This window comes from Capsicum annuum, chromosome 3, assembly GCF_002878395.1.
Source record: "Capsicum annuum cultivar UCD-10X-F1 chromosome 3, UCD10Xv1.1, whole genome shotgun sequence".
Classification (NCBI taxonomy): domain Eukaryota; kingdom Viridiplantae; phylum Streptophyta; class Magnoliopsida; order Solanales; family Solanaceae; genus Capsicum; species Capsicum annuum.
The window spans coordinates 269,614,376-269,733,113 of NC_061113.1; the positions used below are offsets into that span (position 1 = coordinate 269,614,376).

A 118,738-nucleotide genomic window follows, 5' to 3' on the forward strand; every position below is an offset into this window, starting at 1 on the left:
AGGTGTCCAGTTGAGGAGAAATCCAAAGCAAACTGTCAACAATATCCACAACTGAATGCTTCAATTTATTTTGAAATTTTACATGCAAACGGTCAGTACCATAAAGTAGAGGCACCAAGCTTTCCCTCACGTCGTTTGGTATAATTATAACCTGTATCGGAGAAAAAGGAAAAACTTATTAGAAATCCCAGCAGCTAGCTTCTTCAAGCTGTGTATCTAGAGACTTTGAAAGACAAATAATACCTCATCGTTTTTGCTTGATAATTCAACAGCCCTGTAGTGATTGAAGTTAGCAAGAAAAATCAAGAGCTTAGAGTACCAATCACTGTCAGGGTTTTTTGAGTCGAAGGAGATTTTGGGTTCCAATGAAGCTGGAGCTTTCAGTTTCAATGTTGGAAATGAACTAGAACGATAACTAGGAGTATCTAATTTAAAGGCGATCAAACTGCAGTCACGTAGAACCAGATGTTGGAGACTGACACTGGAGATGTCGATGGTGTTCAGCGTCTTGCACTTAATTAAGTGCAAACGCTGAAGGTCGGGTAAACTGGAAACATACTCTAGCCATTTTTCGGTGACGATCATATCAGAGAGTAACAAAGATGTAAGGGCTTTGCAAGCAGTTATATTAAATATCTTTAGATGACTAGTTAGTTGGTACATCTCAAGGTCTACAAGGTTAGGTGCTCTAATATCAACCTCGTCGAATTCAGGAGGGCAAGCACTAAATCCCAATTCTACCTTTTTTAGCTTGGATAAGGTTTCACCAAGTTGAATAGTGGTAAGTCCTTCAAAGCAATGCAAAGACAAGAGCTGTAAATTGCAGCAGTTTGTGGATAGAGCTTGAATAAATAGGTGACCCAAAAGTACAAATTGGAGGTAAAGGGTGTGCAAAGATGAAAACTTTATAGGAGGATTAGAAGGGAGTAATTCGATCTCACAGCCTCTCAAAAGTAGAAGATTGAGTAAAGATGTTGTGAGGGAGAGTGGGGTAGTGGTAATCCGGATTCTTATGATAAATACCTGTGTTCATTGTGAAATCCAAAGCTTTGACATTACAAGCGACGAGGGCTGTAAACATATTTTGGATTTCAGGATTCCAAAAAGGCAAATAGGGCAAGCGCAGGTGAAATGATTGAATGCAAATATTGTGAGTTTGGCGAATTGCTAGAAGGTGAGTAATAAAGTTGATGCACATTGTCCAATCAAGTCGGTTCAAGAAATAGGAATTCCCAAAGTTTAATGAGGAGAATGAGTTCCAGGCACGGTTCCAAGTGCACCATCTTTGACTTCGAGGAATGACAGGATATGATGCAAAATTTCCTCCGGCAACTCCGAAATTCTGTCCGCCCGCCGCCTCTGCCTCTGCCTCTGCCTCTGCCTCTGCCGCCTTCTCATCATCAATACTAATTGAAATTAAAGAAAAAGGCGTCTTTTTTTTTTTTCTTTTTGGAACAGATAAAGAATAAAATAGACCTAATAAATTGATGAGTGCTCATGTGTAGGCTAGATCCAAACAAACTACTATTTCCCAAATATATTAGGACATGGTTTTCTTACTTTCTGGACCTTCGTTTACCAAACCTACTATGACATAATTAGGCTCCTTTGTTTGCAACAAGGGAAAAGGGTAACATTAGCTAAATATAATCCTTGTTATATTTTGTAATTATTTTATATTTTGAGGTCAAATTTATCTTTCAAGTGTTAAACATTGATTAAATATATTCTTAATCATATGTTGAGGCCAAATTTATCTTCAATTTCATACTTTGGGGTGATATTTACCCTCATAGTTAAGAAATTTTTCATTTGTAACCTTCTTTTAACAGAAAAGCCTAAATTAATGTTAAATCTTCAATTTTTATATCATAATCTAATTCGCCCGATCTAACCCATAAAAAATATATCCCTCCCTCAATTTTGTTGGTTAAATTTTTTCAACTAACAAAAATATTTCTCTTTCAACGTGCAACATTAGTAGATTGTTTACAAATGAACAAAACATAAAGTGTAATAGGATAATGGAGAAGCATGAAACTAGAGAAAACGTCTATTATAAACTTTTCTCTTGTTCGATTATGTTCAAATTTCAAAAAAATTTATACAATTATATGTGCATTAAAATTCTTGAACCAATGAATAAATTTTCTGAGCAAATGACATGATGAAAAATTTCTATAAATTTAAATTGCATATAAAGATATATGAATGAAGAGATGTCCGATGGGCACATAGGGATACCTCTTAACTCAATCATCCGAAAAAATATCTAATGGGTCTAATCTGTTGCATTAGATCGTCAAGAGTCATTTTTTATGAGCTTTGTCTGCCACTGATACAGATTCACGAACTGAGAGAAGAATATATTTCTTTATGTTTACACAGATGCAAATTAATTTTTCATGATCTATGCCTGATAAATATCCAGTGGCTTAATTTTGTTAGAAAATTGGCCAACTAAACTGAATGAGGTATATTTATTTATGTTTTTTTATTGCTTGAATCAGATCAGACGGGTTAGATTAAAGTGTATTTTATTTTAAAAAATGAAGTATTAACGTTGATTTGAGCTTTTTTTATTAAGAAAGGGTACATATGGAAAAAAAATTAACAACGAGGATAAATTTGATCCCAAAGTATGACATCAAGGGTAAATTTAATCCCAAAGTATGACGAAAGATACATTTAGCCAATTTTTCAAAGTAGAGGAGTAAATTTGGCCCCAAAATATGACGGTGTGGATAAATTTGACTCCAAAATATGACGGATGGTATATTTAACCAATTTTTCAAAATAGAGGGATAAATTTAACCCTTTTTCCAATATAAAGAGATATATTATACAATTAATTTTTTCTATAAGGATATATTTTACGAAAAATGTACAATCTACCCTTGCAGTATGAGAAATGATGTGTATATATATATATATATGCCTCTCACCTTAACGGCGGGACACATGTCAAGCTATTATTCGTTGACTTTTATTTTAATTTTATTTATGTAAAATAATCAAATTCCACGATCCGACCCGCTGCTCCACCCGTCCCATGGAATGTTCAGAAAACCCAAATCAAAAACCACGCGTTTCTCTCTCTCTTTCTCAGTGATTGAAAATTATGCTCCCATGGAATATTATGCTCTAACTACTTGAGTTGTTGAGCAAATAAGGGTCTAAGCAGTATTGGAAATCCGACGATGAATACCTGAATCATATTTAAAGAATTAAAAGAATAGAGAGAGCCCAAACATGCACCCTGATGTTACCTCAACATCTTCGTTGTTTCAAAAAGAAAGTTACAAATGGCAAAAGAACAATACTACAGAGTCATAGAGAATTCAATACAGGTAAAGAGAATAACCATTTTCAAAGATGGACATCCACTGAATCAAAAAGAGTGAGAAGAAAGAGAGAGAGATGCATGGTTTTTTGTTAGAGTCTCCTAAACATTTCATTGGTCGGGTCGGGTTGGGTCGGGGGATTTAATTTGGATTAATTTAATTATTTGAGATAAATAAAATTAAAATAAAGGTCAACGAATAATATCTTGACACGTGTCCTGCCGTTAAAGGTGAGGACTATATACATCCCAAATCATTAACAATAAGGTTATATTTGTACTCAAAATATAACGAGGAGTATATATGCATCATTTCTCATAGTTTAGGGTATATTTGTACCTTTTTTGTATATTTTATTATAGTGATTTTAATTTTTTTTAATTAATTTTTTATATTGTATTACTTCTCTATAACGATGTTTTATCTATAATAATAATAATTTCATTTATTATAAAAATACTATTTTTATTATATATAAATTAAAATACCAAAATATTTATGATAATCATTATTAATATCATGCTCACGGTAAATTTCAAGTATAAATATCTAATTTAAAAGAAACAAATTATATTTAAATAATGTACAACAATTATTTCATAACTTTACGATCAAAAGGCTACTAACGTTTTCGGTTTTTTCTTATAATCATGCTCTTTCTAATTTTATATATTTTTATTTATAACAACTAAATTAAATCTGAACAATAAATATCAGTATACATACATAACAAGATATTTTTAAAATGGTATGAAATTTTCGACAAATATTGTCACTATAGAGAGTTTGACAGTAGTACAAAAGGAAATTTTTTTAAATAAAAATAAATAAATAAATAAGAGTACTTTAATTAAATTATATCCTAATTAATATTTTTAAGATGTGTGCAACTTAAAAAATTAACAAATAAATAGGAACGGAGGGAGTAGTTTGTCAATACTACCCACCCTTCTGATTCTTCTAAATTTTTCTTAAAAGTGGAGCTAATTATTATTTGAATTTTGGAATTTAAAAGTAGTTAAATTTTTATTTCCGTAAAGGTTAATTCGAGAAAAAAATTTAACTACTTTTAAATTCCAAAATTCAAATAATAATTAGCTCAAAAGTCATTATACATTCTTGAACTTAAAAAGAATCATATTGGATCATAGTGTCATTAATTCATTTATATTGGACTAGAGGAACAACCACTGGTGATCCTTCCACCATGAACCCCAAACTGTGGTTTGGTTATTGATGACAACAAGAAGCAACTCACAAATTATGCCAAACAAAAAAATGAATGCAGAAACATTTGTAGACATTATCTTCACTTATGTAATAGGAGTAATAAGAATAAGAAAATTAAAGCTTGTATTTAGCTTTTAGCTTTGCCCTGCAACTGGAATTCTAGTAGCTTGACTTGGTAAAGTTTGTATTCAATTTGTTTTGATACCTAATGATAGCTTATAACACGAACAAAAATTTTGCCTATTTGATGTAAATCTCCCAAGTATAACTACAAAATCAGTCAGTTGAAGTCTGTTCAGTACCCAATGATGAGTTAGGTTTCATTTTTTAGGAAAGTGAAATAGTTAAACCAAAACCTAAACAGATGTTGACAAATAATCGTCACCAATTTCTCACACATATAAACGAAAACCTAAACAGATGTTGACAAATAATCATCACCAATTTCTCACACATATAAACGAATTCATGAAGCAATCAGTACAACCTACATTAAATAAATAAAATGCTTAGCTTGTCACCAATTGTTATTACTCCTTTCAGAACCCTCTTTGTTCCCCTCAAACTCTCCAAACCGCTTCGAATTTTAAAATGGATAATCTTCTCCCGAGCCTATTAACCTATTTTCCATCTGGGTCAGCCATGGACATTGGCAAAAGAATATGCATCAAAAATCTTCAATAATTCTTCTTCTTTCTATATAATTTTTGTCAATTACCTGCAATTGGAGCAAAAAGTACAAATGAAAGGAAGATTTGCGTTCTCGAAAATATCATAGCACGTTATTTTTCTCATCATATGCACTGTTCCAAAATCTATAACATCTACAAACAATAAATCAAAATTCAGTTTCAAGTCAATTGCAAATTATTGTGTCAAACAGAAAATAAACAAAATAGATACTCATATACTCTTACTTAATGCTTCTAAAACAACCCCATCAAGAGAACATAACTGTGAGAAGGCACTGATGAGGTGGCCTCCGCTCGCTTCTGACTCTGAGCTTCCACACAAAATCCAAAGCCCTCTTCAGAATCGTCAATCAGCTCGTCGATTAATCGGCAATTAAACATTTTCCGATTCGAAAGTCAAGATCATATATCAAAAATCCTAAATCACAAAAATTAAATGATTTTAATTTAAAAAAAAAGGTGCGATCTTTATTGATTCAGCTAAATCGGCAACAATCAAAATCGATTAGAAGGACCAAATTAGTATATGATAGAAATCGAATTCCAATCAAGTGCTTTGGGTAATCAACACAATTGCAGCTTAGCTTTACTTCTTGTTGAACAGAGAAATACCATAGGAACGGAGATAGAGAACATCGGACTTTGCCACCTGTTTCTAGGAAATTGTAGTGGGTACACGTATCACTTGTAGAACAGAATGAAAAAAATACCCTTATCAATTACTTTCAGCTTTGGAAACTTCTGAGTTCAACAAGAACTGACCAAGGGATCAAAATATATCAAGCTACTGACTAATAGACAGAAAAGGGAAATCTAAGGTGATTAAATTACTGCCAATTTCTCTCCAAAGCAGTGAAATAAAAGGGGTTAAACATACTTCTATATCTAGCTATTATCACATCCCACGGTGTAAGTAAAACTTATTATTTTTATGCAAAAGAAATACTAACACATGAACTTTACCCTTATGTTTTGCAACATTAGCGTTATACAGGGAATGACCACACTTTACCATTTCATTTCATTAGTATAAAAGGTTTTGAGCATCATGCAGTACAATACTGAATACACATGAAAATATATAGTCAAGCTCGTCCATAGCAGCTTCTCATAGCCCTAACTATAAATCCAGAACTCCAAATATTTAGATTTCAATTAAGGTCCGCCAATGTGCCATTAGGATAGACTTTACAGAAATACTTCCAACAAAATAACCTTAAATCCACAACAGACATCATTTATTTAAGGAGAGGAAATTTCCAGCCCACTAACCTCCAAATTGCCTCATGTGGGAGATGTAACCAAGTCGTTGTGCCCATCTCCTTGTCCATTGTAACCTTATATGGCTCCACTCTAATAGGGTCACCTGTAGAGCTGTCAATACGGGTTGGCCCAACCCATTTGCGTTAGCCCATATGGGCTTTGAGTTTGACGGGCCAAGCCAGGTTGGCCCATTTAAATGACGGGCCAAAAAACATCAAGCCCACGCTATTACCCTGTGGGCTGTGGGCCTCACGGGCCAGCCCACTTTTTAAAAAATAATATTTTATAATTTAATTTTACACTATTGATAAACATAAATATTTATCACACAGTAACACATAGTATTAATGCTTGTTAGTCAAATCTTCAACACCCCAAAAATAATTCTAATAACGAAATTAAATAACTTTTGACATGAATATAAATAAACCACAAAAAATGTCAACATTTCATTCACTCAAAAAAAAAAAAAAGAGTAACTTACATAAATCCCGGATAGTTTCAACAAAATTACATAAAATTTTGGATAGTTTGCTAATTACATCTTATCCCAGAATTTTGAATTGGTGATACATATGTTAAGCAGTGATACATATGGACTAATGATACATATGCTATGTGTATCACTAGTGTCATGATGTGTATCACTAGTAAATATGAAATCCGGAATTTTATGTAATTTTTAAAATATTAAGGGATATTGTGCAATGTGGTGTTTTAAATATGGAATTTGTGTAATTTTTCCCCAAAAAAAAAATGAACTCCTCAAGAAAAATTTTCATGACACTCATTATGTATCTAATATCACAACTTTATTCTTCATCAAGCATCTCTGAATCATCTTTTGATAAAACTGTTTCGTAATCTTCATTTTCATCTACAATTTATATACATATTAATTAATTAAACATTAAAAAATAATAAAATTTCGTAACTAATAATATTTACATGTATGCAAAAACTATTATCAATTTGAGAGTAACCGTGCAATCAATTTCGAGTGGTAACAAGTGTTTGGACATTTTCATGATGGATACAACTTCTATATTTGGTGAGAACGCACCCTCCAATGCTGAATGGTGATTCTGATGCTACAGTAGTAATAGGCCCACGTGCTGGCCCAACCCATATTCCTCAAGCCCTACGGGCCACGAGCTTATCCGGGTCGGACTAAAAAGCCATGTTCTTAAATGGGCTACAGAAATTAAAGCTCACCCCATTAAATTACAGGTTGGGCCGGACCGGCCCAATGGGCCTTGGCCCCATATTGACGGCTCTAGTCACCTGGATTGGTGAATGAATCGGGGATATTCCTGACAACCTTTTTATAAAGGCACAGTTCAAGTAAACATAATCAAGTTTTCATACTTCAAAACTAATGTAAGAACAAAACAAATAAAACAATCATCAAATATACCAGTAGCTGGTAGAATTATGTCCACGAGGAAAAATAGTATCCAAGTCCGTTAGTTTTCGTCTATCGTCATCATATTAAGCCAATTGATTATGATCTTTGTATACACAATACATTCATGAGAAATACAAGTAAGGAAAAAAGAGGATTTTTTTACCAAGTGATTTTGGAAGCCCGGTGTGTGCTCATGCTTTTTCCTAATATCTGTCGCTGCTATTTCGACATAGCTATAACAAATATGAACAAACAACAAAGCAATATTTTCATAGAGAACTCATCAATAAAGGAAAAAAATTGGTTAATCTATGTAGAAATTAAAAAACCAATTGGTTCTTTTTAGAAATCCAAAGCAAGCAATCTAATCAAATCAACTCTTCTTCTTTAATTAGAATCAGAAAATCCTAAGCAAAACTCCAAATATGCAACTTAAATTGGATCTTCTTCTTTCGTTAAAATCAACAGTGAACAGAAATTCCAATTGGGTAATCTAACCAAATTGAGTCTTCTTCTTCAAAAAATCTCAAATAAAACCCCAAATAAGCAATTTAATTTACATATGAAATTAAATTTCCTATGAAAGCTACTAACCAAAAACGTACCTCACAATTACATAACACAGAGTAATCTGTATGCGCGGAAGGACATAATCTATATTACACACAATGAAGAACCAACAGAAGGAGAAAGATTAAAAAGTCATTTGAAAAATAATACGTGTTTGTTTAGATTAAGCATAAAAAGTCATTTGGGAACTGCTACGTGTTTGTTGCATTACACGTGTTGTAAGCAGACAACAAGCTTGCACAATAAAATGTTTATAATACCCTTTATAGAAATTTCCTTGGACATTAAGCACGGATGTCGAAATCTTTGTTTCGAAAATTAAAAAAATATTAGAGAAACATAGTCCGTGTCAGCACAAACCTAACATTAAAATATTTTGATTACATATAATAAGTAGATTGATGTTAATTCAAATTATAAAAAATTAATAACAAAATATATTAATTAATTGATAATATTTTTCAAAGAGTCAAATTATCTTGCAAGATAATTATGTATAATTTATTCATATAAATTAAAAAATTGATGCATTTTAAAGTTTAGATATTTAATCATAAGATTGAGATTTGCTACATTAAATATAAAATATGAGATTAGAATTAATACATAAGACTTGACACTTGTTGTAATTTATAGTATTTTTAAAGTAATTTTCAAATAATATATGTTGCTTTTTTTATTCAAGCTTTTGTGGCATTTGTTTTATCCCTTTTCGAACTTTATTTTGACGAGAAAATGATTTTGATCTTAAAACTATTTCAAAAGAGTTGAGAAAATTTCAAAATAATTTTAAGAAAATTTACAGAATCGCCACTTAATTTTAAAAAAATAAATCAAGAAAAAAAAACTTAAAAATAGTTTCAAAGGTTCAAAAACAGAAATAAACCTTTAAAATTAGAGATTCTAATTAAGGGTTCAAATGTTCAATTAACGCTTTAAGAGGATTTTTAAGGCACTTAGGAGCGTCCGTTTAAAACGGTTTACCAAAAGAACTAACTTGACTAACTAAACGTGACTAATTTTTACAAAGATTTGATTTTATAGAAAATATTAAAATTATTTATTTAACATTTAAACAATGACATTGATTTGACTAGGCAAAAAATTAATCTTATTTAACTTGGAGAATTTTTTATAAAGAAGGTCGATCTGAAACATATTTCCTTTATAGATTATTCTTTCAAACAAGAGAATGATTTTGAATAGCATTTTGGATGAAAAATATCGATTTAAACAAATTATGAACCTTGGTTAATTAGTGAACATATTTATCTTTTTGTAAAGAGAATTGAGCTTAGGTCGATGAGAATTCTTTTAATTACTTTAACAAAAAAACAAAACGCAATTTTATCTTTTTAAAGTTCATCCTGAGAAACATAAGGAATACTGTATTTTATTAATTTTGAATATTTCGCTAAAAATAAAATATGCAGAAAAAAATAAAGAAATAAACAAAAAAGTAACGATTTCAAGGGGATTTATATAGGCTAACCAAATTAATTAGTACGAGCACATAAGATAGCATTTACAAGAAAATGGATAAGAAAGAGTTAGAATTTGGGCCTTTCTCAAATCTGGCAGCCTTTGGCCCATTCTTCATGGACTTTTAGTCCATTGATACAGATGTATACCATCTGTATATCATCTGCATACAACAGCTATTTTTCCTGCATTTTGTATGTATACACTGTATACCAGTGTATAAATTACTGCACATTCACTCCCAGCCCCACTGTGCGTCATATGTTGGCGTGTATCAGCCCTTTGGACCTGGAAAACCAGTGTATCTGGTGTATACCAACAGCTGTTTTTGCACATTGAGCCATTTTTTGACTCGAAAGAATGGGCTTTGCCCGAGGTATACAAGGATTGGAGTCTCGTAGACTCGGATTTATGTCACATGCATCAAACAAAAGATAAAAGATTAAAATCAAATAGAGGATTAGCACGTAACTTAAGCTATACTTGTAGTGGAACATATACTTGATAAATCAAAGGAACTCTTATCTTAATTCTACCAATTGGCAGGCTAAGCCACAATTTTAGTACAAGCAACAAAATTACTTGTTAAGAAGAGATCACTAGTACTTTTACACAAAATTGTTTAAGTAATGCTCTAAATTATTACTGTGTGGAACATGTGAAATGCCATTAGCTAGTTCTATGTTGCAGTTTTTCAGATCAAGGGAGAGGAAAAGTGTTAAAAAGAATACACCCACACTCACAGAGATAAACAATGTCAAGAAGACATCTCACAAAATGTATTGTCAAACTAGCGAACCAAATGAATTGGATATTTTAGCCAATAATTAGTCAGATAAAGTGGGAAAACACGAGACAACCGTTCATTTAATCACCAATTCCCCGAATGGTCGACTCAAGTAAAAGAAAGAGAAGGCGTAAAATACATAAAGTTGAAACCTGCGAGTATTTATATTGATATGGCAAGCCAAAAAGACACCAAGAGATGATCCAACAGAGACATATACCCCATACGCATCAGTGAAGCAAAGAAATTAAATGCAATCTGGTTTAGTCGGAATGTTCATCACCCATCTTATTAAATATAAAACAAAAACAAAATCATTGCGATGTCCTTTTTTGATAACCAGTCCCATTTTGCTAAGGCAAAACTAAAGAAGCAGCATTTCTTTAGTAACAAATTTGACCTTGCCCTCCTCTCTTTCGTAAATCAATCTTGATATTGTAAATTAGAACCTTGGTTTGAAATTACATTCAATAGAACATAATAAAAGAGTAAGCACCACATGAACACTAGGCAAAAGGGAACATCAGAGATCGCAATATATTTTCCAACAAAATCAACCATTAAAGATTAAAGCCTTTCAACCACAAACGTATATGAACATATTTATTTCCAACTATAATCAAGGACAGCGTGATAGAGCAGTGAAACATATGAAAACAGTGTAGCTAAGGCGGAGTTGTACCTTTATTAGAGCAGGAACTGGAATAACGAGCAGACGACTTCAAACTGGAGTTTCTTCGAGAATTTTGGTTGCCGAATACTTAATTTCTTCCCAAAAGCTCCCTCATCTTTTCTTTTGTTTTCAATGGATATTTATAGAAAAATTTGACTGATTTTTTTGGGGGGAAACCAATAAGAGAACGACGATGAAAAAAACTTGAAATTCAAACATCCACGAATCGTGACCATCCGCCCGCATTCTTATGAAATCCAATGGTTTTGAGGAAAATCCGGACGTTCGTTGTTTTACTGTGGTTGTGTTGAAAGTGGGTGTTGTTTTCCTTGAAATTGTTGTTGATGAACGGTAAGGGGTTTGTCGGCTTGGTCGCTACTTGCGTTTGGTTGAAATTGTATCGTGTTTGTTGTTGTTTAACGTTGGTTTTTATCGGTGTGTGTAAAAGAAAAGGGGAAATACATCAACAAATTCTCAAACAATGGAAACATTATCACCCTATGATTAATCATTTAGCGTGCTTTAACATAAGATATTATCTTTTCCCGAGTCACCAGAGTCATACCTTTCACACAAAAAGTACTTCTCCAAGAATATCAAAACGTAAAAGCTTAGCATAACAATCAACCAAAGTGTAACATGACGCCAACCAACCCATACCGATAATTACATCAAAATCAGTCATTGGCAACACAAACAGATCAACTATGGTGTCAGATATCACACAATCCCTATAAACTCTTTCCACGGATAAGGTCTCCTCCACCGGGGTCATAACAATATATGACACAACAAGAGTTTCAATCCTCCTTTCTAAGAATAAAGCAAAAGATGGAAACCTATACGAGTATGTAGAACCAAGATCAATAAGAGAATATGCCTCATGAGAATTTACTGTGATAATACCTGTGACTACTGTATTAGATGCCTCTATGTCCTGCCTAGCCATAACAAAGAATCTCAGTGGTCCACCTGCTATCTGAGAACCCTGAGCACCTTGTCGACCCTGTCCACGAATACCCTGCGAAGCAATCCTAGCTGGCTGAGTGTGAGCATAATTACCTGCAACATCTTTTTGCACCTGAGGAGTAGCATGACTAGACCCAGAATCTCCCTTAGGACAAAACTTAACAATGTGCCCTCTCTCACCACAAGTATAACAAGGACCTCTAACTCCAAAACAACGTCCAACTTGATTCCTGCCATAATTAGAACATTTCAAACACTGCCCGAACTGAAAGAAACCATTACCCTTCCACTGTGTCTTCTGCTATTGACCCTGTCTAGCTAGATAACTATTCCTTGAAGATTGGCCCACTGACTCTGATTGCGTAGGCCTAGACTGTCCACGACCAAACCCATTCTTGCTCCCAGACAGAGCACCACTAAACCCACCTGAGTTATGTGCCTTCTTATTTTCTCGATTATTTCTTTCCATCTCAAATCGAATTCAGAACGGAGAGCAGCGTCAAAACCTCACAATAGGACCCATTACGCAAATCGCGTATCACTGGACCATGATAACGAGCCTCAAGCCCATCTACAAATCGTCTTACCTGATCCCTCTGATCTGCAACTAAAGATGAAACATACCTGGACAACTCACTAATTAACTTCGTACTCAGTGGCTGTCATGAATCCCTGTTGTAACTCATTAAATTGACGTCTCATGTCATTTTGTTTTCTCAAAGTAATAAATTTGTTCAAGAACATAGCTGAAAACTCTGACCAAGTGATCGGTGGTAGCCCTGCCTGTTTGCCCCTCAAAACGGAAGTCCACCATGCCTTGGGAGATCCTGAGAACAGAAAAGTAGTAAATTCTACATCACGAGTCTCCTTTAATCCTAAGGTAGTCAGTATCTTCTCGCAGCGATCTAAAAAATTTTGAGGCTCAACAGAAGATAGTGTAGCATCAAACTCCGGTGGCTTAAGATTCATGGAATTCTTAAGATCTTTGAGTTGCCCTACTGCTGCAATCGAATGATCAACTAGTAGAGGTGCCTGAGGGGTTGCAACATTCAATTGAACTGGTGCCTGCATATGCAAAGTAGCCCGAGGATCTGGAGTTCCACTCTGATTGGGTACCAATGCCTCTATTACATTCAACATTCTAACTACAACATCGGCAGGCAATGTAATAATAGGTACATCAACAGGTGCTGCAGCTGGAGTATCATGATTAATCTAGTCCTGTACAAGCTCAGGAGCCACAACTTGGGGCTGGCCCCCACTCCTAACTCCAAGCTGAGGATTAGTTTGTACCCTGGTTCGAGGCCTGGTCAGATGAGACCCAACTCGACCACCACCACGGGTAGGATCCTGTTCGGCACCACGTCCAACAGATGCATTAGATCGACCAACGAAGGAAGAACCACATCACTTAACCATCTGGGAAATGATATTTAAAGGTTAGAATAAATTTAACTCAACGCACAAATACTGAATAAAAAAATAGAAACTTCCTAAATGTTCCGTAGCCTCAATTTCATAAGTATGGGCGCCTACATACCCTTGAACAAGAATATACTAAACACTGTTTCACAACCCGGGACCTAAAGATTGTCCTTGATACCAACTTTTTCACGTCCCAAATTCACCCCTAGGCGTGACTGGCTCCCGCTAACACCACTTTTTGGGTGAACCAATTCCCCATACATTCACAATGGCTATAGTAATTGAGATAAAAACATAAGCAACTTCAAACGCATGAAATAACCATTATCGCAAGATAATTATCCAATAAGATATCGCATAATGATTTACGAAAACAACGGTAGTTTAAATAACAAATCTCTAACCCAAACCCCATGCTAGACCATGGAGCATCTAAACAAAGTTATATGAGTTCACCTTTCGGGCATGCAAACCCAACGAAAAGAAATATAATCTAAAAAATAACTAAAGCTGGATGACAACCTCTACGAATAATGCAAAGGTTCACCTCAGCAACAGAATCCACAAGTAAAGACCGTCAGCCACAAGTCTCTCTCTCCGCAATTGTATCTGCAGATATGTAAGTAAGGAGTCAGCTATATATAAAATATAACCCAGTAAAATTCTCGACCCGCTACTTTAATACCCCTGGAACAAGTGTTAGATACAAGACACAACCAGAATACATAAATTATATGCACACAATGTCTCTTATAAGGCAATGCTCAACAAGATGCAAACAGAAGTTCAAAAACCACTCTGTAACTCAACATAATCAACTCTCACGACTTGTCATAAACAGCAGTGAAGGTGATCAATCTAGCACCCCGACAAGTCTACAAAAGCATATATAATGCCCCAAAAGTCTACTACGACAACATGTACAAGCCCCTAACATATTACGGCAGCATAAACAATGCCCCTAACATATTACGGTAGCAATGTATGCTCCTAGAGACTAGGGAATAATTGGAAAAGAAGAACTTTTGCAAAACTATTTTGCCAAATACCCACTAAATTTCTTTTTGATTTATTTTTTAGGTTTAGGGTGTAAAAAGTGAAAAGGGTGGGGCCCACACGTGGGCCAAGGGACCAATTCATCATTTATACAACTTTACAAATTTAATATAATGCACCTAACCCCCTCCACTTATTCCTATATCCAAAAAAAACCCTCTCTCTCTCCTCTTTAATTCCCAACTCCTGCTTTCAAACAACTTCTCCCAAAAATGTCATTTTCGTACGTTCTTCGTCTGCAGCTGCTAAGGAGGCGTTGTTGCTTCGCAAGGTTAGTTAAAATTGAGTTTCGATCATTTCTAGATCCATTTAAATGGTTTTTCTTTTTGCTAATCGATTGGTAGTGATGTAGGATTTTTTTTTCGAATTTGGTGTTTTGATTTAATCGTGTTTTTTTTAGCAACGAAGTGTTGAATGGTGGTATAATTGTTGTTTGAAGAGTTATTTTGGTATTTTGATTTGAACAATATCCTGTTTCTGTTCGTAGACCCGTGGTCTATGAAATGAGAATGCCCTAGATATATTTCAATTTTCAGACCTATGAAATTCTTTTAAAACATGATTGCTGAAATAGTGAAAATTGAAATATTAATAGCTAATTAGTTTGATTAGGTGCACTTGTTTGATTTTTAGCAATTGTTGTGTTTTGATATTTTGCATGTTCGATTTTGGTTCAATTATTGTATGTTTGTGTAGTGAACTATTTAATGGCGGGGTGTTTGTTATTTTTTTTTTTGGGGTGGGGGGTGGGGTTCATTTGATCATTAAGTTATTTCTGTTGATAGACTTGTGGTCTATGAACTGAAAATGGAAGATTTGTTCTTTAGGTGTAGACTGTGTTGAAAATGGGTAGAAAAAATGTTATTTCTAAACAGAAAGACGATACCGCTGGTAGTAGTAGAAAAAGAAGAGTTGCGGCAGTTGAAAAAGTGTCAAAAAGAAAGAAAATTGAAGAGTCGGTGTCCGAATCAGATTCGGAGTTAAAGGAGATAAGTGACTACGTCGATTCTAGTGAAGATGTTGCCAAACGGAATGTCAGTGGTGACAGTGAAGAGTGCGAGGGAAGTGGGAGCAATAATGATGATGGGGATAATGATTCATTGTCTGTGCCATATCTTTCAAGGTGCATTTCCGTGGAGCGGTATGACCTTCGAACGATAATTGACGAGGTCTGATATTTTTCGACAAAGATATCGGTCAGATCAAGAATGGCTGCTTATCGAGAATTTAAGCAAATTCTTGTCGACCAAGAATTGAAGAAAAGATTCAAGCGGTCCTGTTTTGGACACCTGAGAAACCTGCCGGAACATCTCAAGTTCAATGGGCAGTTGGTCCATTATTTATTGCTGCGACGCGTTAGGAACGATAAGATGCGTCATGAGATGTGGTTCTGCGTTAACAACAAGCCTGCCTGTTTTGGCTTGAAAGAGTTTTGTTTGATCACGGGGTTGAACTGCTCATCATACCTTAGTGAATCAAAAATGAAGAAGGTGTTAGCAAAGGGGTACAATATTTGTTTTAAGGTGACAAAAAACAAAAAATCACGACGGCCACAATGTATGAACTATGTCATCCATCGATCAATATAGTCTATCGTAGACTTACACGTTTATTATCGCATCGACTGATATCATGATTATGCGTAGACCACGATGATCTATGTACAGGATTATGGATCATCACTTGGATGTAGTTAAAAAATGGTTAAATAAATTATAAATAAATGTGGTGTGGATTTCTACACATATGAAGGAGTGTAAACAAGACACATAATCATATTAGAGCTTAGACAAATTGGGGAGGGTGAATTAAGAAGTGTGTGGATGGGTAGTGGTTGAATGCTCAATATCGTAAAAGTAATGTTTAAACAAAGCATAAGTATGTCATGAACTATGTCATCCATCGTTCAATAGACTAATTTGTCTAAGCTCTAATATGATTATGTGACTTGTTTACACTCCTTAACATGTGTAGAAATCCACACCACATTTATTTATAATTTATTTAATCATTTTTTAACTACATCCAAGTGATGGTCTATAACTGTGTACATAGATCACCATGGTCTACGCATAATAATGATATCAGTCGATGCGATAATAAACGTGAAAGTCTACGATATACCAGACTGATCGATGGAGGACATAGTGCATGATATACGACGATCTATTAAGTGTCACCACCAGTCCAATATCATCTATTTAAATCCTTTTTAATTAAATTATTTTCTTCCACCAGCCCAAAATACATGTTACTATTATTTATTTATTTATTTTTTAATTTAATAATTGTCTTTCATAATTCTCAAAACGTGTGATTATCTATTTAAATCATTTTTAATTTAATTATTTTCTTCCACCAGCCACATAACATGTGATAATCTGTTTAAATCTTTTAAAATTAAATTATTTTTTAAATATCTGTTATTATTTGTTTTAATTTACCCGATGATCCATCGATTCATGTAGTCTACTATCGACTAATATGTACAGTTGAAGAAATACTTTGTATAAAATTTAAACATTAGATTTTACTCTTCAGGAAATTAGTCAAGCCACAATACTGTAACTTGAAAAGACAGACATATTTGATTCGAGTTTTCAAACAAGGGATCAGAACAAACATGGTAAACACACAATGTTAAAAGAAACTAAAACATAGTTGTATTAAAATTGTTCATTGCATTACATAATAAAATTTACATCAAAAAGGGGAAAATGGAAGAAGCTTTCTTCTAACAATATCCTACAAAGAAAGCTTATTCAGTAATGAACAAATCAAAAAAACTTGAAAACATATACTAAAAGAAAACATTTAAACTAAATTATGGGGATGGTGCGGGGGTAATGTAGTCAGGGCCTTCCATTCCGAGCCTTTCAAGAATTGTCCTCAAGAAACGAGCAATTCGACGGAGCTCCCGCTCCAGGTAGATGCGGTCTTGACCCATCCCGTAGAAAATTCGGTCCAAATCATTCCTTAGGAGGATGAAGTCGTAGTGCCTCAGAGGAACACATCTGATGGGGCACAGGGGTGTCCTTCTTGGAGACATTTTTTTGATTTGGGTGAAGAAGAAGAAGAAGAGACGATTTCTGATATATTCGATTTAGGAAAAACTGAAGGGTTGCGTAGAAAGAGGGCCTGTACTTATAGACCTGTAGATTGCGTCCGTTCATATATCCACCAAATGGTAGGTCGACGTGTCTGACAAGAGAAAACGTTTTGTATGCATATACCAACTGTTTTTCCTCGTGAAGAGACGTTTTGTGCAGCTTTTAATAAATGGAAACGGGAAATAAGGGAAATAATGATTCATTGCATCGATTGGAGAGATAAGCCGGGAAAATGACCAACATAACATGTTATATCAGCAATAATATAATCAATACATAATATTTTATAGATCATATATTATATATACCGTAGACTATAAATAGTTTATCGTAGACAAAACTTTAGGTCGATAACAACTAAACGTTAAAATCTACAGAAATGCACATTCATCCCACAAAACAGTAGCTTTACAACTGAAGCTAAAAAAAGCCTATTTATGATTTGATGCCCATTCTACACGTAGTTCTTTTGTGTCTGGATTTCTTGTATATTGAACACCTATTCCTCCTTTTGGACTTGGTCTCACCGACTCCCTTAGTGCGTTTGACTTTCTTCCTTTTGAGTTTGGGATCGTATGGGGGTGGAGAAATTTTGGTGTCTACCAATTCCTGTGGCACAATCCATTCAGCCTCCGGAAGGACCACGTTAATTGCTTCCGAGTATGCGAAGAGGTAACTTTCAGCTTTATAAATTGGCGAAGAGTAGTCGGAGATGGTGTTACCATAATCTTCGCCATCACCGTACTTTGCTCGCTGCCATCGCGTGTTTGCACGATATTTTTACCAAGTTAAATTTCCGACAAGAACAGCTCCTCTCCAAGAGATTGACTTTGGCAGTAACGCCGTTGCCGAACACCGTATACTCATCGAGAACCCCGTTTGGATTACCCACATACAAGGAATCACTCGCACTCTTATTATCCCTTAGGATCCTTTCCGCAGAAGGCACAAATATGTTTTTTTTACCACCGACAAATGCATGCCGCTCCCTAAACTTTTCACCAATTTTTTTAGCAATTGAATTGAATATGTACGACACGGGGTACTCCCGTTCATCCATCAAAATCGAGTTGAGCGGCTCGGCGATGTTTGTGGTCATCACGTTGTACCTATTGCCCAGAAAGTGTGCTCTACTCCACTTTTCAAAATCAAGCACATTTTCAAGGACATGAGCTGCCTCGGGGCATTTACTCTTAAATTCCACAAAATTATTGCTAAACTTGTCAAAGGAATAAGCCTTTGCGGTGGCGTAGAATAGATAAAGATGTTCTCCTCAGTGTTGATTTACGCGAAGATTTTCAGCGAGGTGCCTCATGCAAAGTCCGTGATGTGCACGACTGTATACATGGGAGAAGGCATTGTCGATGCTAATGTGCCTGTCGGAGATGACACATAGATCTGGTTCATCTTCTATGATAGACTTCAGCTTCTGGAAGAAGAAGGTCCAAGAAGCATCGTTCCCTTTATCGACAACACAAAAGGCAATAGAAAATATATGATTTTCGGTGTCCCGTGCAACGGCGCTCAGCAGAACGCCCCCGTACTTTCCATACAAATGTGTGCCATCGATGAAAATTACCTTTCTCTTGTGGGCATATCCTCGTATGCAAGCTCCGAATGCTAAGAAGTAGTAAACGAACAATCCATTCATCCGATTTACCATGATAGAGTAAGAAGACCTGGGATTCAATAACTCTACCATGTGGGAAAAAGCCGGCAAGCAAGCATATCCGTGCTCCGGTGTCCCGTGAATGATGTTCTTCGCAATTACACTTCCTTTCCAACACATCCAATAGCCTGCGTTGCAACGTAACTCCTTAAATACAATTCTTTGAATTTCTCTTATGCTTGGAACCTTACCATCCCGAAAATGATTTACACATACTGAAACAATCAATTTGGATGAGACTTTTTTGTGCTTGCGGGTGGCGTTTTCAACGCCGCACATGTGCATCCCGACATACTTGTATATGCGAAATTTATCCGAGGTGTCGTACTTTTTTTCCCGCAACAGCCAACCACAACCACGAGATAAGCATTGCGCCTTCATCAATTTCGTACAGCTCTTCTCCATATAATAATCAAAAGACTGCCTCGCCGCTGCTGCGTTTAGTTGCATTTTCAGCTCTTTTTTATCGGCGAATGTTTGACCACAACAAAAATTGATTCCGTCGGTGAAGGAGTGTCTTGCTTGTGATTCCGTTTCATGGTCTTCTTCATCATCTTGCGAGTCCGATGAAAAATCTTTCATATGCATAAAATAACTTCCATATTAATTGTATCATCGACATCGTTCTCGTAATCATTCAAATCATCATCAACTCCCGGGCGCCGCGGTGGGGGTGCTGATGAATTCAGCGGTCCTTCAAAGGACCTCTCAACCACATTTATCCTCAAAATTAGCCTAAAGCCATCTGCATCAGCATCCATTATGTACGTCAGCACACGTACATCGCTATTTATGATCGTAGGACTCACCTTTTCCCTCGAATGCATTACATAACTAATCACCACGTCGCTCGGTGTGCAATCTAGATCCCCGCTCTGCATTACGCTTGCAACAAATTCGTCGTACGAACTGTTGCGGCGAACAGAAATGGGAATTGTCACCTTGGTAAATGATCTCCATTTCCAACATTTCGAAGTCTCCACCCATTCTCCCATGAAATCACCAGAAACCAGAACAAATTCTGCAATAGACATCCTAGAATTAAGCTTCGGTCGATGGTAGATTATGCTTATGATCTATGTCGTGTTGTATGCACGGTCGATGACTGGCGAGGACGGGTCGATGACTGCGCAGATTTCCGTACAAATACTTGAAATTGCAAATATTGCTTGTAATCAATGATTGTTGGGTTTACGGAATAAAGAAATGAACTTGGAGTCGCCTAAGCTGCTGTAATACACTTTCTAAAGTGGTTTTGAGTAATGTGAGTGATTTAAAGCTTTTTAACAATAGTAGAAAGTGTGTTTGAGAAGATAGAAAACAAATGGGGTAACAATGGATGCAATGGATAAGCTTATGATGTTTGTGGACTAATTTACAGCTGATCGCCGAAAAATAACGCCAGAAAAGTGGCCGGAATCAGAGCTTTTTGGTGGGAAAAATAACCACTTTCTATTTTTAGCTTTTGAAATTATTTTTTTTAATATTTTTGGAAACCTAGATATTATTTTTATATATATAGTGGTGGATAATGGAGTGGGTTGAAGTGTATTATCAGAGACTTGTGGGTGAATTTATTAAGTTGGAAGTATTGGGTTAAAGTGAATTATTATAAAGGTTGGGGCTGAAATTGTTAAGTTGGAAAAGTTGGTGGTGAGGTGGAATTAAGTGGGTATTTGGCAAAGGATTTAAAACTTGTGGGTATCTGATAAAATAGTTTGGATAAAGAATATTTTTGGCATAAAGGCTCTAGAGACTATAACGACAACAAAAAAAATATATTCAACGTCCCAACATCACTTCACATATCACCACTGAGTAATTCTCAGGACACCTCACAAATTATCTATCCACAGCCAGTCAAATACCACCAATTCTACCAAGTTCATGCTTGTCCCAACACATGGACTAGACAAAATAATATAATTTTTATAAATCAAATTTGAAAAACGAGCATCAAAGCTTAAAGTCTCACTTACCTCACTAATGATAAATTCCCCCACTTTGCAATGTGTAGAACACCAACCAACACGACCAATGAGATCAATCTAAGTAAAATATTAAATAACAATATCAATTATACTATTCAGAATCAAGTCTCAATATCCTTAACTTTTAAGTTAGGGCCAAGTCCTAATATCTCACACCTTAACTCATGAATTATGAGAAAAAAATAATCTAGATCTCGTGCATGAATAAAAATAATAATTACTCCATAATAATCTAGTCTCAATAACCCACGAACTATCCACAGAATTTAACTGCATCCTTTCTATTCATTAATAAAAAGACAAATTAATCATTACTCCAGTGATAGGAGTTTATTTGGACCGATCATTGATTAACAACATAAAGAATTCACTGCCAATCATTAGTTCAATTCTTAACAACATGAAGAATTCACTACATGCTATTATACCGTGCATGCTACTGTACCCTCAAAATAGTACTTAAATCTGCTACTGCAATATTAACTGATGTCAATACCTGCAATTTTGATAGTCACCAACGGTGTTTCAAAATTTTTATTTTCATCTTTTAACTCTTCCAAATTCCACCCTAAATTTCTTGTTTTTCTTTCAACAATAAAGGGATTAAGAAGTCTAATATTCTACTCCCGTGTAACTTAATGTGAAAACAATTGAATAAGAGAGTGGGTGTGGCCACTCCTTTTAAATCCTCTTAATTAATATTCCTCAGTTTCAATATAAGTGAATTATTGAGGTATTTATTGGTGTTTCAAAATAAATGAATCGTTGAATTTTTTTTCAAATTTAACCTCATGATAACTTTTTCTTTTTTGGAGTAAAAATGAAAAATTATATTAAATTTATGTCTTTAATTTTTTTTAATCTGTGTATCAAAATCTAATAATTTATTTATTAAAAAATGAAACAATTCATTTATTATAAAATGAAGAAAATAATAAATATAATAAAAAGCTAAATTACTCATTTACCTCTTAGTTTTTTTTAAAAAAAAGCCTTGATTACAATTACTATCTAAAACAAGAAAAGAATCCAACTTACCAACATGCGCGGTGGCACAGTGGTTGTGGTTTAAAAAAAAAAAAAAAGAAAAGAAAAGAATCCATCGAGAATCTTCAATATGGTCTTCAAAGTTGGATTGTAGCATACCCAAGAAGAGGATTACAAATTACGCCTAATGATTTGTAATCATCGTATTATTATTATTATCTAAAATAGATTCTCCATCAATTCACCCTCACATTACTATAATAGAGATATATCTGTGGGTAGATGTAGAAGTAGAAATTAATTCACACGAAAACTCACCTATGATGAGGAAATTTTGTTGGAGAACTTGTTCACTTTACCAAATCTCATTCCACTAACATTTGTACAAATTGATTAAATAGTTTATAGGTCATTACATGCTCAGACCACCACTTCAAGAAGCTGAAAAGTGTGACCACTGCTCCACCGACTTCAGCTCCTCCACTGCTCCGACAACCACTTCAATTTCCGAGCAAATTTGGAGTTTTCTTCTTCAATTTGGTGATTTTAAAGTTAGTTAATTTTTCTAATTTATGATTTTAACCTAATTTGTGAATTCGGGATTTTCTTCTAGTTTTTGGTTTTCAGTGTTGAATTTGTGAATGGGCATTTTGGGGAATTCGGGTTTACATATTTGTTCCGCATTTTGTGTTCTTTGTAGTTTCTATAAAATGGAGATTATATCTGTTTACTAAGTGCTATATTGGCACAGATTTACGTTGTTGACTCTTTGGATCGAGAAAGAATCGAAAAGGCAAAGCAATAGTTTCAAGTTCTGGCCTTTGAGTTTTTATCTCTTTGTCTCAGGTACAATGGTCACTTACCTACTGCAATCAGTGGGTATTTGTTGTTTGTTATCTATATTTCTCTCTTTTATGTACTGTCGATCTCATCGTGGAACCTGTGGCTTTTACTGTCGCTAGATAGCTCATTGCAGTTACCCTTCATCCATGACATTTAGTGTTGTAATTGAGTGCCTCCCGCAGGGTATTCTTAGTGAGAAATGGACATAAAAGCTCTTCTGGAAAAGTACTAAATTTTAAGTTAAACATATTGGAGTGCAGATCTTCTACTTATATTTTGAAATTTAAAGAGATTTTTGTGTCCTATATACCATTCTGTATCTGAATACACGTAATATGCATCTGAATGTGTACTTTTTTCATCCTGTTAGACTAGGCGTTAGGCATTAAGAAATCTGGTCTTGATGCCCATTTCATCTCTCAAAAAATGAATGTGTACTTTTTTCATTCTGTAATTTAAGAAATCTGAATGTGTACTTTTTTCATTCTGTATCTCTTGATATAGAAATAGTTTCTCTCAAAAAATTCTGTTTTCTGGTCTATGCCCATTTCATCTCTGCTTATCGCCGGGCAGAACTTGTTTGAGAGGACTTTTTTGTTAGATTTTTAAAGTCAACTGACTTGCTCATGAAAGAACTGTAAATTGTGAGAATTGGAAATTAAAATGCCATCCTAGAATTGAGTCAGAGTATTAGGCATTAAGAAATCTGGTCTTGATGCCCTTGTAATTGGATCTACTGCACATGCCATCTACTTGCTTGGTTTGTATTAGTGAGTTCCCTTTCACTCTGTTGGATATTAAATGTTATAGTTCCAAGTGATGTAAGGCATCTTGTTAAGGCAAGTCACATCATATTTAGTTGGAAGAATGCCAAGTGCTTTTGGTGATTTCTGTTTGTGAAAAAATGTGTATGTGTACATTGCTTTACATGAACCTTAACAAATTTTATGCTCTCTTAGTGCCAACTCTCCATGATATCTTTAGTGTGTCAATATAGATATGTGTTCCATTTTAGACTCTTGAGTAGAAATTGAAGTTGGAGGTACAGTGGGCCTTAGTGTGATCATTATCTGATTTGTATAGTTAAAAGCAGCAAAATAGGAGCGCTTCCTGGAGAACAAAAGTTTATTGTTAGGCTTCCTGGAGAACAAAAGTTTATTGTTAGGTTGCGTATTATCTTTTATTTCTTTTCCATGTTTGTACTTCTGGAGTTATAGGACATTACTTGTATAGATATTTGATCAAGATTGTGAATGACTGCCCCTACAATATTTTTTTAATTTCCACTTCTCAGTGTTAGCAAAGGCAAACAAGAGGTCAGTTTGAGTGCATTTGCTTTTTTGTTTTCGGAGCTTGTTCAGTACAATCAGACTCAAGTGGACAACATCACTGAATTAGAGCGAAGGTGATTTTCAAGATCTCAGTCTTTTTGTTTATTTGTCTTTGTATTGCTGAACTATGAGGATTCATCATGAAATGAGCTTAAATGAAAAATTGGGTATTCGTATAGTAGAACCTTGACTTGTTTAACACTGGGTTGTAGCTGTTGTTGCCCTTGTATTGCTGAAATTAGAGCGAAGGGGACTTGTATGTCTGTGGAACTTAGAGAATTACTTGTATTGGAATGGACCGAATATGATAAACTGGTTATGCAGGATTCGTACAGTCGTACACTAACTATTTTGGAGTGTAGGCAGAGTTGATTGTTTGATCATTCTACGTTAGTGTTGCTCTAAATATGGAATATAGAAGAGCGATTAGCACATCTCCATTCTCCATATTATTAGCTTCAGATGAAAAGAATCTAAATATGCCATTGTTGATACTTTTACATCCATTTTACCTAATTCTTCCGTTATCGAAAGGAATAAAATTTCTAGTTTTGCTTCACCTAAACTTGTGGAAGGAATCATTTGTCTAATCATTTTGTGCTGAAAAGAAGGCATTGATAAATGGGATTGAATATTAGTCAAATTGAAGTGCCAATGGCTAAGAAGAATCTTCTGCGAACTTGAGCTTAAATATTTCTGTCATTTAAAGTTTGATATAGTTTTGCAGTAAGTTTTGCCATTGCATCAAATTTCAGTGTATTTGTGAACACATTCTTGTCGATGTTAATGATTTTTTGGAAAATAGGTTAGAGGATGCTGGCTATGCTGTAGGAGCACGTATTTTAGAACTCCTCTGCCATAGGGAAAAGGTATGAAGCTTCAATGCAATTGCCATCCTAATGTGCTGCTTTTCACTTATTCACTTAGAGGAACACCATATCCAGATGCTAGGTAGACCGCATAATTCTCGGGGCCAGTTATTTCCATTTAATCTGAATCCGTTATATAGAAATCTATACTTCAAGCATATTAACACTTCATTAAGTTGCTTGTATCCATCTAGTCTCTAGTTTATGTTCACCGATATCAAGTGTTTATCTACATTGTGTATTTCGACATTTTAACAAGTTATTATAAATTTTATTTTTTTTTCCTTAAAAAGGCTAACTGTTGTTGATATAGCAAGAAGATAGTGTCTTGAGTACACCAAAAGTTCCAAAAACAAGAAAAAATGGAAATTGCAATCCGTCTATGCATTGTAATAAAGTTTCCATGTCATTTGCAAAATCCATTTTGATCGAACTAGATCATAAAATATACAACCAAGTTTGATCTGCAGAGTATTGTTAGTTTGACCTTCAAAAACTCTTCAGTTCCTTTACTTCCATAGACACCGCCAAATGCATGCTGGAATTTTATTCCATATAGTTTCACAAAACCTTTACGCACCTTTTCTGTTTCAGCATTTTAACAAGTCTGAGGTTGATATTGGCATTACCCAGTTGATGCCCAAAATGCTGTAGATCATCTGCCATGTCTTTGCTAATTTGGTACAATGCAAGAATAGATGATTGATTGACTATGTGTTGTTATTACACATTTAACTTTGTTACATAACTGGTAGCCCCTCCTAAGCAGATTATCCTGAGTGAGACATGCTTCTCTAAAGACCAACCAAAGAAAACAGAACCTTGCCGGGATTCTTTGACTTCTATTTTTTATTTTTGATGACAAGGGAACCAGCTACTGCTTCCTTCGGGTGCGCACAGGGTAAACCCAATTCAGAATAATAGCCTGCAAACCACATAGGAGAGGTAAACTGCGCTGAGCAAGCCCCGTGCGACGAGCTCACACGAGAAAGCATGCAAGGGTTTTGAACTTGAGACTCCCCATTATAGAGATCCCTGCTCAACGGCTCAACCAACTTGGCCACCCTTCCAGGTTGGTCCTTTGAATTCTATATATGTTCCCAAGGATTCAAATAGCATGCAGGGGGTTGTTTTGAACTTGATAGCCGGATTTGACATTAAAGATTTCTGTGCATGTAAAGATAGTTGCTCTTTCTTTGTGGACTTGATATTGCGACACCTAATCCTTTAGTATTGCATCGGAAGCATAAATGTGCCCAAAATTGGGAATCTTCAAGTTTCAATATGCTCTTGGGATGTGGGTGAAACTGAAATAGATGATATTTTTGCCGACTTTTGCTAATTGAGACTTGATCAATTTTAGTGGCTATATGGGAGAATTTGGGCTAGATATCGAGCATATGGATTTTGATAAATTATTTTATTGCTCCGTAACTTCTTGTCATAGTCCAACATGTATCCATTTGGTACATTTCGACTAATTCATGGCAGACTTGGTATTGTAAAGATGTGTAGCTAACTCATTTCTACTATCACACCGGACCGGAAGACACTGGACAATCAGTTGGAATTTGTTGAAGGGATGAAGTTGGATAGGGGTTACATATCACCATACTTTATCACAAATCAGAAGAATCAGAAATGTGTATGGTTTTGGTTTGCTAATCTTAGTTAAGCTCGCACATGTGCCGTGCCAACGCTTTTTACATATGTTTCATCATTCTACTTTTTGTTCAAACTCACTATACTCCTACTATGTCTGGAAGGAACTCGAGGACCCACTAATTCTTATTCACGAGAAAAAGATCTCAAGCGTTAATGCTGTTGTGAGAGCATTAAAGTTGGCTCTGAGGGTAATTCTATTCCTCTTTTGTTTGATCAGTAAAGGATAACTAATCCTCTTTCTGAGGTTATCAATTTGATTTCCATGAGATTGACTATGGAGCTGTCTGTATACTTTACTTCATCTATGCAAAGCCCCTCTTAATTGTGGCTGAAGATGTGGACAGTGAAGCACTTGCTACTCTTATTTTGAACAAGCTTCATGCTGGAATCAAGGTATGTTGCTGATATATTTGCTCTGCTATTTGTTGTTTAACTTTTCAGTTCGGTGATTATATTTGCTCTGCTATTTGTTGCTGATATATCCCGCATAATAGACGATCCCAAGGGCTTTATAGGACATTTTTGCCCCAAACTTTCCTGTACACCTTCACTTATTCACGGAATTACACTTCTGAAATCATGTAACAGTAGGAAGTAGGAACCAATAACTTTTGACTCAACTGTAGAAACTTCCGTAAAATAATATTTGATAATGTATCAGGTTGCCGAAAAAAAAAAGATAATCAAGATCGAAAGTTTAACATTTAACGACCTTCACGTCATATTTTCTTATAGGTTGGAGTTTGGACTAATGAGAAATAACAAGAAGCGTGAATCTAAATATCTAATGGAAGTAAATGATCCTATACAATAGTAAAAAGTACAAATTTCACATACTGATGAGTCCTTTTAGAGCAGTAGCTAATTGATGGTACAATTATTTCCATATAGACTACTAGGATTATACCAATCAATGCTTATATCTTTTCTCAATTAATTTTGTGGTTTTGGTTGTAGTTACTGGTCCATAGTTAATTTATAAAGCATTTTATTTGCAAGCATTATGGTCCATTTCTTGCCCTAAAAATGTGTTTGACTTTACCAAGTTATCATGCTCTGTTGTGAATCTTTTATTTTTTACAGAGCGGTGTGAATCATGAAGAGGAGGGGCATGGATGCCCCGGTCCGTAGGTGTGAGAGGCTAGCGTTGGATGGTTTTAGACGGGGTAGGGGTAGACCGAAGAAGTACTGGGGTGAGGTGATTAGGCGGGACATGGAACAGTTACAGCTTACCGAGGACATGACCCTAGATAGGAAGGTCTGGAAGACGCGAATTACGGCAGAGGATTAGGGCCTGTTCGGGTCGCTAATGTAGGGAGGTAATTGGTGGGGGTGTATTCCTGGTATGATTCCGTATTCAATGTTCTGTTCCGTGTTCCGTGTTCTATGTTTGTTACGAATCTGTGTGCTTTCCTCTGCTTTATATTCCTGCATTCCTGCTTTACTCTGTTTTATATTCCTTATGGCTGCAGTATCTATGTTATGTCATCTGCTTCTGTGCTGTACTATGTGTTTGTTTGATATCTCGTAACTTGAGCCGGGGGTCTTTCGGAAACAGCCTTTCTACTTCATCAGAGGTAGAGGTATGGACTGCGTACATCTTACCCCCCCCAGACCCCACAAAGTGGGAATACACTGGGTTTGTTGTTGTTGTTGTTGTTGTTGTTGACCCTATGGCAGTCATTTATTCAAAAGGAAGAGATGGTTCATTGCAAGAGCTTGGCCGTACTAAAGTAGTTCCAAACTCATTGAATCCCCAGTGCATTAGGTATACTATTGCTTATCATTTGAGACAGTGCAGAATTTGCTGCGAGTCTTGACACTTAAGAATCTGATGATTCTATCAATTTAGATACCACTTTTTTGTCTTACGAGATTCTTTGTATCTCAGGTTCTGTGTCCTTGATGTTGGCACTCAATTCCATAATCACGATATCAAGGTATATGTGTGTGCTCTTCTCTATTGGCCAAAATACTTTACAAAATAAGTAGATTTTGAAAGTTGGCCAAACTGGCTCTTTTCTAGAGCATGAGATTTTCTAGAAAATATTTGTAAGATAACTTCAAGTTCATAGGGTTACTTTGTTTGGTATATCTTATTCAACCGGTAGACTACTTCTGTAGCATTCCAGGCACTATGGTCTGGGATATTGACCAATCTTCATGTAAACATATGGTCGCTCTTCTTGAGGATTCCGTACTAGTATTTATTTTCAAAGTCTTGCATTGATCCTTGTATCCGCTGACATCTAAAATTAGCCATGAACTTCTCCTAATTCACCTGAACTTGCAGTAGAGCTATAGTAAGATAAACATGTAAAGCTAAGCATATCTGTTTCCATTTTTTTCACTCTGCTACATTGTCATCTGTACAGACTGTTGGACAATAAGTTTCATATCTTACCTGATGAGTACATGTCATGTGCCCCTCAGTTCATTTATTTGTTCCATCATTTACTGTCTATGGGCAAATGGATAAACCATTTTACTTTTTTTTTTCAAGCAATATTAAAGGATACAAACATATATAATCATGGCCTATGACTAATATATCGAAGTCTGCATAGCTTATACAGATGCTTAAACTGGAGGAGCAGGACTTTCTTGGTGAGGCTAGTTGTACATTATCTCAGGTGTTGATAACTGTCAATCCAGTATTTTGCTTTTGAACTTATATTTCTAAGAGACGACAAATTTTGCATTTTAGGTCTGTATAGTTTGTGTAACTCGGTTATGTATATTCCACCACTGGTTTTCTTGTGTTTTGGTTGGTCGTTAAAACATTGTGACTTTGCTTGAGAATCATCCTATTCTGCTTGATTTTTTCCAGAGGTTATTAATCCTACCAGCAAGATAATAGCCACATTTGGTGCGTGCTTTAAAACTGCTTGATTCGTTTCTCCTGTTTAAGTTCTAGCATGCAGCCATTTTTTTTTCCAACCAATGATCAGAATTTATTGGTTGTACGTTTGAAAACTGTTTCTTACTAATACAATAATTGTTGAATTTCCTTGTAGATTGTCACAAAGTCAAACGGGTCCCTGACCTTAGACCTTATATGTGGAGAACAATCTTCTGGTCCAACGCATGCCCAAAAGTCTGGTAAGCTTAATGTTTCTGCTGAAGAAAGTGTTGCCTCAAAGACGACTGTAGAGTTGAAATTGAGATGTTCCAAATTATTGTCCAAGGATGTGTTCACAAAAAGCGTAACAACTCATCAGAGTAGTTTTACCATTTTGAATTGTGTAATGAATATAAGTTCAATATCTTATTGCTTGTGGCAGGATCCATTTTTGGTGATATCAAAATCTACAGAGAGCGGAATGGTGGTTCCAATTTGCAAAACAGAAGTTATAAAAGATGATCATAGTCCAAATTGGAAATCAATTTCCTGGAGTATCCAGTATAAAAGAAATGTTCCTCCATGTGCTTCCTAAAAGAATTTCTGAAACCCTCCCAAAAAATGCAGAATCATGGAAGGGAAAAAACCGAAAACCCTGGGAGACAGATATTGCTACCAGCAATATTTTTCATGCAGTCATTAACCATTTTTTCCGTGGATTGATAACTCAATGATAGATATTTGGATTTGAAAGTGTAGCTAGTTAATTTTTCACACATCGATTAGTTGAGGGGTGTCCATACAATTTGCACTGCCGATCTTTGGCAGATCGTATGCTCTCACTTGGAAGAATTTTCATGTATTTGCTCTTTAATTTGAATAAAGGGGAGCCTTGGAGAAACCTAAAGTTGTTGAATGTTTTGAATTATGAGATTATTAATGAATGATTTTGTTTTGTGATGTGTATATATTCTGTTATAACATTAATACGAGTGACTATTTATATAAATCGTTTCAATTTAATAACATGTGGCAACAATTGTTGCAATAGATCAATAAACCATTGCAATAGGTAGTTACAATGCGTTGCAACAAAATAACAAAAGCGTCACAATAGATGTTATTGCAATTGTTTAATGTCGTTGCAATCTATTGCAACAGTTAGTAATTGTTGTGGTAGATGAAAATAGGTGTCCCAATAAATAATGAAATAGTTGTAATTGGTACTCAAAAAGCGTTGCAACAGAATAACAAAAGTGTTGCAGTAGATGTTATTGCAACGACAATAGATAAAAATTGAGGTCTCAATAAGTCAAAAAATAACCATCGTCATAGGTCAAGATATGACGACTGTTATTTGAAACCTTCACTATAGCTTGACCTATGGCGACGGTTCAGACAACCATCGCATAAACTGTTGCCATAGACCTATCGCAACACCCATCTATGGGACGCTTGCTGAACCGTTGCGGTAGACCTATGGCAATGGTTTTGTTATCTACTGCAACGGTTTTGCAACCATCACCATAGGGGTAATTTGTAGTAGTGATCCTTGGGATAAGCCATGTTTCTAAGGCAAGAATGGTAGATCATCTCAAAAATCAAGACATAACATGGTAGCGTCAACTCTTGTACGTAGGACATGACTTGTTATTTGAATGTCCTTGGATAAGTCTTGCCTCTAAGGTAAGAGTTATTGAACATCTCATAGATCAAAATATAATGTGACAGTGTCAACTCTTGCCCGTGAAACTTAACTTATTGTTTAAAAGTCTTAAGTTTTGCCTTTATTTACAGAATATATTGTTAATTAAGATACAATATGGTAATGTCAACTCTAACTTGTGGGCATAACTGATTGTTTGAAAGTAATTGAAGAAAAGAAAAGGAAAAAAAAATAAAGTTGCGGAAAAGAAAAAAATGAAGAAAGACATTGAAAAAAATAAAAAATAAAAAAAATAAAAGGATATATAGAAGTTGAGAGGAGAAAAGCAAAAAAAAAAAAAAAGATTGAGAAAAAAGAAGAAAAAAAAATCAAAAATAAAAGTTGAGAAAAAAGAAAAAAATAAAGGCCGAGAATTTTTTTTTTTTTTTAAAAGTTAAAGGAAAATAAAAAGGAGAAATAGAATAGAAGTTGAGAGGAGAAAAGTAAAAGAACTAAGAGTTGAAAGTTCTTTCTTAAAAAAATTAAAGAGAAAAGAAAAAAAATTAAAGTAAAATAAAATAGAAATTGAGAAAAGGAAAAAGAAAAAAAAAAGGTTGAGAAAGCCTTAAAAACTAAAGTAGAATAAAAAAATGTTGAAAAATAAATAGGAAATTTATTTATAAATATTGGAGATATAACGAGGTAATAGGTCGTAGGTGTAAGAGGATAACTTTGAATGATTTCAAGCGGGGTAAGGGCAAATCGAAAAAATATTGGAGAGAGGTGATTAGACGTGACGTGGAACAGTTACAACTTACTGATGATATGACCCTAGATAGAAAGGTTTGGAGGGCGCGAATTAGGATAGAAGGCTAGTGCATATGGGTGAATCATAGTCAGTAGTTAGGAGAGCTTTGGGATAGCCGGGTTAGGGTTATGTCCATAGGTTGGAGCTGCTAGGAGAGTATGGGGTAGGGGTGCCGCCGGCTCGTTAGTGTAGGATATTACTTTGTGGATATCTTATTTCTATTATGCCATCTTGTTTAATGTTTTACTATGGATTTGTTACTATTCTTTGTTTCTGTTATGCCACCTTATTTCATGTTTTATTATGAATTTATTTACTATTCTTTATTTTGAACCAGGGATCTATCGAAAACAACCTTTCTACTTCTCCAGAGGTAGTGATGTGGACTGCGTACATCTTACTCTCCCCAAACTCCACTATGGGGAATACACTAGGTTGTTTGTTGTTATTTTGGAGAGGTAATAGGTATTTATGTTGTATAAAATAATATATATGTGTGAAGAAGCAGGCAACACTTCGTCGACATGCTTGCTTCTTCACCTGTTTAAATCCATAATTTTACTATATCATCCTTAATTAATTATTATAAGTCATTGATATATTAAAAAATTATTAATATTTAATTAAAAAATAAATAGATATTTATAAAATGTCAGTTATTTCAACTATAGTTTTACTATATCACCCCAAATTAATAATTATAAGTCACTATTAGTACTATGTATAAATGTAAAGAAGCAGACAACACTTCATCGACATGCTTGCTATTTCAGCTGCTTCAATCCGTAATTTTACTATATCATTTCTAATTAATTATTATAAGTCATTGACATATTAAATAATTGATAATATTTAATTAATTAATAAATAAATATTTATGATATGTCTACTTCAACTCGTGATTTTACTATATCACTCATAATTAATTATTATAACTCATTTACATATTAAAAAATTACTAATATCTAATTAGAAAATAAAATAGATATTTATGATATGTCATCTATTTCAATTATAGTTTACTATATCACCCCAAATTAATAATTATAAGTCATTTAAGTATTAAAAATTAATAATATTTAATAAAAAAGAATAAAATAGACATAAAATAATAAATTGACTCTTAATATTTTAAATTAACTAGATGCCTTATATAAGACCTACTTAAAAAAAATTCACAAGTATTTTTTATAATAATTTTGTTATATCGCTTCTAATTAGTTATTATAATTCATTTAAAACATGTTTGTTTCGCTGCTTTAATCGTGATTTTATAATATTACCCCTAATTAATTATTATAACCATCTAACCATTGGGTCATAAAAAAGATATTTTAATTACAATAATTAATTACTTAAATTATTTAAAAAATATAATTAGCTGGACAACACGCGAATTGAACCACTTCTCTAATTAGGCGCGAAAAACAGTTTATTTCACAAAAACATTTGTTTCTTCTTCTACATTCTTACGTTTTTCTTCCTTCATTCTACTCTTTTGCGCTGTTACAAATTCTTCCGTGGATTATTCAGACGGTGGCGCCTCATTGCCCTCCACCGGCACAGATGCCAAAAAACGTCTAGTAAGATATTTTTATGAACGAGAAATTGGCAACTACTGTTACGGAAAACAGCACTTTATGGTACCGAATAGAATTCGCATGGCACACCACCTAATAGTCCGCTATAATATACACAAACACTTAGAAATGAAGATTCCGCCTCGCACCAAACTGAAGGATTTTGCCTCTTTTCATTCAGCGGAATATGTTGATTTCCTCTCTTCCGTTTCACCGGAAAACGTTAATCATCCTAGCAACAAGTCTAACGTGGAGCGGTTCAATATTTCGAAGGATTTCCCTGTTTTCGAAGGGCTTATTGAATTTTGTAAATCCTCCGTAGGTGGATCGATTGGATCTGCTGTTACACTCAACCAAAACGATGCCGATATCGCAATCAACTGGGCTGGTGGTTTGCACCATGCAAAAAAAGATGCGGCATCGGGATTTTGCTATGTGAATGATATTGTGCTGGGTATGCTTGAACTCCTCAAAATCCACAAGGTATATATTTAGCTTACATCTATTGTGAAGAAATCCGAAAAACCTGCATGTTATTATTTTTGTGATGTTGAATTGGCGAAGGCAGTTTTCAAATTGAATGAGCTGAGGAAGAAATTTGAATCTGTCAGACTTAATATTTTGACGTTGCGTGATATTTAGCTTGTTGAGTTTGCGTTTTTGAAGCATATTGAATGAGCTGAAATTTTGCTTATCGACTCAATTGTTTTGATATTCTGTGATGTTGAAGATTTTGAATTGGCGAAGCTGTGTTCAAATTGAAAGAGCTGGATTGTTTTTTGCTTTTTGATGTTCTGTGATGTTTTGCTTGTTGCGTTCGCGTTTCTCGAAACATATTCAATGAGCTGAAATTTTGCTTCTCGACTCAATTGTTTTGATGTTTAGGTTGTCGAGTTGTGTGTTTTTGAAGTATATTGTTTGAGCTTTTGTGATGTTGAAAATGTTGAATTGGTGAAGGCAGTTTTCAAATTGAATGAGCTGAGGAAGAGATTTAAATTTGTCGACTTAATATTTTGATGTTCTGTGATGTCTTGGAAGCATGTTTTGATGTTCTATGCTGTTGAGTGTTCAAATTGAATGAGCTCTTTTGATATTTGCGTTTTTCGAAGCACGTTCAATGAGCTGAAATTTTGCTTCTCGACTCAATTGTTTTCATATTCTGTGATGTTGAAGATGTCGAATTGGTGAAGCTGTGTTCAAATTGAATGAGCTGGATTTTTTTGATGTTCTGTGATGTTTTGATTGTTACGTTTGCATTTTTCGAAGCATATTCAATGAGCTGAAATTTTGCTTCTCGACTCAATATTTTGATGTTAAGGTTATAGAGTTGTCTTTTTGAAGCATATTTTTGAGATTTTTGTGATGTTGAATTGACGAAGGCAGTGTTCAAATTGAATGAGGTGAGGAAGAAATTTGAATCTGTCGACTTAATATTTTGATGCTGTGAGATGTTTTGGTTGTAGAGTTGTGTTTTAGAAGCATGTTTTGATGTTCTGTTATGTTAGAGTGTTAAAATTGAATGAGAGCTATTTTGATATTTTGCTTGTTGAGTTTGCGTTTCGAAGCATATCCTTGTTTGTGATGTTGAAGATTTTGAATTGGTGAAGCTGTGTTCAAATTGATGCGCTGGATTTTTTTTGATGTTCTGTGATGTTTTGCCTGTTGAGTTTACGTTTTTCGAAGAATATTGATGAGCTGATTTTTTGTTTTTGGATGTTCAGGTGATATTTTATTTGTTGAGTTTGTGTTTTTGAAGCATATTTAATGAGCAGAAATTTTGCTTCTCGACTCAATTTTTTGATGTTTTGTGATGTTTTGCTTGTTGAGTTTTGAGTTTTTGAAGCGTATATTGATTTTCTGTATGTTGAAAGGGCGGAGCAGTGTTCAAATTGAATGAGCTATTTTGATATTTTGCTTGTTGAGTTTGCGTTTTCAAAGCATATTCGATGAACTGAAATTTTGTTTCTCTACTCAATATTTTGATGTTTAGGTTATAGAGTTGTGTTTTTGAAGCAATTTTTTGAGCTTTTGTGATGTTGAATTGGCAAAAGCAGTTTTCAAATTGAATGAGCTGAGGAAGGAATTTAAATTTGTCGACTCAATATTTTGATGTTGCGTGAGAGTTTGGTTTTTGAAGCACATTGAATGATCTGAAATTTGGTTTCTTGACTCAATATTTTGATGTTCTGAGATGTTGAAGATTTTGAATTGGCGAAACTGTGCTCAAATTGAATGAGCTGGATGTTTTTATTTTTTTTCAAACTAACTTTTTTATGTTCTGTGACGTTTTGCTTGTTCAGTTTGCATTTTTCGAAGCATATTGAATGAGCTGAAATTATTATTTTTTGGATGTTCTGTGATATTTTGAGCTTTTGTGATATTGAAGATGTTGAATTGGCTAAGGCAGTTTTCAAAAACTTTTCGTAGCATATTTTTGAGCTTCAGTGATGTTGAATTGGTGAAGCAGTGTTCAAATTGAATGAGCAGGATTTTTTGATGTTCTGTGATGTTTTGCTTGTTGAGTTTGCGTCTTGAGCCGGAGAACTATCGGAAACACCCTTTCTACTTCTCCGGAGGTAGTGGTATGGACTGCGTACATTTTACCCTCCCCAGACCCCACTGTGATGTTGAAATGGCATCTTTTCATTTTACTGAATCTTTTGCCTGATCAGAGCTTGTTCTGATACAATTGTAGTTAAGATACAGGTTTGCAGCATCTTTTCCTTTTATTGACATTGACTCTCTTGCTTGATTAGAGCTTGTTCTGAGTACCTGTCCTATGAAATGTTTTTCTCTGCAGCGCGTATTGTATATAGACATTGATGTCCACCACGGAGATGGTGTTGAGGAGGCTTTTTTCACTACAGATAGGGTCATGACAGTGTTTCCATAAGTTTGGTGAAGACTTTTTCCCTGGTACAGGGAAAGTCAGTGATGTTGGAGAAAACAAAGGGAAATACTATGCTCTAAATGTCCCATTGAATGATGGGATGGACAACGAAAGTTTCAGAGGTTTATTTCATCCTATAGTACAAAAAATTATGGACGTGTACCAACCCAATGTCGTTGTTCTTCAATCTGGAGCCGATTCACTTGCTGGAGATAAGTTGGGACGCTTCAACTTGTCTGTCAAGGGTCATGCGGACTGCCTTCGATTTCTGAGATCCTTTAACGTCCCACTGATGGTATTGGGTGGTGGAGGTTATACAATTACAAATGTTGCTCGGTGTTGGTGTTATGAGGTGTCGTCGTTGTTTTAATAATGTTATTGCGTTCCACATTTTCTAGCTATTGCTATTGTTTCAAAATCTGTGGTAAGTGTCAATTGCTTTTCTTTGTTACAGACAGCAGTTGCAGTTGAGTAGAACCTGATAATGAACTGCCTATTCATGAATATTACGAGCATTTCAGTCCACAATATGTTCTTCATGTTGAACCAAAACCCATGATGAATAAGAATTCACGCAAGGGTCTCGAGTAATATTGAACATATTATTTTCCTAGTGTATTTTAGGCAATCTTTTGTTGATGACAGTTCTCCATTTGTTTTGACATAATATGCCGATAAATACATTCTTTATCCATAAGAATTCCTTACATTCTTCTTCAAGCAAATTGACAATGATATAGACATTACTTGACATAAATACTTGGTTGCAGGAACATGCTACTTGAGCATATCTCGTGATTAACTCATGCACCTAGTGTGCCGTTCCAAAACACTCCTCCCATATCAAAAGTTCGAGAGGAGGTTAGTGGTGCCTTGATTATTACATTTCTATATGTAAAACATCTTTATTCTAGAATCATGAATTGCAGGAAGAGGATGATATTGAGAGGAGGACAAGACCAATCTGGAAAGGTGTGGATTCAGAGGAAGATTAAGATCAGAAACAAGACAATACATTCATATAGTCTCAAGCTGCATTAAGCACCAAGCTTCTCTCTTGAATGTCGACTGAATGTTAACTAGTTTGCATGCTTTCTTTTATGAAATGTGGGAATTCAATCAAGTGCACCATAAGCATCACACACACAAAGCTTTACTAAAAACAGAGATGAATTCCTGTTCCACCTTCAGTGGTTCTGTAAGCTTTTAGTCCCACTTCAGTATAAATGGTGTTGATGGTACTATGTGATGTTCTGATTTTCCATTGCGCATGAAAGTACCTTGTATTAGAGTCACCACATTAAATCCATGTAGCTCTTGATTTTTGCCTCAACACCTGCTCCTCAATACTACTCCACTTCTCGATCTCCAAGATAATTTTTCTTTCCTCTATATATAGCTCAGCATTCAAAACTTGCCCCCGGATCTGTGTTTGTATAACATCAAGTCTTTCTCTTGCCAAGCATAATTTTTGAATGTAGGAGGCCAAATAACTATTGATGTCCTTCAGCGGTACTTTGCTTGTTCCATACATTAGCACCAGCCTGTGTATGTGTATCTTGGTTCCAAACCCTCCGCAATATCCCAGCAAATTCAGGGTGCTTAGACTCTTCTATCATCAGCTTGTTTATTACACCAAGTGAAATGCCAACCCTTCTAATAATTGTGAGTTGCATCATATCTATTTACCCTTGAAAACCGTGAACTTCACTTTGGGTCACTATCTTCAGAGCTGAGCACACTATTGAAATCTCCACACAAAATCCAGGGTTTGTTCAATGATAAATTCACTTGAGTTAATTCAGTCCATATAATTTCTTTATTAGCATACTAGAGTTTTCAATTAGCATATAAACACACAACTTCTGCAATATAAGCAAATAACCAATGTAGCAACTCAGCAAACTAAGGAAACGGCCAACTAAAAGAAGTTGAACCTGGTGCCCAAGTGCGCAACTGAAGAACTATCGGTTTCCGTAGAAGCATCTTCCAAGCTAGTTTTCACAGGGGCAGCGGCCAGTGATCCGGAAAACGACACACCAGTAAAGCTACCAAAACTTAGGTGTCAACAGTCAGCTGCTTGAACTTGAAGATGGTCCGGGAACACAAGGGATGGACTACTCCCCCATCAGATGGCAAACCCCGATAATCCTTTACATTTAGTTGCTGCAAGTTCGCAGCAACTGATGAAACTGAAGCATTAACAGCTTCATCTGCCACAAGATAAACGAACATTTTCTTACATAAACGAGAGGATAGTACTTTAAAACATTTGAAAAACAAAACTAAAGTTGTACCAAGGAATAATATTTACTTTAGGGATCGTTTGGTAGAAGGGATACGAAAAATAATTCCACGATAAAGTTTGGGATTAACGTTATCCCATGTTTGGTACAAGGTATTACTTAATCCCGGGATTATTTTATTCCACCATTTGTACTAAGATGGTGGGATTACTATCCCATGGGGAGGGCGGGATAAAATAGTCCCATGGGATATCCTTAGTTATCCCATGGAGTGTACCAAACGACCCCTTAAGAGTGCAAGGTACAACAGCTTACTAGAGATCGCTACTTCTATTTATAAATAAAGCTAAGTATACACTGGTACTCTCAAGTCCAAATATTCATCCTTCAGATCCTGCGCCTTTTTCTCTAAGAACTAACGACAAAAGAAGCAGGATGAAATGCCTCCTAAGCAGCTCACCAATGCATGCCAACCCCCGCCAAAAAAGATACCAACACACACACACACACACCAAGAAAGTTATAGGTATGCTGGGATTTATAGGATGGAAGAGGAACTTATTTAAAAAGAGAAAAAAGGAAGCACTAAATAGAGGGAGGCGAGAGACTGTAAACGTGTGTTTAGAGGGGCCACATCTGCTCAGGAAGATCCTCATAAAAGCAATTTGACTGAAACATTGTTGGAACAAACAAAGGTTGCCAGAAGTTTAGAGTGAAGCAAAACCAATTATCCGAAACATTTAGGTTTCTGATATGCTAAATATCCATTGGAAGTAGACAGACATACAGATTGACACAACGTAAGGATGAGATGAAGATGCTAGTACACTAGGATAAGCAGACAGTTAAGATTAACATTTCATCGCTTTCTAGTTATTACATCTTCCCATATCTGCAAACTTAAAGGTCGACATCTAATGATAAGATTAGATAGAGGGAGAAACGGCATATAAAATAGATCTGATGATCGTAGGATGTCATGACTGCATTCCTATAACAAAATTGTCAAGATCTACTTCTAATGTGCCATATTAAATAATCATAAAAATAAGGCAGAGGGAAATACAAAGGAGAAAAATGAGTTAAAAGGAACTAATGACCTGCCAAATCGATTCCAGAGCCTCAATGCCAAACGCCAACCAATACACCTTGGTTAAACTAAAACAATGAGATTAATATATCCAGCGATATGCATATCTCATGCCAAATCAAAACTTCTACACATGTTCATCTTGTGGATGGTCAAAAGTGTGATTCTGGTGCTGATATCTGTAGGGGTCATAGTCATACAGAGAAGCACTATCACCATTATCCTCCGGCAACTTTCTACCGGAAAGACAACTACCAAGATCTTCATTAGCACGGTCATCTGCCTCTTCAGACTCATCCGTCTGAGTTTGATTATCAATTCTGTCAAAAGACGCGTTAGACGGATCAGGATGCAGCATGGAATTAGTGGGAGGCTCCGAGACAGAAGGCTGGCTAGCAGCTGATGGCTGCTCAATTGAAGGCCACTCAGCATTCGCTGAAAGATTCTGAGATGAATAATCCCTTGGTTTGTGATGTACCTCAGGAACCTTCAAATGATCATCAGAAAACTGCATATTATGATGTGATGCACCATAAGGAGGAGGTGCCTGATCATGGTTTTGGTTGATGCCAACAGTACGGTGAGATGTATTGGGTATACTAGACACTTTACTCTGTGGCCTACCCATCTTCACAATATCTGCCATTGATACTTGGCCTGGCACCCCACCCCAAGTAGGTTGATATCCAGAAGAAGGCTTTGAAGCAGCTGAATGACCATCAACTGCTGCTTTTGCCAATCTTTTACCGTCATTTCCAGCAGCATCACTGCAACGCCATTCAACGCATAAAAAGAAGATTAAAAAAAAATAAGTCAAGAATCTCCAATAACATGCTCATTCTGCACATATGAACGCATGTAATCCAGGAATAGACGCAATCCCTGAATAATTTAACATGCATGGTTCAAAAAAATAAATGACGAGAATATTCAAAGATTAGGTCTGCGGACCCACTATCCTCCCCACTGCTAAATAAATTTGGTTTTTCATAACAGCTTGAGTATGGTAAGAACTTCTCAAGATATTGACAAATTTAATGAACCATCCAACAGGGTTCGACGGATTATTATACTGTTGCCACCAACGGAATCTAAAAGCAACTGATTGTCTAGTGAAAGAACCAAAACCTTCTAATGAGACAGCAGTACTAACCTGACGGCAGTTGGTCTCCTATCTGTGTTACTTCTTGCAATTAGAGGAGTGGAAGAGAAATTGTTTGGTTGCGATCCACTTCCCTTCCTCTATGCAGGAGCGGGCTTGGTAGACTCTGTCGGAGTTTTTTCAGAAAGCAAAACAATCCAGTATCAGATGACTTACACAACACAAACCTAATCTCTCTTTCAGAAATTGTGCATTAATGTTTATACCTGATCCGCCACGCCCGACATATCGTTCCTCACTAGCCCTACTGCCACGACTTGGAGTGCTACTCGTGATCCAAGACCTAGATTCAGTTGTATCCTTAGTCTGAACCAAACATGAACAGAAGTAAAGTTATAAATATGAAAAACAATTTGAGAAAGCAACATAAAAATCTAATTAAAGCACCTTTTCAAGGTCGGTGACTCAATTATAAGGAAGCTAATCTTCGACGACACACAGTTACATATCAATTGGAATGTGCAATGCAGGGCCCTAAGGTTTTTTTTGTTAAAGTTGGGGGGTAGGGGAGCGGAGAACGGAGAGGGAATGACAATGTGGGAAATCGAACTCTGACCAACGAAAATTTAAGTAGCCAACCAGCTGAGCTACTAAGATTCCCAAGGGCCCGCAATATATCAACAACAACAACAACAACATACCTAGTGTATTCCCCCATAGTGGGGTCTTGGGAGGGTAGAGTGTACGCAAACCATACCACTACCTCAAGTGAAGTAGAGAGGTTGTTTCTGATAGACCCCCGGACCGCAATATATCAAATAAAATAAAACTTGGACCATCAAGAATATAGAAAGCATGAATCTACGGATATATAAAGTTCAAAATAGTCTAGAAATAAATTGGTTCTAGAATTTATGCTTTAGCGGTGATTACGAACCTCTTTTCTCTTTTCTCGTTTGCTCTTCACCTCATGAAAAGGATCTAGTCAATTACAAAACTTCAAATTAGAAGGTGATAAGAAATATCAACTTATTCAAGAAGGGAACAACAACAACAACAACAAACCCAGTGTATTCCCACATAGTGAGGTCTGGGGAGGGTAAGATGTACGCAGTCCATACCTCTACCTCTAAAGAAGTAGAAAGGCTGTTTCCAATAGACCCCCGGCTCGAGACACGGAATACTAAACAAATTCATAGTAAAGCATGGAACAAGATGGCATAATATAAATACGACACCCACAAGTAATATTCAAGCAGGGAAGATTGACAAAATATAAATAGGTTTTTAGCACGATAAGACAAAGATGTCATTTCAAGTAACTAGTACAGAATGAAACAGCAAAAGCACAGGGAGAGCATGATTAGCAACAGAAATTCAAATTTAACGCAGCTTAGGCAGTGTAATAGTGCTAAAATCACCAGCATCAATCTGACGCTTTTTCAGAACCCAACATTTGATTCCTCCTTAAACCTTGCTTCCAAAGGCAGCCTATGTCATCCTCAAGGTAAATTCTAAATAATGTTCCAACTATGGCATTTACGAATAGTATCAAAACACCACCTCCCATGTGACTGGTGAATACATAGTGGCAACGGCTCACAAATAGCTACATTAAGTTCCTATGTGTTTTTGAGGTAGATGTTTTCATTCCCCACGGCATCAAAGTAGATGTGCCTGGTTTGACCGGTAAAAAGGTATGGTGAACACTTGGTTTTAAGGACATGATTAAGGAGTTCTGATGCCACCAAAACATCTTCTATTCCTTTTAAAACATTTAGATCCTATGTTGGTTAACATTGAGATTGGCAACACACAATTCCTCAGGAAAAATGGAAAATACAAGTGATAAGATAGCCATCTCAAACTGAAATACCACAGGGTCCATTAAACATAAAGATGACACAAGGATCAGGCCAAACACAATACGCCAAAAGCTAGCTCACGAGGGAGGATTGTCCAACACCATATAAGGAGACCAACTACCCAACCCTTTTCCGATGTGGGATACTTAACACTCCCCCACACGCTAGCTCATGAGGGAGGATTGCCCAAGACCATATAAGGAGACCAACTACCCAACCCTTTTCCGATGTGGGATATTTAACACTCCCCCGCACGCCCAGGCCTTGTTAATTGGAGCGTGGATGATATAATATGGGGGCCAGCATCGGTGAACAAAGATTTGGGATGGGCCTGGCTCTGATACCTTGTAAAAAATGAATCTTGGGCCTAACTCAACCTCAAAAGCTAGCTCATGAGGGGAGGATTGCCCAAGTCCATATAAGGGAACCAACTACCCATCCCTTTTCCGATGTGGGATACTTAACAAGTACATAGTGGTAACGGCTCACAAATAGCTACATTAACTTCCTATGTATTTTTGAGGTAGATGTTTTCATTCCCATGGCATCAAAGTAGATGTTCCTGGTTTGACCGGTAAAAAAGTTTTGGTGAACACTCGGTTTTAGGGACATGATTAAGGAGTTGTGATACCTCCAAAACATCTTCTATTCCTTTCAAAACATTTAGATCCTACGTTAGTAAACATTGAGATTGGCAATACACAATTACTCAGGAAAATACAAGTGAAAAGATAGCCATATCAAACTGAAATACCACAGGGTCCATTAAACATAAAGATGACTCAAGGATTAGGCCAAACACGATATGCCAAAAAATCTTCTATAATTTTCAATATAATAGCAAAAAAGTAGAAACTTGTACTGATCAAATAAGTATTTCCCCATAATGGAAGTTACGCAGCATTCCAAATATGAAAACTTCACATATACACAACCCATTAGATTGATCTTTCTTGCTTAGATAAATCTTGAATTAAACCCACACACAAAACACCACAGGTGTTTGAAACAAAGATAGCAAATTATATAACGTGGCAGGGGATAATCCATTCTTCTCTCCGTGTGAGTATTCGTTTCATATATTTTAAACATAATCATTACTATTCTCTTATCCGGAACAACCACAAGATAAGTAAAAGAGGCTACTTCACTATATATATGAAAACTGAAAAATTACATGCGCAGAAAACTAAAGTATCAATAGATTCCCAGTACCCAGAAATTAATTACAAAAAGAAACAAAAAAAGAGTTCAACTTTAAAGGTTCATAGCTTATAGGGACCTTCGAGCATATGTTCGGCTTCATTAGGATACTATATAAGCTGAAAACTAAAAAATTGCACAACACTGAACATGTTGCTTGAGCATCTCTCGTGAATACCTCATGCACCCAGTGTGCCGTTCCAAAACACTCCTCCCATATCAAAAATTCGAGAGGAGGTTAGTGCTGCCTTGATCGTTAAATTTCTACTATGGGTACAGCCCCATCTTATTCTAGAATCATGAATTGTAGAAGGAGGCTAACAAGGATCAAAGGGCAATACCATGGCAAGGTGTGGATTATGAGGATGATTCTGAGGAGGAAGATTAGAAACAAGACAATGCATTCATATTCAGTCTCAAGTTGCATTAAGTACCAAGCTGATATTGGGATTAAAGTTTACTGGTTTTTCTGCTTTTAGGAAATGAGTGATTACTCTCTTGTATGCTGACTGAATGTTAACTGGTTTGCGTGCTTTTATGAAACTAGCATCAGGAGGAAATGAGTGATTACTCTCTTGTACGCTGACTGAATGTTAACTGGTTTGCATGCTTTTATGAAACTAGTATCAGGAGATGAGTCGTCACTTTGTGTCCATTCGCATTGCAGTGCTCTATTATATGGCGGGTTCCATACGCAATGCCCTGTACTGTGGCCAGGTAGAGAAGTGCCAGCTGCTTTTCACTAGTGTCTCCCAATATGATTAAGTCAAGTCAAATCCTCAGCCGCTTTTATAGGAAGATGAGCGGAAAGGGCACTCAACGCCAGGTCCGTCTGCCCATCATCAAGCTTAGGTAGGCTCAAGCCACTTACACTTTACCTAAAGTGTGAAGACAATTCTTTCAAATAGGCTGAGGCTTCAGTTGACCATTAGCCAGGAGTGATCTCTTTTCGAACATAGGGGCGCGTTAAACCTGAAATCACACCTTTTGACTTTGGGTCTGCAATAGGTGACCCGACGGAAATTTTGCATGTAATTTATAACAGATAGGCCATCAAGGTAAAAAAAACGTGTTAACCATTCTAAACCACTATATCTGTTACCATGAAAATCTGGGAGAATATGAATATCATTAGTCAACGCAGCTATAAATGGTGACCCCTCATCTTGCTTCATTGTTTCCAATATCTCATTCAACAAGTCAAAGATTGAGATTCCTAGCAGAAGATTAAATTTTAACTTTTAAGCAGGAGACCACCGAAAAAAAGAAGAGTAAAAAGCAACTTTGACAAGGAGCACCAGACATATTTCCATAAATGCTACATTAAGGTCATCTTACTTCGAGATGCAGCACGATTTGCAAGATGAGGAGATGCAACGTGATTCTCAATTATATGGTCTAGCAATGCACCGGTAGCACTCTATCCTCCTTCAGTAAGCCAGTACTCCGGCACCATCGCTGAAAATATTGCGAAGAACAAAGTGATGGAACATCATTTGATTGTAACAAAAGTAATAGCATAGATAAAATATGGGAACCCTCCAAGAATGTTTCAACTAAAAACAGAACCAAATATCAAACATAAGCATTTCTTTTACAGCTTTTCAGCGTTACAGTGTCAATTCAACCACCCATATCCTGAGGGACCCTTAAATCTTTAGATTTATCATTGACATCATTTGAACAAAAATAGTTTGAAAGAAAAACCATACATTGCAAGTGGAGGCGTACCTGACCAGAAAGGTCCCCAGACTCCATGAATAACTTTGTCCTGGATACAGCCATGTGGCATGTGGATTGTGGAAGTACCACATACGAGCACCATACGCCTACTTATAGCATCCTCATCAACTTTCAAACATGCAGTAAAAATTCTTCAATAAGCAAAATCTAGTCGACAATATAAGCGAAGATATTTTGATCGATCAACATAATCCAGAAGATTACTCAATAATAACAACCTATAGATTCAGAATCTGATGCGGGCAAGCTTTCCATTACACCAACACCGCCAGCATGAGCATCTATCAGTGTTGTACCTACTGGTGTCCCTGCCATCAATCCCAATTCCCGAAACATAAAGCAGCACCTTAGTAAGGTAACTCAAAAGCCTGAAGAGAGGAAGGAGACTTATAACCATCAAAACCGCAAATGCTTGCATCATTGGGAATGATTTTGTGCTTCTTTTCCCTTTTGCTAATAGTCAAGATACAATGTGATTCTTATAAATTCTCACCTTTGCAGCATTCAGTGTTAAACCCAAACCCAATACGTGACCAGGGAATGCTACACTTCGCCCTGCGCATTTTTATTATAAAATCATGAATAAGAACAACTAAGCAGATCTTAAGACTAAAAATAATCTACTGTACGAACACGGAACAACATAAATAAATATTGACCCTTTGAGACAATGTGCCTAAACAGTTCAAAAGATAATCTTTTTTATAGGCGGCAGATTTATAAAAATGCAAGTAAGGCTGCGTGCTATACACCCTTGTGGTGGGGCGCTTCCCCGGACACCGCGCATAGCGTTAGCTTTAGTGCACCGGGCTGCCCTTTTTAAGTGGCAGATTTATAAATCTCAATCCATAAATAATTAGAAAACAAGACAAAAATTACACAAAAAGAAACCCAAAAACAATAAAAAAAAAAAAAAAAAAGGATTCTTAGCAGAACTACCTCTTTTTGCCAAGGCACAGATCAGTAAATGCTGATCGCAACCTAACATGAAATGAAACACAAATTTGTGGTTTTCTTCTTCTTTTTTGGTGAGAGAAGGCCAATACCCTCAACTAATCCCTAATATATGAGAGGTGACTATATCTATTTCTGAGACTCATTGCTCAATTTTCAAAAACTCTTTCAACAGCCGCACATTGTAGCATGACTTCAAATAAGATGATGAATAGAGATTGACAAGTTAATGACAGAGTTAGTTTGGTGAATTTTTTTCAAGTCATACATTTTGGTAATTTAGGTGAAGCTTCAAAAATACCTATCTTAGCATGATGCCCATCAATGAGATCACCTAAACCAATCTCCTCCCAGAATCCATCATCCATCCACAAGCTTCAATATCACGGGAATCTTTCTCATTTATCTGCTGCATGTGTGCATGGCCTAGATATGTCCATTTGCATACAGTGGTGCATAGACTCCTCGTGTCATCTCCTGTTGCTCTAATAAGTTAACAGAATAGATGGCATCACCTCTTCCTGTTAAAAATTCAAGAGTTATAGTTTATAAGCTATTCTTACTTGTATGTTAACCAATCACTTAGATCCATCCACCTAAATACCATCGACCAGGATTCCTGGAGGTTTTCCTTCACCTACAAGAGCTGTAAAAACAATTTTGTATTATCAAACAGTAGTTAAAGCATATCACAATATGATGATCAAGGAAGAAACTAAGTAGAAACTTCAAACTTTTCCTTTTTGACTTCCTACGGTAGAAAGCAAGAAGCATAAAGATGCCAAGAGCAAGCATACAAACAACACATACTTATTTGATCAGATTTGGAAGGAAAGTGCGGGTGCTATTGCTGATATTTATTCATTACTAGGTAAAGAAGGTATGCATGTCATCATCCCCACTAACAACACTCTTTCTACAGGGTTACAAAATTATCCTTCAGAACCACACAAAAGACAAGTGCATGTTAAGGATTCATTGCAGGACGGAACTTTATTCATTGCTTTCTTACTCCTATACTCTTGCGCCCTTTTTCTTGGGTAGTTTCAACTTTCAGGAAAGAAGGTCACTGTGAACAATCAACTACCAAGCACTACCCAGATCTCCTTATGCGAAGCAACTACCAAGATAAAGGGGTCATCCGTACTGAAAACTGCTACAAATTCACCCGATTATCAAGAATGGAAACATTTAACTACTCTTTCAACGTATCTTACACTATTTATACACTTTTCACAGGATTCTAGCTGAAATTAGTATATGTTGGCATTACATTGTGTTATAGAAGTCACCTTTGTGGCAAGACAGCCCGGACTTTTTTTTGAACTAGACATTTTATTTTATTTTTTGAACTTGAAGACAGCAGAGACTAACAAGCATTTATTTCTACATTGTGAAGTAACTAACAAATATGGAACTTCTGTGTATGAGAGGTACCAGATGGGCAATGCCAAAAAGTTCCTTAGAATTGTTGAAATTCTGGAACCAGGGGGAGGAAGTCTTCCCAAACAGAAAGACGGATGGAAGATGATACCAGGTTGCATATGGTGGAATGTTTGGAGGGAAAGAAATCTGAGATGCTTCAAAGGAAAGGGAATATTTTAAAATTTTGGACTGATTTAAGACTATATTTTAACTTCTTGCCTGATACTCAAGGTGGTAAAACTTATGTTTGATAATTTTGAACACCACTGGGCTAATGAACAATCACCAAACTAGCTGGGGAGAATTGCCAATGGAGAAAATACCCTGCAAAATGGAGCAGTCACTAAAAAACTCACAATCCCACCGGAACGGTTCAGCAAGAGACTAGAATATAAAACTAAGAAATAGAATGAAAATTCTAGCCGGGCGAACGGCGTGAATTAGAGGCTCTGATATTATGTGAAAACAAGAGGAGATTCTTGGGATAAATAGATGACTCCATGAAGTAATATGAGAGGAGTGAAATGCCAATTTACTTGGTATATCTGTTCAGTGTCGGACTACTTAATATTAGACTAAATTATCACTAAGACACTTAACATTCCAGTACAAGTACTGCCATAAGGAGTCAGCTAAACGAACCAAAACATATATTTAATAAAAAATCACGAATCTCATTCAGGAGAAAGATCCAAGGCATAAACAGCAGTCTTTCCAACTAGTATTTGTACCTTTGGTGGCCCCATCTCAGGGGATACGCCTCCTCCAAAATACTGTAATACAGGTGAATTAGAAGCATTGATCCTCTCAGCTTGTTTTACAGCTCTATGGTCCATCCACACTATGATGTTTCTTCTAGTATCACCACTCCATGAAACCGTGACAGGCTCACCCAGAATCAACAGCAACTGCATAGACGAAGCAATTCATCCCATGTTATTTACTACTGTAATTCTGCATATATACCTCAATCAACACACTGGAAAGATTCACAAAGATGAACTGCAGAAGTCAGTGACTACATACCAAGAGAACAAGTAGCAACAAAGCCCAACCCCTAAACTTATTCCTTGGAAACATTTCCGAGGGCACATGCCGCTTTTACAGCAGTGCAGATAGCTAACCAAATATCACTTGATGATTGCTGGATTCGACAAATCACATAAATGAAATCAGAAGCACAAAGAACTAAAAGGAAGAAATCAAGCACAGCTTACTTCAGCAAAAGAGAGTACAGATTTCTCATTTCTATTGAAAGGTCCTTGTAAGTTGAATGTGCCAAAGCCTTTGGTTCTTGATCCTTATGCTTATTGGAAACCAGATGGGAGGTCAAAACCGGAGCGATGGAACTTCAAGAAGCAATTACAAAAGTTTCAAGCATCATAGATTTCTCAGTGTTTCATCCATTGTGGCATACTCTGCTGCAGCTGTGATCGCGGTTGGAGTACTGATAATAACTTTACTAAATGCTTCTGTTCGAAGGAGGATCGCATTCGTTGAGAATGCGTTGGAAAGTATGTGTTCAAGTTCTTCTAAATCAGGGAGCCTAGCCACTGGAAAGCTTGTGTTATTGGACACAAAATCGTCGCCGGATTGGACTAATAGCAGTCTTGAATCAGTCCTAAACAAGGCAGCTGAAATCGGTGAAGGTGCCTTCGGAACTGTTTACAAGGCTCCATTGGGAGGGGAAGGAAGGATAGTAGCAATCAAGAAGCTTGTGACATCAAAGATCCTCCAATATCCTGACGACTTTGATAGAGAAGTAAGAGTTTTAGCAAAAGCAAGGCATCCAAATCTGATATCCTTAAAAGGGTATTACTGGACTCCTCAACTGCAGCTTCTAGTATCAGAATATGCACCAGAAGGAAGTTTACAAGCCATACTACACGAAAGGCCTTCGTCTTCATCTTCCCCTCCCCTCCCCTGTCTTGGTCCAGTCGATTCAATATTATGCTCGGAAAAGCCAAGGGACTAGCACATTTGCACCACACGTTTAGGCCAGCAATCATACACTAGAACATAAAGCCTAGCAACATCCTCCTCGATGAAAATCTCAACCCGAAAATATCAGATTTCGGTCTGGCAAGGATCGTGACAAAGCTGGATAAGCACATGATAAGCAACAGGTTCCAGAGTGCACTAGGCTATGCAGCACGTAAATTGGCATGCCAGAGCTTTAGGGGTGAATGAGAAATACGATGTTTATTGATTCGGGATGTTGATTCTTGAAATTGTCACAGGGAGAAGGCCAGTGGAGTATGGAGAGGACGTGTTGATACTCAATGATCATGTGAGAGTCTTGCTTGAGCAAGATAATGTGTTGGAATGTGTTGATCCAAGCATGGATACTTATCCTGAAGAGGAAGTTTTACCTGTTTTGAAGTTGGCATTGGTGTGCACTTCTCAAATACCATCAAGTAGGCCTTCAATTGCTCAAGTGATTCAAATCTTGCAGGTCTTCAAAACAACTGTTCCTCAAAGAATGGAAGCATACTAAAACATGTTACAAACTTCATGAATTTCCCTTTTCTTTAACTTTCTATCATCATTTTGTTTCCTATAAATCCTATTGTTATCATGTTAAACCTCCTAAGTTGATGTTTTTGGACTAGATAGTGACAGAGTGAGATGAAAATTATGGGAGGTTCAATGACTTCAATCTTGTTTATTGTTCTTTTATCTATATTTTTTTTAATTTTTCAAAGTAAATTTTAGTGGGTATACTCATGAAAAATGAGTGAAAGTGGATACAAGATTTCAAGTAGATAACTAATTCTATGAGTGTTTGTTGTGACGGAGTCAGAACTTTCACACAGACGACTCAAAATATATAGAAGTAAATACAGAGAAAAAATTAGAGTTTCAATGTTTACTATGTATACATACAAGTTAATTTTAACCTTATAGATTGAATATAAGATTCCCCAACGTGTTGACAGAATCACTTAATATTATTTATATTATTTTTTTTGGCTGTTAGCAGTAAGGGGTGTGCATCGATCGGATCGATTCAATTTTATGTATTATCGATTTGATTTATCGGTTAATAATTTTTAAATATGTTAAACGACTAATCAAACTAATATCGATTTTCGAGTTATCGGTTTTTAGTCTTTAACGGTTCGATTTTCGATTAATCGATAAGAAAATATACATAAAATAGAAATAGCAGCAACTAACAAGAAAAGAAACGAAATCTTATTTGCAGCAAAAATCCTACATGATGTGTTTTATTTTACAAGAATCTTCACACTTGAATAGGTATATAGAAATAAAGAGAACTATACATATATATATATATATACACACACACATATATATATAAGTAGGGGTAAAGTGTAATTCGAAATATTTTTATTGGATTATCGATTTACCCAATAACCCAATAAGAAAAAATAGAACCGAACCAATAATCCAATAAAAAAAATTATAGTACCATTAAAAAATCGTTAATCAAATAACCTAATATTAATAAATCAATAATATTTTTATCGGTCCGATTTTTTTCACACCCTTATTAGCAGCATAAAACATTGAGATTTTGGTGTCATAATCATCCTTTGACATGTATAATATATGCAAGTTCTACTGTCTTTTCTATGTGATATAACTTAGTGCCAAGACATCACAATTTTGAACACTTGTTATCTTTTGGCCACCTACCACATAGTCGAAAAGGAAGAAGGTAGTGGAATCAATAGTATACGACACACAAACAAACAAATAGAACAAGTCTTTTTTCCTCAAAAATATGATAAGACTAATATAAAATCTTTATGATTTTTGAATCTCAAAATTGGACTAACCATTGATCAACTGTCGATCCACCTGCTTTCACTTTAGTGATTGTGAGATGAGATCATACTAAAAGCATTAATAGTATTAAAAAAGCATACTTTTAGAGAACTAAAGAGTGTCGAGAAGCCAAAAAGAGCTTGATCAATGTTGCTCCAACACATTAAGGTAAGTATTTTTCAATTTTTTCAAATTGATTTGTCAAACACAAATAACTATTCTTCAAAAACACCTACAAAATAAACAAAATTTAAGAACGTCACAGGGAAAAATTGGGTGTAAAAGTTTTTAAAAGTGTGCATAAACAGTCAATCCTACGAGATGACGCGAATCATTTTCACTCACTACATCAATGGGGTATCGATAGATTTTCAATCTCTACTTTCATAAGATGAAAATAATACGATTCCAGATGAATAAACATTCTCTTGAAAAAATACAGATAAGATTGTGTATAATAAATCCGTATGAGTCAACCCTTCCCAAGCCTCCACACATAGCAATAGCTTTTTTGCACCGAGTTGTCCTTTAGAGTAGAGGTGCAAGGTCGATCTTGGAACCAAGTACCTTTTCCCTCCAACAATTTAAGGAAACATTAGATCAAGTGTTTGAATACGATCCTAAAAGACACACGACAACTTAATTTTCCCTTAAATTTTAGTCATATAGCAATTGACTCGTTAATTTCGAAACATCTTGATAAATAATTAGTAAAAATTGAGGGCAAAAAAATGCAAACACCTAATAATTTAAGTAGGAAACTCGTAAGAACTTCAAGCGTGCTTTTTGACCATTATCTTTTACCAACAACAAACTTAGTGTATTCCCACCTGGTGGGGTCTGGGGGTTAAGATGTACGCAGTCCATACCTCTACCCCTAAAGAAGTAGAAAGGTTGTTTCCGATAGACCCCCGGTTCAAGTCACGAGATACCACACAAACTCATAGTAAAGCACAGAACTAGATTGATCATTATCTTTTATTAAAAAAAAAATTCCAACTAATTCCTTTAATTATCGCGTGAAGTGCCATTAGGCACAATTATTAAACCCCAAAAAAGAGACTACACCATGCACCATCAAATACTGGCCGAGGCGTGTTATCATAAAAGCATAGTAATAAACGTGTCCTTTAAGTTGACCTCAATTAATAATTGTGCCCTCCAACTTTGAATGTGCCAAGTACGCATTTAAACTTGAATAAACACACACATTCTATGTAGCATAATACATGTAGAACATGAACCGCCACATAAAAACACTATGTGTCCACTAATTCAACTTTATACAATTCAGTGTCGTGTCTACTCGAGCACACCCATAATTAAAAAGCACGGATGCAGGCGCATTTAGATATTATACTTTTAACAAATAAGTGATAGTTCATGGTTGTTTTGGACAATTATCTCTTCAACATATCAACTGATATTTGCTATCCAATTTTCTGGTTTAATAGTATGCTACTTTAGTTACAGTGATCAAACTAAAAACTAAAATAACTTGGAGCAAACATATTGCATCCACTAGACAACACATTTCAACACACCACTATTCTTTTCTTACAATCTTCTCGAGTTGATTCGAATTATCTTTTTGAATATGAAATTGATTTTACATAAACAAACATGATTCACTGATATTCTGAATGTGAGAAATAAGATACACGTGGTTATGTTTCCCAATGTGGGATACTAATACACACTAATCCTATATTACATCAATGTGTAATCAATCTACTTACAGTATCAACACTCTCAAATTGATGGATATTGGAGTGTATGATATCCTGCTGGAACATATGATTGATATTGTCTCCATGAGCAAATTATTCATCTTAATTTCCTCTCGATGTTCTTCGAGCTGCAATGCAAACTGAAGAGGTTAACATTGTCAAATACAAGGTTTGCTTGGAGTTGGACAAATAAACCATGCACTGAGGTCCAAAAGCTGAAACAAAATGCATTTGACGGAATGGGGATTTAGATCTTCAATTTCAAAGACAGTACAATTAAAGCGATATATGGAATCTTCAAGCTATGATGTTAGAGAACAATGTTGTTGTCGCACTAAGCTAGTGCGATAAGACATACATACAGGTCGTGCAGATCCTCTATTGTGTCTAAATTTACATGATCATCATACTGTGCAATAACTAGGCTGCACCCAAAAGCTAGCAAAACAGAAAATACATCTTTGTTTAAGGCTATGAATATTTCTCCTATTGCCTTCAGAGACTCCGCTATTTCCTTTCAAGCCAAACAGTCCACCAAATGGCTCGAGGAATTGCATACCTCCTCGCTTAAGAAAGTAATTTGCTAGTTCAGCTTATTAAAAATTCCAAGAGAAAAAGCGAGACTTTGATAAACAAGTAAGAAAGACTCTTTCTATCTTATTAATCAATCGCTAACGAGCAAGAAACGGATGCTCTAAGAAGCAACGGCTTTTCTGCAGTTATTGCGCCCTTGATTCTCGCCTTATCTTACTTACTAATAAACAGGTGAGAAGGAGAAGCTGACAACAAAAGGTCAGTGCAGGATATAAGCTCACTCCCTGAGTACTTACATAGCACCGAAAAGATAATTAGTAGTGGAGAAAGTCTCAACCAAGAAAACAGCAACAAGTCAACAACAGCATACTATCCCACAAAGTGGGGCCTGCGATGGGTAGAGGTAGAGTATATGCATGTCTTACTCCTACCGCAGAGGTAGAGAGGTTGTTTCCATAGACTCGGCGCAAGCAAAAACAGTCCACAAAAAGAATAAACAGAAGCGCAAATCTATATAGAAGTTCTCACACATGAACGCAAAAGAATCTATATGCCATACATACCGTTTCATATTTTCACTTATTCTAGCAATTTAGCAATCAACATACAACTGACAAACAAGCATGACGGATGTAGGGCACTAGCTTGTATATATTTTTCAGGGAACCAGATACTATGATATATCATTAACTTGAGGTTGTTGCAAGAAACCTTACACTTCAAATCTTGGATCTGAATTTGTTAAAGTGTTCTTGGCAAAATCAAAAATCTTAGGACACGTGCACATTTGAATAAACTGCCACCCCATCTGACGATGGTATTCCTCCCTAGCTCTTCTTTCCTGTTCCACAACTTCTGTCGTTTTGTCCTGAAATAATCCTCCGGTATGCCCAGTCCTCTTCTCATGAAAATGACTCTCCTTCACACAATCAAAATTCAAAAGTTTTCATAAGCCGCAAGTAGAAGCTATACCAACATCTGATGAAGGCTCTACGCGAGAACTGAGCAAGTAGATTTTGTGCGCCGTTATTGTCACCATACTGAGTTGAGGGGGAAGAGAGATCACCTCTTAACTTGTACTTTCTGTAGTTTTTGCTTTTATATTCTTCTGTGATTGGATTTGGCAATCAGGTGTAGCCTACAAGCCGACGAAATGAAATTAAATGCCAATTATCTTACCTTCTTCAGATTCTAGCCAGACTTCTAAATGTGAAGATTTACAACCACTCTATAAAGGAGGAATATATATATCTGTATCGATGAACCTATCTTTTTTTAATCAATCGTCTGAAAGTAGAGATTAAAAATCTACCGATACCCTCATTGTTGCAGTGAGCGAAAATGATTAGCGTCATCTCTTCGCAGGATTAACTGTTTATGCACACTTTTGAAAAGACGTGTGCACAATAATTGCATAGTTTGGCTGTTTTAGTGTTCCGCGTAGTTTGTGATGAGAAATCATATTATGCCACACTTTTCGCTTTTCAAAAGTCAAATAGTTTAAATTTGACCGTGAATTCAAACATAAGATCTTCAACTTTTGTGAAATAAAGCTTGTATAATTGAAAAATGAGTAAAGTAATATAAGAAGCAACAATTGACATTCAATATATTTAAAAGATACATGAAAAAAAATAACGATCAAAAATAAATTTGTTTAAATCTGAAAATTTGAAAGATAGCACCTAAATTGAGACAGAGGAAATATTAGAAATAAGGGAATAATTAAAAAAAAAATACGGATGGGCATTGATCAGGGCAGCAAGGCTGCTTTGGAATTTTTAAAAAATGGGGAAAAAGAAGACGAATGTGCAAGCAAAAGACTTTGTTCCTGTGACCTTTGAGAGCTAAGAGTCATAATAATAGAAGTAACGTTACATAAAGATCACGTATTTCAAAGATATTTTTCTAAATTTTTCTCTACCGCACATTCCTTTCCACACAAGTAGAACTATATTGTACCCAATTTTACAATTAAAAAATAAAAAATAAAAAAAAAAACAATACAAATATCACCTAATGTCATCAACCAAACACTGCATTAGTAAAGTAAAAATTATCTCACATAGCCAACGATACACTGCATAATCATGCGGAGATCATCTTTCCAAACCCTCCAATCAAACAGCCCATTGATAAAACTTAAGGTTGAGAGATTCAGTGCAGGCAATGCACCATCCCGAAATTTTAACCGATGAAATCTAAGTTATATGGTTATCACCTTTAAATTAAATAAAAGAAAAAACACTGGCTGATTTAGAATCTAACGGATTAGAACCTACAAAATCCTTTAACTATTGCTCTTCATAGTCGCTCACTCTAAATTGTTACACATCATATATCCAACCAAAGCCAACCATGAAACTCAAGGAGTCCAACGTTTGATTGCAGTTGGACTATTGGAGTTAGCTGAGCAAAAAGGAAACAAGCAAGAACGCTCAAACCTAGCCCACAAGCCTGAAACAACCACGAACCATCTTCTCATTGGACGCCACATCAACATCTATATGATCATGCACACTCTGCTTGCGGGACAAAATACCTGGACAAAGCAACTCCAGCAATTGGTCATTCCCAAGTAAGAGGAAGTCCCCTCTTTTTGCACATATCCTGCATAATACAAGCACAGTGGACTTTCCAGGACAATCCAGTCTTCCAGGATATGAAAACCTGGATGTTACAGTGTTATCATCAGTTTTAAGTTAAGGGATTAATGGAGCGACTGACAACCCTGACCAGTGAGAATTGAGATGGATGACAACCGCATTATGATCTCAATTTATGATGCAGATTACATAATATGTTGATAGAGAAATTCTCAAATGTAGAATACAATGTGACACCACAGACCAACAAGATTTAAGACGAGAAATTAAATGCACCCTATGACGTATCACAAATGTGAACGCTGAATAAGCCGACAATGTTGAGATGACAGTGCTTCAAATGCATGTCTTGGATAAACTATGATATGGTCCAAAAAGATGTTCATGTCAACATGATAATGCTCATGACTTGATGATAGCAAGGATGCATGCAACAGCTGCATGATGCATTTGTATTTGGCAGAGCATAGAGAACAGAATACATCCCCTGCAGCTACTGGTAGGACAGAGGTGGAGGCGCTCCATTTGCATTGGCGGCAACAGCTGAGTGGCCAAAGTCCTTCCGTTTCCCAAATGGATTCTTTGAATATGTAGCTGAATATTAAGGAGAAAACATGGTCATCCAAAGAACGTTACAACCGATTAGAAATTTTTTTGTCTTTATCAGGGACAGATAGAAATTTCTAAAACTCAACTCCTAAAGGAGTCATAAGTTATCATCTCTACTTCTCACATAGATCGTGGTTTAATATGTATTTAGAAAAACGCTACAGGTAAAGTGTAAGCTTTTAAAGAAGCATAGACCTAATGTCACATCCCGAGGCACATAAAGCACTATCAACATTTTCTCTTTCCATTTTGGATGTTAGGAAAGAAAAAGAAGAACGGAAAAAAGTTTTAAGAGGTTGGCCACAACATTTACAAAGGAAGAACAAGCCAACATCATGAATAAAATGCTAGTCAGGTGTCTCCCGGTTAGCAGCAATCATAATGATATTTCAAAAAATTCGAGTTAACCACTTCCTAAAAGCTCCACGGATCTCAATTCCAAAGGGAGCTTCAGCATGCAAATATTGCCACTTCAGCGTCCCACAAGATAACTTAGTTCAACTAGGTTGTATCTGTGCTTCCACAGAGCCCATAAAAGATTTGTCCAACATCAAGTCCACACTTTCAAGTCAACAGTCAGATTCAGATCGCTAAAACAACAAAGCGGCAGAAACAAAGAAAAAAGGATGATTATGAAATATCAAGATCCCGTAGAAGAGACAGCTAAACAGGAAGAAAGGATATTGAATTCGCATGCCAACTGAACCAGAGCTCGGAATGACAGCACCCTGCAAATTCTGGTGCACATTGGTGGCGCTATTCACATCCTGCATATACGAAGGGCAGAAGTTGATAATCGAAATTGAGCATAGACGGTGCACACAAACTAAAGATGCATCAAGAATCTTGCCCAGCATAATACGGAACTTACTTCAAATTCGATGAAACACACTGTGTGTCTTTCCTGTCTCAAAACCTTCATCTGCTTAAAACCAGGTTGTCTGGTAGTTCATTAAGCAAATGAATAGATTAGACATTAGAGGGAGACATAAAAATAAGAAATAGCACTTCTGCATAAACAGAATAGCAAAATGCAGAGCCATACCCGCTGATAAGTCCCCGCAGCTCTTCCTCATTTATATTCTCTCCAAGATTGCCAATGAATAGAGTATTGCAAGGAGGGTTGTCTTTAGTATTCTACAAGAAAGGAAAGAGTCAGCGGATAAAGCAAAACACAAACTATACCATACAAGGTGCAGAAATCTTCGGAACAAGCATATACTGCACAAATGCTACATCCACTAGCTATATAAAGCATAACTCTGTCTCAACAATATCAGCAGTAACAGTCTCCAAATGATCAGCAGAACACAACACTACTATACTGAAGGAAGTCAGATAAAACAACAACAACAAACCCAGTGTAATCCCACCAAGTGGGGTCTGGGGAGGGTAAAATGTACGCAATCCATACGCTACTTCCGAAGAAGTAGAGAGGTTGTTTCCGATAGACCCCCGGCTCAAGATAATGAATGGTTAACAAGGTCATAGAAAATACCTAAAACAGAATGGGTGGTATAACCAAAATAAGAAATGAGAGATAATAAAAATAGAGCTAAGGGATCCACGAAAATAAGAGCGATATGAAATTAAAAAACAGGAAATAAGAAATAAGAAAAGGTCACCCCATAGTATAAGCCATACACCAGCGGCTCCTACCACTGGACACAGTTGTAGGCTTACTAACCCAGCTACACCAGAGCTCCACTAGTTACAACCCACACACGCACTAACCTTCTACCCTAATCCGCGACCTCTACACCTTCCTATCTAGGGTCATCTACACCTTCCTATCTAGGGTCATGTCCTTAGTAAGCTGTAACAGCCCCATGTCATGTCTAATCACTTCTCTCCAGTATTTCTTCGTAAACGATAAAACAAACTTAACAATAAAGTTAATACTCTAGCCGTAAACGAATAACAGAAACAAGACAACCTAAAAAGGAAACACAAAGAAAAGGAACGTTGGAAATTATGTCAACCCTTAGTTCTCTGTTCTAATACAAATGACATGGCAGAGACATGCATCACCTGGACTGGCGCATAACTGCTTGGTGCTGGCACAGGAGCAGGTGCCGGCATTGGCATGTGAGCAACAGGGTAGCCTCCATAAGGATTGTATGGTGGAGGACCTTGAGTGATATACCTGAGACACAAACTCCGATACTTTTTTTTCATTTGGGATTGGATTGAGGGTTGGAAATAAAGGAGATACAATCACTAACTACTAATAAACGAAATCATAAACCCCCTTTCAACTTTCTTTTCTTGTTTCTCCCAGAAACTTGATTATATATAGTTCAGAAAATAGCTCTATACTGCGAGAACAATCAATTCCGGTCAATATCACATTTTTCGTCATAATGTTGGCTTAAGATGCAAAAGAAAATTTTGCATTTAGAAGAACTCTTACCCATGTGGTGCCCAGACAGGTGCCGGGGGAGGGTGGAAAGGAGAGGGACTTGAATAACCAGTGTGTGTGTAATCACCTCCAGTACGCATACGTTTACTCGGGTCATGTGCATTTGAATCAGCTACAATTCCTGCAGACATCAAATAAGAAGAACCTACTGTAACGTTGTTTTGTCATACAAACAGTGGAATCCTGCATAAACATAGTTGTGACAAACTAAACAAGCAAATAAATAAAAGAGGAGCCTCGGCAATGGAGATCAACAAAGATGGGGAGAAAAATGAAATTGAATAATTAAAATGTGAAGAAAATTATTAGGCTACTAGGGTTTCTTTATCTTGATGAATTGTCTAAAGATAAAGACTACCCCTATTAAATGGAGGTTAGTTAGTGATGAACCGAGAAGGCCAGTACACTTGCTAAATAACAGTGGGTGAAACCAATAGAGCAGATTATCTCCGAGGAGCTAAAAGATTAACCACAAATTATGAAATTTGAGAAAACTCACAAAAATTGAAATAAAAACCAATACAAATCAGAAAAAGACAGAGAGTTGCAACTTGCAAAGTTGAGGAAGTCATCAAATCAATACAAATCAGAAAAAGACATATAGCTACAAAGTAAAGGAAGTCATCAAAGTTAGTGTGATCCATAGTGTTTCTCATTTTAAAAAGAAAATCAGTGAAGTGCCCCAAAATATTCCCCTCATTGCCTTCCTTGAAAATATAGACGCAATGTGAGTAAGCAGCTTGCCAGGTTAACAGCTCTTCTAACTCTAAGAAACATTTCACTTCCACCATGGTCTATAAACAATAGAAACAATCATTTTCCCCATTGTTAATCTTACCCTTAAAAATGTGGACTGTGCCAACATGCGCCAGGAGAAGAACAGGTAAAACTAAGATAATGACAGAATGGTTTCGATAATGCTTTGTATCCAAGTAAAAGATATTTGAATTTTCCACTACTACCATACCTAAGGAATCTCATGTACGTTCATTAAGTTCTATTTAAAAGAACAAGGCTGACCCCTCTTGATGCATATAGCCTCCTAATCTCCAGCAGACAATCCCAAGGAAATTTAAACTCATGAATATCAGCCAACACAATTCTAGATATGTAAACTCAAGACAATCTGCCACACATCTCACTGAGTAATCACTAGCTAGCACTTGCCACAGAAAATGGCTTGCCCTTTTAAGATCAAAGTGAATATCTGAGACTGCTTTAACAAGGAACAACAGCCGAATGATTCATTAATCTTCTCAAGCACCTTAAATTTTATGCTTACAGAAGCAGACGGAGATTTAAAAAATTTCAGTGACCCATAGACAACCAAGTGATGATTCCCCCTTAGCATTTTTTTTATTTTTAAACGAAATCAAAAGTACCTATCTATAAGTCAATATTAATAATTTAAAAAGAATTTCACAAATTGTACTCAAATAATTGAAGGACTTTCCATATAATAAGACATTCACATAAAATGATTACCAGGCACTGAATGAAGGATATTAAGCAATTATACTTGCAATATTTAACCAAAGGAAGTGTTTTTCTCCTACAAGGACATGTGTATAACTTCGACATACAGGAAGGTAAAAAGAGAGGTCCGGAATTAAAAGGTCACCTCTTTTGACAAAGAGATTTTTCTTGGCCATCTCGGTGTGCAGAACACATTTCCCCTCTGTGTCAAAAACCAAACCCTGAATGGCGTCCTTTGCACCGATAGCGCATTGATGGTTGGAGAACAAGGCAAAACCCATAGGTACTTCGCCTTTGAAATTGAGCTGAGATGCTTCGTAACCAGGTAACCACCTCAGAAGATTCACCAATTCTCTCTCTTTTACATCCTGCGGTAGGCCGGAGATGAAAATCGTCCGAACCTGAAAATAACAACACCGGTAGTTAATTAATTAAGCAGAAGAAGGAAAGGAGAAAAAAGGAAGAAAGGTGGATAGGGGTTTACCTCATCGATGGGCATTGGGTGATGGTGAGGAGGGGCAGCAGGAGGAGGAGGAGCTGTCGCTGGAGCCCACTGTTGGTGATACGGGTGAATACCATTACCAGCCATCTGCAATCCTTACAACTCAAAACCCTCAATTACAACTCAAAAGACCTAAACCCTAGATGATTTTTGGGGATAATAAGGAAGACCCGCAAACAGAGAGGGAGTGGTTTATTTTATTTTTTGTTTTTTTCTTTTGGGCGGACAATTGTACTCGCTTACATAAAACCACAAATAAAAAGAGCTCTGCCTATTGTTAAGTAAAAACTGCACTAATCTTGTGTTTGTACTTATGTGATGTGAATTTATGCTTTTAAATTAATTTTTAAATATTCATTTGGGATTTTTAATTTGAAATACAAAATCTTTCAAAAAAAAAAATGAATTGAAATTTAAAATTGTATTTTCAAACTTTTTCAAAGGTAAAACTTGATTCATAAATTTATATTTTAATTAAAAAAAATCATTTTAAATTTTATAAAAATGAATTTCAGTTTTGTGTAAAAAAAATTATTCCTACCACTTAATAAAAAATAAGAATTAAGATACAAGTGCTTTGGATGTTAACAGCTCACCTAAAATTCGGCAAGCCACCTCTTGCACAAGATTAGAGGATTATGATGAGGTTAATTTCAGACACTATTACACTTCTTCATCTCAAATTATCCGTTTCAAATTAAGATGACACATTGATTAAAAAAAAATAATTAATAATATACCTAGTTTATCATAGTACCCTTATTAAATGATGTTCACTTTTTTATTTGAAGAAAAAGTAATTAATGCAAAGGATAAAATAAGAAAGAAAAATTGTCTCTTCTTAATTAATAAAAACGAACAAGTAAAATGAGAAATCAAATTAGAAAATTTGAGACGGGTAATTCGAAACGGAGGGAATATGTTGTATTAGTAAACTTACAAAATTAGGAACAATAAGGTACAAAAACACACTAAAATTATGATGAAACTCTCAATTACACACCTAAACTATGTTGTGGTTCCAAATCTCTCCCCCCCCTCCCTTCACTAATTATTTGAAAAGAAAACAAGTCAAAACATATGCATACATGAATCTATACCGTAAGAAATAGAGGAATTTCAATGTCATTTCATTTTATTCTTTCAAATTCAAATTGATTGGATCTCATCGATAAAAACTATTATATGTACCATTAAAATAATATTGTGTTATTCCCTCATTTCTCATTTATGTGAAAATATTAAAAATGTAAAGGTCAAATAACAAGATTTCACAGGTAAAAATTACACACAAAAACACTATAATTGATCTTCTGAGGCATAATTGGCTCACCACCCTGCCCCTTTCTTTTGATTATTAGCGTGATTTATGTAGTGCGATACTTTATTAAAAGATTAGATATTAGTAACACACTGATAACACGTATGGCTTTTGCGATGCTATTTTGATTCGGTGATTAGCATCTGTTTAACATGTCATCTTTCTAAATAGACACCATTTTAATTTTGATTCTTTTCCCCCTTGTTGACCCAAATAGAACAAGAGCAGCACACATTGAGAAAGATTGTTGACGATTAAAGTCTTTGGTAAATGAAAATCTTAAGGAGGATTACAGTAGAAAGAGCATAACTTTGAACAACACCTCCTAAACCACCACCACATTAAGCAGACACACCTTAAGCCACATAAGCAAATGACTCCTCCAGACTGTAAAATACTACACGGTATTATACTCTATTTCTTAGTTTAAAAAAAAAAGGAGTTGGTTCAATCCACCAGCCAATAACATTGGACCTCTGGACTATAGTTTGAGGAAGACAAATTCTTCAACTGCAGAAACCTCTCCAATCTTCTTCTGAGTATCCTTGTCTGGTTCTTCGTCTACTCCAATTGCCATAATTGCCAGCTTTCCCTTCACGGTTCTCCCAACACTCATAAAACTCACATTCACATTACTCTCACCAAGTATGTTCCCAACTTTCCCAATCATACCAGGTTGATCCACTTGCCTGCAAAGGATGAGGTTACCCTCCAAGCTCACGTCAACGCTAAATGGTCCGACGCGTGTAAGATGGGGAACCCCATACTTCACTCTCCCCTCTATGCTGATATTTCCGTTCTCTGATAAGGCACTTGCGAATCTTGATTGCACATTGCTAATATGCACCTGGATTGACTCAACAGGGTACTCAGGAGATGAATCAACTATAATACGTTCTTCACTAATGCGAAGACCCTTTTGTTTTGCAATGAAATCTGCATTTACAAGGTTGATGATTGTATCGGATATAGGCTCAATAATGCCCTTTGTTACCATGGCTCGGAGAAGTCTAGTGTCCAAGCTGTCGGGGTCCCTAGCCGATTTGTAAACCACTTTCACACTCTGAATACCGCTTCCACCAGTCACTAGCTGTACTGCCAATCTACCCAGTTTCTCAGCAAGCACTACGTAAGGAGCCAACTCCGACAAAACCTGATAATAGAAGCGGAAATTTCATAATCCATCCAACGGATTTGGACTTAAAAGAGAAACATAAGCACATAGTAGTACTGCATAGTTTACCTCAGGAGGAACCATTGGAGCATTCACAGCAGTAGCAGAAAGTTCCCCATTTAGAGCACCAACAACAGCCTCAGCTATTTCAATCGCAACTCCTTCCTACGAAAACAAGATTTGAAAACACAACTCAAGGGACAGGACAGAGTATATAATAAAGCAAATGCATAGGACAGGGAGGTGCAAATGACTTAAATGTGGATGATAATTGTACCTGTGCTTCTTTTGTGCTAGCTCCAAGATGAGGTGTAACAGTGACATTCTCATGTTGCACTAGTTTGCTATCTTTTGGTGGGGGCTCAACAGTGAACACATCAAGTGCGGCCTGTGAAAGAAAGTGATGACTCGTGAATATTGGAGCATCAAAGTTAATTGAATAAAGGAACATACTGAAGTGAATGAAGCACACATACCTGAGCAACTATTCCACTGTCAAGGGCTCTAACTAATGCATCTTCGTCGATGACACCCCCTCGAGCAACGTTTATTAGTCGAACTCCTTTCTTCATCTTTGCAAATGTGTCATCATTGAATACCTTGTTAGTAGCAGGTGTAAGAGGCATGTGGAGTGAGATGAAGTCAGCAGTAGATATAGCCTGCTCAAACGAAACTAAATCCACTCCGATAGCACGAGCTCTGTCAGCAGGGGCATAAGGATCGTGGGCAATAACATGCATACCAAGACCTTTTGCACGTCTAGCAACCTCAGAACCAACTTTACCAAATCCCATAACAGCTAATGTTTTCCCAACAAGAGAAACACCCACGTACTTGCTGCGCAGCCATTTTCCTGTAAAACTTGATGAATTGTTTATTGGTCCTCTCACAGTAGCCAAGCCAAACTTAGAAAAATGAAGCTTCAGAATACATTTGTATGAAATACTTTATGTGGCTAAAGTAGTTAAGGGGAAAATTGAAAAGAGAAGTAACAGCATCACAACTTTTGATGCATCTTGTCTGTTCAAGTAAAATTAATTAAAAAGTCAGCATACATAAACCTTAAGATGGTTTGTGCTAAACACAAGATTAACCTCTATTGAAGTAAGTGATGATCTGATTTTTAAGTTAAACAATAAACTTCCGTACTTAACCTTAAACATCAGTAACAATGCTTCGTTTTATAGTACGTACTATTATTAATTTACTAACTGGCTCAAATATTCATTAAGTCATAGCCCCAACGACACGACAAAAAAAAAAAAAAAAGGAACAACCTGCCTACCGGATGCGCAAGCCATGATTTTTAATTTCTCCTAAAATTTCTGGGACGTACTTCTTGTAAATGAAGACTGAACTCGATCCACTACCTAGCTCCTAATATAGGTGGTAGATACTGAGGGGAAAAACTGTCCGTCCGGGATACTAAATCTCCTGGGTCTGGGTGAAACGCCGGACCACAAGATGTATTGTATGTTTTGCAAATTCTTATGTCCAGATCTATGCAAATTAGCGACAAAAACAAGAGTAATTTTAACTTATACTAGTAGTATATTAGAGAAGACGTACCGGCTTTCATGGAGGCATCAGCCTGCGCAACGTTACGAGCCATGGAGGTAAGCAAAGCGATGCCATGCTCAGCAGCAGCAATAGTATTAGCAGTGGGTGCATTAACAACAAGGCAACCAAATTCAGTTGCTGCTTGCAGATCCACATTGTCAATACCAACACCAGCTCTCCCAACAACCTTGAGTCTTCCTTGAGCGGCGTCAAACACCTCCCGAGTCACCTTTGTACCACTACGAACGATCAACGCATCACACAGGGAGATCTTAGCACAGAGATCCTGTGGAGACAAGTCATAAGAACAATCCACGTTTCCAAAACTCCGTAGCAAATCTAAACCCGCTTCTCCAAGCTTCTCGGATACGAGAATGGTCGGCTTGGCTGTCGAAACGACGCCGTGAAGATCTCTAGAGAGAGAAATATCAGCAGATTCAACCGTTTTCAGGACATTACAAATCCCCGTCTTGGTCGTCGATGATGGTGAAAATGAAGCAGAAACAGAGTGCAAAAGCTTGACGGAAGATGGATTTGATGAAGCATGGAGGAAAGAGAGATTTGACGGTTTGTTATGATTAACGGAAGAAGATGAAGAAAGGGGAGAATTCAGATGAGCAGTGGTGGCAGTACGAGGAGGACAAGGGGTGGAGGCCATTATTAGGAGCAACAAAAAAAACTCAAGGAACTCAAAAAAGTTGTTAAGAGGGATTGGACTTGTTGGACACAAAATGAAACAAAAATCATCTGTTTTGTTTATATAGAATCATGAAGGATCATTGATGGATGATATTTGTTGGTTGATTTACTTATTTTGCATTTTTCAATCCATACAAAATACTTTTACCACTCTTGACTTTTTTTGAGAAACCTCCTAATTATTATTAGGATAAGTTTTTACCCACATCAACTTTTTACTCTATGTAATAAAATTTCTCTTTCTATTTTCTTTTTCGGAAAAGAATAAAATGTATTATTCCTTGCCGAAATTCATGTAATATGGTTTAATTAAATTAAGCATAAAGTTGACAAATAAAAGAAAGAATCTTTTTTAACTAAGGATAAAGAGAAATTCTAAAGTAAGTAGTATAATTTTTAGTTATAGAAAAGTGTCACTCTATCCGTCCTAATTTATGTGATATTTTTTCATATTTGAGATTCAAATTAATTTATTTTTAATGATAACTTCTTTATAAATTATTTAAATATTTTGTATTGTCGATTATTGTAATTTTTTTTAAATATATATTTTTAAAAAATTTAATGTCTCAATTTGCAAACGAATTGAATTCTCGCGAAGCTAAAAGGGTCGACAAGAGTACTCATATGTGATGGATTAAAAAAAGTGTGTCACAATAATTAAAACAAAAGAAAATAGCTGTTTACAAAATTACTTAATTATCCTGTGTAATAGGATGACAAAATTAGATAGATTATGAATAAATAGACTAGAGGTAGTCAAATTGAATAGGACATGAGCACTGAGAAAGTGGGAGGTTTTTGCAGAGATTCACGTAACTAGAATATTGTTGGGGACTCATTCATTTAACACCCTTCCTAGAAGGTAATTACAAGATTGGATGCTCTTTAGTGTTTGTTTTGTTTATTAATGGCAATTTACATTGATTACTGAAAAACTAATAAACAATATTTGACTAAAAAATTAGACTGATTTGCTCAATGGTTTAAAGTTTTGGGCGGACTAAACGTGCACTCATTTTATTAACTTAGTCCCATCTAATTCTACTCATCTAAAATTTGATTGGTTTGTGCTACGAGTGTACAGAATTGAAGAATCAAACCGAGAAAAAAAATTAACTTATGATTTACTTTGGTTGGTTTGGCGTTTGAAAAAAAAAAAAGATCATTATTGATTTGATTTGGTGATAATTATAAAAAAGTCAAACCGAACTTAAATCAAACTGACATAATATATATATATATATGTGTGTGTATGTGTGTGTATACATATATATATATATAGAGACATATGCATGTATATAATTTAATTTTTTATACGTAAAATATTAATTATAATTTACTTTTTCAATTAGTTTTATTAATTTTCAATATTTAGAAAGTAGATGTATTATACATACATACATACATACATACATACATACATACACACACACACATATGTGTATATATATATATTCATATTTAGGCCTTTAAGTTATAATATTTATCCATTAATTGCTAATAAAATATCCAAAATCCAATATAAACTTAAAACGTAAACTTTTCACTCTTCATCTTACTTTTTAGTGTCAATAGAGTTTTTCGCTCCTCATTTTTTTAAAATTGTGGTTTTTCATTAGTACATGAATGAAAACATAATTGATCTAAACTTCAATCACAATATAATTGTAAAAAATAAGATTATAAAAAAAACGAGAAAAACCGAAAAAATCGACTAAAACCTAAATCGAAAAAAACGATTTTATGTTGGTTTGATTTGGTTTATAGTTTTAATAAACCGATATAATTTGTTTGTTTGTTTTTCCAATAGAAAACCAAACCAACCCGACCTTTTTAATATGTACACCCCTAGTGCTAATATATGTACTTTATATTGATTCATACTAAAACTTTTAAATTTTTTTAGTGGTACTCTATATTGATATTTAAATTGTACAGTATCTAATTTTAAATATTTTTTATGTATTTATTTACTTCTAACGACTTTAGATATGAGTTGTTTATTATATATAACTGAAGCTTTCAAGAGTAGAAATGATTATTTCATACTAGAAATAACTCGAATTTCTATTTCTCAATGATATTCCACGATCAAGATAATTTGACTGAATCTCGTGATTGGAACAAATTTTAAGAGGCGAGACCATCATATTCTATTTAAGAATTATTATGTCAAATCATCAAGAACATAATACTAGATATGGAAGAGTACCTAAATTTACGAGCACCATAGTGATCTCATGGGCACTTAAGCTATGATAAATAGATATTTAATTTTGTATACTCTTAACATAATTGAGAAAGAAAATTATACATCACTTGCCAATAAAATCTTATGCTCGATCCAGGCAACATAACCCCATATTTATAATATAAGTTTTGTGTTTAGTTTAGGCGATCAATAAACTAGAAATTATAAGAAGGTATCTATTTGTAAGACTATACTTTATGTATCTTCTTTTAGATCGTTAACTTTAAAGCTTACTAGATCACCTCTGATTTATGTTATTCCCTTAAAATAATTTATCTATTATTTTATAAAATTGGCGAAATATATCTTTCGTGATTAAATTTACCTCCATTGTCATATTTTGAGGCCAAATTTATCCTAGTTGTCATACTTTGGGGTCAAATTTATCCTCGCTATTTAAAAAACTTTCTCATGTGTCCTTCCTTATAACAAAAAAGCCCAAATTAACCTCAAATACCCCCATTTAAAAAATAAAATAAAATAAAATATATCATAATCTAACCTGATCCGACCCACAAAAAATACACAAACAAATTTGTTGGTTGAATTTCCCCAACAGATATATATCCCTTTCTCGAACTAGACTTTTTAGCGTGATTGAAATAGACACTTCTATTTAGGACCTCAATTAATTAACATCAATTTAATTATAAGGACTGTTGAAGCTGAAATGAACAAAAATAAAAGATATTTATCTGGCAAACTAGACGTTCTAGCGTTGCTCGTTGAATGAGAAGTACATTTTTTATGGAGAAATTCAATCAATAAAATTGAGACATGAATATATTTGTTTATTTCTTTTTTTGCGGGTTGGATTGAGGTCAGATTAGGATGTGTTTTATTTTTTATAAAATGTCTCATTCAACATTGATTTACTTTTTTTGTTAAAAGAAAGAGTACAAGTGAAAACTTTCTTCACGATAAAAATAAATTTGGCCACAAAGTATGACAGAGAAAATAAATTCGACCCCTATGATTAAGAATATATTTAATCAATTTTTTAAAATGGAGGAATAAATTTAGCCCCTTTGTCTTTTTTAAACAATAACTATCACCATATAATTATTCTTAATACAAGTACTGGTCAATAAAAGTTCCTAACATAAAAGTCGCAGTTTCTCTTTTTTAATCTAATCTAGATAATTTCTCCCCGTCTAATTCCCATTTTGTTAACTTCTTTAGGAAGTTCAATTCCGTATATTAATTTTCATTTTATCAATTAATTATGAAGTTGAATTCCTTATACCATTCTTCGAAGTTGAGATAAAATAGAAACTTATTAAAAATACGAAAGTTGGTAATGGACGAATGAATGTAAAAACCAAAGTCAATGCTGTAGTCAAACTTCTCTGTCATCAATTGTCATTACCTTACAACTTCTATTTGGTCTTTTTCGCTAGGAAAATTCAAATTTTATATGTAGTCTCGTTCTTATTTATGAATTTGTTAATTTTAAAGTCTGTTTTTTCTTCACTCATCAAAGGTTCTTATTGTGAATTTATCGATTCTAAATTTCAAAGTATATTATTATTTCTTTCGTAACTTAGAAACTGAATGCCCTATAACATGGTTCATCTCTCACCAACAACTTTTAAATTTCTCTCTAGTCAAGATTATTTTAATTATGTTAGCAGGATAAAAAAAAAGGATGCAACAGGATCATGAGATGATATATTAGAGTCACGGAGGACCGTATTGCAATAATCATGAAATACTATTTTATACTAGCATGTGCCCCAGATCTTTTGCCACAATTTTTATGATTTTATATGTGGGTCCAGCCAAAAGATGCTAAAAGGCAACTAAATATTCATTTACCAAATTAATTTTAGTAGTCGTTTCATAATGGAATTTTTTTCACTTTTTTAAAAAAATTATTTTACTTTAGTAAAATAATTAAAAATAATAGTGTTTAACAATAAAAATTATTTTACTTTAGTATAAATGATTTTTAAAATTATTTTCACTTTTCTAACTCTTAATTCTCTCATAGAATTTTTAAAATAACTCCAATTTATATTCATGATTAAATACAACATCATCTTCAGCAGACTTAACAATAGATATAATTATTTACAAACAATTAAAGTTTTCGAATTTCAATCAACATGAAACAAAGGCGCCCAAAGAAGGACAACAAAATTCTTAAGAAAGGAAAAAAGAAGAAGAGGGACTGATACCCATATATATAGAGGAATCTTACGTTTATAACTCAATAGTAATATTTTTTAATTATAAAGTACCTCTGTGGACTGTGATCTATTATTAGTAGTAACACAATAAATGGATAATGATGTCCTTAATGCAAACTTTGACTATACGTATTTATCTGAAAATTGTTTCGGCCTGTGCTGGCAGAATCTCGTAATGATAATATGTTATAAAATAATATAAAAAAAGATAAGAATAATAAGAGAAAAAAAAGGAGATAAATATCATATTTTAGTTGAGCGACGGGGGATTATCAATTACAATAAAGTGAGCACCACTATTTATAGAGGAAGAACTTCCTAACTTTTCTTCAAGAATTGATATTTCATATTTTGATAGATACTGACATATCTTAATAGATATTTACTATATCAGAATAGACATTCATTAGCACATTTTTAAGAAAAAAATTAACTAGAAAGTAATTTTACTAAACATTCCTTATTTATTTCAGAATTACTTAAGAAAAGAACTATCTAGCGGGTAATTTGACTAAAAGATCTTAATATTTCTCTCATTTGCATTACATTAATAGCTCTTTATATTTATGACTAAGGATAAAAATTGAAACAAACAACTAATTATATTTTTATTTTCTAAAATAATAAGTATTGTGGATCATTTATTTAAAGTACTAGATGAGTATGTCCCATGTCAGCGCAAGCCCAACATTAGGATATTTATTTATCTCTTCAATCTTGATATATTTAAATAATTTTTTTTAATAAAAGGATTGCATATGTTTTCTAGGATTCATCCGAAATCTAGCATGAGTTCAACATATGTTGTTTTAATATGTATTTAGATAATTTATGTTGTTAACTATTGTAATTTATAATATTTTTGATGTAATTTTTAAATTAATATACGTTACTTTTCTTGTCCAAATTTTGTGGCATTGATAGTCAATTATATTTTAAAAATAATTTAAATTTTTAATTATTGTGATTTATAATACTTTTCTTCTATTCCAATTTTTATGATACTAATATAATTTTAAGAGTCGACCAAATATTTTATATCTTTTAAATTTTTTAAGTTGTTAATTATTGTGATTTCTAGTATTTTTCATGTATTTTTTTGAAATATACAACATATTAAGTTGTTTTTAGATATTTTAAGTTGTTAACTATTGTAACTTGTAATACTTTTTATGGAATTTTTGAATAATATATGCTATTCTCCTTGTCCAGAGTTTTGTGTCGACGATAGCCAATTATATTTTTTAAAATAATTTAAATTTTTGATCATTGTGATTTATAATATTTTTTTCTATTTCAACTTATGTGGCACAATTTCTACTTCCCTGGAAGTAGTGGTATGGACTGCGCACATTTTATCCTCTCCAAACCCCACTAGGTGGGAATATACTGGGTTTGTTGTTGTTGTTGTTGTTGTTGTTGTTATTGTGGCACATGCTTAAATGACCATAATAATTAATTAGGGGTGATATAATAAAATATAATTATTATTATTTATTATTTATTATTTTTATTATGTGTATGTGTTGATTCAAGAAGAATTTGTAAACATTTAGAAATGTGTTGAATGTTATAAATGTTTAATAATCCATTTGGTGCTTCTTGATTTCTCTACATTTATCTCTTGTGTGTTTTTACTCTTTTACCCTTTGAGTATATATAGTAATTTTTACTTTTTTAAAAAAATATCATGAAAAAATTTATTCATAGTATATATATATATATATATATATATATATATATATATACCACTGCTTTGATACCAAAACAGTGGTATATTTCAATAATAATTATATATTTCAATATTTTAACACAAATAACACAAAGATAAACAAAGATAATAAGCAAGGATATCTTTCAGTGATTTTTTAGTATATCAGTTTTGTGAAACCTACTCAGTACTCCCCCTTTCCCACTGTTTCTTCATATTTATCATTCTTATAGTTTATACTTTTCCCAGAGTTTTTTATGTTTTTTTTTTAATTTTATTTTACCCTGTTCATCTCTTCCTCTTAATCTATGTTCTTAAAATCTTACTTCTTTAACCACACCCCGGATAACTTTAGTCTGGCAGCTAATCACTCGTCCTTTGTCTATTTTGCAGACCTGTTGGACTATCAAGGCCAGAATTTCTAGGAATTTAAAGGTTAATCCATCGTTGTTATTAAGAAATTAAGAGGCTAACCATATACTAAGGGTAAGGATTTTACAGAGAATTTAATTTACATGATGTACAAAAATATGTTAAATAGCTTTAAACATGGATATAAGAACATAAGTATAATTTTATTTTATTTTTGTGGGGAAAATATGTAAATAAGAACTTACATGAAGTAACTAGGAGAGAGGTTTCCCTTTCGGGAACCCCCTTAAGATCGAATAGAAAAATTTGGAGCTTTTATTTAAAACACACTGATACAAAGTTTATTCTAAAAAGGACTGACTTGGATGGGTTTTTTGGGAGGAAGGGTTTACACATTTCAAGTATGTTTTTGAAGTTGGGTGATTTCACTCTACCTTCCTTCTACAAAATGTACGCCTTTTATAGGCAAAAACTAGATAAAGTAGTGGTTCTAAAGATTACTACGTGGCCTAAACACATGTGGCCGACACTTAAAGATAAGAGATAAGAAAGAATCTTAATAATGCAAGCCGGGTACTCATTGGGCCCCATCGTCACATGCATTATTATTTTTCTTCCAGACTTATTTTGACGCGTGCTTCAACAGTTTTTCTTTCTTTTGGAAAGTAGTGATAAAGGAATCACTCTGACACTGATTATTACAAGACATAAAGTGGGCATCCCCACCTGACTACACTATCTAATAATACAAATTATATTGTCTTTACTATGTATCCAAGTTGTGCAGGGCAATTGAGTCGAAGCTCATTCCCGAGTCATCGTCTTCGTATGGATCCTGAGCATCCTGAAAGTGTGCAATACTATCATCTTCGTTTGATATTGAAGAATTATTGTCTGTATTATTTATCTCTGGAACAATTCTGTCCAAATTAGTGGGTTGTCCATCTGGCGGTCCATTTATATGTTTATCTTGTGTCTGGTTGCTAAAAAATCTGTCTAAAGTCTGTTTGATTATAGTCTCTATTGTTTCATTTTTTCTTTTAGATATTAAAGTCTTCTTTAAAATCTTATTTCCTGATTTTGTTGGCTTATGTTTTGATGAAGAACATCCTTCATCTTCACTTTTTGACAAAGTGACAGCCATTAACGGGTTTGATTTGTGTTTATCGATCACCGTTTGAACCGGACTAGCTGTACCAACATCTGGTACAGTGGATTTCTGAGCATTTAGTGGGAAATGCACACCCTTCTCATCCATTTTTTGAGGAGATGGAGAACTCTGAGTCTGAGTCTGAGTCTGTGTTTGTGCATTTGTCTTGCTTACATTTGTCTGATGGTTGAGTCTTGCTTCTGATAATTGTATCTGCTTTATTAATCAAATGTTTTCCATGAGGAGTGATTCTTTCTGAGCATTTAGCTTCTTGAAATTCTCCGTCATCGAAGAACAATGGTTGCAGAAAATAATCTTTCCAGTCTCTTTTTGCAAATTATACTGAGGTATTTGATCTGGGTTCTATCTGAGTGATGGAGATATATAATAGTTTGGTCCTAAATATACTCTAGCATGATTTGTGGCTTCAGTAAAATCATTAAAACCTTTAAAAAGAGGGGCTTTAAAACCTTGTATTGAATCTATCACTTCTAACCATGTTTGGAAAATTCCGTTAGTTTTTCCATGAATGACTACATAATATTTAAACCTAGGCCTACTTTTTTTTGTCATGTAATGGCATAAAGAATTCATGGATGTCATAAAATGATTACGATTTTGTCTATTATAAGATATCCAAAGATTATCTACTAAACACCTTTGGGGTCTATCTAAAATGTAGTCTGGTCTTACTCTAAATGATATGTTGCTCTCAGGGTAAGCAATTAAGTTAAATGGTCCAAAGTGAATTCTTTCCATTGTTTCTAAAGATTCTAGTGGTCTAAAATTTAAATTACCTAACATTGTCTGTTAATATGAATCTGAAGACGAAGCTACGCCCTTGCCTTTATCTGCAGGAGGTTGTCCTGTTGGTCTCATGCAGAAAACAAATAAGTCGGATTAAACTTATTTATTTATTCCCAATTGTAATCTACTTAACTGGTCTGCTAATTTGTTTTCTTTACCTTTTATATGCTCAAATACGATGTTCGTATAAACAGATATGGTGTCTGTAAAATTTAACCATCTTCTTCTACTACTAATTTTGTCATTTATTTTTTGATGAAATTTAACTATAGCTTCACAGTCTGTTCTAACTAAAATTTCCTCTTTATTTAAAATATATAACTTAAAACTATTTAACCCATATATTATAGCTAATACTTCTAGGTCTATAGCACTCATGTTTCCTTTTTCTTTATATGCTCCACTCTGATAACCACATATTTGCTCTTCATTTTTATTACTGTATTTATTAGGTCGTGCTGTTAAAATAGCTCCCCATCCTAAATCACTTCCGTCTGTTTGAATGATTAAATAATCTGATTCTAATGGAATTTTTAGGTCTAAAATATTTTTAATTTTTTCTTTTATTTTTTGGATTGATTTAATGTCTTCTATATTGAAGTTTTTCTGCCCTTTACTATCGGTCTTTGCGTATAATGGTCCTGCTATTTTTCCTAAGTTTTGAATAAAATTTCTTGCATAATTTACTAATCCTAAAAATTTTTGTAAATCTTTTGCCTTTTCTAATTTATCTGGCATTTCTAATACTTTCTTTGCAATGTGTGGTTGGAGTTTTACCTTTCCATTTCCTAAAGTTATTCCTAGAAAATTAATATAAGTCTTACATAATTCCATTTTCTTTTTACTTATTACTATCCCATGTTTAACAAATAATCTAAAAATTATTTGTAAGTGTCCTAAGTGTTCTTCTATATTTTGACTAAACACCAAAATATCATCTACATTTACTAATATAAAATGTTTATATTCTCCAAATATATTATCCATCTTTTGTTGAAAAATGGATGGAGCTGTCTTTAAACCAAACGGCATAACTAACCATTCAAAATGTCCACCTGGACATGTGAATGCAGTCCATTCTATGCTGTCTGGGTGCATTTTGACTTGCCAGTATCCTGACTTACAGTCAAACTTACTATATACTTTTTTATTTTGAATTCTATTAATTAACTCACTTTTATCTGGTAGTTTATATGCATCTGTTCTGGTGTTATCATTTAATCTTCTATAGTTAATTACCATACGAGCTTTTCCTCATATTTGTTCACTATGATTTCTTACCATAAAGGCGGCCGATCTATGTCTAGAGGTAGACCTTCTTATTACTTCTAATTGTAAAAGTTTCTTTATTTGCATATCAAATTATTTAGTATCTTCATTATTTGCTTCTATAGGTGCGGTTTTTATAGTGTATTCTGAATTAATTATATCTCATTTACACATTATCTCGTTAGCTTCCCAATGGGCTAACGGTCTTTCTCCTATTATTTCCATTTTATCTAGTATAGATATTATATTTTCTAAATCTTTTGGACTGTTTATTATTCCTATTTTATCCATTCCTTTTCTAAAATTATAAAACTGAGTTTCTATACTTATTAGGGTATAGTCCTTTTCTATATCTGTTAAGCATTCTTGTCCTTCTGCATTAAGCAGAGTATAATTTCTAACTTCTTCTAGATTTTCTTTTACATTTTTGTTTTCTTTTAACAGGTTGCTGCTTTGACATTGATTATTTTGGCAATCTTCGCAACATTGTTCTGGAAGAAAACCCTTTTTATGTGTGTTTAGAGTTCTATATACTGTTGGCAATGTTACTGTTTGTACTGGTGTATAAGTTAAGTTTTTAAAGAGCATTATTCCATCTCTTGTTAAGAGACATCCTCCTTTATTCTGGATACAAAATCGTAGTCTGATAACAAAATCTGATCCTATGTTTAAATTTCTTGCTAATATTTTATTAACATTGTAAATTGGGTTGTAGAATTTATTGCATGTATTTAAAAAATTTATTTGTGCTTTTTCTATGTAATAATTGTAAATATTTTGTGATCCATCCATTTGAGTGGCTGTTATAGGTCTTTCAAGTACCTTTAGTAAATGTTTCGGTACTATTTCTTTATTGATTAGACAACTAGTACATCAGAGATCTACTAATGCTAAAGTTTCTATCTCCACATCTTTTATTTTAATTTTTACTAATACTTTTATGGTAGAGAATTCTTTATCTTCGTTACATATTAGACTAGTGTCATTCTCTTCCAGATTCATAAGTTCTGCCTCCAATTTTTCTAAATGTATAGCTTCTTGTGTATCTGTTTCTTCTATGGCGATTTTGGTTTTTCCTTTTTCCAGGATGGTTAATCTTTGTTCTAAATCATTTACTCGGGTTTCTAAAGTAGATACTCTTAGATTTAGGATTTTGTAATTAATTATTATAAGTCACTTATATATTGAAGAATTAATAATATTAAATCCACGATTGAAGCAGCAGAAATCAGTCAATTTTTTTTTGTTAATTATTGTTATTTACAGTACTTTTTTTATTTCATTTTAAAATAATATATGTTGTTTTATATCTTCTTCTGGCTCGTCCCAATTTATGTGGCACTAATATAATTTTGAGTCAATCAAATATTTTATGTTGACATATCATTTTGTTATTCTTATTTTTCTAATACACAAATGACTTCTAATAAGAAGAAATAATGAAATTATTATACATTGGGGGCATGATACGAAGTGGAAATGAAGGATTTTTTTGATAATTGCATGATAGATGGTTTCAACCACCTCTTCTATATAATAGAAAAGAGTGACAAGTATATAAGAATAGAAAAATAGTTTATAATTCCAATTTTAATAAAGAAGTTATAACATGGAGCAGTATTTCCACAATATGATATTAGTGAAGAGCATAAAAATAAAGTTAAATATTCGGAAAAGATAATATCTTTAACTAAACTAGGAAAGTAATGACATGATGAGCATACTAATAATTATAGTTTGTTCGACTCTGAGTATGGAGAAAATTCTGTTAGGAGTGCCCTGCAATGCGCGATTTGGATCAGTTGGTGTTCCAATATGGACACAAAACACTGAATCGGCAACCAAAAAATAAATAAAATTGTAGTATGAAGTGGGACATGGCATATGACATATAACCTTTCTTTGATTTCTTTTGGATGACTGAATTTGGACATAACCCACAACTAAACCACAAAAATAGGGCTAGTGCACAGACAGATACACTTACCAACCTCAGCTCCCCATTTCCTGGAAGGTTGGGAAGTTGGAAGAAAATGCTATGAAGGCGAGATTGTGTAAAGAAAAAATGATACTAATATATTTTTTAAAACAATTAAAAGATATATTTTTATAATATATTATTGAAGATCATGAATTGTATGCCATAATAAATAAAAAATTGCAGTAATCTGTAAAATTTATAATATTTATTTTTCAGAATAGAAATTAATTAAAAATTATATTTAAAGAAAAAAAAGTTGGTTCATATAAATGCTTTTGTAGAATAGAACACATTGTGTATTTATGATATGGACATTCTACGTAAAAAGAAATATACATAATTAAGAAGCGTTAATATGTGGAGCATATGTGATAAGAACGTTTACATCAAGTAAATATACGGATATCATGGATTTAAATATAGATTTCTTTCACTAATTAGTCATGATTAAGTAATATATATTTTCATTAGATTACTTAACTATGACAAAATAATAGTATGTAAACATTCTTGCGATTAATTTTTTACTGATATCAATCGTCTCAAAAGTAATTTGTCGATTGTAAGAATAAATCACAAAATACTTTTAGATAGTTAGAACCATGCATATCTTTTTCTTCTAATAATGATAATATGATATTGATATACTAATTTATATAAAAGTCACTTTACCAAAAGTTGGTATATGTCTTATAAATCCAAGTCGTATGCCGATTCCCAAATTTAAACTTTTAGTTCCACTTCCAAGTAGTTTGATGTAAAATCCATGATATTATATACAGTACTTTGAACCAGTATTTAAAAGTAGAAATATTTACGTAAGTTTTATTGAGAAATTAATAAATTAATATTTAATCACACTAGTCCCGAAAGACAATGGCCCACCGGCCACCAAACATCAGGGCCCACAAGTAGCTACCCTTTTTCCTCCTTTTGATTAAGTATTCTTTTGTGACTCTTTTTCTCTGTCCATTTTCCACAACTTCCACTGCCTAGTGGCCTGTGGGGACTGCACCTTGGCCCCTCACTCACTTTCTCCGCTTTTTTTTTAATTTTTTTTTTATATATATATATATATATATTTATATAGTTGATGTTGAACACCCTTCGATTAGTTCGTGTGCTTACTTTTTTGATTTTAAACCCCGTTATTAAAGATTGCGGTTCCGCCACTGATGATCGCTTAAACTTTGGAACCTTTTTATATGATAGTAATTAGTGAAGAACCAATTTCCTTCCTAAGATGATTCTCAACATCAATTATTATTGTTTATCGGTATAAATTATAATGTTGGCATCCATTGGGTGGACTGGAATGGAAGATCGTTAAAAGTGCGATTGGGAATTTTCCAATGTGGAGAGGGGTATATAAATTATAACCAATTATGATATGCTAGGACGATTCATTATTAATTATCTAATGCTTAAAAATATATACTACCGTACTACTTATTATCTAACAATACATATATTCGTCATCAGAAATATCTCCTATTACTATTTAAACATGTTTATAGATCTTGACAGACGCTTCATATCTTTATTGACACATGTAATTCTACAATGGGAAGAGGTCGAACCTATCATAAAGCAATAACGCGGAATTCACAGGCGATAATCCAATACGTTATTCCAAATTACGTCTCAAGCCCAAGAAAGTTAATGTCAGCTATGCTATATAATCGAGGAAAACATCATGAAGACAAGTCATAATTAACATGCTTGGTAGTAAGAACCACCAGCAGATTGATCAACCAAGTCATTCACACAATGCAAAGAGACTAAATATGGATGAAGGTGTTTGCTTATTTTTTTCACAAAAAGAATGAACATCAAGTGCCAAAACTTTAATGAAGCATTTCGCCCATTTTGACACTTCTCTGCATGCACTGTGCAGCAGTAGATTGAGTATTTGTTGTCTCACCTTTTGCATATCCTGCAAGCCAGCTCAGACATATATACTTGTGGCGTCCCCTCTTGGTTGTATTTTAAGGGATGGCACTGTAAGGCTCCACGGGGAAAAGTATTGGTGACACAATCCCAAGCAAGTCGAGGTACGCTATATATCATCTAGGAAACTCAATCTACTATAATACAGGAAAACAGCATGAAGCATTCTGATCGACACAAGTAGAATGTGAAATAGTATTGAGATTAACAAATTACAACATTTTGCAGGACTAAGAATGGGAAGGTCAGAGTACAGAACTGCTTGGTAGAAGAACCAACCCCAGACTGCTCAACTAACTAATTTACAGAATGACTATCCAGACACAGTATAATACCCAAGTAAAACCTGTCTTAACAACATTTGCCTTTCCAGCTGTCAGTAGTGCATTTTTTTCTGTACACTGGACACCAAAGAAAAGGAAAACTTAGCATCAAGACTCTGATTTAACTAAATTTAATTTATGATTGTAGATTCATTCCAGCTAAACAAAGGTCTACTACTACCTAATAGAGACTTTCTATCATTTAACAACCTGAAAGAGATTCAACAAATGGTAAGATGATGAAAAGACAGAACCCTGGGCCACCTAACGGATTATCATCACTTATCTTCGGAATGAATTTACTAGTTCCAAGCGAACATTTACCATACGAGCTATCCAAGCACACATATGATGTTTCTGAGACATAGGAAGTAAACAAACACTCGAAGCTATTTTACGTCATTGCTTACAAGAAGACAATGAGTAAGTCACGAGGTATTTTTCTTCACTCAAATCCCAGACAATGAGTAAGTCATAAAGAATTTTTCTTCACTCAAATCCTCGATGCCATGTTTGGATAACCGATTGGAGACAAGGTCTAAGATAAGCAAAAATGCGAAAGTAGTTCAGCTGAAGAGTTACTAAGAGGACCTTCTCTGACATTTGATGCTACATACACTAGTTGATGCATATAACTAAGTTGAATATTGATTTAATTTGAAGGCAAAGATGTAGACTATACATGCTCTTAACACATCAGTCAATATGATTTAATACTGATCAGTTGACCCCATTAAAGCTAAAGGAAGCTGATATGAAATAATCCATTAGTCCACAACTTTTTATCTAAATTTTTCCTGTCTTGGCAACCCCCCTCCCCCCCAAAAAAGAGGAACGAGTGATAGTGCTCGAGTAATACAGAAATCAGTGATCTGTCTAAGAAGGCATTGATATTTCAAATAGAATTTGGATCAAGGGGTATGCTTACTCTTACAATTATTCAGCTTTAAGAAGCTTTAAAGACTGATCAGGATTAACAAGCAGTAGTAATGGCATAAAACCCAACGAAGTTCACCCCACTTACTAGCATCAGACAATATTTCTAACCATGACCGTAAATTTTCATTCACGTCGCTAGTGCAAATGAGAATAATGGAAGAAGAGATGGGGCAATCTTGCGTTCAGGTGCAAAAAAATTTACAGAAAGTTAAGGTAGCTTTCTAACTCAAATTAAACTGACCAAAACACCACAGCGATAGTATCATTTCCGATGTACTAGCAGCACTTCTAATCGTGCATTTTACAGTGAATGAATGAATCAACAAGCTGCAACCGAACATTACAACAGTCTAGTTGTTCTGAGAACCAAAAAAAAAACATTTACAGAAGCTGTGACCATAAAGCAGCAACGCATAAAAGAAGAATAACAGTTGCCTCAGAAAAAGAGTTAGCTCACATCAAGGGAACTGATGAATACAACTATCTGATAATGCTCTCCCTAAGCAGCTCGTATCAACATAACAGCAACTATCCGAACCTCTCCCTAAGCATCACCGTACCAACATACCTGCAATCAAAAACCAAATTATCAAGCTCTCCACAAGACTATTAATTAGGATTAGGACAAATGTTCAAGTCAGTCTAACAAACACCTACCGTCCTAGCATGAGAAGAGTAGCCTGGGGATTGGTCCCGGGTGACACTCTGAATATTGAACCATCAACAACTCTGAGTCCATCAATGCCAATCACTCTCAAATTTTGATCAACTACCCTCCCGGCAACACAGCCACCATGGTAGTGCCAAATGGTATTGACTGTCTGATGACAGAACTCCCTCATAAGTTCATCATTTGACTCATCAACAGGCAAAGCAGGACCAATGTACCTAAAATCCCTACCGCCAAACCACTGATCAAACTTGAAAATCTCCATTGTTCTGGTTCTCAGCACATCTGCTATTTTCCGGGTGCCATTGACACACCTCTCTACATCTCCCCGGTGGCTGAAGTAATTGAATCGAACAATAGGGTTCATTCTAACGTCTGTTGATCCCAATCTAAGTGAACCAGAAGAAACTGGTCCAACAATCTTCTCCATGAGGGTGGCCACTGTGAGATAAACTGGAGATTGGGAGGTTCTCATAAAAAGAGAGTTAACAGGGGAAGCAAATGGAATGACATTAGAGGCAGCCTCCAAGTAAGCCCCTGAATTAGTTATCCCCACAACTTGAATCAAAGAGTGTTCCAGCGGCGCGGGTGGCACAATTGAGATGCCATTTCTTGGATTATCAAACAGAAACTGTCCCACATAAGGTAAATGGTGAGCAACTGGTATACCCCATGTAGAGAGGTAAGGCCTTGGACCAATACCACTCAAGAGAAGCAACTGTGGGCTACCAAGAGCTCCTGCAGATACTAAAACTTCACCTTTTTCACGCACCATAGCATGGTGATAGCGTCCAGATTGGTCACGATAAACCACACCAATAGCAGTCTGCTTAGACGCAGAATAATCTGGGGATGGAGCTAGCAGAATTCTCTCCACACTCGCATACACGGCCACCTGAATGTTTGAAGGATTTGCAAAGTTGAGAAGATCAGCAGCACTATGTCTACGGCCGGAGCTATCAAAGGTGGAGCCACCAATCTTGGTACCAATAACATGATCCAAACTGAACCCATTGAAGGGATCAATGCCAGCTTCCACTAACCCATCCCTCACAGCCGACTGCCAATTCTTGAGTTCTGGCCTAAACACAATAGCCTTCTCAACCCATTCATAAGATTGATTTACAACATTCAAATCCCAGGTAATTCTAGAAATATTGTAGAAATCTTGATCAGCCCTACTGTAAAAACCGGCATTAATTGCACTACTCCCACCAAGAATTCGACCTCGGGCATTTGGAACTCCGTCTTCAGAGGTGAAAGCTTGAGCAGGGGACTCAAATTCATCAACATCAGTGAGTACCGTGAGAAACCCTTCTTGGGTCATCAAATTAGGCCTTCCATATGGAACACCGCCTCTTTCAAGAAGTAGAACTCGGTACTTCTCCGACAATGTCGCCGCCAGTGGACAGCCGGCGGTTCCACCTCCCACAACGATGTAGTCATAATAGTCTTCCGGTGGGAACTCCGTCGCATTGAACACAAACCTCATATAACTCGTACCTACAAAACAAAAAGCAAAGAATTTTCACAAGAAACCGTCAATTCCTCAAGAAATGTAACATGCAAGAAACAGTAATCAAATAGAAATATTGAAAAAGAAACTGAAATTGGAGCTCATACTCTGCTCAGACTGTGTAAGGGGCAAGGAATTTAGTATGATGATGGTGAAGAAGACGAAAAATGAGCCATAAAGAGTCCAAGATTTTGCCATTTTCACAAAATCAGAAAAGAAAAGCTGCTTTTGGGGCGTCGGAGATGGATGGGTTGTTGAAGAGAAAGACGGAGGAGGTAGGGCGGTGGACGGTGGTGGAGGTGGTTACTGAAATATGGTTAGGAAAGTAGAGAGAAGAGCAGTGTAATTTTGGTGGGAAATTCAGTTGAATAATACATATTATGTCTCACAGGGAAAGAGCGTTTGCAGTTATATCCCGATGCACCTTCTTTTTGCATTTTCCATCTCCAATTTATATCCTTAAATCTCCATAATTCCCCCTTTCCTCCTCCTAATTACATTAATGTTTCACAACCCTTTAATTTTTTATTTTTATTTTAAAATATTTTTACAATGATGGTATGTGAATCAATTTATTACAGCAACATACTCAATGTACTCTTAGTAGTGGAGTCTTAGGAGGTTGGTGTATATGCAATCTTATTCTTATCTTGTAAAAATAGAGAGGGTGTTTTTGATGGATCATCGATCCAAGTAAAGCATATAAAAAAGTGTGCAAAGCAAATACAATAGTGAAGAACCCATGCTAAATACAAGAAAGAAGAAAACATCAATAACAATAAATAATACGACAATTGAAGCAAAGAAAATAACATGTAATACTAAAATAGAAGAATAAGAGAGTAATAATAACGATACTGGAATGGAAACTAGAACACTCCACCAACTATTGATTTTCAACCCTATAATCCTCGACCTTCATATTTTTCTATTTAGGGTAATGTTCTTGATTAGCTATAGTTGCGTTATGTCCTGTCTAATCACCTTTTTCCAAGACTTCTTCGGTCTACCTCTACCCCCTTAATACCCATTGTACCCAAACTTTCACACTACTCGTTAAAACATCTATGCACGTTCCTTGACATACTAGTCCACCTCAGTCTTGGTTTCCTCATTTTGTCCATTACGAAGACCACTTACCATACATCCATCTCAACATCCTCACTTTCCTTCATCTTCTGGATGTGAAAATTCTTGACCAACCAATAATTTGTCCCATACAACCATACAAAATAGTTGATTTGACCAAACACTTTAGAACTTACCTTTAAAATATCAAAATTTTTAGTTCCACGCATAAATATTCAATTTTCACTAACTTTTTAAAGGGAAAAATTAATTAAAAGAATTTAAATCACCCAGTTTCAACTTTATATATTGTCCAGATAACTAACCACATAGTAGTTAATGTAAATTTTGATGAGAGATAGAATTAACACTTGTTTTATTGAAAAATATAGCAAATTACTAGGATATACAGTGGCACAAGAACTTGAGTGAAAGCCCAAGCAATGAGAAAGAAGTCCAGCCCGGCTCATATTGGACGAAAAGGTGTCTTTAGATCAGTAACCAAAAAAGAGTCCATGCATTTTCCCCAACATTCCCAATTACGATTCAGGTAAGTCATAAACCCCCCTTTATAGTTTCTACCAGCACTCTAAATTTGCGTGTTATTTTGTTTAATTTTTCCAAATTATTCTGCATTGCTTTGCACGATCATATATAACAACATTTTTGCTTATGGTTTCTACTTGATAAGTTAGTCTATTATTTTCAGTGATTTCAATAATTACTTGGTGTCTCTGGATATACTTTATGTATGAAAGGATTTAGTGTATTCTATTATTGCGAATTTTGTGTGTGTTAGTGTATATGTTGTGATTTGTTCCTATTGCTATGTCATACTGCTGCAATAATCATGCCTATTTCTCCTATTATGCATTGGTATATTGGGGTCCTGATTTCTCCCTGTGTATATTAGATTAAATTTTTCTCCAGTTTTATCAAATGCTGCATAAAAAGGGGCAGTCTGGTGCAGTGAAGCTATCGCTATGCGGGGTGTCCGAAGAAGGGCAAATGCTGCATATCTAATAAAATATTTTATCATATATCTTTGGCTAAATTTAACGTGATCCAATTTTCTAGGAGATTTTGAATGTGCAACTTGTCATTACTCATTCCTAATCGCGAAGACTTTGCGAGCTGGCCAGCTTACTCTTAATGATTAGTCACTGGATTTTTTGCTAAGCATTGAACGACACATTCTTAGTTTGATTTCTGTTATCTCACTTAAAGGTTTACAATTTCACAGTAAGGAACATGAGTTGCTATATGAGGATATACAGTAGCACAAGAACTTGAGCGAAAGCCCAAGCAATGAGAAAGAAGTCCAGCCTGACCCACATTGGACGAAAAATTATCTTTAGAATAGTAACCAAAAAAGAGTCCACACATTTTCCCCCACACTCCCCATTCTGATTCAGGTAAGTCACAAACCCCCCTTTATAGTTTCTACTAGCACTCTAAATTTACGGGTTATTTTGTTTCATTCTTTCAAATTATTCTGCATTGCTTTGCACGATCATATATTACAATAGTTTTGCTTATAGTTTTTGTTTGATAAGTTATTCTATTATTTTCAGTGATTTCAATAATTTCATGGTGTCTCTAGATATACTTCTTGTATGAAAGGATTTAGTATACTCCATTGTTGTGAATTTTGTATGTGTTAGTGTCTATGTTGTGAGTTGTTCCTATTGTTATTTCCTACAACTGTAATAAACATGCCCGTTTCTCCTATTATGCATTGGTATATTGGGGATCCTGATTTCTCCTTGTGTATATTAGATTAAACTTTTCTCTAGTTTTATCTAATGCTGCATAAAAAAGGACAGCCTGGTGCACTGAAACTATCGCTATGCGTGGTGTCCGGAAAAGAAAAAATGTTGCATATCTAATAAAATATTTTATCATATATCTTTGGCTAAATTTATTGTGATCCAATTGGCTAGGAGATTTTTAATGTGCGACTTGTCATTACTCATTCCTAATCGCGAAGACTTTGTGAACTAGCCAGCTTACTCCTAATGATTAGTCGCTGGATTTTATGCTATGCATTGAATGACACATTCTTAGTCTACTTTCTGTTATATCACTTAAAGGTTTACAATTTCACATAAGGAACATGAGTTGCTCTATGAGGATATACAATGACACATGAATTTGGGCGAAAGCCCAAGCAATGAGGAAGAAGTCCAGCCCGACCCACATTGGATGAAAATGTGTCTTTAGAATAGTAACCAAAAAAAAATCCACGCATTTTTTCCCACATTCCCAATTCTGATTCAGGTAAGTCTCAAATCCCCCTTTATAGTTTCTACTAGCACTCTAAAATTGCGTGTTATTTTGTTTAATTCTTCTCAATTATTCTGCACTGCTTTGCACGATCATATATAACAACAATTTTGCTTATGGTTTATGTTTGATAAGTTATTCTATTATTTTCAGTGATTTCAATAATTACTTGGTGTATCTTGATATTCATGTATAAAAGAATTTAGTGAATTCTATTGTTGTGAATTTTGTGTGTGTTGGTGTATATGTTGTGATTTGTTCCTATTGCTATATCCTACAGCTGAAATAAACACGCCTGTTTCTCCTATTATGCATTGGTATATTGGGGATCCTGATTTCTCCCTGTGTATATTGGATTAAGCTTTTCTCCAATTTTATCAAATGCTGCATAAAAAGGGATAGTCTGGTACACATAAGCTATCTCTATGTGCGGTGTTCGGGGAAGGGTAAATGCTGCATATCTAATAAAATATTTTATCATATATCTTTGGCTACATTTAACGTGATCTAATTGTCTAAAAGATTTTGAATGTGCGACTTGTCGTTACTCATTCCTAATCGTGAAGACTTTGTAAGTTGGCTAGCTTACTCCTAATGATTAGTCGTTGGATTTTATGCTATGCATTGAATGACACATTCTTAGCCTGCTTTCTGTTATCTCACTTAAAGGTTTACAATTTCACAATAAGGAACATGAGTTGCTATATGAGGATATACAGTGGCACAAGAACTTGAGCGAAAGCCCAAGCAATAAGAAAGAAGTCCTGTCCGACCCACATTAGACGGAAAGGTGTCTTTAGAATAGTAACCAAAAAAGAGTCCACGCATTTTCCCCCACATTCCCTATTCCGATTCAGGTAAGTCACAAACCCCTTTTATAGTTTCTACTAGCACTCTAAAATTGCATGTTATTTTGTTTAATTCTTCCCAATTATTCTGTACTGCTTTGCACGATCATATATAATAATAGTTTTGCTTATGGTTTCTGTTTGATAAGTTATTCTATTATTTTCAGTGATTTCAATAATTACTTGGTGTCTCTTGATATACTTCATGTATGAAAGGATTTAGCGTACACCATTGTTGTGAATTTTGTGTGTGTTAGTGTATATGTTATGATTTGTTCCTATTGCTACATCCTACAACAACAATAAACACGTCTGTTTCTCTTATTATGCATTGGTATATTTGGGATCCTGATTTCTCCGTGTGTATATTAGATTAAACTTTTCTCCAGTTTTATCAAATGCTGCATAAAAAGGGGTAACCTGGTGCATTGAAGCTATCATTATGCGCGGTATCCGGGGAATGGTAAATGCTGCATATCTAATAAAATATTTTATCATATAGCTTTGGTTAAATTTAACGTGATCCAATTGTCTAGGAGATTTTGAATGTGCGACTTGTCATTACTCATTCCTAATCGCACAGACTTTGCGAGCAGGCCAGCTTACTCCTAATGATTAGTCGCTGGATTTTATGCTATGTATTGAACTACACATTCTTAGTCTGCTTTCTGTTATCTCACTTAAAGGTAACATGAGTTGCTCTATGAGGATATACAGTGGCACAAAAACTTGAGCGAAAGCCCAATCAATGAGAAAGAAGTCCAGCTCGACCAACATTGGACGAAAAGGTGTCTTTAGAATAGTAACCAAAAAAGAATCCACGCATTTTCCCCCACATTCCCAATTTTGATTCAAGTAAGTCACAAACCCACCTTTATAGTTTCTACTAGCACTCTAAATTTGCGTGTTTTTTTGTTTAATTCTTCCAAATTATTCTGCACTGCTTTGGACGATCATATATAACAACTGTTTTGCTAATGGTTTTTGTTGGATAAGTTATTCTATTATTTTCAGTGATTTCAATAATTACTTGGTGTCTCTAGATATACTTCATGTATGAAAGGATTTAGTGTATTCTATTATTGTGAATTTTATGTGTGTGAGTGTATATGTTGTGATTTATTCCTATTGCTATATCCTACAGTTGCAATAAACATGTCTGTTTCTCCTATTATGCATTGGTACATTGGGGATCATAGTTTCTCCTTATGTGTATTAGATTAAGCTTTTCTTCAGTTTTATTAAAAGCTGCATAAAAAGGGGCTGTCTAGTGTACTGAAGCTATCACTATGCGCGGTGTCTAGGGAAGGGCAAATGTTGCATATCTAATAAAATATTTTATCATATATCTTTGGCTAAATTTAATGTGGTCCAATTGTCTAGGAGATTTTGAATGTGCGACTTGTCATTAGTCATTCCTAATCGCGAAGACTTTGCGAGCTGACCAGCTTACTCCTAATGATTAGTCGCTGGATTTTATGCTATGCATTGAACGACACATTCTTAGTCTGCTTTCTGTTATCTCACTTAAAGGTAACATGAGTTGCTCTATGAGGATATACAGTGGCACAAAAACTTGAGCGAAAGCCCAAGCAATGAGAAAGAAGTCCAGCTCGACCAACATTGGACGAAAAGGTGTCTTTAGAATAGTAACCAAAAAAGAATCCACGCATTTTCCCCCACATTCCCAATTTTGATTCAAGTAAGTCACAAACCCACCTTTATAGTTTCTACTAGCACTCTAAATTTGCGTGTTTTTTTGTTTAATTCTTCCAAATTATTCTGCACTGCTTTGGATGATATAACAACTGTTTTGCTAATGGTTTTTGTTGGATAAGTTATTCTATTATTTTCAGTGATTTCAATAATTACTTGGTGTCTCTAGATATACTTCATGTATGAAAGGATTTAGTGTATTCTATTATTGTGAATTTTATGTGTGTGAGTGTATATGTTGTGATTTATTCCTATTGCTATATCCTCCAGTTGCAATAAACATGTCTGTTTCTCCTATTATGCATTGGTAGATTAAGCTTTTCTTCAGTTTTATCAAAAGCTGCATAAAAAGGGGCTGTCTAGTGTACTGAAGCTATCACTATGCGCGGTGTCTAGGGAAGGGCAAATGTTGCATATCTAATAAAATATTTTATCATATATCTTTGGCTAAATTTAATGTGGTCCAATTGTCTAGGAGATTTTGAATGTGCGACTTATCATTAGTCATTCCTAATCGCGAAGACTTTGCGAGCTGGCCAGCTTACTCCTAATGATTAGTCGCTGGATTTTATGCTATGCATTGAACGACACATTCTTAGTCTGCTTTCTGTTATCTCACTTAAATGTTTACGATTTCACAGTAAGGAACATGGTTTGCTATATGAGGATATACAGTGGCACAAGAACTTAAGCGAAAGCCCAAGTAATGAGAAAGAAGTCCAGCCCAGCCCACATTGGACGAAAAGGTGTCTTTAGAATAGTAACCCAAAAAGAGTCCACTCATTTTCCCTCACATTCCCAATTCCGATTCAGGTAAGTCACAAACCCCCCTTTATAGTTTCTACTAGCACTCTAAATTTGCGTGTTATTTTGTTTAATTCTTCCCAATTATTCTGCACTGCTTTGCATGATCATATATTACAACAGTTTTCCTTATGGAATCTGTTTGATAAGTTATTCTATTATTTTCAGTGATTTCAATAATTATTTGGTGTCTCTAGATATACTTCTTGTATGAAAGGATTTAGTGTATTCTATTGTTGAGAATTTTGTGTGTGTTAGTGTATATGTTGTGATATGTTCCTATTGCTATATCCTATAGCTGCAATAAACACGATTGTTTCTCTTATTATGCATTGGTATATTGGTGATCCTGATTTCTCCCTGTGTATGTTAGATTAAACTTTTCTCCAGTTTTATCAAATGCTGCATAAAAAGGGGCAGCCTGGTGCACTGAAGCTATCGCTATGTGCCGTGTCCGGGGAAGGGCAAATGCTGCATATCTAATAAAATATATTATCATATATCATTGGCTAAATTTATCGTGATTTAATTGTCTAGGAGATTTTTAATGTGCGACTTGTCATTGCTCATTCCTAATCGCAAAGACTTTACGAGCTGGCTAGCTTACTCCTAATGATTAGTCGCTGGATTTTATGTTACGTATTGAACGACACATTCTTAGTCTGCTTTCTGTTATCTCACTTAAATGTTTACAATTTCACAGTAAGGAACATGAGTTGCTAGTACCACCAAGGAAATCAAATAGCTAACAAATTTATTTGTCAAAGGCTAAGCAAGGATGTGAAATCATCTTCTAGCACATTAGGTCCAACTCATTTTCTAGCCTCACGATATTCCTACCTTTCTTTTCTACTAAATGTATGTGTTTGGTTTCTTTTTCTTATTGAGGTGTGCGCATATTCCCATGCTCCTATCACGACCCAACTTTTCAGGTCATGATGGCGCTTGCCATAACCCACCAGTAGGCAAGCCAATCTGTAGTCTGGAGCGACTTGTAATGGACTACTCAATAACATAAGAAAACGAATGCGGAGTATATGAGATAAAGATCAATACATAGATGAATCCCAAAACCTGATGGTTTCAATACAAGAGCTTCTAAACATAATAAGAGTACAAACGTGATATATCAAGGAGAAATACACTGATTCAAGTTACCTCTGAATACAACTTAGAGGCTGGTCTAATACATAGGAGAGAGATAAGTAATACTCCGAACGTCAGAAGCTCACTTTAAGTCTCCGAATCAGGGCTAATCCACACAATGCACACATCAATGACGATAACCAGTACTATGATCTGCAGGCTGTAGAGGTGTAGTATGAGTACCAAACGAATGGTACTCAGTAGGCAACTACCAACTGAGCTCCAAAGATAAAGTAGATATATACAATATATAAATTGAATGGAAACTACAACCAAGAGTCCATAAATCATGTAATATGTTAATGGGAATAACGAGGGACAACTATCATATTTATGTCCAAGAGTCTAATATAAGAAGACTAAGGAAGAATCAAGGAGAACTATCCTATTCCAGCTACATTCAATAAATGCCAATGCTATACTGTATATCCCAGGTCAATACACAAGTAAAGAGCTAAATAAAGATATATTGTAATATACAAGGCAAAGGAACGACTATACAATATGAACAATGAATGAAGGGATATCAGATAGTACCATGGCTTCATATAGCTGGACATATATATATATATATATATATATATATATATAAATAGGAGGTCATCTCAACCATAACCTAAATCGTCATGTTCTCATTTTAGACTATATTATAATACTATCAGGATTTAATACCAACATACTCAGGATTTCTAATCCATATGGATAAACACACAATAATCGTGCATAGTAATGCAATCATAAGATAGCAAAGGCCAAAGACATGCCTCAATCCCAATATCAGATCCATGACCAATCTGTCAGAAGCTAGCTATAATAATTATCATAACCATGATAATAACAATATCAATAACATCATAAATAACCGCCTATTTCGGACAACCAAATACCTAGCCAAGCCTATGCGTACCCCCACCACCCCAGACTCGGAAGGTTCAATCAATAAACAATAACACAAGGCATATTCTTTATCCATATCTATGTAATCATCCCATACCGACTGATAGACATAGGCGCATACTGGTGATAGGCGATACACATGCATGAATGTATACAAAATATACCATCAATATCACAATGCATCATAATTGTCCTCGTCAAGACCATCATCATCGTAATCAACCTCCGACCTCACCTGGTCAACAGTATTCTTCGAACTCAAATTAGGTATCAATATTATAACAATATCCTTCGGCCTTTTCGGGTATCAATATCATCTCAATAGTATTATTCGGACTCGAACCGGGTATCACTATCATCATAATAACCTCCGGCCTTTTTGGGTATCAATATCATCTCAATAGTATCATTCGAACTCGAACCGGATCTCAATATTATCATAATAACCTCCGTCCTTGCCGGGTATCAATATCATCTCAATAATATCCTCCAAACTCAAACCGGATATCAATATCATCATAATAACCTCTGTCCTTGCCGAGTATCAGTATGTCATCACAATATTCTCTGGCCTTGTCGGGTTCCAATGTATCATCATAACTCTCGATACATTAATATAGGCATATAATAGGTGCGCAAACGCAAGATGATATATACTCATAACCGTAAATATATCTATCTTATCACTACATCTTAATTACTCGTTATTAGCTAACCAACATTTATTATTATTAAACCGCTAGTTCGCTAGTCATCACATAACCTCTAATTATTAGCCTGAACATTATCCTTCCCATAATTCTTATTCACGGGATAACAACTAACCACTATTCATTTAATAGTTAACATCTAACATATAGTATAAGTTCATCATTAGACCAAAATCGTCATTTATCCACCATTCATTATTATCAACTATTCATCCTATTTTTGTTAATCATTACTAGATAACACATTACTACTTATCGCCTAACCATCTTTTATTAAATGACATCATTCATTGACTAACCATCATTAGCTACCATGTTCCAACTAAGCAAGATTAATTAACTAATACATTAGCTTCCTAGTTATCAAGTGCAATAGTTAGCTAATAGACAACTATTGATACAAGTTAATACCTATATACATACATGATCTATTAACTAGTATCTAATGTATGCTGTTATTAGAGTATTTATTTTTATTGTACAATTTTCTGCATACTTCTACCGAGCCATTTTTTCATTATTGTTTCTTTTTGTTTGTAGGAATTGAGATATGTTATAAAGAAAATTCCAACACATCCTCTTAGATTTGTAAGTTCATGCAATTTAAGATTTAAGGATGAAATTAAAGAAGTTGTCGGGCAAGAAAGTTTTACAATTATTTAAGAAGACTATTTTTAGATGTTATCTCGACATACTTCTTTCTAATTATACTGGACAAATAACAAAATGTCTTCTTATGCTCGATATAGAGCAACCAAATCAAGAAGAGATACATGTTTTTGTCAAAGGCCAGAGTCTTAGATTTGCCATCAATGAATTTGCTTTGATAACTGGCTTAAACTGTATTGGTAATATTGATGATTTTAAATATGAAGATTCTTCTATGAGTAGGCTTATGAAAAGGTATTTTCCACAATCAACCAATGGTGTATCTAAGGAGGCATTGGTGGAACATTTTTTGAAGGAAAATTTTGAAAACAAAGCAGACGCCCTCCAGATGGCAATCCTATATTTTATACACTCCTTTATCTACTCACAGCTGAATGCTTCTCCCTTGTCATTTTCTGATTTCAAAATGGTTGAAGATGGAAAATATCAATTATTTTCTTGGGGTAAAGTGTCTTACTCCAGGTTGATGACCTTAGTTAGGCAAGAATTTTCAATAGAGATGTAGCTTTATAGGTTAGGTGGTATCCCACAGGTTCTCAATGTGTGGATGTTTGAATTTTGATTAAATAATGATCCCAAAGTTGCGGTTAAGGAGGGAAATAACATACCCCGCATATTGAATTGGAGGGTTGTTGCAGTCCGGCCTCAGTTTAACCAATTTATGACCGGAATGTTTTGTAAGGTACGATACAGATTGAATTTTTTTTGCAAATTTCATTATGTATTTATAGTTTTTAGCATAATAATAGTTAATGGATAATTTTTTTCTACGTAGTGTTCATATGCCAACATTGTTCCTACTGTGGATGAGTTTGAAAAACTTGATTTGGCGTGCAAAAGTTTTACATCTGATCACCATGGTACATCTTCAATGCCTTCGTCTTCTTTTAATCAAGATCAGAGGAGTTACAAAGGGAATTTACCCAACTTACCGAAGGCCATGACAGTTTTGATGACTTCAGTTCTACCCCACCATAATTTTTGATGAGGGGGTCGATACTTGTTTCTAGTATAGTATCTGCACCAATGACAAAGACTGAAAAAGATGTTACGAATGGAAGAAGAATAGATCGCAAAAAAAGAATCGCAGTTTAGTAACGTAGGAAGAAAACAGACAACATGTATTTTCGTAATCAACATTTTTTTCATTTTTCTCAAAATACAAACATTTCTTTATCGTGTTACTTGTCATGCTTAACAAATACTGCCGAATCAAGCAAATATGGATGAAAAGACTAAAGTTGATGTTGCTTCAAGATCCATATTAAACAGCAAAGAACTTGTAGTTAAAACGGACCTACATTCGTTAGAGTCCAAAATGAAGACATATGTGAAGACATACGTAAGGATCTTTAATTAAATGGTGTATAAATATATTATTTGTATGCATTTTACCTAAACAACATGCATTTTTACTAGATTGACCAAAAATTCAAAGATTTGAAACGGCTTCTGAACGTAAGATTCACTGAAGTTTTGAATTCAGTGCAGTAGAAAAATGAGACTGTGAAGGAGGTTAGATGCTTAAAAAAACATACATTTAGTAACGCGTACATTGAACTTATTCACGCTTCTCATCCTTTTATTTTAGGAAAAAATTGCAAAACAGAGCCCGAAAGAGGCTAAACATTTAGATGATGTTTCTTATTTTGAATGTCATACTAATCCCGTCAGTCCACGTTGTATCTAAAAAAAAAAGAGGCAATGGAGGCGCGCGTTAGTACATTTTTAATATTTTATTTATCTTATACAAAAATGTTTATATATATCAACATTTACTTACTTCTAAATGGTAGTAATTAACTAATTATAAGGTACTAATTTTTTGTATTCTCTTGTAGAGAATCTGCAGGAAACTACTGTAAAAACAGAGCCGACATGAATGTGAACCTTCACATGCCGTTGTTGATGATGCAGGAACTACTAGTACTAACACTGCAGTGAACGAAACTGACAAACCTATTGCAATTGCAGACGCGAAAGCCAGCGAAACACCATCAATTTGCAAGCAGGGTGAACAACATGAAAAGGTAATTAACATTCATTATGTATTTTGTAGTTAACATGACTATTTTTTCATACTTGAAATGATAATTGTAAACTAAGTCATAGATGTAATCGACATGTACATATATTGTACAGTCTAATTAAATTAGTAGTAAGAACCTAATTCACTAAAATCAAAATGAACAGACAGTTATGTTATTAATATGCGTGATTTCAAAGAAAGTTTACATGCAAGTTAAAAAATATTTGAGATACAAGAAAAAATGAATCTGAGCTACAAGCTAAAAGTCAGGTGTCCTGTGAAGTTTGTCGAGGTGCATGAAAGCTGTTTTGGACACCACAGTTATAGAAATAAAATAACTCTAATCCTTGGCCTCTATAGATGTCTTATTGCAAAGCTCAGAAATGGCATGTATGGATAACTTATTTCCTATAATTACGAGTCGTGAATCTTCTAAGAGGGTGATGTCACTTCGTATGAACCAGGAAAGTGTTATTACTATGGCATATCTTATTGGGGTTGCAATTTTATCCCTGCGATTTTCTTAGGTCAATTGTAGTTGGCCTTCTATATATATTAATCAGATGTACCGATTTCTGTGAATTGCATCTGTTAATACCATTGACTATTTTTTTCCTTCACCGAAGTAAAAACATGATAATTTACTTGACATGGACATCAATAGCATCTCTATCATGTCTTTCTGCTTACTGCTTCTTCACCATGTCGAGGTTACAAACTAGTGCTTTAGATTATGTAGTATTTTTACGGAGCTCTAAAGGGATTAAGGTGTGGAGCGTTTCTTCACCTATTTTCTTTGGTTGAAGAAGGGATGGGGTGGGTTATTTCCTTCCCAATTTGTAGATCCCAACTTAATGGGTGCAGTTGCATTATTTTGTTACTTTCTAATTGTCCCTTTCTAGATGGAATTCTTCCCGTCTTTATAAATCAGTTTCTGATTGTCCCTTCCTCCATGAAATTCTTCCCTGCCTTACAAGTTAAATTAAGTTTAGATACATGTCAAATTAACTAATAAAGACAAGTTAATATAAATTAGAGATACAAGTTAACATATAGTAAAGATATAACTTAATATAATGTTAATACACAATTTATTACATTTTTAGATACATGTTAAATGAAATTGTCAAACATTTTGAAATAAAATACAGATACAAGTTAATATTTACTGGTAAACTTCAGTTACATAAATTAATATTATTTGTACTAATTTGATTTAAAAATGACTGAAATTTAGTGATACTAACATTGTTAAGGTTTCAAATCATTTTTAGGATGTTGGAATTGAGATGCAAAGTGACATAGTTATTGAAGAAATTCAGCCGCTTGAAAGTGTTATTCCGAGTGGAGAACAGGATTTGATTTTGACGATTAACAAGCCTCCACCAACAACTCTAGCAGAGTATGAGATTAGTGACACCGTGATTTTGTCAGTCTTTTCTACGCCAAAAAAAAATGTGTCAGCTGATAAAAAAGTACCTGCACTACGCTCAAAAAAGCCATTGAAGATTTATCGTTCTCCTTTTTTGACCCATTTTGGATCAAGTTCTAAAGAAAAGAAAAAATTGGCTTCTAAAGAACGGAAGAAATATCCATTCAAAGGTTATCAAATTAATAGGGATTCACCTACTCTTGAGATGGAAATATTTGAAGAATGGATTAATGATGGACTTTACAGGCTACACACGAAAAAGTAAGTAACACATCTTATTCTAAAATCATCTGTAATAAACAACTTACTTTTTTAAAAAAAATAAATGTGTACTACTTGAGGAAGAAGTACAAGAACAGTAATTTTCCAATCAGCAGATACACTACCGAATATTATTTTTTCAAAGTGTACATCGATAAGGCATATGTGAATTACTATAATTCAGACGTTGCTAAGGATCTTGCAACACAAGATGCATCTGCCAGGACTGATGAGGTTGCTGATATGGAGAAGTCACTGATTAACACCATCAAAGGATTGAGGATGTGTGTAGGTCATCCTTGGCATATGGTTCATGACGTATTTGTCCCAATTAATTTTGACGACGCCTTTCACTGGGTACTGGTAGTCATTGCTTTAATGGATCGATGCATTCGTGTGTACGATTCAATTTCCTCGTCACGAAAAAAAAACAAAAAATCGAGATTGAAAAGTTAGCTGTAATGATTCCGACTTATCTTCAGTACAGTAATTTTTTTGATCACAAAGTACCCACGGACTGGACTGCACTGAACTCATACAAGGAAAAGTCCGAACGGGATCCATTTCAAGTGGAATATGTCTCTTAGATAGCACAACAAAGTAGTGGTAGCTTGTACATTACACATTACTTTTTTTGTTTATTTTCATTACCGTACTCATGTATATCGCGGTTTTTAACTTAACTATTTTTTGGAATGCAGGGATTATGGTAACTATTTTTTGGAATGCAGGGATTATGGAGTATTTGTGGCTGTTTATACGGACTATCTGAGTGAGGGATTACGTATTTCATGTTCGGGTATTGATGATCAATACCATTGTCTGAGATATGCTTCTATTTTGTCCAAGTATGGGTCTGAAAAAGCAGAGAACGGGTATTTTAGTGAGAATGAAGATCCACCAAGGCCAAGGAGCAAGTTTGCACTAAAAGAAACAGACCGTGTTTTGCATATTAAGTAGTCGTTTATTTGTTTGCTTGTTGCATATTACCATTACTATGAAGTTGATTGAAAATTTAATGATTTTTTATGATGTTGGTCATTTTAGGTATTCACACATTATGTTCATTTAATGATTAAAAAGTTTTACTTTTGTAACCCATTAAAATGCAATGCTTCCAAATACGTTGTTCTTGCACTTTATAAAGACATAGTATTAGATGCATAATTTATAATATTTTTTTATTCATATGTATCTAATATAATGATACATGAATTAGAATATAACGGTATTATCCTACATTGTTTAGAATCTGCAACAGTTTTTATGGACCAACTAATAATGTTGTCTCTAAAATGCATAACACATTACAGTACAACTTAATCATACTATATCAAAGAGCTAATGAGATATTATATTATAGAACTGAATATTTAAACTCGTATCTATAAAAATAACTGGGAAACATCTTATTAAATTAAATATACCTAGTTAAAAATACATATTTTACTATATAATAATTGTAAATAATAAAACATTACATTATTATGTATCATTAACCATTTTTGTTTACTCAGAAATCATGTTTGCCTTTAACCTGACTAAAACATTTTTTCAAATCTTATAGTCCAACATAACACAATCATATTTTACCATTCTTAGAAATCGTGCAAACTTGTATCTCCAAATTTAGTAAAGACACATGGTATAAATGTATAAATCTTTACAATCTTTTAATACAACATAACAACTACAATAACATTATCATTTCAATATTTCTTAATTTCTAAATAATGTTTCAACACAATTTCAATCTCCAACAACAAAAAGATAAATAATTAACAACGACCGAAAACAACTTCACGGTATTTCAGAAACTATTTTTCTAAACATTCTTAAAAAACAAAAAACAACATCTTCAATTAAAGCATCCCACTAAAAAGGAAAGTAATTCAACTACAAGATAACAAATTATTCCACATTAACAATCTGTCAACTGCATTGTTAGCCCTCCTTTGGGAAGAAGTTACAAGTACGCCAGTTGTGACTTGTATAACCACATCTCCTGCAACAATTACTACTCAATGTCACAATTTCACTTGATTTCTTGTGCCTGTTTTTCTTTGGTCTTTCGGGTTGACGTTTGTATTTTGGTGGTAACGCAACTTCCTCCATAACTTCTTGTGGCACAATTCAGTCCTTCTTATCGGGCATTGGAAACATAGATTCCACATACGTATTTCTTAATGTTTCAGGATAATAAAACTCTGAGCAATAAGGCTTCATATCAGCTACATGTTTGCTTTTCAGTACTGCAATCGTGTGTTCAAATGTTACCTCGTCCAATTGGAATCTATCACAAGTGCAAGTCCTCCTATCAAGACATACTATGTACTTTCTCCCGTCATCACTAACAGAATATACATATGTTGATGGCGCGCTAACCTACAAGATTAGTCATAATATGTTTACACATTTATACATATTTGTCTTTTTTTAGAAAATTTTGTTTAACTTCAACAAAAATATTCATTAATTTACAACAACATTTTCCAAACCACAAGTTCTAAAACTAGTTTTAGCTAATATTAAGAATCAAACATTCTATAATATGTAAAACAAAACAAAACATCAAAACTAACCGTAAGCCTTGTAGATTTTGAAGTATGTAGCTGAAGAATTCCTTCAAATCGACTACCAAGTGATGTGTTAGCATACAATGCTCTTTCTCTATTCTTGCAATTCCACTTTCCAAACAATTTCCTAGCATGCTCCAAAAATTCTATTATCAGCAACTCACGTGCTAGCTTCAATTTACCGTTTATACACTCCGCTATATTTGAAGTCATCATTTGACCGCGATTAACAGGTGCATACACGCGTACCCACTTTTCAAATCCACCATCCTCAAGATAATACTTTACCCTCTTATCAATCTTTCCAACTTGATTCCAAAAAAAATCAAACTCATCTTTGCGGTAAGCCATGGCCATTGCATAGAAAATTTTGCTAAGTCTATCTTTACTCTTCCTGAAGTTTGTGCAAACATTCTTCCACAAGTGTCAAATGCATGAGAGGTGAGGTACATCTGGATGTACAACACTCACAGCCTTTATTATGCTTTCATGACGGTCGGATACAACACATATACTATCGTGCTCTCCAAAAGCAATTCTGAAGTTCTAGAAAAACCAAGTCCACGAATTATCATTTTCACTATCAACAACACCATACGCAATCGGCAGAATGCATCCTACAATTTTCATAACAAAAAAATAATTAATCAGATACAGGTAAACGGTTTCTCAAACTAAAATCAAAATACATTCAAATAAATATAGATTAACTGTTCCATCAAGAGTGCTTGCAGAAACAAATGTAACTTTATATGCACCATCAACCACAACTACAGGCCTGCAATATTCAAATCCACTCTTCAAAAGTAGCAATGCAATGAACAAATACATAAATTTATTATCCTCAAATTTATGCATTCTAATATGTGAACCTGGATATACGGAATTTAACATGTATACATATCGAGTCATTTGTCGATATCCATCCACAGGTTTCCCCTTAACATCTCCATCGCACGTTCTTTAGCCCTCCAAGCCTTCTAATAGTTAATGTCAACACCAAAAGCATTTTTCATATCTTTGATTATATCATTCGGGGTGTGTAATCTCTTATAATTGACAAGTTTTGGTGCAGCAAAATCACCAATAAATCGAACTGTAGCTTGAAGTTGAGTAAAAACACAATTTTTCAACGAACAAGTGTGAGCATCTTGGAAAAATCTTACTTTAAATAGTTTAGTACCCCGACGAGCCGATGCTTTAAATATTCACACACAATCCTCCGAACGGCATTGAAGGACATAGCTGAATCAACCAAAACAAAAGTTCAAACAATTTTTCTTACTAATATGGCAAAAAATTGATTTGTATATTCATTAACAGCATTGAATACTTCTTTAAAATGTATCAACAAATTTTAAAACATGTATCTAGGACATTAATATGTACCATGGACATTTCAAATATATATGTGAAAATATAACACAACAGGAAACAAAATTAAACAAACTTCCTACACTGCGATACAAGATGAGCCAAATGTATCATCTTCATAACAAAATGTATCTTGACATGAAACTTGCTAAACATGTTTCTAGTATACTAACAACATGTATCTTCAACATTTATATGTATCTACGACATTTGTAATATATATGTAAAACTAAAACTCAACAAACATAATTAACCAAAAATTCATACACTGAGATACAGTATTCGATAAATGTATCATTTTCATAAAAAAATTTTATCTCAGAGTTAATATCATAACAACACAAATCACAACCTATAAAATAATCCTCAACCAAACATTGAATACAAGTTACAATTAACGTACACAAAATTAACTACACTTGGAACAAAATAAAAATAACATACCTTTTCTTGTTTGGTATTTTGGCATTGTAATTCAAAGAATGCTCAATTGCAAATCGCGCCACAACAGATATGAGAGTCGACTTGTCCTTGTAGATTTGTCCAACCTTCACATCACTATGTTTGCAATCAGTAATGATCTTGTTCCGTTTCCTTTGCTATCCAACAAAGACTTAGGAAAAGTATAATTAGATTTATAACTACTTATTTCTTCAACTATTTTAGGTGGACATTCTAAACACATTATAGCACCAACTTTCCTATAAAAAATCATTTCACCAGAAGACTTATCTAATGTAGCGATGACAAGAGGATACATCCTAAGAGGGAGATTAAGTAGCGATAACTACTTAATGTTTCAACTCAGTTATATCCCTTTTTAGTAGACACATCATGACTAAATTATTACATAATTCTAAGACTTCAAAAAGTTCCTATCCATCATTCGAGGATGAATGATTCCAAGGGGGATAATGTAATACCCCGTATTTTCGATCTAGTCTTTTGTAAGACCCCGTGAAGTTCCCTCATCGTTAAATCTTTCCAAACGAATTAAAAGAAGCCTTACATATAGAATTTTAGCTAAGTGTTCAACACCTAGTTTATTTTCATTACTCCGAACTTCGGGGATTTATTTGACGACCTTTACGACATTTGTTTTTCAATTTTCAAGTTGCGTTGCGATGGATAAAGGTCATAGTATATCCCGGGTGAGATTCAAAATTTTTGAAGTAGCATAAGGGCACGTTTGGTATGCCAAACCAGTGGCAAAAGGCGCTGGTGAGGCGCCCAGTTTTTTAGCATTTCAGTGCAACTTGTAACGATCATAACTTCTTGTATATAATGAACGGGGAGAGATTCTATATATCAAGTAAAAGCTCTTTGAGTCTTATTTCCAATGAAATTGGTTTCATCTAATTTGAGCATCTGAGTAAAACGATATGGCCAATTTATGACAGCATATCAAACCTGTCAACAGAGGGACAACTGTGACTTTGTTTGTTTCCTTAGGGGTATTTTAGTCTTTCTCACCCCTATAAATATTCCATAAACACGATATTAAACATTTTTCAGCCAAAATATTCATCTTCTTCTCCAAATCCTCAAGAACAACATCCATTATCCCCAAAAGAAAATTCAAGATCCCTCAAAATTCAACCGTAGAAATTCAAAAATAATTTAAGATTTGGAATCCCCAATGCAAGAGCTACAAGGAGCACCTATCAATTTTGTGAATAGAGTTCCGGAATCAAAATTTCAACTGAACTCACAAATTTGAGGTATATGGGTGTTGAACAAGAATAATTCTTCCGTTCTTGTGCCCAAAACTTAAGTTTTATTTCAAGAGATATTTGATTTTTACATGTTATTTATGAAATTAGAGTTGAGCTTATATACCATGTTGCTATTTATGAGATTATGAGGTTATAAGTTATTTAAGTTGTGATTTTCATGATTTTGTATTTATTATGTCTTGAATTAAAAGTTTATATCCTGGGTTATACCCTTTATTTACGAATTTATATTTTTGAATAATTTCAATGATGATATTGAGTTTGAGTTGTTATTGAGAATTGTTATGAGTTTTGAAATCTTGAATTTGAGTCTAATGATTTGGTATTGAGATTTTTAAGTCTATGTTCTTGAAAATATTGAACTATTGTATTTATGTCAAGAATGAGTTTGGATTTTGATAAAGATATGATTTTGAGAAGATTTGAGTCAAGAATGATATTGTGCTTTTGAGTTAAAAATAGGAATCCACAATCTTGTTATGGTTTAAATTCAAGAGAAATATGATTTGGTCTTTATTATAGACCCCTGAGTTATTTTGAGGTAGATTTCCTAAATGAATTCTGAGCTTGAGTACGGTAGTAGTATTTAGCACCGAGCGGGAGGTCTGGGTTTAGGGCATCCTACTTTCCCAAAACTACGTGCCACCGTAGGATTGACATTTATGGTCCTAAGGACGAGATAGTGATCACTAAGAGAATTGAGGTTCTATTCCGATGGCAAGGGTAGAACAGCTCTCCCCAACGTGGGCGAGACGTTGGACTCCATGCAACTCACATGGTTTATGTCGGTTAAAAGAAACTCCTATGTTCCCGAGTTCCCAAAGTAGTCCCTTACTCTAATTAAGCTAAAAGTATATATGTCGAAAGTTTGATTTTTGAGATTTCCTAGTTCCCAAGTCCATAAGAATTCAAAGTTTTCCAATTCCAATTTCTAAGTTTATAAAGCTTTGAGTCCTTTAGTTTTAACGAAGTTCTATTCTCCACATTAAAGAAGTATGAGTTTTGAAAGTATTATTTAAAGATTTAATTAGTTTAAGAGTTTTGAGAATAAAAGGAGAAATTCAGATTTTTGAGTTAAGAATAACGACTCATGATATTTATGATACATGTTTCATTATTCATGATCTATGATGTTTATATTTCAGATTTTATAACAAAATTTATGATATTGTTTACTTAAATGCATACACCCCCATATACTCAGTACATTCCCAAAGTACTGACCCACATATATGTCTATGTGCTACATTGTCTCATAATGTAGGTATGAGTTGTAGCAAACATACCATGTTCTGTCAGTTGCATCTTCCAGTCGACAGGTGATGAGTCTTTTTGATCCAAGTCATGACCCGACTACCTATAGTCAGTACTAGTAGAGGCTTCATAGACAGTAGAAGTTGATGCATTCATGTTTCAGTTTTACTATAAAAACAGAGTTGTAATCTTGTAAATTTAGTTTTGTATTGAGAAAATTTAGAAAAGAGTTATCTTCCGCATTATTCTTTCAGATTTATGCATTTTATTCAGTTGCTTATGAGTTATGCCAGTAGAAGGGTTAGCTTGGGGTCACTTGTGACCCTAAGCACCGTGTGACATCTCGATACCCATTTTTGGGGCGTTACAAACTTGGTATCAGAGCACAGAGTTCAAGTGTCCTAGGGTGTCTGTGAAGCCGTGTCTAGTAGAGTCTTGCGGAACAGTACGGAGATATCTGTACTTTTATTTGAGAGGCTACATGGTATTTAGGAGATGTTTCCTTCTTTCAAGTCTCAGATCGTGTCATGAAAAGGTCCTCTAAGAAGCTTATGCACATTCTCATCTTACTCTATTCGGGCCATATTTGGCTTATTTTCAAGATATCAGAAACAATTAAGCTTAAATATTCAGAGATAGTTATGAGATTATAAGAGGGATAGAAATTATTCCATTAGTGATTTTAAGTCCCAAAGTTTGAAGGGCTTTATTCATACTCATGAGAAGTCGTGCACTAAGCCCAATTCAGATGTGCTTTCAGATTCCTCCTTAGAATCCATAATGTAAATATATACTTCCTTGTCTAATTATTATTCTTGGGATAGCATGATCAACAAGTTCCAGTTTCTCCCCCGATAATTCTCTTATATTTGCTAGCAGAAGTATCAGAAGTTACACAAAGTGCTTGAGAGCAGCTCTCTAGTGTGTTAAGTTCCTTAAGTTGAAAGTTATGTCCTCATTCTTATGAGTCATTAAATTAAGACAGAGTGAGATGTGTATCTTTAGTTCATTGAATATTGTGTGAAAAGTTTCTATCTCTTGTAATATGTAATCTTGTTATCATTGTGTTTTTGAAAAAAAAATCAAAGTCTAGTGAAGCTGTGTGAGGCCTATTTCGATTCACTAGCAACTTGTTGTGCATCTTATTGCTATTGTGTTGGTTGAAACTGGGAGTTTAGAGGTGTAGCGACAAGAAGAGTGGTAAGGGCGATTTATTGAATATATGTACAACTTAATCTTTTGCATATGATTGAGTTAGTAATAAAGTGATATGTCCTTAAGTGTTAGGCTGGTAGAAGATAGAAGAAGTTATTATTTAAGGTCAATTGTTGTTTACTTGAAGTATGAAAAAAGTTTTTGATGGTGTTTGTTATGCTAGAAAGGGATAAGTTATTGACGAAAATACTTGGTAGATGGTAGTGATGTGTAGAAGGAGGATGTGTTAATGGATTTTTAAATAATATAGACCTAGGGATTGTGATTGATTGTTATTGTTATGAGGTCTTACCGGACTAGTATAGTCGGAAGATTGACATGTAAGAATATTTGTGAAGATTGTGGTTAATCATAGATAGAACAAGATACAAATTTTGAATAGTAGATGGTGATCAAGGTGGGTATAATGATTGATGTGTTTGTGAAGGTGTCACGACCCAAATCGGGCCCTGGCCGTGACGAGTATTCCGAACCATGAGGCCCGAAAAACCTCTATCTGTTTGGTAATCACGCACACAATTCATATGATAAAAGAAATGCGGAAGATACACAATATAACGGAAACATGGTCAAGAATCATGCTAAAATAATAATGGAAAATAATGTCCCACAATCTCAACACAACATCTCTATAACGTCTGCGAAATCTCTACTACATGACTGAAATAAATATCTATCTGAAAACTGGGACAAGGCCCCCAGTAGACCCAAAACTAATAAATGATAAATTAAACTACAGACATTAGGCCTTCCAAAATATAGAAGGCTCACCACTTGATTCTGCGATCTGTCGGAAGGAATTTACTAGTTGTCTAGACTCCTAGACTGTGCCTCCAAACCTGAGAGGAGAGGGGGTCAATACAAAAGTACTGGTACACAGAGAAATCAAAATAGAAATATAATATTTTTACACAATATAGGTGAGAGCCATTATAAAGCAGTTTCATATAAAATTAGTTGAAAACACATGGGCATAATGTAATAGTTTTCAATAACAATGTAATGCGATTGAGCTAGGTGGAATACCCTACAATTGTAATTCAACGGTTATATGGAGTCCACCTCTGGTGCTCGGCGGCCAAGCCTCCAATCCAAGTAACCGCCAGGATTTGGAGCCGGTATACCCCCCATGTGAGTACACCACAAGGAATCCCCCCATGTGAGATGTCCCAATTATTTTATTATCCTCCCATGTAGCATACAATATCATATGACCCACATCAGCAACTACGATTTCCAGCGATGAGCCCTTTTACTCAAACGCCTTCTTCGGGCATCCACCTTTCTCATGACAATCAATGCATTCAAACTTTGTTCAAATTAATCACATGTCATGCTCTGTAGGGTTTCATCATACCCAACTTACAAGTCATCAGTATCATATCATTCTCTTCATTCAATCATCATATGCAACATCTTTCAACATGAGCAAAACAACCCTTTCTTTGAAAGTCAAAAACCATATCCAAATCATGACATTTTAAAGACATTTCATGACATGCATTTCAAGATAATTTCAACCGATTCATATTAGGTGAAAACTTTAAAAAATATCATATCAAGAGAGGGGTTTCGTGTAAATCATGCTCTCAATTTATCATCATTATGAAGCAAATGAATATCCATATATAATATATCAAATCACAATGGAATTAGGCCTAAAGACCAAATCAATATCATAAAACTTTTAAAACATAATCATATTCGTAATTTCAAAACCCCCATTTTGAAAACATGAATTTTTAAAGCCCATGAGACTTTTGAGATAACCCTACGTACCTCGATTACTACGAATATTAGATGCTTCTTGAAGCCTATGTTAAGAGGATTCCAAATATGCAATTAGTTCCTAAAACCCCCGGTTGAATCTTGGGTTTTTATTTTGAAACCCTAAGGAGAATCGTTGAGCACTTTTGATGAATGAAGATGTATATTGGGGTTCTTGGAACTGAATTTCGTGTTTTAGGGCTAAGTAAGGGTGGAAAAGGATCATCTTGCCCCAAAAATGGAGTGTTTAAGTCACTTGAATTCTTTATATAGGCGCCGTCCATTCCATCGCCTATGTTTACATAGGCACCGCCTATCTTATCGCCTATATTTACATAGGCGCCGCCTAGGCTATCACCTATGTTTACATAGGCGTCGCCTAGGCTATCACCTATGCTTTCCAGTGGCCATGGGCGATTGGTTAGGCGACGTATATCACTTTGAAAGGCCATAACTTCTTGCTCGGGTGTTGGATTTTAGCAAAATTAGTATCGTTGGAAAGCTAAGTCAAATACCTATCATTTGACACATAGTAGGCTCCCTAATTCGACATATACAGAGGGTTATGGTCGATGGAAGCTGACACAATTTACAACGTCCACTAAAACTTAGTCGATTAAAATAGTTTCAACTCGTCCTTGAGTTGAAGGACCTCTGTGGTCTAAATTCAAGCTTGAATGGATTCATATGCTACACAAATAATTAACATACTGTATTGGCATAGGATTTTATGGCTTCGGGATTTATCAACACATAGGAATCATGGTCTATATTAAAGCCCAAAATGTGGGGCGTTACAGAAGGTTAGTGGTATGAAAGTGATCTAATAGGCTTGAACAGTGTATACATGAGCTCAAATTTGTTTGATTCGTAATCAAGTCTGATGTTGTATGTATGATGTGGAAGTACACCCAAGGTGCTATGGGGTTGCATTATTTTTTAAAGATTATTTCATGTTGTGTGGTTAGTAGTAGCGTTGAGTTGCTTGGTCGAGAAAGACCAGTTAGATAATATATGATGTACTTGATAGCTGTGTTATGGAGTTATGATTGAATATATTAAGCCTTTTTAGTATGATCTGGATTCTCACGGTTTGGAAAAAATATAAGTATAGAAATGTGATCTTGATAGGCTATGATTATGTGATTAGAGATGTAGATATGTTTGTAAATAAGCCTGTAAGTCTTTGATGATGATTATCGAAGCTAGAAACTTAAGGATGGAATATGAATGGGTTGTTCAAGAATGAAGTCAGTAAGTTCGAAATATAGTTTATTCTTATGAGTTTAGCATATATGTATAGACATTAGAATGATGAATTATGGCTTAGTCCCGAGGATATAGAGTAGACCATAAGCTTAGAATATCAGCTTTGATCTAAGGGGGAGATGGTGGAGTGAAGAACCAAACCAAGTTTTGAGAATTAGATTGTGATACATGTCAATAAGAGTTATGTTAAGATGGTGATCCTTTCTTAATCTAGAGTATTCCTTGGATTTCAGTCACTATAACACCAAAACCATAACTTGCGTGATAGATCTATTCCACAAGCCTATGCTTATACCCATCATGCTTGCTCAAGTCCATTCTCATCTTCTAGCAAGCAACAGCCTCACTCTGGAATTCGAGTTATCCCTCATGAATCTATGAACTCCAGTCTTATGTTGAATAGCTCATGATAAGTATGAACTCGTGCTTCAAAGTATGGTCAGTTTTTAGAAACTCATGGTCCTAGTGCAATCCAGTTTATATGATGTCTGTCCTCAATCCAGTTCACTTGATGAATCCATGATGTTGATATTCTATTCCCCGGGCCTCAATTAAGTGTTAAAGTTATCCTTTCAAATTTTAGGTCCTTATGTTTTAACCTTTTTGAGACCTTTCCTTGTATAATAATAGTGGTGATGAGTAATTGTGTTGATGGGAGAGAGTAAGTGTTTTCTGTTGATGAAAGATCACCGTGTGCTTGTTTTAGCTAAATCATAAGTGCTAAGTAAGATTTAGGCTAAGACTTTGATACATGTTGTGGTTAGTTGAAATTTGTGTATGTTCTTGTGGTAGTGCATGAGAGTTGTTGTGATAGAGGGTTAGAGAATACGAGGAGTTTGATATTACGGGTGTTTGTTTAGACATTTATATGTGGTTATAAAAATAGGCTTGAATGAAATGTTGGTGTATAAGTGGCTGAAGGTGGTGCGCATTAGTTTCTATCCTTCCAAACCTTAGAATGAAAATCCTTCAGTGAATTCATGATCGGGGTTGTCAATAGCACACCCCATATAAGTTTCAGATTTTTCACACAAGGTTTGAGACCTATTTGAATGGTAAAAACAGTAAGGTAACGCGATATGGCTACGGCGCATCGTATATCACATTATGCGACGCATCGCGTATCGCGTCGGTAGTCCATTTCAGTTTTGGTGTTATATGTAATACCTCGAGATTTTGAGTTAGGCATGGCCATGGTGAGAGGACTTAGTTTAGTTTAGACCTTAGTAGATAGGTTTATCATGCCTATGTGATAATTAGAAGTTGAATAAAGTGAGTATGGTATTTAAGGGGAATAGTATAGTTGAGGGAGCATTCTAGTAGAGTTGCTAAGCTTGAAAGTAAGAAGTTGAATTGCCTAAGGTCTAGAAATTCCAGCCTAGCGTATAATCTACATGTCTATGTTCCAAGCTATAGAGTTGTACCAAAATTTTAATCTCTTATTCAGACGTCTTGTTGAGAGCATGCTTAGAGTTCTTTGCTCCCTAATATCGCTAGAACTTTTTTAGAAAGAGTTCTGAAGAGATACTCCAATTAAATATAAGTTTCCAGCATAATTCAGTTAGTATAGCCAACAGTTCAGTTTAACGGTAAGGCAGACAAGCTTATCTCAATCAAAATAACTGAACATCATTTACCAAGTCTCACCAATATATGGATAAATACTGAAAAGTAACAAAATACGGGATATTCAACAACTTTGACCAACTAGTCTGACAAATCTGGTCTGACAAGCCTCTACTAATCAATGTATCAATGAGCCATTGGGACAGGCCCCAACTGACTCAAACTTAAGAAATAAAGTGAACTACTTATAACAAAACGAAAAGTCTGGAGTCATACACCCTCGGATCATGAGGACTCACCACTGCAGAAGATGTAGATCAATGAGCTCGAAAATCACGATCAAGTCTGGAAATGAGCACTTGAACCTACATTAGAGGGAAAATGTAGCCCACATACGAATATGTGGGTCAGTACCATGGAATATGGACCGAGTATATGGGGGTGTATGCAAATTTCAATAAACAAGTATCACAAGTTTATAAAAGACAGTGTATGCTGATATGAATGACTCACTTAGCTCGAATAAAAGCATCATAAGTATGGATGAGTAATATATGTAAAGCAAAACACGTGAGTCACCATATAAGTTCTCAATTTATATTCTTCTCAGTTTCAAGCCCATAGAGAAATCAAGTCTTAAAAATATTTCACGTTAGAACATAGGATTTCAACCTTTCGGGAATAATAACTTTCTCTGATATCACAATGTTTAGTATCATACACATTTATCTCAAATAGAAGGAAGACACACATACACATTGGGAGTATCTCATAACCGACATAAACCATGTGAGCTACATGGAGTCCAACGTCTTACCCACGTGGGGAGAGCTGTCCTATCCTTACCATCGGAGTAGGAACTTAATCATCAATCCAAAACTAGTGATCACTATATCAGCCTCAGGCTCACATCCTACGGGGGCACGCAGTTCTAGAAAAGTACCAAACCACTATACCTCCCGCTCGGTGCTAAAGATTACTCCCAGACTTAGCTCAGATCTTTTAAAAGAAAATCCACAACAAATAGTTTAATAATTCACGACGGGAGCCAATATGCTACCCCTTTCATAATCATTCAAGAATAGTGGATTTCTTTTCTCACTTGGTATCAAAACAATTCTTCCGCGACCACCAAGGTCAAATCATTCTTCATCATTTCAAATTATTCAAATCTCAAGGTGCTTATAACACATAGCTTCACAAAATAAAAATCTCAAATAGAGTTACAAAAACCCATATATCAATATCACAATAAAACCTTTCAAAGTTTCATACTTTATGTCATAAGCATAAAAATAATCACTTAAAAATCAAAATTTCAGCTTTATAGGCAACCATATCAGCATTCTCATGAAAACATCATAAGTCATAAATTCATATATTAGAATTCATAGTAAAGCATATCAAATCATATATCTTTGTAAAGAAAATTAACTTTGGGCACAAGAATGAAAGAATGTTCTTGTTGAAAAACCCCACATACCTCGAAATTGAAGCCTTAGAACGCACTTTCTATTCCAACACGCTAATCACGAGATTGTTAGGTGCTTCTTATAGCCCTCGGAACAAGGATTCCGAATATCCTAAAATATTTGAAAAGCTACGGTTGAATCACGAGTTCTCTTGACTTCTCTATAAAAATCCTAGGATATGTTCTCGGTCAATTTGGATGAAAGTGATGATATTTTAATGTTTTGGGGGATTAAATCCCGTGTTAGAGAGGATAGGAGAGGGAAAAAAATACCATTATGCCCTTAATAAGATGGATAAAATGCTGAAAATTCCCCAGGCATGCGATGAACCATGGTCGCATGCTCCATTCCACCGCACTGGAGTATGAGTCGCATGCTCAATAGCACCGCACTGGACAATGCGACGCATGCATATCGCATAATGCTACTAGTTTGAAAACCAAACACGCCCTAAATGATGTCCAAAAATTCTGAAACTCACCCGTGATGTCCTATAGACATGCCCGATCGCAATGCAATAAAAATATCAAGAAACGAAGATCAGAAAGGTCACGAAATAATTCAACGAACATTCAAGGCTAGAAAATGACTAAGTGTTGGAACACTTAATAACATTTCTAAGTGTTAAGGTTGATGTGACTCACTTCGGAGGTTTTAACGATGATGAAACTTTACGGGGTATTACAATATCTCCCCTTTGGGAACATTCGTCCTCGAATGTCATTAGATACGCTAAGAATATAAGGGAAATGAAGGGTAAACAGCTGAGGCAACTTGCCAAACTCGCCTCTACTTCACCCTACATTCCGGATACAACAAGAAGTGCATAGATCATGATATAACAGATGAACGGAAATAAATAACTGCTGAACTGCGCAACTTTGAATATAAAAGGGATTATTTAGGGAAGAACGGTACCTTCATCTTGATCGGAGCTTGCGGAGAACAAGTGCGGGTACTTGGATCGCATATCCACCTCGGCTTCACAAGTTTCAACCTCAAAAGATTGATTCCGCTACAATACTTTAACCAAGGAAACTTCTTTGTTCCTTAGTCTCCGGACTTGGAAGTCAAGAATCTCAACATGGGTATCTTCAAAAGAAAGGCTACTCTGAATTTCAGCGCTCACCGAAGGTTCTACTACCATGGGATCACCAATATGTTTCCTAAACATAGAAACATGAAACATCGGGTGAACAATCGACAATTCTGCAGGCAACTCAACCTCATAAGCCACTTTACCAACACAGCTAAGAACTCTAGGACCAACATCACGGGGACTGAGCTTCCCCTTCTTCCCAAACCTCTTCACCCCTTTCATGGGCGAAATCTTCAAATACACCAAGTCATCAACTTCAAACTCAAGGTCTCTCCTCCTCACATCAGCATACGATTTTTGATGACTCTGGGTTGTCTTCAACCTTTCTTTAATCAGCCTGACCTTTTCTACGGCCTCAAATACTGAATCAGGCCGCTCACCGCAGTTTCACCCACCTCGAACCAACATATAGGCGATCTACATCTCCTACCATACAATGCCTCAAATGAGGCCATTCGGATGCTAGCATAAAAATTGTTATTGTAAGCAAACTCTATCAATGGTAAATATTCATCCCAACTACCCTTAAAATCAAGATCACACTCTCTCAACATATCCTCTAACGTCTGGATGGTCCTCTCAGCCTGATCATCTATCTGCGGGTGAAAGGCAAAACTCAAAAGAACCTGGGTACCAAGACCCTTCTGAAATGCTCGCCAAAACAGTGAAGTAAACTGAGTACCCCTATCCAAAATAATAGATAAGGGAATACCATGCAATCTGAATAACTCCTTGATGTATAATCTAGCATAGTCCTCTATTGTATAAAAAGTGTACACAAGAAAGAAGTGCTCAAACTTAGTCAGCCTATCAATAAGCACCTAAATGGAATCATAACGATGATGCGTAAGAGGTAGACCTATCACAAAATCCATGTTTACCTCTTCCAACTTCTAAGTGGGGATACTAAACTCCTGCATCTTACCACCAGGTCTTTGGTGTTCAACCTTAACCTGTTGGCAAGTTGCACATTCAGCTACAAATTTGCTATGCCCTTCTTCATACCACACCACCAATAGGTTTACCACAAGTCGCGGTATATCTTTGTAGCACCAGGATGGATGGAATATAGCGCACCATGCGCTTCAGCCATGATTCTCTGTCTTAGATCATCAACATTCAGAATACATAATCTACCATGCAATCTCAACACACCATCTCCCCATTAGAAAAAAACCTCTACCTTTTGGTCCTTCACTGACTCCTTCAGTTTGACCAAACTAGCATCTAAGTCTTGCTTCTCCTTTACTTCCGAAACCAGAGAGGATTTGGAACTACTCTGCACCAACATACTCCCCTCAACAGAATCAAGCAGTCTAATGCCCAACCTAGCCAAACAGTGCACATCATGAGCCAACTCTTTCTTACTCTCTTGAACATGTGAAACACTCCCCATAGACCTCCTGCTAAGGGCATATGCCACTACATTGGCCTAGCCTAGATGATACAATATGCTCATGTCATAGTCTTTTAACAGCTCTAACCACCTCTTTTACCTAAGGTTCAACTCCCTCTGGGTAAATACATACTGCAAACTCTTATGATCCGTAAACACATCCACATGGACACCGTACTAATAGTGTCTCTAGATTTTCAGAGTAAACACAACAGTGGTTAACTCGAGATCATGGTTTGGGTAATTCTTCTCATGGGGTTTCAGTTGTCTAGAGGCATAGGCTATAACCTTACCTCTCTGCATCAGTACGCAACCTAAACCAACTCTAGAAGCGTCATAATATACCACAAAACCATCAACTCCATCAGGTAGAGTCAAAATAGGGGTTGAAGTGAGTCAAGTCTTCAAATCCTGAAAACTCTTCTCACAGGAATCTATCCACAAGAACTTAACTTTCTTTTGAGTCAACCGGGTCACGGGGGACGCGATCGAAGAGAAATTCTCCACAAAGTGGCGGTAATAGCCAGCTAAACCCAAGAAACTTCAAATATCAGATGGAGAGATAGGTCTAGGCCAGTTTTTAACAGCTTCTGTCTTTTGGGGATCAACCCTGATACCTTCGGAAGAAACAATGTGACCTAGAAAAGCAACTGATCTTAGCCAAAATTCACACTTGCTGAATTTGAAAAATAACTGATGATCTCTAAGGGTCTGCAAGACAATTTGGAGATGATTTGTATGTTCATTCTCACTACGAGAGTATACTAGAATATCATCTATAAATACTATGACAAACATGTCAAGATAGGGTCTGAACACTCGATTCATGAGGTCCATGAAAGCTGCTGGGGCATTAGTTAGCTCGAAGGACATAACAAGAAACTCAAAATTACCATAGCGAGTTCGGAAGGCTATTTTTGAGATGTCACACTCCCTTACTTTGAGTTGGTGTGTAACACCCCGCATTTTGGGTTAGAATAAAAACCATGACTCTGATGCTTTGATAATCCCAGAGCCTTAAATCCTATGCCAATTTGGCATGTTAATCAATTATGTAGTATGTGAATCCATTTGAGCATGAATTTAGACCATAGAGGTCCTTCAACTAAAGGACGAGTTGAAACTATTTCGATCGATTAAGTTTTAGTGGATGTTGTAATTTGTGTCAGCTTTCATCGACCATAACTCTTTGTATATGTCAAATTAGAGATCCAACTATATGTCAAATGATAGGTCTTCGAGTTAACTTTCCAACGATACCAATTTTGCTAAAATCCGACACCCGAGCAATAAGTTATGACCTTTCAAAGCAGTATGCGTCGCCTAACCAATCGCACATGGCCACTGGAAAGCATATGTGATAGCATATACGGCGCCTATGTAAATATAGGCAATATAATATGTGGCGCCTATGTAAATATAGGTGATATCATATGCGGCGCCTACGTAAATATATTCGATATCACATGCGGCGCATATCTTATGGTTTCAAGTGACTTAAACACTCCGTTTTTGGGGAAAATGGTCCTTTTCCCACCCTTATTCAGCCATAAACACGAAATTCAGTCCCCAATTCCCCAAAATACATCCACATTCATCTAAAAATTCTCAAGAACACTCCCAAGGATTTCAAACTAAAAACCCAAATAAATCAAGATTTAACCGTGGGTTTTCAAAATTGATTAGAGATTTGGAATCCCCAATCCACAGGCTTCAAGAAGTACCCATTATTTCCAAAATAGAAATACGCGGGATTTTTCTAAATTCTCATGAGCATAGAAAAATCATGTTTTAGAATGGGGTTTTTGAATCTATGTATATATTCATGTATTAAATGTTTTAACATCATTATTTTGGTCTTTTGACCTTTTCCCAAAATGATTTGAGAATATGAATGTATGAAACCATGTATTTAAGAATAAATTCTTGTTGAGAGCATGATTTTCTATGAGTTCCCTCTTATTATGAATTTTTCAGACTTCTCATAGCATATGAATTGTTTTGCAATGCATCCTTGAAAAGCACCATATGAAATGATTGAACTCTTGTTATGATTTGAAGGTGGTTTTAAATCACTATAGAGGGAATCTAGCATGAATTTTTAATGTTCATAATACATGTAATGAAAGAGTGCATGGATTTTCTAAAGGCACTAGACCACCATATGTTGATGAAGTTTTTGCATGATTTTGACTTGAGTTTCAAAATATGAAATCTTCTAAATTAGTTGCATGTTTTTGGTGGTCTAAATTATGCTTTAAATGAAAGATTTAGCTTAATGTATTATGGCTCAGAAATCATGAATTTCAAGTCTTGGTATGACAATACCAATTCAGACTAATGCCATATCAGACTCAAACTAATAAACATTTCAGACTCATGATTTTAGACATTCATAATGTTGCATATACAGAAAAGGTTAAAAATGGGCATACAGAGATGTTAGGTGGTTCCCTGAAGAGGGCTTGAGTTAAAGCAACTCATTACCTAAAATCGTGGTTTGCCGACCCGAGTATATTATTATACGCTGACTTAAGTGTCGTGTGGCATATCAGATTCAGAAAATCCAACTCTTTTGGCATACTCGGGTTGGAGGCTTCCCCACCGAGTCAATGGCGGATTTCATATCGCCCGTGGAATATCAGACTTATAGGGGATACCACCTAACTCAGAAGTAATACACAGATCAGAGTTTGAGATTTACAAACAGGTTACATGTTTTCGAAAGGGGTCCATGTGTTTTTCAGAAACTGTTTATGCATAATGTTTGATGAAAATTTGCTCTCACATATTATATATATATATATATATATATATATATATATATGTTCAATTACTCTATTTTGGATTGCTTTGCGTTCCAGTACAATTGTGCTGACCCCCTTCCTCCCAGGTACTAAGGCACAGTCTAGGGTCCAGATCCTTAGTAGAGTCTACAGATAGGGTTGTCTCAAAGTTCAATGGGTGAGCCTTCTTTGATTTGGAAGGCCTATTTATTTAGGTATTTATTTCAGTATGGTTTTTGGTCTGTTGGGGGCTTTGTCCCAGTTATTCAAATAGCATGTCAGTAGAAATTTTGTAGACTGTTACAGATATTTATTAAATATTGTTGGGCATGTTTTTAGGCCTTTAACTATTTTAAATTGTTGACCATGTTTCCATATTCTTGTGTCTATTCCGTATTACTTTGATCATATAAATTATGTGCATGATTACCAGATAGACAAAGGGCATTTCGAGCCTTCAAGTTCGGGAATGCTCATCACGGCCAAGGCCCCGGTTTAGGTCCTGACAAACTTAGTATCAAAGCACGGTTCATGGTCCCAGGGTATCTACAAAATCGCATCGTGTAGAGTTTTATTTATGGGTGTGTAGCACGCCATACTTATAAGCGGAAGGCTACTAGGCATTTAGGAATGTTTCTCTTTCTTCATGTTCTAGTTCGTGATATAGAGTCAGAATGTTCCTCCTTCATACTCTAATTTATGCTATGGTGCCAACCACACAAAAAGAAAAGTTATCCTAATTTCTTCCTCACTCTGGTGTTCCAGATATTCTTCAATTATCTAGCAGAAATTTCAGAAGTCCCACAAAGGATAGGAGAGGAGTTCCCTAGTGTAAAATTATGTCCTCGTTCTTATGAGGCGTTCAGTTAATACAAGAGTAAGATGTGTATTCTTGAGTCATTAAATATTGTGTATCAAGCTTCTATCTCTTGTAATCTTGATATCATTGTGTTGTTGAAAACAAAAGTCTAGTGAAGCCGTGTGAGGCCTATTTCAATTCACTAGCATAGTTTCCTTGTCATTTATCTTATTCTTCTTCAAAA

At 35.1% G+C, this 118,738-nt stretch overlaps 5 protein-coding genes, 1 long non-coding RNA gene and 2 pseudogenes across 9 annotated transcripts; 3 read left to right on the forward strand and 5 right to left on the reverse strand.

Moving 5' to 3' along the window:
- Positions 1–4,630: 4,630 nt before the first annotated feature.
- LOC107861615 lies at positions 4,631–8,729 on the reverse strand. Of its 4 annotated transcripts, none has more exons than XR_001671831.2 (3): positions 8,543–8,729; positions 5,492–8,170; positions 4,631–5,292 (listed from the first exon to the last, which is right to left on the reverse strand). It is a non-coding gene; the product is annotated as an uncharacterized LOC107861615 (long non-coding RNA). The 4 variants fall into 4 exon arrangements; XR_007054010.1 differs by lacking the exon at positions 8,543–8,729 and having other exon boundaries at positions 5,492–5,684; positions 6,539–8,536; XR_007054011.1 differs by lacking the exon at positions 8,543–8,729 and having other exon boundaries at positions 5,492–5,684; positions 5,782–8,536.
- Positions 8,730–23,064: 14,335 nt separating this feature from the next.
- Positions 23,065–31,172, forward strand: LOC107861616 (protein BONZAI 2). Its single transcript, XM_047410240.1, has 11 exons — positions 23,065–23,207; positions 24,794–24,904; positions 25,636–25,699; positions 27,466–27,552; positions 27,677–27,757; positions 28,218–28,220; positions 29,032–29,132; positions 29,256–29,304; positions 29,932–29,997; positions 30,382–30,570; positions 30,649–31,172. The coding sequence occupies exons 7-11, from the start codon at positions 29,038–29,040 to the stop codon at positions 30,799–30,801; spliced, it is 552 nt and encodes a 183-aa protein (XP_047266196.1). The 5' UTR covers positions 23,065–23,207; positions 24,794–24,904; positions 25,636–25,699; positions 27,466–27,552; positions 27,677–27,757; positions 28,218–28,220; positions 29,032–29,037; the 3' UTR covers positions 30,802–31,172.
- Positions 31,173–33,378: 2,206 nt separating this feature from the next.
- Positions 33,379–38,370, forward strand: LOC107864690 (annotated as a pseudogene).
- On the reverse strand, positions 37,782–49,663 carry LOC107861617 (annotated as a pseudogene).
- A 373-nt stretch (positions 49,664–50,036) lies between these two features.
- Positions 50,037–50,732, forward strand: LOC107864691 (probably inactive leucine-rich repeat receptor-like protein kinase At3g28040). Its single transcript, XM_047408816.1, has one exon. It carries the CDS (start codon positions 50,061–50,063, stop codon positions 50,730–50,732), a length of 672 nt encoding a protein of 223 aa, XP_047264772.1. The 5' UTR covers positions 50,037–50,060.
- A 6,835-nt stretch (positions 50,733–57,567) lies between these two features.
- LOC107861618 (RNA-binding protein with multiple splicing 2) lies at positions 57,568–62,727 on the reverse strand. The gene is made up of 8 exons (XM_016706907.2): positions 62,414–62,727; positions 62,075–62,330; positions 60,445–60,574; positions 60,063–60,177; positions 59,077–59,168; positions 58,903–58,972; positions 58,716–58,798; positions 57,568–58,012 (listed from the first exon to the last, which is right to left on the reverse strand). The coding sequence occupies exons 1-8, from the start codon at positions 62,516–62,518 to the stop codon at positions 57,916–57,918; spliced, it is 948 nt and encodes a 315-aa protein (XP_016562393.1). The 5' UTR covers positions 62,519–62,727; the 3' UTR covers positions 57,568–57,915.
- A 1,259-nt stretch (positions 62,728–63,986) lies between these two features.
- On the reverse strand, positions 63,987–67,424 carry LOC107861619 (D-3-phosphoglycerate dehydrogenase 3, chloroplastic). The gene is made up of 5 exons (XM_016706908.2): positions 66,496–67,424; positions 65,403–65,779; positions 65,204–65,314; positions 64,996–65,091; positions 63,987–64,905 (listed from the first exon to the last, which is right to left on the reverse strand). Exons 1-5 carry the CDS (start codon positions 67,142–67,144, stop codon positions 64,234–64,236), a joined length of 1,905 nt encoding a protein of 634 aa, XP_016562394.1. The 5' UTR covers positions 67,145–67,424; the 3' UTR covers positions 63,987–64,233.
- Positions 67,425–82,364: 14,940 nt separating this feature from the next.
- LOC107865788 ((R)-mandelonitrile lyase-like) lies at positions 82,365–84,822 on the reverse strand. The gene is made up of 3 exons (XM_016711976.2): positions 84,427–84,822; positions 82,791–84,306; positions 82,365–82,701 (listed from the first exon to the last, which is right to left on the reverse strand). The coding sequence occupies exons 1-3, from the start codon at positions 84,515–84,517 to the stop codon at positions 82,662–82,664; spliced, it is 1,647 nt and encodes a 548-aa protein (XP_016567462.1). The 5' UTR covers positions 84,518–84,822; the 3' UTR covers positions 82,365–82,661.
- Positions 84,823–118,738: the final 33,916 nt, after the last annotated feature.

Coding starts and splice junctions, on each gene's coding strand:
- LOC107861616 (XM_047410240.1), top strand. CDS start 29,038: ATGGCAGTCATTTATTCAAAAGGAAGAGATGGTTCATTGCAAGAGCTT. Junction 29,133..29,255: donor TTGAATCCCCAGTGCATTAG/GTATACTATTGC, acceptor TTTGTATCTCAG/GTTCTGTGTCCTTGATGTTG. Junction 30,571..30,648: donor AGGATGTGTTCACAAAAAGC/GTAACAACTCAT, acceptor TGCTTGTGGCAG/GATCCATTTTTGGTGATATC.
- LOC107861619 (XM_016706908.2), bottom strand. CDS start 67,144: ATGGCCTCCACCCCTTGTCCTCCTCGTACTGCCACCACTGCTCATCTG. Junction 65,780..66,495: donor TGATGCCTCCATGAAAGCCG/GTACGTCTTCTC, acceptor CAAGTTTTACAG/GAAAATGGCTGCGCAGCAAG. Junction 65,315..65,402: donor ACAGTGGAATAGTTGCTCAG/GTATGTGTGCTT, acceptor TTTCTTTCACAG/GCCGCACTTGATGTGTTCAC.
- LOC107864691 (XM_047408816.1), top strand. CDS start 50,061: ATGCTTATTGGAAACCAGATGGGAGGTCAAAACCGGAGCGATGGAACT.
- LOC107865788 (XM_016711976.2), bottom strand. CDS start 84,517: ATGGCAAAATCTTGGACTCTTTATGGCTCATTTTTCGTCTTCTTCACC. Junction 84,307..84,426: donor CCTTACACAGTCTGAGCAGA/GTATGAGCTCCA, acceptor TTTGTTTTGTAG/GTACGAGTTATATGAGGTTT. Junction 82,702..82,790: donor ACTCTTCTCATGCTAGGACG/GTAGGTGTTTGT, acceptor TTTTGATTGCAG/GTATGTTGGTACGGTGATGC.
- LOC107861618 (XM_016706907.2), bottom strand. CDS start 62,518: ATGGCTGGTAATGGTATTCACCCGTATCACCAACAGTGGGCTCCAGCG. Junction 62,331..62,413: donor ACCCAATGCCCATCGATGAG/GTAAACCCCTAT, acceptor TGTTATTTTCAG/GTTCGGACGATTTTCATCTC. Junction 58,973..59,076: donor CTGCGGGGACTTATCAGCGG/GTATGGCTCTGC, acceptor ATGAACTACCAG/ACAACCTGGTTTTAAGCAGA.